Source organism: Ursus americanus, chromosome 14 (genome assembly GCF_024610735.1).
Source record: "Ursus americanus isolate L20-20 chromosome 14, mUrsAme1.1.p, whole genome shotgun sequence".
NCBI classification, from domain to species: domain Eukaryota; kingdom Metazoa; phylum Chordata; class Mammalia; order Carnivora; family Ursidae; genus Ursus; species Ursus americanus.
In genome coordinates this window covers 44,655,049-44,790,434 of record NC_142140.1, presented here as the reverse complement: position 1 = coordinate 44,790,434, position 135,386 = coordinate 44,655,049, and the positions used below count along the sequence as shown (strand labels likewise).

At 53.6% G+C, this 135,386-nt stretch overlaps 3 protein-coding genes across 11 annotated transcripts; 2 read left to right on the top strand and 1 right to left on the bottom strand.

Annotated features, from left to right (window-relative positions):
* Nucleotides 1-19,469: 19,469 nt before the first annotated feature.
* On the bottom strand, nt 19,470-45,007 carry HAUS8 (HAUS augmin like complex subunit 8). 2 transcript variants are annotated; one of them, XR_006776305.2, is made up of 13 exons: nt 44,749-45,006; nt 42,026-42,090; nt 39,305-39,360; nt 34,020-34,101; nt 31,474-31,566; nt 31,269-31,363; nt 30,612-30,677; nt 30,350-30,508; nt 28,925-29,066; nt 26,851-26,992; nt 25,605-25,797; nt 25,027-25,214; nt 24,295-24,427 (listed from the first exon to the last, which is right to left on the bottom strand). XR_006776305.2 is itself a non-coding variant. In XM_045778596.2 (12 exons), the coding sequence occupies exons 1-12, from the start codon at nt 44,775-44,777 to the stop codon at nt 24,296-24,298; spliced, it is 1,254 nt and encodes a 417-aa protein (XP_045634552.1). In that variant the 5' UTR covers nt 44,778-45,007; the 3' UTR covers nt 19,470-24,295. The 2 variants fall into 2 exon arrangements, 1 of the variants encoding a protein (XP_045634552.1); XM_045778596.2 differs by lacking the exon at nt 25,027-25,214 and having other exon boundaries at nt 19,470-24,427; nt 44,749-45,007.
* An 86-nt stretch (nt 45,008-45,093) lies between these two features.
* MYO9B (myosin IXB) lies at nt 45,094-130,565 on the top strand. Of its 8 annotated transcripts, none has more exons than XM_087867177.1 (42): nt 45,094-45,204; nt 64,302-65,197; nt 90,034-90,128; nt 94,788-94,850; nt 95,274-95,373; nt 95,638-95,738; nt 97,569-97,698; nt 99,196-99,285; nt 100,888-101,004; nt 101,328-101,462; nt 102,678-102,799; nt 104,552-104,693; nt 105,000-105,204; nt 105,769-105,847; nt 106,995-107,084; nt 108,435-108,548; nt 110,321-110,360; nt 111,467-111,589; nt 112,444-112,524; nt 113,736-113,846; nt 115,167-115,289; nt 116,367-116,516; nt 116,594-116,760; nt 117,447-118,349; nt 119,116-119,188; nt 119,357-119,481; nt 121,074-121,207; nt 121,438-121,628; nt 122,878-122,976; nt 123,085-123,258; nt 123,358-123,399; nt 123,585-123,696; nt 124,536-124,609; nt 124,980-125,172; nt 125,278-125,406; nt 125,694-125,799; nt 126,081-126,212; nt 127,136-127,259; nt 127,680-127,727; nt 128,074-128,216; nt 128,874-129,001; nt 129,122-130,565. In XM_087867177.1, the coding sequence occupies exons 2-42, from the start codon at nt 64,358-64,360 to the stop codon at nt 129,535-129,537; spliced, it is 6,564 nt and encodes a 2,187-aa protein (XP_087723303.1). In that variant the 5' UTR covers nt 45,094-45,204; nt 64,302-64,357; the 3' UTR covers nt 129,538-130,565. The 8 variants fall into 8 exon arrangements, with proteins under 8 accessions (XP_087723303.1, XP_087723304.1, XP_045634355.2 ...); XM_087867178.1 differs by having other exon boundaries at nt 105,766-105,847; nt 123,361-123,399; XM_045778399.2 differs by having other exon boundaries at nt 105,766-105,847.
* Nucleotides 130,566-131,671: 1,106 nt separating this feature from the next.
* USE1 (unconventional SNARE in the ER 1) lies at nt 131,672-134,931 on the top strand. The gene is made up of 8 exons (XM_045778753.2): nt 131,672-132,155; nt 132,500-132,549; nt 132,703-132,781; nt 132,872-133,024; nt 133,549-133,561; nt 134,003-134,030; nt 134,311-134,485; nt 134,732-134,931. The coding sequence occupies exons 1-8, from the start codon at nt 131,988-131,990 to the stop codon at nt 134,912-134,914; spliced, it is 849 nt and encodes a 282-aa protein (XP_045634709.1). The 5' UTR covers nt 131,672-131,987; the 3' UTR covers nt 134,915-134,931.
* Nucleotides 134,932-135,386: the final 455 nt, after the last annotated feature.

Sequence of the window (135,386 nt, the reverse complement as noted above, 5' to 3'; positions counted from 1 at the left end):
CCCTCTGCCTGCTGCTCCCCCTGCTTGTGCTCTGTCAAATAAATAAAATCTTAAAAAATAAAACAAAATAAACCAAAATAAAAGTTGTAAGTACTCTAAAGTGATCACTTCCTCATTTCCCCCACATCTTACTATTCTCTGTGCTCCTGAGGATATCCCTGACTCTTGTTTGTATCTGATGGTGAAGTGACTGTCATACTACACATCCCTCCCCAGGTCACATTTAGTGACTTCCTGCTGGTAGCTTCAAACTGGTGGGGCGGGGGTGGGGGGAGTCCCATCAATTCTGCTCTAATTTGCTTTGAAAGCACAAATTTGTTCCAACATGGTGGGTACGTCAGAGATGGGTTTGAGCACGATGAGCTCGAACGTGGTGTTGCCTGCGCAGGATTTTGTCCAGGGGCAACGCTGGATGAATGCGGAAAGCTGCGCCCGGCTGACCCGAGGTGCGTGGGAACGTACAACCTCCCCACTGCCACCACCACACACACCCCCGCCTCACCATCTACAGGCTTCCCCAGCTGTTAGGAGCTACCATGCCAGGCCCCACCTGGAAACCCGGCTACAACCTCCCCACACCATGTCCACCTGTGAATCTCAGGTCCCTTCCGAAGGTCAAGTGCTGTGTTTGCTGTTGTAGTCACATCTCTCTAAGCCACTTAATGTGTGTACAGCAGTCCTGCCATTTTTAGTAGGTGCCTTTTTCTAATGTGTCAATGACACAGTTTCTGGGTGGTGCCCTGACCCCGTCTTCCCATACTCCCTGTGGTTGGTGCCAGTTTGCAGGGCATGGTCATTTTTAGGAACGTCAGGTCAAGGCAGGACTGACGGGGTGTGTCCCACCGGGAGATAATTAAACATCTCTTAGAGGGCCAGAGATGCACTGCATAGCGGGCCGGGCCGGGTCTGGGTGGGCGGGTGAGGGAGATGGTCTTATTGTTAAAAAGCCTTTTGTTCTTTCGTGGAGCCTCCAGCTCCTAGACCTGCTGAGGGGTCGGAGTCTGGACGTCTGGACGTGGCGCGGGAAGACAGACGTGCAGACTCATGGCCCGCAACGTAGAGGGTTTTAGCACAGCATGGCAGGGACCCCGAAGCCAGGACAGCAACAGGGCATGCCTGTGTGTGGGAGCAGCTGGGGGGCATGATGTTGGCTGCCCAAGGGGGCACAGCAGAGACAGAACCAGGGCAGCCGCTGGCCGTACTCACAAAGCCGAAACTGCATGTGACCTCTGACCCTACTGGAAGGACACAGACGCCAAGGTGCTCCAGGGAAGAACGTTCCCAGCAGCCCTGTAAGGGGCAGTGAATAACCAGGAGCAGCCTACGTGTTCATCCAGGCGATGAGGGACACGCTGTTGAAGGAAGGAGGTGCCACGTTCGATCCCCCTCCCCCAAAGCAGGGAAAGTAGGGTGTGGGGGAAAACAGCAGCCAGGGAGAGGGTGTAGGAAGGCAAATTCGACAAGACCTGAGCACTTTCACTTCCTGAGGTGGGGGGGGAGGTCCAGACTAGGAGGGGAGAATTCCTGCATCTCGTGTTCTCTCTGCCAGGAGATGGGAGGACCAGGGGTGCTGGCTCTGCAGAGGGTCAATGGTCTGTCCCCACTGCCAGCGTGAGCCCACTCCCAAGGCTTCACGGTAAGCGGTGAGGTCCACCCGTGCAACGGAGTATTAGCTGTAAGAGGAACGAAGGCCTGAATCTTGAAGTCATCACGCTGCGAGACAGAAGCCAGACACAAACAGACAAATAGTGGGTGATTCCATGTCCATGAACTACCAAGAACAGGCAAATCCAGGGCGACAAGGAGATGCGTGGTTGCCAGGGGCTGGGGCAGGGGGATGAGGAGTGAGTCTGATGCAGACAGGGTCTCCTTTGGGGGTGATGGAAATGTTCTAGAATGGACCATGGTGACAGCTGCACGACTGTGAATATACTAAAAACCAGTGAAACCTTTGAAAAGGTGAATTGTTTGAGATGTGAGGTATTATCTCAATAAAGCTGTCGCTCAAGAAGCAGCAGCCCCGGGCGTGGCTCTTCAGCGGGAGTGTGGCTGGCTGGGAGTGCCTGGCGCTGCCGGCCACACCTGGGCCCCATGTGCCTCCTGGGCAGCAACTTGAAGGCCAAGTGCGAGCTGTCGAATTTGCTTTGGAAATTTGGAGCTAGAAAGTCCATCGTGCTCCAGATCCCTGTGCTTGGAGCAGCTCCCCCCACCACACCCCCAGCGCCTTGCTCCCCAATCTCCGGCCCCCACCGCCCCCAGAATGCCAAAGTTTTTCTCTGTGGCGTTGTTCCAAGGGTCACAGGCTCTGCTCGTCCCCTTGGGGAACATCTCGCTGAGGTGTTCAGCATCATATGAATGTGGACAGGCCGTGGGGGACTGTGCTGGTCTGTGCTGAGCAGAAGAGTTGGCTCCAGGCCAGCGTGGCCCTGCAGACATGGGGGATCGCTGGGAAGTGGAAATCTTAGGGCACGACCTGGGATTTCCTCTCTCGCTGCAGTTATGAGTGGGGCTGGGGTGTTGAGAGCTGACACACAGAGCCTGAGTACCTTCTTCCACTGCCCCCCAGCACAGGGAGCCCTGCCGGGGAGGGGCAGGCAGGCGTACCACCCCTTGGCCTTTGCAACAAGTACAGATCTGGGGGGTCACACTGGAAATCTAATTGCTGGTTACTTTCAGGATTCAAGGAGGAATGAGCAGTGACTGCTAATGGGTATGGGGTTTCATTTCTTTTTTTAAATTTTTTAAATATTTTACTTATTTATTTGCCAGAAAGAGAGAACGAGCAGGGGGAGCAGCAGGCAGAGGGAGAGGGAGAAGTAGGCTTCTCGCTGAACAAGGAGACCGAGGGGCCTCGATCCCAGGACCCTGGGATCATGACCTGAGCCGGAGGCAGACGCTTAACCAACTGAGCCACCCGGCACCCCAGAAACATAATTTTTTTAGATTCAAGAGATACGGCAGGAGAAAGTGTCGCAGGACCAGGACCTTCCAAGGAGGCAGAGGTATCTCAGAACTCTGCCAAGTGGGGTGCGTGGGCCTGACGTGGACTCTTGGCCTCTGCCTGCTCTGGGTTGGGGAGAAGCTAGCAGCCCCCTGAGGCTGCCGTGGGCATAGCGATGTCCACAGCTTCCTGTCTCCAGGAAGGAGCTCGTGCCCGCTCCAAGGAGCATGGGGAGATGGGGAAGGTTGAATCCAGCTGCAGTGGGCCCTCTTGGGGTGGAGGGACCCAGAGATCAAGCCAGGCTCCTCTCCTTGCCCTACAGGTCCTACCCTGTGTCCTCGGGGCTGGGTGTGGATGCAGGCCCTGGTGAGGGAGTGCTGGGCAGGGGGTCCCCGGGCCAGGCATGGCCACACTATCAGCTCTCAGGTCAGCCGTGGGCCGCTGGGGTGGTCTTGGGGGGCCTGCTGCTGCCTTGCCTCCGTTTCTGGGAACACGCACCAGCCTTGCTACTCCAGGCTTGGCAGCAGAATCATCGGGTCGGATGTCCCCAGAATCACTTCCTTGAGACCCCGATTTCCAGGTTTTCACTTCAAGGGCAAGCGCTATACCCTCCATGATCTTTGGGCCCCACAGTCCCCCGGACGGACCCCAGGCATCTTCCCCGCAGGCCACCCTCAGGAGGCCACTCAGTGATGTGCCTTCTGCACTCCCACGGCTCATTCTCATCTTCTAGATCCTGTCCCGGTGCTTCGACATTGTGAAGCCCCTCCCGGGGGGCTCCTCAGCTGTGTGGCTGTGTCTCCACTTGAATCCCTATAATGTATGCTCACCTGGGAGGAGTGTGGCGCTGGAATGTGTGTGTCTGTCCTGGGAGGAGGGTAGAGGTGCCATCGACAGCCCTATTTTTTTTTTAAGATTTTATTTATTTATTTGTCAGAGAGAGAGAGAGAGCGAGAACACAAGCAGGGGGAGTGGCAGAGAGAGGGAGAAGCAGGATCTCTGCTGAGCAGGGAGCCCGACGCGGGACTCGATCCCAGGACCCTGGAATCATGACCTGAGCCAAGGACAGACGTGTAACTGACTGAGCCACCCAGGCGTCCCCATCGACAACCCTTCTTACCAACACCAGGCACCTTAATCTGTCCCTTAGGCTGCCCCAAGGGCCCAACGTTCATTCTTTGAGACTCCAGCGAGAGGAGAGCAGGGACCAGCCTCAGGCAGCACTCAGGCCAGCTCTGAGCTTTGGTGGATGAGAACACTGAGGGCCAGACAATTCAGCCCCCAATGGGCGCCCTGGCTGGTTCTGCCTTCTGGGCAAACAGGCTGGAAATAAAAGCACCACAGTAAATGCCCTGGCCCGTCTCGGCTCTGCCGGCCACTTCTGTCCTGGGGAAGATGCCAGCTCAGTGCCAGGAATATTCCGGACACACCCTGGGCCAGGAGGCACTGAAGCGGCACCAGGCTGCCAGAAGCTCTGGGCGCCCTCTGCGCCCTGTGGGTGGATTCACCCAGCCTTGCAGGGGATTGGGTCTGCGGGGAACAGAGCCCAAGACAGCCACCTTGGCCAATGGCATGCCTGACCCAGTTGAGGTGGGCAAGGGACAAGGCCCCCTGGGTCGGGTGGGCAGGTGCAGACAGCCCTCAGGTAAGGTGACTACTTCTTCCCCTTCTTCTCTCATCAAGTGTCTATGGACACCACCTACTAGGCCAGTGAACCAGGTGCTCAGAGGTGGACCATACCGGCCCCGCCCTCAGATCAGCTCTAAACAGGTGAGTTCCAGAACCTCTGACAGCAGAACTCACCTCACAGGGGACCAGTAGGGACTAGAACTGGGAATGCAAGGCCAGCTCTAAGCCCAGGATGAATTCAGTGTCCATAAAGGGTACCTCTTAGTGGGGGGAAGAGGCCTCCCAGGTGTGACCCAGGGGCCAGGTAGCCTGGGAGCAGGAGGAACCAGCTCCCAGGAGGGTGGGGGGTGTTGCGGGAGGAGATGTTTCCATGCAAACCTTCCAAGGCTTCCTCGCCATGCTGGCTCCCCAGGCCCATGTCTCAGCCCAACCTGGGCACTTCAGCTCCTGCTGTCCTGTGAGCCGGGGCTGTCATTCCACCTCCCCAGCCTATCTCTCATCACCTGCCTTGTCTCCAACGGCTTCGGCGCTAGGGGGGCAGACTCCAGGCCTCACCACCCTCCACCTCTCCCATGGCACTCTTTCCTTTCTTTTTTTTTTTTTTTTTTTTTTGGTTTTAATAATTTATCAAGATATCATTTACTTCCCGTAAATTTCATCCATTTAAAATGTACAATTCAACCGTTTTTAATGTACCTACAGAGCTATGCCACCATCACCATAACCTAATTCTAGAACATTTCCATCACTCCAACACGAGACCCTGTCCCCATGAGCAGTCACCCCCCACCCCCTTCCCCCGGCCCCTGCAATCCCCCATCTGCCTCTGTCTCTATGGATTGTTCTGTTCTGGACGTTTCATGTCAGTGGGATCACACACTGTGTGGCCTTTTGGGACTGGCTTCCCTTGCCCAGCACGATGCTCCAAGGCTCATTCCTGAGGCCCTCTTCACAGCCTTGCAAACTGGTGGAGAGAGCCACTCGTGGCTCTGCTGAGGACAGGCAAGGGCCCTGGAGTCCCTGACAAGAATCAGACTGACAGCAGCAACAATAAAACCAGCAGTCACAATAGCGGCCGGCTTTCACCTCGTGAGCACCATGCACCGGGAAAGAATCAGGGCATTTTTTTTCTCCTAACCACCTTCAGCAAGAAGGGCTGTTGTCCTCAGTCCTCAGCCAAGGAGGCTGCAAACCAGAGACACTGGCTGCCCAGTGACAGAGCGGGATCTCCGTACCCCCCATCTCGCCCACACCCTCCAGCCACACTCTGCCCTTCTGCCCCTGGCCCTGCTCTCTCAGCGGGGAACACTGCTCCCAGAAGCCTTTGCATGGCCAGTTCTATCCTGGTGGGGGGACGGGAGGCTGTTGGCTGCCCTGCACCTGTGGTGTTCCCCAACACAGCAGCCTTGGGACTGTGCACCAGGCAAAGAACTTGTCCCCCAACTTGAATGTTCTCAACAAAGTAAGAGAGAAAGAAGAGAAAAGGGAAGGGAAGGGGAGGGGAGGGGAGGGGAGGAGAGGGGAGGGGGAGGGGACAGAAGGGAAGGGAAGGGAGGGAAGGGAAGGGAAGGGAAGGGAAGGGAAGGGAAGGGAAGGGGCGAGGGGAGGAGAGAGAAGGGAAGGGAAGGGAGGGAAGGGAAGGGAAGGGAAGGGAAGGGAAGGGAAGGGAAGGGAAGGGAAGGGAAGGAGGAAGGAAGGAGGAAGGAAGGAGGGAAGAAGGGAAGAGAGAAAGGGAAAAAAAACAACAAAAAAAAGAAAGAAAGTGCTTTCAGTGCACTAATCTGTGAGGATCTCAAAAAAAGTTTAAATCTTATTGGTATCGGTGTCCTGACTACATTTTGCATCTCACAAGCAATTTAAGTCATCCTCCGACTGTTTACTATACTAGGAGAGTATAACTGGGTTCCCAATCTATTTAATTTATTTTTTATGAAGTTTATTTATTTATTTTAGTAACGTCTACACCTGATGTGGGGCTCAAACTCATAACCCCGAGATCAAGAGTCACATGCTCCCCTGTCGGAGCCAGCCAGGCACCCCCTGAGTTCCCAATTTAAATCTATGATACTTCCACTAAGAATCAAATCTCTGAGAAAAAATACCATTTACCATTCATAATCTACAAATGATCTATTTTATAATATCACGATTGTTTAATTTGACATTATGAGAGTTTTGTCAGGAAAAAGTTGAGCGCTGTTAAGACTGGGAAAGAGGGGCGCCTGGGTAGCGCAGTCGTTAAGCATCTGCCTGCAGCTCAGGGCGTGATCCCGGCGTTATGGGATCGAGCTCCGCATCAGGCTCCTCTGCTGGGAGCCTGCTTCTTCCTCTCCCACTCCCCCTGCTTGTGTTCCCTCTCTCGCTGGCTATCTCTCTGTCAAATAAATAAATAAATAAAATCTTAAAAAAAAAAATTGGGAAAGAAAGAGCTTGGCCTCTGCAGTGAGTTGAAGTGTGTCCCTCCAAAAATATTATGTCCAGGTCCTAATCTCTGCCCTGGAATGGGCAAATGTGACCTTATTTGGAAATAGGGTCTTCAGGCCCCAGCGCTCACATCTCATCTGCATGCCTCGTTATCAAAGGAGACGCAGGGAGACGTGAGATGCCAAGACATTCACGGGGGTGACAAAGAGGTACTGGAAAGAGCAGAAGACCAGGCTGCACCCCACATAACTTCCCCACGTGTCTTCTCTCCAGGGATTAGGTCACGGGCGTTTAGAAAGGAGAGCATAGAAAGCCTTGTCTCTCTCTACAATGGACACCGTGTCATTTCACACATCTTTTTGTCTAAAATGTCTCCAAAGCTCTATAAGAAACGTCTTATTCTGGGGCGCCTGGGTGGCACAGCGGTTAAGCGTCTGCCATCGGCTCAGGGCGTGATCCCGGCGTTATGGGATCGAGCCCCACATCAGGCTCCTCCGCTAGGAGCCTGCTTCTTCCTCTCCCACTCCCCCTGCTTGTGTTCCCTCTCTCGCTGGCTGTCTCTATCTCTGTCGAATAAATAAATAAAATCTTAAAAAAAAAAAAAAGAAACGTCTTATTCTGCTTCATAATTGCAGGATAAGTGCAAAGCACTTTGGCTCGGCCACTGCCCTGGTTCCCCTTGGAACTCCACACCTCCACCCCCCCCCACCCTGGTTCATTCCTGACACCAAATCTGCGAACAGGACAGACTAGGAGGTGGACCCCAACGGCCCGGTGTCCCTGCGCCTCTCCCAGCAGCTCAGGGAGGCTGGTGAGGATCGGATGCTGCTGTGTGAGCCCACGAATCATTGGCCCAGGGCCAGGGCAGCCCCTGGACCCAGAGTCCAGAAGCCTTCAGCTCCCCCCGGGGAAAAGTGTGGTGCCGACAGGAAAATATTTGTTGGGGTTGTAAGTCGAGCTAACCCGCTATGGAAGTGATTGAAGAGACAATAAAGATAGAAACCCGTGTGGTCACGATGTTGGGAAGGCTCCCGCCTCAGCTTCGCCAGGCAACAGGGCAGGTGCGGTCCTGGGGGGCTCTGCACGGAGCTGACGGACGTGACCTGCGACCCTCTCGCTTTCTGAAATCATCAAATATCTGCTGAGTGAGCTGTTTGGGAACGGGTCCCAGGCGGTCGTGGAGGGAGCGCAGCCAGGGGTGGGGGTGGGGCAGGGGGCGGAGGAGCCCCAGGGCCCTTTTCATCAGGAACACACATGAGTCATTTTTAATCAGTCAAGAAGAGGGGAAAAGACCAAATGCACTTAATGAACGCTCACATACCACGCTGGGACCGGATGGGGGCGACCTCAAAATCGTGGAGGGACCTTAAATGTCCATCAGGAGGGGAGAAGGACTAAGTCAACAAGGTTGGTCCGCAGGATGAGAAGTCAGGTAGCTGATAAAAAGAGCCAACCTGGGTCAGATACGCTGACATGGAAAGATAAGGGATAGACTGTTAAACAAAGGAACGACTTCCAGAACAATCTGTATGGTTGACCTTGAACAATGTGGATTTCAAATGCGCGGGTCCATCCATACAGTACAGGACGAGACATGTATTTTCCTTTCCTTTTGATTTTCTTAATAGCCTTTTCTTTTTTTGTAGCTGAATTCATTGTAAGAACACGGAATACAGGGGCGCCTGGGTGGTTCAGTCAGTTGAGCCTCCACCTCTTGGCTTCAGCTCAGGTCATGACCTCAGGGTCGAAGATCGAGCTGGGTCAGGCTCTGCACTCAGTGAGGGGTCTGCTTGTGAGTCTCCCCCTCTCCCTCTGTTCCACCTCCCCCCTTCGCATTCTCTCTCTCTCTCTCCCCCTCTCTAAAATAAATAAATACATAAAATCTTAAAAAAAAAAGAATACAGAATAGAATACATGTAACATACAAGGTGTGTGTTAATGGACCATGTATGTTACTGGTAAGGCTTCTGAGGAAGCTACTAGCAGTTAAGTCTTTGGGAAGTCAAATGCTATCGGTAGACTTTTGATGACAGTCAGCCGTCCTAACCCCCCCGTTCAAGGGTCAACTACAGTTGCTTCCTCTGGCTGCTGTAACAAGTGCCACCAACCTAAGGGCTTAAACAACACAAACTTACTCCCTTACCGTCTAGAGGCCAGAAGTCCCCAGTTAGTGGCACAAAGCTACAGGCAAGCTGTTGGCAAGGCTGGCTGCTTCCGGAGGCTCCAGAGGAGAAGTCACGTCCTTGCCTTTCCCAGCATTTGGAGGTAGAAACAGCTCGTGACCCCATCCTCCTTACTCCAAGCTCAGGCTTCTGTGGCCTCATCTCCTACGCTGGGTGAGACCGCCCTCCACTTCCCTCTCATAAGGACACTTGGCATCACGTTCAGGACCCACCTGCAAATCCAGGACAATCTCACCGTCAGCTCAAGGTCCTTAACGTCATCCACCGGCAAAGTCCCTTTGGCCACAGACAGAACATTTGTAGGTTCCAAGGATGAGGACACGGATTTCTCCGGACTGGGAGGTACATTATTCAGCCTACCACGTTCCTCCTTCAGGGTGACTGAAATCGTGTCTGGTTTTACGGATGTGTCGGAATGTATTACGTATCATAACATAGTGTATCAGTCAGGGATCAAGGGGGGAGAACAGAAGCCACTTGAGGTCTTTGAACAGAAAGATAGAGGCACACCTCAGAGATATTGTGGGTTCAGTGCCAAACTGCATATGAATTTTTTGGTTTCCCAGTGGATTTAAAAGCCATGTTTACGCCATACCGTAGTCTATCAGGCGTGCAACAGCACGGTGTCTAAAAAACAATGTACATACCTAAGTTTAAAGATACTTTGCCCTAGAACATGCTAACTATATCTGAGTTTTCAGTGAGTCCTAATCACTGATCACAGATCACCATAACCAACATAATAACACGAAAAAGTCTGAAATATTGTGAGAATTACCCAAATGTGACAGCCAGATAGAAAATGAGCAAATGCTGTTGGAAAAACAGCACTGACAGACTTTCTTGACACAGGGTTGCCACAAACCTTCAATCTGTAAAAAACACAGTATCCACAGAGCGCCATAAGTGAGGCACGCTAAAATGACGTATGTCCGTACGGGAAACTCACCACTCCACGCTGCCATTGGAGAATGAAAGCGGCCACGATGCGTCCGTGAATGAGCGCAGCTGTGTGCCAATAAAACTTTATTTACACGAACAGGCTGTGGGTTGGATTTGGCCTGGGAGCTGTAGTTTACCACACAATCTGAAGATGATCATTCTGTTTTGGTATGGAAACTGAAGAACTGGACAAAAGCTGCGGGATTACAGTGCGCGGCAGCCCCCTGCTGCGTCTGAGGTAGTCATGCAGCCTCTCTCTGTAAAGAAGTTTCCAGAATGTGCCCATTTCTCCTCGCCTCCCCTGTCCTGCTCAGGTCAGCCCCACCATCACCTGCCTAGATGACACGGCCCCCCACAAGACTTCCAGCCCCCATCCTGCAAACAGAAGGCAGAGCACTCACACCTCCCAGAAGCTCCGCATCCCACCCAGACATTCATGCCTCAGAGCCTTTGCACTGCCTGTTTCCCCTGCCTGGAACACACTTCAGCTGGATACCATCACAGCAAATCTCCTCACCACCTTCTTAGTAAGACATACAAGGTCAGCTACTTCGGATGCATTTGCTTTTACCTGCTCTGAGTGTCTTTGTCACCTGCTGCACAAAGTACCACAAACTGGGGGCATAAAACAATAAGAATTCAGGGTGCCTGGGTGACTCAGTCGCTTAAGCGTCTGTCTTCAGCTCGGGTCATGATCCTGGGGTCCTGGGTTCCAGCCCCGCGTTAGGCTCCCCGCTCAGAGGGAAGTCTGCTTCTCCCTCTGCCCTCTAACCCTCCCCCTGCTCATGCACGTTCACTCTCTCTCTCTCTGACAAATAAGATCTTTAAAAGGGGGGGGATTTGGACACAGAGACATGCACAGAGAGAAGACAGTGTAAAGAGATGGAGGAAAAAGGAGACAAGGCAGAGACTGGGGTCACATGGCACAAATCAGGGAACGCCAGAGCCCCCAGGAGCTGCAAGAGACCAGGAAGGATCCTCCCTAGATCCTCGGAAGGAGCACGGCCCTGCTGACACCTTGGTTCTGGACTTCTGGCCTCCAGAACCGTGGGATAATGAATTCTCTCTCTCACAAAAATAAATGAATAAAATCTAAAAAAAAAAAAAAAGACAAAAGATGAACATCAGCCTGGGTCCTTTGGAAGGGGGAATGAGCTGGATGCTGGGTTCACAAAGCCATAAGCAATCTGGGTCCACAGAGAGGGCATCTGGCCCGAGGTCTGGTCCGCAGCGTCTGCTCACAATCCCAGCAAATGCTCTTAATTGTTCAGGGTCAGCAGTTCATTGAGCAAATCCTTGGGACACTGCGGGGGTCTCTCCGATCGCTAAGGGGGGCTTCCGGAACTCTCTGGAACCCAATCAGTTCCAATTAGCCAAAAAAGGCAGGAATGTGGGCTGGAGACAGAACAGGGATGGAAGGGCTTCTCTACAGGAGATGAGGCCCAGCCTGGGGGCTGTCCCATGGAAACAGGCACAGGGAGGAAGGGAGGGAACCCAGGCCTTGTGGTCAGTGGGGGCTGCCGGGGACTTAGCAACACCACCCTTTACGGTTCCTTTGTTCATTCATAAGCTACGTTTCAGTAAACCAGAGAAGGACAAATACTGCATGATTCCACCTAATGCAAGGTCCCTAGAATCGGCAAATCCGTAGAGTCAGAAGGTAGAAGAGAACTTACCAGGGGCTGGGGGCTGGGGGGAGGGGGCGTTACTGTTTAATGAGCAGGGAGTTTATGGCAGGGATGATGAAAAATTGGGGGTGCAGATAGTGCTTACACACCTTGTAAATGCATTAATGCCACCTAACTGTACACTTAAAAAGGAGAAAAGTGACAAATATGTTATGTGTCAAGTCTATCACACTGCATTCAGTAAAGGAAAACAAAATGAAAAACAAACCGGATGCTTGCATAGAAAAGCTGGCTTCCTTGAAAGTGGCTGTCACCATCTTCACATGTCGGGGACAAATGTGCGGTCCAGGGGGACAGCAGCATGTATCCCGTGGTCACCCCTGAGCACCGTGGGCAAGCATCTGAGTGCAGCCTCCGGCTCCGCGGTCCCTGATCCCCCGTCCGCGTCTACCGCCCCACCTCGGGGTCAAGTGGAGCCTGCCATTTGCCTGCTAGGGACAATTCCAGCGCCCCGGCCAAGGCAAGTGCTCAGGAAGGAGTGTCTAAATCTGAGTGACGGGAGGTGAGACAGTCCAGATCCAGAGAGTAAGGACATCCGTCATTCTACCCTGTCCCAATAACGGCCTTCCTCCAGCTCTAACTGGTCAGGTCAGGGCATTCTCGCAGGTGGGGGCCATTTCTTCCCCGAGGCTCCTAGTTCATGCCAGTGCCTGCACCGGTGGCTGCAGCTCCTGTTCTAGAATCGAGGCAGCCTGGGGAGGGGTTTGAAAACTGCTTCCTGTTCAAATTCACTAAACAATCTTAAGCCAGAGGACCCCAGCCCCAAATCTGTGCAGCAAGGGAGTCAGCTCAGGGGGCAGTGGAGTCCTTAGGAGCTGACTGAGAAGCATGACCAAGGCCACGGCACCCATTTTCCCAAGGAAGTCCCTCTGTGTCTCTGACTGGATCCTGTATTAGATTCCTAGGGCTGTTGAAACAGATAACCACAGACTGGTGACTTAAAACAACGAAACTTACTATCTCACAGTTCTAGACGCCAAAGAGTCTGAAAGCAAGGTGTCAGCAGGGCTGTGCTCCCCTGGAAGGCTTTAGGGGAGGGTCGTTCCTGGCCTTTCCCAACTCGGGGTGGGGGGAGTGGCTTCTGGCATCCTTGTCTTGGGGCCGTGTCCCCCCAGTCTCTGCCTCCACCTCCACAGAGACTTCTCTCCATCTCAAATCTCTCTCTGCCTCTCCTTTAAGGACCCCGGCATCAGAGTTAGGGCCCACACGGATAACCCAGGATGATCTCATCTCGAGATCCTCCACCTAATTTTATCTGCAAAGACCCTTTTCCAAATCAGGTCACAGTCACAGGTTCCAGGTGTCGGGATGTGGATGTAATTTTGGGGGGCTGCCATTCACCCCACTATGGCCCCCAAGCACATTCTTCCTCAAGACCGGGTGTCTGTCTGAGCCTTATCCCTTCTTTGGGCAAATCTTGGGTTTTATCTCCCTTCCTGGTGGTGTTCCAAACAGACCTAATCTCATGACGTGGAGGTCTCTATGAAGATTGACAACCCCGGGATCAAAACCACCATAGTAACCAATGTTCCGCATTACAGAGCTGGACAGTCCAGGCAAGGCCAGGACTCAGTGCTCGAAGTGCTCAACTGAGGGGTTCCAGGAGAGGGCTGGGGCTCACATCTTACCTGGGACGACGCCATTCAGCACCAAAATGCAAAATAAAGCACATTATGTCTTTAAGAGTGATGTCATGCAAGGATACTTGACACAAAAAGATGCCCATGATATTACAGATAAAGGAGAGGCAGGTTACAAATGTTTCCACTTCCACTCTGTTTTTGTCTGAAATTCGATTGGAATTATATGTTCCAGAATGTGCATCGTGCTGACCTGACTGGTCACAATTCCAGATGACTGAGAACTCTTTCCTTGATTATCTCAATTTTCTGCAATAGGCCTGTCAAAAGAAGTCCACTAAGATCTAAGACATACTAAAACACTAATATAATCTGTGAGCATTGATTTTTCTTTTTCTCCAAAGCTTGCAAAGACACTAACCCTTTCATCTGAATTGATGGGTGGTGGCAGCGGCGGGTGGAACTGGCCAGAGGGCCGTGAACCGTGGACGCTGGCAAGCCGGGCACTTGCTGCCCCCTAGAGTCCTCTGGGAGAATCTCTGGCAGAGAATGGGAACAGACGACGGAAGGTTCCTTGGAGCCAGGCGGCAAGGCTGTGGAAGACCCCTCTGTAGAGTGCCCTGATTTGATCTCCATGAAGACTTGGCTGGGCAGTGGCCCCTTGGGGGTGTTGTGCTCCCCTCCCCCTGGGCCGCCTGTTCACCTCTCAGCTGCCAGCCGCCCGGCCGAGAAGGACTTGGTAGGGAGCAGAGGCGCCATCTCACCGCCCAGCCCAGGTGCCTGGGACAATCTGAGGCACAAGGGATCTCAAAGCTGCCTCTCTGTGACGTCTTCCTTTGGGTCTCATCTCCTCTGCCTGCTTCAGTCCCCGCTGTGCTGACCAATTACAGCCTTCATCAGGCCTCCTGATACCCAGCAATTACTGGGCTTCACTCAGCCGGAATTACCTTAAATCAGCAGTTCCCGAGCTGGGTACTACAGACATCTGGGGCCGGGATCATTCTTTGCAGGTGGCGGCTGGGGCCCACCCTGTGTATTGTAGGATGTTGGGCGGTATCTCTGGGACGACCCACTAGGAGCCAATAACATCCCCCACCCCAGAGCCGACAACCAAAAATTCCCTGCCCATCACCCCTATCCCTGGGGGTCGGGGCGGAGAACCGTTCTGGTTGAGAACCACTGCCTGAAATGAACAGGGGCTGTGCACAGAGCAGAGCACAGCCCGCCCCCAGTACTGCCCCCCCGCTCCGAAACACCCCCAGCCTCTGGTATAGACGGCAGGCTTTGCTTTGGGTCAGGACCTCAGAAGTCCAAGCTGGAGCCCTGTATTCATGATGGGAGGCAATGGAGGAATCCGAACGGACTCACGGGCTCCAGGCGGTGCTCAAGGATCTTTCACTCCTGCGTGTGACTTGCTGTGTGTGTCCCCAGGGGTCATACCTTGAGGACAGCTCACTGGGAACTCCTGAGAGAACCCAGAGCCTACAGCAGCACCCACTCCACCACACTGGAACTGGAAGATGTGATATTCAGAGGAGGTGGCCCTTGAATGGCTGGAGGACACTTAGAGTCTGTCTGTCTCCAGGCAGACAAAGGTGGCCACGCAGCTCTGCTCTGTGGCTCTTCCAGGCTGGTGTTGTTCCAGCCTATACAATGAAGTCTCCATAGAGTCTCCACTAGGTCCCTATGTTTCTATTGTGAAATGCATCATACCTGCCCCAGGTTGTATAAAGCACATAGATGATAGGAAACCAGACTTCCCCAAATTTAAAATCTTTGCACTTCAAAGGACACCAGCAAGAAAGTCAAAAGACGACAACCCATGGAAGGCAGAAAATATTTGCAAATCACACACCTGAGAAAGTATTTCTATCTAGAATACATAAAGAACTTTTATGACTCAGTAATAAGAGGACAACATGATTTAAAAGCGGACAGAGGGGCGCCTGGGTGGCGCAGTCGTTAAGCGTCTGCCTTCGGCTCAGGGCGTGATCCCAGCGTTCTGGGATCGAGCCCCACATCAGGCTCCTCCGCTGGGAGCCTGCTTCTTCCTCTCCCACTCCCCCTGCTTGTGTTCCCTCTCTCACTGGCTGTTTCTCTCTGTCAAATTAATAAATAAAATCTTTAAAAATAAATAAATAAATAAATAAATAAATAAAAGTGGACAGAGGCATGCAAAGATGCTCAATGTCACTCACCATCAGGGAAATGCAAACCAAAACCACATTATCAAAAAGATAAGAAATAATAAGCATTGGCGAGGATGTGGAGAAAAGGGAAGCTCTGTGCACTGTTTGCAGCATTAAAATCAAGGACAGAGACCGGCCTTGAAGATTCCCTGAGACAAAACCAGTCTAGTCGTGGAGGCAAAGCTTAATTTAGCTTCCTTTGCAAGGCTAACTCGACCTGGATCGTTTCGCTTGTGCCTCTGGAGATAACAAGTAAAACTTGAACTGTTTCCCAAGGTTGACATGAGATAACCCCTGAAGACTATAACAGTGTAACCAGTCACCGCGAGGAATCAGCAGTCACTGCGTTCTCACTGCATGTGCTGCACCAGAGCCTGCACGTCCCCGAGCCTCATCCCACGTTCTGGTTTGAGTGCTCCCGGCTTGCAAACCGTCTTTTCGGCGTGTGTACAACAAATGTTTACCAAACACTACTTCAGTGATTCATTGGCTTCACTTTGGCTATTTTGAACCTTCGATAGTGCAAATGTCAATGGGTAAAGCCAGAAAACAGCATGCACGTTCCTCAAAAAATTCGAAACGGAACATCCATATGAACCAGCAATCCTGCTTCTGGGTATCTACCCAAAGGAAACAAAATCACTAACTCAAAAAGGTATCTGCTCCTTTGTGTTCACCACAGCATTATTTACAAGAGCCAAGAATGGAAACGACCTAAGTGTCCACTGGCAGATGAATGGATAAAGAAGATGTGATGCACACACATCCATATATATAATCGTGGTATAATATGTATGTACCTATTATTTATTATTTATATATATTATTATATATATTATATATAATGGAATATTATTCAGCTATAAAAAAGGAAACCCTGCCATTGATACAATGTGGATGGACCCTGAGGGCATTATGCTAAGTGAACCAGGTCGGAGAGAGAAAGACAAATACTGTACGATCTCACTTATATGTGGAATCTTTAGAAACATGGACAAAAGATCTGAAGAGATATTTGCTATGGCCTGCATGTTTGTGTCCCCCCAAAAGTCATGGGTTGAAATTTAAATCCCCCATGGGATGGTATGAAGAGGCAGGGCCTTTAGGAAGTGACTAGGCCATGACAGTGGAGCCTCTTGAATGTGATTGGTGCCCTTATAAGACATCAGAGAGATGCTCTCTCTCCATTCTGCCTTGGGAGGATACAACTAGAAAAGGACTATCTGTAGATCAGGAAGAGGGCCTTCATCAAGAAGCGAACCATGATCTCGAGCTCCCCAGCCTCCAGGACCGTGAGAAATAACTCTTTGTTGTTTAAGTCCCCCTCCTTCCACCCAGTTTATAGCTTATTGGTTGTAGCAACCCAAACTAACACAACATTTCGCCAAAGAAGATATACAAGTGGACGATACACACTTGAAAAGATGCTCACCATCACCAACGATTAAGGAACCACAAACCAAACCCACAAGGAGATATCACCTGACCCCCACCAGAACAGTCAAAATGTAATCAAAAAGCCAGCTTGCCCGCGTTCCGCTGCATGGATTCCTTGGGGAAATGGGATACACGCAGAAGAGGAAAGGTTGGACTGAAATGCTTAGGGAATGTAAAATGGAACAAGAATAACAAGAGAGCACCCCTCCCTCCTCCCTCGGAGCCCCCAGCCCCCAACCTTGGACACGGCTTCTCCCAACGCATTTTCATTTATCTTTCCAGGTTTTTTTAGAAATGTCAACACCAATTGTTCTATAGCTTATACATTATTTTGACCTTTCTGTTTCCATGTAAGAAATACGGCAATCTTTCCCCATGATTCATTGTCACAACGCACAGTTGCTCCTTAAATACTTAAAAGTTTAGTTTCCAACACGACAGAGCGTATTTTGTGTACCATCTGTTCATTTGGTGGTGGTCCGGAGCCCTGGCTTAATTGAAGCATGCAGTACGCCACTGCCCGTTTTACACGGTGGGAGGCACAGTTTCACGATTATAAGTAGAGCCCACAAGATGAAGGGAACTCCAGGAAAGATGAATAGTCCAAAAGCTGCCCGAGAAAGGAAGAAGAGCAGAAGGAAGAACACGTATATGGCGGAGTATCGGACTCCTACATCCCGCATATAGGGCAGCAACAGGGTTTGCCCTGGATGCCGGAAGTCTGGATTGTCACTGGTGGAGACGCGGAAGGCTGCGGGAGGAGCAGAGTGTGTGTGTGCATGTGTGTGTGTGTGTGTGTGTGTGCCTCTGTATGCACACACGTGTGCGCTTATGTGTGTGTGCTTACCATTATAAATTGTATCATTCAGTGATATATTGTTTCCTAAGGCTGTCACAACAAATTAACACAATGAGAGACTGAAAACAACTGAAATTTACTAATCTGGAGGCCAAAAATGAAAATCAAAGTGTGGGCAGGGTTGATTCTTTCTGGAGGCTCCAAGGGAGAATTGTCCTGTGCCTCTCACCCGGCTCCTGGCGGCCACCGACAGCCCTTGGCTATGTGTCTCCAGCCTCTGCCTCTGTCATCTCACAGCCTTCTCTTCTGCGTCTTGTGTCTGTTTCCCCTTATGTTTTCGTATAAAGTCACCTATTATTGGATTCAGGGCCCACTGCCAACCCCAGATGATCTCACCTTGAACTCCTTATGTTAGTTACATCTGCAAAGACTTACTCCAAATTAGGTCTCATCATGAGTCCGGATGAATGTATCTTGTCGGGGACACAATGTCACCCCCTACAAGTGGTTTTTAGTGTATTTACAGAGTTGTGCAACCATCACCTCTATCTAGTGTCAAAATATTTCATTACCCCAAAGGAAATCCCATCCCCATGAGCAGTCATTCCCCATCCTACGCCCCCTTCCCCCTCAGCCCCTGACCAGTAATCTGCTTTCTGTCTCTATGAATTTACCTACTCTGGACACTTTGTAGAAAGGTTAAGATGGAATCGTACAAATCTGTGGCCTTTGTGTCTGGCTGCTTTTACTCAGCATGACATTTTCCAGGTTCACCCATGTGCTGGCGTGTATCCGGGCTTTATTTCGTATGACTAATCTGCCATTGTTTGGATGCACCCCGTTCTGTTCATCCATTCACCCACCAATCGGCACTTGGGCTGTTTGCACATTTTGGCTACTGTGAATGGTCCTGCTACAAACGACGTGCTCATGTATCTGAGTCTCTGCTTCCAGTTCTTCGAGGGCCATACCTAGGAGTGGGATGGCCGAGCCACACGGTAGCTCTACGTTTAGCTTTTTGAGGAACTGCTACTCTGCTTTCAACAGAGGCAGCATCACTGTCCCTATTTCTGACGCCTCCCGCAATGGTTCCCGAAACCACTGTCAGGTTTGAGCATTCTCTAGAAGGACTCACAGAGCTCACCGGAAGCTTATACTAATGGTTACAGTTTATTACAGTGAAAGGATAGGGTAAAACCAGCCTAGGAAAAAGACACATGGGGCAGGGTGCAGAGGGGGTCCAAACGTGGAGCCCCCGCCCCAGTTACCCTCTCCCAGGGGAGTCACAGATGGCAATTCCTCCTCCCAACCACACTGTGTGGCAATACGCACCCATCTTGCCAACCAAAAGATCTTGCCTGACCCTTGGTGCTCAGGGTTTTGTTGGAGCTTAGTCACACGCGGCTCACATGGCTGACATTTAGTCTCCATTCTCTTCCAGAGGCAGTACTGAAATGCTGTGGGCCAAAGCCCTCAGACAAACACACACTCCTGTCAGGCAGAACTTTCCAGAGAGCTAGCGGTCACCTCCCAGGAGCCGAGAGCAAAGGCCAACCTCTCTTAGGCAAGGTTAACTCTTCACCACACACATCCTGGCAGAGTTTGTTCTGTTACTTTTTCTATCTCCCTCTTGGAGTGTGAATAATTACCCTTCCCACATTGTTTAAAATTTTTATTGTGGTAAGAAATGCAAAAAATTTACCATCTTAGCCGTTTCTAAGCACATAGTTCAGTGGTGTGAAGTATGTTCACATTGTTATACAGCCATCACTACCATTTTGCAAAGCTGGAACTGTGTCCCCACTGAACACTGACTCCCCAGTCCTCCTCCCCTAGGCCCTGCCCCCCCGCCATTCTACTTTCTGTCTCTTTGCATTTGACTCCTTTAGGGGCCTCGTATAAGTGGAATCACAAAGTATTTATTCTTTTGTGGCTGGTTTGTTTCACTCAGCATAATGTCCTCAAGGTTCATCCATACCGTGGTATGTGTCAGAAGCTCCTTCCTTTATAAGACTGAATATTCCTTTGTGTAGAAAGGCCACATTTTGGTTATCCAATCATCTATCGATGGACACGTGGATTGCTTCCACCTGTTGGCTAGTGTGACTAATGTTGCTGTGAACATGGGTATGCAAAAATCTTAAGTTCCTCCTTTCATCTCCTTTGGATAGATATCCAAAAGTGGAACTGCTGACTCTATGGTTTTTATATTTTACAATTTTTGAGGAACCACCATACTGTTTTTCACAGTGGCTGCACCATTTTACATTCCCACCCACAGCGTTCCAGTAGGGTTCCAACTTCTCCACATCCTCGCCAGCACTTGTTATTTTGATAGTAGCCACCTGAAGGGTGTGAGGGGGTATCTCCCTGTGGTTTTGATTTGCATTGCCCTGATGATGAGTGGGCTGGGCATCTTCGTATGTTTGTTGGCCATTTGTAGATCACCTTTGGAGAACTGTCAATTCAAGTCTTTTGTCTATTTCTTACTTAGGTTATTTGGGGGTCTTTGCTGTTGAGTTATAGGTGTTCTTTATATATTCTGGATATTAGTCCCTTATCAGATATATGTTCAACGAATATTTTTTACTGTTTCATAGGGTGCCTTTGCACTGTTCATCATGCCCTTTGATGCACAGAAGTTTTACACTTTGACGCAGTCCACTTTGTCTGCTTTTACTTCTGTTACGTGATTTTGATGTCACATCCAGGAACTCCTTGCCAAATCCAATGAAGCTTTTCCCTCTGGTTTCTTCTAAGAGTTTTATCGTTTTAGGTCTTACGTTTAGGTCTTTGATAATTTTAAGCTACTATTTGTATATGGTGCAAGCGTTCAACTTCATTCTTCTACAAGTGGATATCCAGTTTTCCCGGTACCATTTGTTGAAGAGACTGTCCTTGCCCCACTGAATGGTCTGGGCATCCTTATTGAAAATCATTTGACTATGCATGTGAGGGCTTATTTCTGGGGTCTCTGTTCTATTCCATTGTTTTACATGTTTGTCTTTATGCAGTACAATACTGTTGATTATTTTAGCTTCATAGTAAGTTTTGAAATCAGAAAATTGAGACCTCCAAATTTGTTATTCTTTTTCAAGATTATTTTGGCTATTTGGGGTCCCTTGAGGTTCCATATGCATTTTGGGATGGATTTTACTACTTCTCTAAAAAATGCTGTTGGGCTTTTGACAGGATTGCATTAAATCTATAGATCACTTAAGGTAATATTGACATCTTAATAACATTAAGATTTCCAGTCTATGAACATGGGATGTCTTTCCATTTATTTGTATCTTCTTTCAGTAATATTTTATAGTTTTCAGTTTACAAATCTTTTGCTTTCTTAGTTAAGTTCATTCTTAAGTATTTCTCGTTGTGCTACTGCAAATGGAATTGTTTTCTTAATTCCCCTTTTGTTCATTGTTAGTGAACAGAAACACAACTGAATTCTGAGTCAGTTTTGTATCCTGCAACTTTGCTGAATTCATGTATTAGCTCTAACAGGTTTTTTTTTGGTGTGTGGAACCTTTAGGATTTTCTATGTATACCATCATGTCATCTGTGAATAGCCATGATTTTAATTCCTCAATTCCTCTCAGGATGTCTTTTCTTTCTCTTCCCTGTTTGCCCTGGCTGAGACTTCCATAGTACTACATGTAATGAAAGCGATGAAAGTGGACATCCTTGTTTCTGATCTTAAAGGAAAAGATTTCGGGGGCTGCCTGAGTGGCTCAGTTGGTTAAGCATCTGACTCTTGATCTCAGCTCAGGTCTTGATCAGGGTTGTGAGTTCAAGCCCCACACTGGGCTCCACGCTGTGCATGGAGCCTACTTTTAAAAAAAGAAAGAAAAGCTTTCAGTCTTTCACTGTTGAGTATGATGTCACCTGTGGGTTCTTCATAGACGGCCTTTATTATATTAAGGTAGTTTCCCTCAGCTTGTTGAGTGCTTCTATCATGAAAGGGTGTTGCATTTTGCCAAATGGTTTTTCTGCATCAATTCATATAATCATGTGGTTTTATTTGTTTGAAATAAATAAATTTTGTTTGAAAAACCATTGTTGAAAAACCTCCTTTTTTACTTTACCCTCAGCCTAACAGTATTTGAAGTGGGAACGAGGAAAAGATAAGTTCAGTCAGCGCATTCACGACACGCTGTCTACCTCTTAATCCTCCTCCAATAGAAAGCTTTTCTGAGCACATAGGTCCCATGGTACACGGAAGCTGCGTAGCAAGCCCTACACCCAAGGCTCAGGACCGGCTGGTCAGAAAAACGTCAGACAACACAAGACTTACTCTGATACCAATTGTAATGTGTGGGTTTTCCCCGCACAATACCAAGCAATTCTAGGATACCAGCTGGGTGTCCTACAATTCAACTCAATTCGGACACTATCTACACGGAAACGGCATCAGATACACTGCCTAAGCGTTCAGTCCCAAAAGGCTGCCCTCCACTTCAGACGCCAACCACAAGTCCAGGTTGTCCCCTGTGCCTCTGACTGATGGGCTATAAATCAGAGGTTCCCCTGACCCCCTTCCTTGAGTTCCACTAATTTGCTAGAGTGAGTCACAGAACTAAGGAGAACAGTTTACTCATGAAGTTACTAATTTATTCTAAAAGGATAGGGCTCCGGGACAGCCCAATAGAACAGCTGCATCGGGCAAGGTATAGGGGAAAGGCATGGGGCTTCCATGTCCTCCCTGGATGTGCACCCTCCCAGTACCTCCATGAGGTCACCAGATGCTCTCTGAACCCCATTGTTTGGGCTTTTATGGAGGCTTCACGACACAGGCATGACTGATGAAGACATTGGCCCCTGGCAACTGAACTCAATCACCAGCCCCCCACCTCTCCCAGAAGTGGGGGGACCCCGTGGGGGGTTAGGGGCCCTCAAATTTCCAACCCCTCTAACCACATGGTTGGTTGTCTCCATCCTTAGGTTACCCAGGGTCTTTCCCAAAGTTGCCTCATTAACAGCAAAATACACCTTTATCGTTCTCGTCACTTAGTAAATTCCAAGGGTTTTAGGGGCTCTGCCAGAAACGCAGGTGAAGACCAAACACATTGCTTACTGTGAGTCACGATATTGTAACATGACTTTCAGCTGTCCCCAGTACACAAAAGAAACAAGACTTCAATCACAGAACAGGATTATTTTTAAAATATGAAACCAAACGATCATACGAAACTGCCTATGACAAGTGGATAAAGGGATCACTGAAAACCCCTCCCCGAACAAGAGGCGTAGCAGAAGCTCTTCCCAGCTGTCTGCAGGAAGCTCGTCGCCTGGGTTTGTGAGCACGGTCTGGGTGTGGATTTAGGACGCACGAAGCTTGTTGTCACCCGAGAGGAGCAAGCTCTTAAGCTCTCCCCGAGATTTCCCAGTGGTGCCCTCTCCCTTGAAATACTAATGGACCTCCTTGTTCTCTTCCCAGACCTCTTGGTTAATTAAGTCTGCCTCTGTAACTAAAGGATAGAAAATATTCTCGAAAGCCGCCATATCCATCACGCTTTTGATGGTGTCAGAGACACTCCATTTGTGACGGCAATGCCCAGACTTCCACGATAACAATGTGCAACTGTGCTACTGGGGGAATGAAAGGAGATACGCATGAGCAGGGAGCCTCTTTTCCCCCAGGACTGATTTTGAAGCCGTGAGAGTAGCTGCCAGATTCTATTGTCACTTGAAGAGTGCCCTACAAACAGCTCTCAACTGACAAAGAGCTGCTTGGCTTATGGACAGCAGTGCCAAGGTGAAGGGACAACAACCCTGTTTGGAAGGCCAGCACCTCAACCAAGAGGGTAAAAACAAACCAGTCTGGTGGGCTGAACTGCACACCCTTTACTCAGCAGTAATGGAAGACTTGAACAGAACAAGAGTCCCTCTGTCTGGGTTTCTAGACTCAGGGGTCGTGGCCAGTAGCCTGGCCACACAATCAGGCAAATGGCAGTGGAAAGCTGGCCTACGAAACGGGTGCCCAGGTGGGGCACAGCCCTGTGGAAATCACTATGGGAATCAGAGGGGGGCATTAGAATAGCACAGACCAATGCCCATCTGAAGAAATGCCTTCCAGGTTTGGAAGCGGATTGGAATCGGCCCAGGGTCCTCACTCGGGGTGGTCTCCTGGGCACCTAACATGAGTGGACGTGGGGGGGTCTGTAGCAACGCAGAAACGTGCTGAATCTCGACAAAGTCCTCTCACACCCATGGAGGCACAAAATGCCAAGAACTGTTGTGTCTGCCCACGAGAGAGACAGATCCTGCGGATGGCTCTGTGGCAGGTTCCCTGGTGGGAAGGCCTGGGGCATAGCTGGCGAGGGAGACTGAGGCTGGTAGCCCTGGGGAGCTACAAAAGGGCCCTGATGGGAACAGACTGGGATTCTGAATGCGCTTTGCTCACCTGGTGGTACGTGCGGACGCCGAATGCTGTAAAAGAACTGGGAAGGAACCTGCAACCGTGTGGACCGGAGTCGGATTCCCTTAGACCGGGGAACATACTGCTATCCCACGATGTCCAACAATGGGCAGAAAGCTCTCCGCAGAGAACAGCTCGATAGGAAACGGGAATGGGGCTTGGAAACACTGACTGTTGAAAACCAGGGGAGACCGGGCCTGTGGGGCAGTAAGCGGGTTTGTAAGTTCAGGTAACTACTGACAAAAGGACCGGGGTTCCCGGGTGTACCCTCCCGTGGACCCAACGCTTTCTGCACATAAATGGGGGACAAAATGGTCAGGGGATGGGAGAGAAGTTTCTGGAACTCTGATCCCGGAGCTCCGTGGGACGCCCCAGAGCAGGCTTTGAATGGACGTGGAGACTGGGAATGTGTGGGTTGACGGGATTATAGGTGAAGTGTGGACAGAGACTGGAATGTTTCCACAGGCTTGATGGGAACAGCTGGAGGCCGTTAGTGTCTGCTTCATGGGCATGACTATCGCATCTCCCTAGGGAGCACTTCCCCCACTCACAACTGTCCATCTGAACCCCTGGGGAGGCCCCGGTGAGGAGTGCAAGGGTCGGTGGGGCAAAGGTAGAAGCCAGACAGGAACGGCCCTGCCTGTTTGAGAGGCCTTAGCAACAGTGGCTGCGTCTCCTTTACTCGGGCTCACGATGGCAACGGATACCGTGCCTCTCTGGGGAACATTCCCGTACCCAGTGCTGTTAACACAGGCTTGTAAACGGGAACCAGCCAACGTCAATGGAGGTACGCTACCTGGGAAGCACCCAGATGGCTAGAGCGCACGCAGTGTAGACAGGAGCTGGCGGGATGATTCTCTGTGCCATACTGGGCGTGCGGTGTAGACCACGGCTTACGGCCAGAGCCCGTCAGCGCCTCCAGCAACAGTGCCGGGACTCTGGACTGGGTGGGGAATTTCCACTCCAGGGCCAACTCCGAACTTGCTGAAGGACAGTAAAGGGATAAGCACCCCGGTGACTAAAGGACATGAAATCCGCTTGCAAGTGAAACACCATGTCTCATAGGTCCCAAGGCTCCTAGGAGCAGCTGCCCAGAAGAACTTAAGACAACAAGAGCCTTCTACTGACCCCCGACGTAGCAACCAAGGCTCGAATGCATTAGTTTTATTCTTTAAATATCAAGTGATACACTCATACAAAAATAGCTACATTGCCCAGCTAGTGTCTAAAGTGCTTGAGTTCTCAGAGCGTCACACACGCACCGCCATGGCACACGTGTGCCCTGAGCCAGGGGAAGGGGACGGGCTTTCTTCCCGGCGGTTTGCAGGAGGGTCCCCACTTGTGCGGGAGGACACGGCTTGTGTAGACTCATACCGTGTGTGGCTCACCGGCGCCCAAGAGGAGCGGGCCACGGGCCTCTCCTGGAGCTCCCCCACAGGCGCCTTCTTGATTGAAATACCACCGGCTGGGGGCCTCCAGGCCCTGGGCTTCTTCCCAGACCTCCTGGTTGATTAAGGCCGCCTCTTTACTCGCCTCAGCGGAGAGTTCCTGCACCTGGGCGAAGCTCCTGCAGAAACAACAGGATGGATGAAGCCTTTTCGCCCTCTGTGCCCGGGAGCCAGAGAGAACCAGGGGCAGGGGGCTGGGCCTTTGCGGCTGCCATGTGGGGAAGGGGGCTGCTTCCTGTGTGCTCTTGGGAAAACATGGACAACTAAGAACAGAACAAATCCGAGCAGAACTCAGGGAGGTCTGCAAGAATGGGACCAGGCAGGCGCGAAAGAAGATTCATTTATTCATCAAATATTTAGGGAACACCTACACCGTGTCAGGAACCATGCCATGAATGGACGGGCGGCCCTCACAGAGTGTAAACGCTGGTGGGGAAATGCACACGCAAGGAGCATGTCTGGCCACCAAACCCGTGACCCTTGTGATGTGGAACCCTCTGATGCGGGCTGAGATCACCTGAGGGTGCACACATAGGAGGAAACATCATAGTAGCTGGCAGCTCTTTTTTATGAGTGACTTTCAAATGTTTTTAGACATTTCCGGCAGCATTACAAAGGAGAATGAAAGGAGATTCTTTTAGGGAAGATGAGGAGAAAAGCCCCACAGTAAAAAAAAAAAAAAAAAAAAAAATCCCCCAGCTGAAGCTTCAACAGTGAGAAAGGTGCCGAGGTGGCTTGCTGGGGGAACGGGCTGTGGGGTGCACTGAGGCTGGGGGCTGCTTCCTTAGGGCACACATTTGTGAATCCCATCAAACTAAACTGTTAGGATCTGTGCCTTTTCTATATATGTTTATACTTCCAATAACAAGTTCCAAGAAGATCACCCCAACCCTTACCCCAGGAGACGTTTCAAGTACAAGCAGACCCATCCGAGGGCACCGAAAGTGCTGTGACTCTGGGGAAGCACAGGACGAGTGACGCTAGAGCCCCCGTTCTAACATGGCTGCTTGAGAACACACACGTGGCTGTCTGAGCTGAATTCAAGATGCTTTGCCTGTTCCCCTCTCCCTGCCTCAGTGGACCCTTGCACCCCTGGCCTCTGCAAACACCAGAGCTGCCTGCTCTCCGGAGCAAGACCCACCGTTCCCAACTTCAAATCTTTCCCGCATTACCTTCGGAGTTCCAGATCCTTCTTTTGGGTCATTTCCTTGAGTTCGCTCAGCAAGTCCAGAGCTTTCACATTTTCTTCTAAACTGCCGATGCCCAGTTCTTCCAGCAGATGGCATGTGGTCGTCAACTCCCGCTGCAAATCGTCTGGAGGGGGAAAGGGGTGGTCAGCCAAGGGTTTCACGGTGCCCCAAGCAACGGATGCACGAGTTGGGCAGCTGACTGGATTCTTCTCGTTCCCTGGACTGTTCCCGTATTATCCTGGAATCGTGAAGAGCTCAAAGGCAGAGAGGGTCATGGAGGACGACATTCATGTGTTGGTACCGTCTCTGTGCCCCCGTGCCAGAGATCACGGGGGCCTGAGATCATGGGTCAGGCATGTCCACCAGGCAGGCAGTCGTTGGAACGGACTCACAACGCCACTTCGACGTCCTCAACAGAAATCAATCCAAAAAAGGCCAAGGAAGTCTGTCCCGCAAGCAACTTAAAAACAACCCCGTGGTTCCCACTCCACGTTCCCGGCATCTCTGTACCCCTCACCCGAGAGAGCGCCTGCATCTAAGGACACCAGCAGCTCTCCACTTCTGGCACATGCCACGCCTGTACACATTACATGTCACCACCGGACACCATACGGTTTTGAGAACATCATAAGGGTTCTTCCACAAACACCCATCCATTTATACTCCTCGTTCTGGTCTCCATTGCCTCCTCCCGAAAGACATGTTCAGGACCTAATCTCAAGTACCTGTGACCGTGACCTTACTGGACATGGAGTCTTTGTTGACATCACCGGGTTACAGTAAGGTCTGTGACCTGGCATCCTTCTAAGGAGGAGGCAATTCAGAAGCAAGGCCGGGTAAAGACACAGGCCTTGTGGAGCGACGCCACCACCAGCCAAGGAATGCCAAGAACGGGGAGCAGCACCGGGAGTCAGGAGAGAGGCACGGAACGCATTTTGCCTCCGAGCCTCCAGAAGGGTCCAACTCTGCTGACACCCTAATTTCAGACTGCAGGAACCCTGAAGGGAATAAATTTCTGTTGTTCCGAGCCACCCAGTCTGTCGTTAATTCCAGGAGCCTCAGGACGCTCCTACGCTCCCCGATCCTGACTCCTGGCCACCACATACAGCACTTGTCAGGGACGGAGTGCAAGAGTCGCAGATGTGCAGCTGACTGCATCATTATAAAACCGGACACCTGCACGCAGATAATCGCTCCACAAGGCTCATTCTTCACGGCTCCATGTGATTCCCTTACTATTCGTATTGGGAAAAGCAGGATTAAAACATCATCTCTGAGATGACCCATAGAGCAACAGCTTCTATGATCTTGAACTGTGTTTGTGGAAACTTCTGGAAGGAACGTCCACCTGATTTGGGATGGTGATCCCTTAGTACATCAGCCTTGAACAAGGCATATTTAGATGGCTCATGAGGGCCCTGCCTGGAAATAACCAGACTCGAGGGCAGCTGCAAACTTGCTTTGGGAAGACGCTTGCTCTAAAGAGAATTTTAAGATCAAGAATGCTTGCTGGTTTCTTCCCGTGAAGGATTACGTGGGAACCCTACGTAAGACAGGGATCCCACGGCTCTTCATAGAAGGTAGGATGGGGTTGGGGTGCCTGGTCGGTGGAGCATGTGACTCTTGATCTGGAGTTTGTGACTTTGAGCCCCACATTGGGTGTAGAGATTACTTTAAAAAAAAAATCTTAAAAACAAACAAACAAACAAACGAAGGCAGGACAGAGTGAGAATCAGCATCTCTGAAGAGAACCCCCCTTTGGGGGATTGTGGCTACTTCCCAGGACTGTCTTTCAGCAGGGCTGGAAATTACTGGGCCGGTCCACAGACCTGGCTTCAAATCCCAGCATGGTCCTTACTTGGGGTGCGACCCTGGACAAACCACAGCCTTGCCAGCCCCCTTGTCCTCTACCATTTGACGAGAGACGCACCATCTACCTGACAGGAGGTCGTGATGTGACACAAATGGATAAAGGTGGCTGGCACACAAGAAGCACCGACCTGCATTGGCCATTCGCTGGATCTGCCCCTTGCCCAGCAGCCGTCCCGTTTCCTACCTAAGAACCGCTGCCCATCCCCGTCCAGGTGGACCGATTTCACAGGAAGCTCGTGCCTCGTGGTATCCAGGGCTGTGGCGAACGTCTTGTACTGCTCCTTAAAGCGTTCAGCCACAGCCTCATAAGGGCTGAGCATCTCAATCTGCAGGCAGGAGGGAAAATGGCTTATGAGACAAAACCTAGTCACACACTCGGGAAGTTCACAGTACGTGTGAGGTGAAGATACAGCACTGTGCTTTCGGGGTCTCCTGTGGAATCCTCCAGGAGGTTTCCATGGGTGTGGGGGGGCTCTGCCCTCACTCCCAGCTGCTCCCCAATAGCCCAACCAATTGCAAGGTGGCCCAGGCCTCCTCACTATGAACATGGCTTCCAGAACATTCCACGGCCAGGCCCTCAAGTGGGATCACACTGGACCCAAGGCAGCTGGGCCCTCCTGCTTCAGACCACTGAGCTGAAACACCTGCCCCTTATAATCCCCCCTGCCTTCCCTCGTACACACTGTTAGGGTCCTCGTGCGGGTTTGTAATGACATTTGTTCGCTTATCTTTTCTTTTCCTTCCACTGTAAGTTCCATGAGGACAGAGACCTGAGCTTAGCCCAGGGCCTGGCTGCAGGGCACTCTTTCTCTCTCTCACACACACATACACTGGGTATTATGGGTTGAACCATTTCCCCCCAAATTCCTCTGTTGATGTCCAAACCCCCAGCACCTCAGATTATGACCTGACTTGGAGACAGGGTCTTTACAGAAGTAACCGAGGTAAGGTGAGGTTGTTCGAGTGAGTCAGATCTGGAGACAGACAAGCAACAAGGAGAACGCCAAGTGAAGAGATGCAGGGAGGAGATGGCCCTCTACAAGCCAAGGACAGAGGCTGAGGACACAGCCGTCTCTCTTGGCCCTGGCAAGGCACTGACCCTGCTAACCTCTTAGTCTGACGTCCTGCCTCCAGGACCGTGCGAGAATCCCGGGCCATTGTTTAAGCCGCCCGGCCTGGGGTACTTGTTACGGCAGCCCCAGTCCACTCATACCCCGGATGACCAGCCCCATCCCCCGACAGTGCTAGGGATTGGCTCTTCTCCCAGCACTGACCACGTGGTGCCAAGACGGCATCTCCCACCAGCACCCTGGATGCACGGGAAGACACGGCTCACAACTTGGTGTCTCTGAGCACAAGTCACAGGGGCCTAGACGAATATGCGCACATGTGCGTGGAAGGGACAGGTCCCTCTGGCTGCTTAGCACTTGACATTACAGCCTCATCCTCTTATAGACTGTCACACACCAACACCCAGTGGTGTCAAAAGCGGGCCACAGAGTTAGAGCCAGGCGGCAGGGACGCCCCCTGCAAACACTCCCTCCGACCACCCTGTCGGGCCCTCCCCGCTCCCGGGACACGTGGCACAGAGACTGTGGTCACAGCTGACCTGAGCGTCAAGGACGTCTGCCAGCTCCCGCTTCCTCTGAGTGAGGAGAAGTTGGCGCTTCAGCTCGTAGGCCTTCTTCTGTAGCTTCTCCTTCTCTTTACACATTATTAGTAAATTCCTTTCTGCCTTTTCCTCGAATGGAGCGAGACCGTTCTCCATCTGTCAGGCGCACAACAGCTCAGGCCAGAGGGAACGCCATCCCCGCAGCTGCCAAAGGCTGCCCTCCCACCCACTTCATGCGCAAGCGAGGTTCTGTCTTCACCTTTACGGTCAGCAGAGTCAGGAGCAACGTTTGGGATTCCATCATTTCCATTGTCTCCGATAGGTCCTGGAGGAGGAGAAAAAGACTCTCTCGGTCGCCAATGAATTGGTAAAAACTTAGCTCTCTGACTCCCGGAGGGGCACAAATCTAACTTTGATGAACTTTACTTAATTCGGTAGTTTGAGGATTCCCCCCGTGTACCTACCCGCTGTTTCTGTTTTCTCGTTTAGTCTTTTTGGGCGCCCTGTGAGAAGGGGATTGTCTGGCCCCTTCCAGTGGCTGGCCGGTCCCGAGCCAGCTGGGGGGTTACCCATCCAATCAGTGCCACACTGGAGCCAGGCCACGGGCCTCTCACCCGAGAGAGACCTCAGCCCAGCTGTCCTGCCCCGGACCTTCCCTAGCATAGCATCAGCAAACGAGGCCCCAAATCTCATTGTTCACACAATCTCGCCTTTGTAACTACTCTTGTACATGTACTTGGGGCAACTTAAACTCTACGAATATTCTGAGGACGCGTGTGGTTTTGGGTCTCTCCTAAATCACGTGGCTGGCCTGTTCCATCTCAGAGCCTGGGGCCTCGCGTGGCATGTGTGCAGGGCAGGAGCGAACATCAGACGTCTCTAACCGCACAGCTTCCCTTTCATTTCGGACACTTACCGGGCTCTTTCTCTGGGAAGAAGAAAATGACGATGACTCAGTTTTCTTCGACATCGTTTTGTCTAATTGCGGAGTCTTTCTAACCATACTTTTGTCTGAGACCAAGAAGAGCATTTTGAGGGTGAGAACTCAGAGCACGCTCCGGCAGCCCCCTGCAATGCACCGTAACCCCCCGCTGGGGAAAAGCACAAGGGGAGTGCTTTACCATTGATGGCCGAGAGGTCCAAGTCAGGCGGGGCAGTGCCGTGCCCTTCCAGTAACGTGGACTGCAGGTCGCCCTTCCCGATTCCACTGCTGTCTGTGGGCCCAGGGAGAATCCCCAGAGGTCAGCAAGCTACGGCGCGCATATGCCAGGTCTGCAAGCTACGGCGCGCATATGCCAGGAAGCAGGCAACTCTGTGGTGCACTACCCCTTGCTCCCAAAAAGTTAGCGTCTTGTGAAGGGCGCACTACAGAAGGCTGAAGTGCCTCTTCCCATCCCAGCCAACAAGGTGTAACAGTTCAGAGCAGAAGTAGACAAGCGACGCGGGCTCTCTAACCCAGGGATGCAAATAGGCCTTGCTGCTTAGCTTAATAAAAAACAGTGTTCTTGGGGTACCTGGGTGGCTCAGTTGGTTAAGCACCTGCCTTTGGCTCAGGTCCTGATCCCAGGGCCTGGGATCGAGCCCCGCATCAGGCTCCCTGCTCAACAGGGAGTCTGCTTCTCTCTCTCTCTCTGCTGCTTCCCCTGCTTCTCTCTCTCCCTCTCCCCCTGCTCGTACTCTCTCTCTCTCTAGCTCTCTCTCAAATAAATACATAAAATCTTTTTAAAAAATTAATTAATTAAAAATAAATTTAAAAAACCACCGTGTTCTGGATAGGGCTCTGATAGACACCATGTACCTGTTCTTCCCTCGGCTTTTCCCCTCTTTCTCCAGCAGCTTCTGCACTGTTCATTTTCCCTGGGGGTTCCCTTCCTCTTTACCCTCTATTTAACCATGTGAAATTATGCTTGACACCACCTAAAATGGGCAGTGGGGTACTGCGGGCTTCAACTAAGCCAGGGCTCCAGCGGGCCGCAGAAACGAACAGATGGCATGCAAAATACTCTCTGTCGTCGTGAGCAAGGAAACAGCAAGTGATTTAATGGACATCCGTGCAGTTGAGAAAATGAGTATGTGGAAACAAACAGAGCGACGTCACAGTGATGTGTCAGGTATGGTACCCTTTGTTAAGAGTTTTTGAAAACCCCTGGGTAAACAGGAGTCTGTTGAGCTCCTGGGTAAGAGGATGGAAACCTCAGGTGGGAGACAGGTAATTTCCTACTGAGCCACACAATGGAATTCAAGCAAGCAGTCCCTCTCAATTCTCGTGGTTGTGTTTAAATTACGGGTTCTCCACCCTGACGCTACTGACATCCGGGGCTGTATCACCCTCTGCGGCGGGGCTGTCCTGGGGGTGGCAGGCGGTTGAGGAGCCCCCCTCGTGTCCACCCATCGGACGCAAGCAGCATATCTCCCCCAACCATCATCACAACCAAACGTGTCCAGACAGTTCGAAGTCTGAATTGCCTGCGGGTGGGAACCCTGATTTTAAGATGTGGCTGACCCAACTTCTGACGCCCCTCTGGGCTGGACCCCAGCTTTCCCTGCTCAACGCGTGGCCCCCAACCCAACTGCCTGAGGAAAGATTTCAAAGCCAGCCCCAGCTCCAGGTGCTGCTCCTCAGGCATGCGTAGGTCAAGGAACAGCACAGATGCTGAGCAAACATCTAAACCCCGATCACCAACTTTCTCATCCCCAAAAAGGTAGCGACTAACAGTCTACTGGTGATTGGAGCCACTACTGATAACATAAAGTCAACTAACATGTATTGTACATGTTACATATATTATAAACTGTATTCTCATAACAAAGTAAGCTAAAAAAAAAAAAGGAAATGTTAAAGAAAGCGTAAGAGAACATACGTTAACAGTACTGTACTGTAAAAACCCACATATGAGGAGATCCATGCAGTTCAGACCCCTGTTGTTCAAGGATCAACTGTACTTAATTTTTCCTACGAGACTCACAGTTGTTGCCATTTTGAACAAGGAGCTGTGGGCCAAGAAACAGCTTTGCTTCCTGTGAACTGCTTTCATGCAGAAGAGCTGCCCACTGTTGCTGGAGAAGTGGGCACGTGAGGAGCTGGACGGAGTGCTACTCCGGAGAGGGGCCTTCCCGGACTTCTAGGATGAGCACACGGACTACAACTGGGCACCAAATACACAGTAATGATCCAAGTGGCAGCTCATGAGTGAATGTCCACCCTCCTTGTCTACATTCTCCGTCTGTTGTTGTTTTTCGTTTTACAACAAACATTTATGTCTACAATCAGAAAAACTGCAAGTTTTCCATATCACTTTGGTGACGGCTTCTAGAACGATTAAGGGGAAACCATGATGAGGAAGACCTAACCCAAGGTAGTGAGAGGCAGGAAGATGAGGCCTCAGATGCTCTCTGAGTTCCACCCAGGAAACGATCACAAGATCAAGGAAGTGCCATGATGGCCGCACAGGAAGTGACCTCCCCTCTTCCCCTGCCCTTCCCCTTCAGCTCCCCACATGCCTCAGATCTGTCCTTGCACAGACCCTCTTTAACTAGCTCCTCCTTCTAACACTTCCCAGAAAGAAAGAGGGAGTTCGGCCTTAGCGTACTTGAAAAGAAAATTCACCACCACGTCCATCACTTACTGGGCTCAGAACTGCTTCACGCCCTCCCTCCATTTACACACCTTTGCTCTTCTGGAGCAGGTGGAGCTTCCTTCCCGCTTCAGGCATCTTCCCACTGGTCTTTAACGCATCGGCTGCAGAAGCCTGTTAGGGGAACACCTGGCATTCAGGATTCAGGGACAAGACACCTCCCCTTCATGGCCTGTGCAGTCTGCATCTGCTATCGCTTCGACGCCAGGGACAGACTTAGAGTTCTGACATTTAGTTACATATAAACAGGATGAATTAATCAAAAAGGATACCCTCACATGCATAGAACATAGGGAACCACCAGAATGTTTGCCAGTGATTATCTCTGATGTGGCAGATTCCAGGTGACTGATTTTCTGTATACTTTATAGTATTTGCAGAGAACATGTTACTGTGGTCATCAGGAAAAAAAAGTTTTTGTACAAGTATCCATTTTCAAAACTTATTTAAAAAAACAAGCAATGCATGGAGCTAGCAAGCCATTATAATATAATAGTCTCTGAGCGAAAGAAAACCTTGTAAAGAGCAAGAATATTTCAATGTGTAGACTAGTACCACTCCTGTTCAAGCTCCTACTGGCAGTCTCAGAATAAGAAATAAAAGGCAAACAGGTTGAAACAGAAGAAATAAAACTCTCTTCTTACATGATTTACAAAGAAAATCCCAAATGTTACTAAAACTAGTAAGTAAGGGACTCCTGGGTGGCTCAGTCAGTTAAGCATCGGACTCTTGATTTCAGCTCAGGTCATGATCTCAGGGTCGTGGGATCGAGCCCTGCATAGAGCTCGGTGCTCAGCATAGAGTCCACTTGAGATTCTCTCTCTCCCTTTCCCTCTGCCCCTCCCCTTCACTTGTGTGTGTGCATGGGCTCTCTAAATAAATAAATAAAATATTTAAAAACCAAACAAACTAGTGAGTTTAGCAAGATTGCAGGATACACGGTCAATATAAAAAGATCACATTTCTAGCAATGAACAACTCTGGAAAATGAAATTCAAAGATCGTACCGTATGAAAGCTCTCAGCAAGAAAAAACCAAAACTATGCATGGTGTTAGGTGTTTTATTATTTTTTTTAAAAGACTGTATTTATTTATTCAACAGAGATAGAGACAGCCAGCGAGAGAGGGAACACAAGCAGGGGGAGTGGGAGAGGAAGAAGCAGGCTCATAGCGGAGGAGCCTGATGTGGGGCTCGATCCCATAACGCCGGGATCACGCCCTGAGCCGAACGCAGACGCTTAACCGCTGTGCCACCCAGGCGCCCCGTGGTGTTAGGTGTTAACTAGACTTACTGTAGTGATCATTTTGCAATATGTACAAATGCTGAAACACTATGTTACATATCTAAACCTAAGAAAATATAGGGAAGGTCTATATGCTGGAAACTACAAAACGCTGATGATAGAAATCCAACACGACCAACTAAATGGATAGGTGTAACTATGTTCATAGATTGAAAGGCTTGGCGTTTTTAGGATGTCTTTCTCCCTAAACCAATGCAAAAATGCTATACATTCAAAATCCCAGTAGAAATTTTGGTAGAAAATGGCAAGCTAAGTATAAAACTTATATAGAAAAACAAAGGAATGGGTTATGATCTCAGGATCATGAGATCAAGACCCACGTTGAGCTCCGCACTAACTGTGGAGCCTTCTTAAGATTCTCTCTCCTCCAGGGCGCCTAGGGGGCTCAGTTAGTGAAGCATCTGCCTTCAGCTCGGGTCATGATCCCCAGGTCCTGGGATAGAGTCCCAAGTCGCTGGGGCTCCCTGCACAGGGGGGAGTCTGTTTCTCTCTCTCCCTCTGCTCCTCCCACCTTTCCGCTCATACTCTCCCATGTACGCGCTCTCTCTCAAATAATAAAATCTTAAAAAAAAAACCTCTCTCCTCTGTCTCCCTCTACCTCCCCCCCTCTGCTCGCACATGAGCACGTTCCTTCTTTCTCTCAAAGGCAAAAAAAAAGGAAGGAAGGAAGGAAGGAAAGAAAGAAAGAAGGAAGGAAAGAAAGGGAGAAAGAAAGAAAGAAAGAAAGAAAGAAAGAAAGAAAGAAAGAAAGAAAGAGAAAGAAAGAAAGAAAGAAAGAAAAAGGAAAGAAAAAAAGAAAGAAAGGCAAAGGAACTATGAGAGCCAGCTTCGGAAGAGAACAGAGTGGGAGAATTCACACTACCTGATTTCAAGACTACAAAGCTATCTTGGCAGCGTGTGACTGGCTGGCCTAAGGACAGACACAGAGAACAATGGAAAAAATGGAGTCCCGAAGTGATGCATACAAAAAAGGTCAATTGCTTTTCAACAGACATGATGAGATAATATAATGGGGAAAGGAAAGTCATTTCAACAATGGTGCTGGCACAGGAGGACACCCATACACTTAAAAATGAACTTCAATTCCATCATCACACCAGATACAAAAATTAATTCAAAATGGATCACAGACCTAAATGTAAAATTCTGAAACTATGGAAATCATGGAAGAAAACACAGGAGAAAATCTTTGTGATCTTGGGTTAGGCAAAGATTTCTTAGGTAAGACACCAAGAGCACAAGCCATAAAAGCAGAAATATGTAAGTTGGACTTCATCAAAATTGGGCACTTCTGCTCCTCCCAAGACACTTACAAGAAGGAAAAAACAAGCTACACCACCAGAAGAAAATATCTGAAAATCACCATAAATGGCTGGTATCCAGGATAAAGAAAGAGTGCTCAAAACTCAACAATGAGAAAACAAATAACCCAATCAAAAAACGGGCAAAGATCTGAAAGGACACATCACCAAAGACTGGCCAATAAGCACATGAAAAGACACTCAAGATCATTAGTTGCTATGGAAATGTAAATTAAAGCCACAACAAGATACTACTTCTCATCCACGAGAATGGCTTCAATCTTCAAGCACCAACCGAACTCTCCTCTGGCTGGTGGCAATGCAAAGAGCTGCAGCCACTTTGGATAATAGCTGCACAGTTTCCTACGAGTCAGTCATAAATACACTTACCTACAATTCCTCTCCCAGGAGAAACGCGAGCATGTCCACACACACTCCCACACAAGAATGTTTAAGGTGGCTTTGTTCACCACTGCCAAAACCGAGAATCAAACCAAATGTCCTTCACTCATCCACCAGAAGGAACCAGCACTAACTGTGACAGGCAGCCACAGGGAGGGACCTCTTTTCCTTTATGTGAGAGAAGCCAGGTACAAGAGGCTGCATCCTATGTGACACCTTTTTAATGACCTTCCGGAAAAGGCAAAGCTATAGGGGCAGAAATCAGGTAACTGCTGGGATGGGGTGGGGCCGGCTTCAGCGGAGAACCAAGGGATCCTGGGGGTAACTGTTCTGTATCGTGACTGCAGTGGGTCTGTGACAGGATGAGTTTGTCAAAACTCGCAGAACTATATGCTAAAGAGTGATACTTACTCTACGTAAATTCTCCCTTAAGAGATGGGGTGGGGGGAGAAAGAAAACGGACAAGCTTCTAGAGATCGAAAATACTAGAGCATGCAGATATACAGGGATGCCTGTAAACAAGTTCACAAGGCAACACTAAAATTATGAGACATGGACTGTGATCTTTTGTCGAAAATCACTTCAACAAAGTAAATCACGTGAATTTAAATTTAAAAAACACAAAGTAAATCATGGACTCTGGGTAATATGTCAATGTAGCTTCATCAAATATCAAAGTGCACCTCTCTGGTTGGGGATGTTGATGGCAGCAGGGAGTTGTGGTGGGGGACAGGGGTTATATGGGAAATCTCTGTACCTTCTGCTCAATTTTGCTGTGAACCTAAAAGTTCCCTAAAAAAAATTAAGGCCAGGGGCACCTGGGTGGCTCAGTCGGTTAAGTGTCTGACTCTTGATTTAGGTTCAGGTCATGATTTCAGGGTCATGAGATCGAGCCCTCCGTCGGGCTCTGCACTGGGTGTGGAGCCTGCTTAAGATTCTCTCTCTTGGGATGCCTGGGTGGCTCAGTTGTTAAGCGTCTGCCTTCGGCTTGGGTCATGATCCCAGGGTCCTGGGATCGAGCCCCGCATAGGGCTCCCTGCTCAGTGGGAAGCCTGCTTCTCCCTCTCCCACTCCCCCTGCTTATGATCCCTCTCTCACTGCGTCTCTCTCTGTCAAATAAATAAAATCTTTAAAAAAAAAAAAAAAAGGATTCTTCCTCTCCCTCTGCCTCCCCTGTCCACCCAAGGGTGCTCACTCACTCTCTCTCTAAAAAACAAAAATAATAATTAAAAAATAAAAAAAATTAAGTCCATTAAAAACAACAAATCACTCCCAAGAAGTGATATCAGTTAATGAAAAGGTTTCCTTTTTCCTCAAGTTGAATCTTAAGCCACATTATTATTTTTCTGAGTTAGTTTGTTTATTAAGTAATCTCTACACCCAACGTGGGGCTCAAACTCAGGACCCTGAGATCAAAAGCAGCATGCTCTTCTGACTGAGCCAGCCAGGCGCCCCTTAAGTCACATTATTAAGACCTGCCATTCCACCCTACCAGAGTAAAAGGTAGGGAGCAGAAATTAACAGTTCACTGAATTTTACCATAAACCAAATTTGGAAAATGGAAGGAATAACACAACCTCCCCAAATTCTCAGTACGTGCACAATGAAACAAGATACGTAACTGGGCCACCTACTGAGTGTTTCTGTTAAACGCCACACAAAGCACATGCTCATATCATTAAGTGCTTCATCCCATCATTTTTTTTTTAAGTTTATTTTCTACTTTCTAGATCACAGCATTTTTTTTTTTTAAGATTTTATCCATTTATTTGTCAGAGAGAGAGAGAGAGAATGCGCGCGCACAAGCAGGGGGAGCAGCAGGCAGAGGGAGAGGGAGAAGCAGACTCCCCACTGAGCAGGGAGCCCGACGCAGGACTCAATCCCAGGACTCTGAGATCATGACCCGAGCTGAAGGCAGGCACCCAACCAACTGAGCCACCCAGGCGCCCCATCCCATCATTTTCAACGGCTGCATGATTTTGCGGCTACACAGAGTTCACCAAACTCTGCCTCTGATACTGGGTGATTCAGACCTGTCGTTTTCCCTCTGTAGTCCTTCTTTAAAACCCTGCAGGTGTTTTTTAAATGCCAGCCAAGGCCAGGGACTGTGTGCTGGGCACCCGACAGAGCTGCTTCAGGACAGAATCCAGAAAGGAATTATCGGGTTGAAAGGAACAGTCTCAGGTTTCAATAGAGATCGTGCCTTTGCAAAAGGGACTTGGGACCATGCTGCACCCAGCCCGTGTGACTTGTATCAGAATTCCAAGTCCAACAGAACCCCATTCAGAACACTCAAACCAACATTGTTACCTTTTTGGTGGTTTTCTTCTCGTACTGCAAGTATCGGGACTCAACTATTCTTCCACCTGTGGGGGGACATACTGTTGGTTTATAACAAGACTACAACCGTGGAGTGTGAAGGCCCCCCAACTCCCCCCATCAAGAGCCAGGTACTATGTACCTTCCCTGATCAACAGCGGGAACGGGGGAGCTGCTCCCCCTTGCTCCTCTCAGATCCCGTGATTCAGCATCCTCGAGCATGTATGGGACACCTACTGTATGCAAGAACATGTGGGATGCCTACAATTTCTAAGTCCCTAGGCTAAGGACAGAGCCCCAGAGAGCCACAGGAATGTAAGGGAATACGCTCAAAGCAGAAAGTGGATTCAGGAGCAGGGCAGGGACAGGATAAAAGACCTTCCACAGGGGGGCACCTATTTGCCACCGCCTCCTCCTCCTCCTCCTCCTCCTCCTCCTTTCCCAACTCACTCCCTGTGGTCAGGACCCCAACCACCCCTTCCTTCACCAAAGTGTGTGCACAACTCACTCACAGTATGGGCCTTTCATGCCTCTATATGTCCTCACCTAGCTCAGGACCTCTCGGGAGACATGTTCAATGCTCAGATCATATACCTTGGTGACAGCCCAGCCCCAGGTTCCCCCCATTCCATGCGTGCCTCACAGTGAAGAGGTTTCTCACAATGGCCCCAGTGATCACCTAGTCCTCTGCTCTGTTCCCCAACCCCTCTCCCGGCCCCTCCCTTGTACCTTCTCCTCCCACTTCCCCCACACTGGGTCCCCTCCAGTTACCTAGTGACCAGTTACTACTTCACCAGGAAGACAGAAGTAGCCCCAGAAGACCCTCCGACCTCAGCATCTAGCAGCCTCCCAAGTTCAGGGCCATATCCTGGCCCCACCATGCAGAGGGACCTCTGTGCTTTGGGGTAGAGGCCAGCCCTCACCCCACTGCCACTGCCCTGCAAAACCCCTCCCCCAGTTCCTCTCTTCAACGGTCTTCCTGTTATTTTCCCCCCCACCTACACCTTTTACCCCTACTTCTCCACTCCCCTTTACAATGACAGCTCCTCTTCCTCTACTCACTCCTGAACCCCGCTCCCGTCTCGTCTGGCTTTCACGATCACCACTGCACCAAAGACCCTTCTTTCCGCAAGGCCACCGAGATCTCCCTGCTCCAAAGCCCACCGGCCCATTCCCAGTCCTCATTCTGAACACGGCACTTGCTGGCACCTTCCTCCCTGACATCCTGTGTCCTCCAGGCTGGCTGCCCCGCTGGCAGCTGAGAATGGGCTCCCTTGCAGGTCCATTAGCTGATGAAGCCTGAGCACCTCCAGGCACCTCGCAGGTCTCACATCCCCGAGGGGCCTCCCTCTCACCTCACCGCCCCCGCTCTTTCCATTCCAGCAACGTTGAGGGCAAGGACTTTTGTCTGTTTTGCTTACGACCACAGTCCACCACCCAGCAGGGAGTAGGTGCTCAGCCATGCATCCAGTGCACGATTCTACACTTTTTCTAAGTTCCTCTAAAGCTTAGGGCTCTCCCTTTTTAACGAAGAGACCCAGGAAGAGGACATGGTTAATGTCACACAGCTTAACAATTTGGTTAAGTGACACGATGATTTCAACTGGATCTTCACGCCAGGATTTCATCTTTCACTGGGGCTGGGGGTGCAGCCACAACCCTGAGTAGAAAGGGAGTGCATCCATAGTTAACGGGGAGCATGGAGCTGGACGAGGAACTAGCGATTGCCCTGAGTGAGTGCCAGGCAAGGAAGAGCCATGCCTGTAGGGTGAGTGGGCTCAGACAATCAGGCAGGAAGCACTTTGGGGTCAAGGCCAAGGCCAGGTGAGTCCAGGGGAGAAAATCAAGACACACCAAGGGTCTGCCATTGGATGTCCAGCGAGGGATCAGGGCAAAGAACACCCCCATTTCCAAGCACAGGAAACCATCCTACTTTCAGTCTAATACCATCAGCAAAGGGTTTCGCTCCTCTGGAATACCCAAGGCCTGGGGTTCCCTGGACAGCTGAAAAGCAGTTTCAAGTTTCCAGAAACTAGAACGTACATATTTGTTTTGAACAGTAGTGGATTTTCCAGAGAAGCAATGTTATGATGAAGGATATAATTTGTGTTCAAGAACTAGACCACGTGTAAACATAACAGAGGTTATAAACAAGACCATCAAGCGATGCTGTAATGGCTCCAGTCACTTGCAACCAGAATTCTGCTCTAAGTTCTCGGAGACAAGCACTGGCATGCAGGACACTTGAAGAAAATAGCTCCTTGTATCAGAGGCCTGAGCTCCAAGGAAGGAGATCCTTGAGTCCACTGCCCAAAGCAGCACTGCTAAGAGTCAAGGGAGGCTGTGAACAATGACTCCAGACCCATAGGGGGACACCAGATATGTGGGCGCCCCTGAGGTGCTTCCAGAGAAGAGACTGAGACTCCAGTGTTTGCTAATGAATTCAGCTCCGGCTCTCCTCACGCCACTTCCTAGTGGCGAGGCCTGGGCACAGCCCATGATCCCCGCTGCTGGAAGGGCCCACTGCCCTAGATGACCTCCCCCAGGTCCTGCCACACCCCTGGCTGCAGGACTGGGTGACCAGACTCAGACTCCCCAAAGGTGTGACTAGAAGGCAATAAAGCCCTAGCTCCCCTGCTCTGGCCTGGTTTTTTTCTTCCCCAAAAGCACTTATTGAAACTGGATTGTAAGCTAGATTCCAACTTTGCTCACCTTGTGTTCTTCTTCCTTTCATCTTAGTGCCACCAGGAGTACCGGGAGCCACTGAGGAAGGCTTCCTAGAAGAGGGAGATAGGGGTCTTGTTAACATAGTTATGTAGTTGGCTAAGCTCAGGGAAGGCAGCGAGGAGCCTGGGCTTCCTGGGGACAACTCAGGGCCAGCACTCCCCCTACCGCCCTCCAACATGCTGGTGTGTGCAAGGCAGAGCCGCCTTGACTGGAACAGAGACACACAGCCCCTGCTCAGCTGAAATTGAGAAGGGCCCAGTGTAAGAAGAGTGAGAAGAGCAAGCAGGTTTGCCAAGCCTCAAAGATCTCAATTTAAGTCAGGGGTTCATTAATTCATCAGGCACTTCTGTGCCTACTGTATGCTCCTGGTGAACAAGAGATGAGCTCCTTCCCTGAGAAGGGAAGCAGCGTTTTCCTGTCAGGCAATGTGAAGAGTGCCCCAGACAGGTACAGAGGTGAGGAGAGGTGAGAGACAAAGACCCATTTGCTCAAGTACATGGGGAAGGACATTCAGGGACAGGAATCAACAAGGCGAAGGGCCCAAGGGCAGAGGAGAATGATGTCGAAATCGGAACCGATCAGCCCTATGGCTTTGCTGGCAGAGTTCTGACTTCCCAGCTTAAGGGCTCAGCCTACCTACTGGCAACCCTTCTCTGTAAAGGGCCAGACAACAAATATTTTCAGCTTTGTGGGCCGTATGTTCCTGCCAAGAAATAACAAACCCTGAATATTATTCAGCCTAAAAAGTAGTGAAGTACTGATACATGCTAAAATGGATGAATCTAAAAAGTACTATCCTGGGATGGGGCACCTGGACGGTTCAGTCGGTTAAGCATCTGACTCTTGATTTCAGCCCATGTCATGATCTCAGGGTCCTGAGGCAGACTCCCGAGGCAGAGTCTGCTTGAGATTCTCTCCCTCTGCCCCTTCTCCCTGCTTGCGCACTCTCTCGCTCAAATAAATAAATAAATAAATAAGTAAATCTTAACAACAACAACTTAAAAAAAATATTACCCTGGGGGCACCTGGCTGGCTCCATCCATGGGACATGCGACTCTTGATCTTGGGGTCGGGAGTCTGAGCCCCACGTTGGGAGCAGAGTTTACTTAAAAAAAATTAATAAAATCTCTTAAAAAAAATTATCCTGGGTGAAAGAAAACAGACACTCAAGGCCACATATTGTATGATTCCACGTATCTGAAATGTCCAGAACAGGGAAAGTAAGACAGAAAGCAGATTGTGATTGTCCGGAGCAGAGGGGTGGATGAAGAATGGGGAGTGACTGAAAATGGATACAAAGTTTCCTTCTGGGCTGATGAAAATGTTCTAGAACTAGACAGCGCTGGTGGTTGCACAGTCTAAAGGCCATAGATCACTTACTTCAAAATGATGTTATGTGTGTTTCACCCCTATTCAAGGAAAGAATGAAGCCCGATGTAATAGGAGAGGGGGAACCTTGAGACAGAAGACTCGGGGATGTGCCCCAGGTGTGCAGTCTGGGCAAGGGAGATGCTGCCAACAGAGAGCAGCAACTCGAAAGGAGCACACTGAGGGGCAGGGCGGGGGCCTGGGCGCTGTAACCCCAGCTGACGTCACGACACAAGCTCCACTGGTCACAGAGCGGTGGCCCCCTTGCTCAGCTCACTGCAGCCACCTCCTGCGTAGCAGGCTCTGAGGACTCCAAGTGAGACCCAGCAGGTGCTGGGCCATAGTGGGGAGAGGCAACAACCAAATAAATGCTCACTGGGTGCCAGCAGCTCTGCTCCTTCACAGAACCCCCCCAACCCTACAAATACCTCCCCATTGGCCTGCTTTATCCTTGTTTTCGGACGAGGACCTGAGTGTTTGAACAAGTCACCCCTGGCAAGTCTCAGAGCTGGCAAGGGACAGAGCATGGTTTCCCTATGGGGTCTGAACCAGGGCTCTGGAGTCAAACCAGATGGGGGTGGCGGGTTCACTACACCTGTGCCAGCCTCAGGTACCTTCCCCCAAACCTCGGAGAGGATAACAGCAATCTCAAAGGGTAAGGGACCCTGGAGAAGACACAAGTGATTTCAGCTGGTCTATTTAACTTTAATTTGCACTCGCACAATAAAACATCGGCCCAGTGAACAAGTAAAACAAACCCAGCCCAGGAATCGTGCCTGGCACCGGGTAAGTGGTCAAAGTCTGTCTCTCTTGTTCTTGCTGTGTGACTCTGGACAAACGACCTTCTCTCCCTGAGCCTCTATGATTTCATCTGTAAAGGGGAAGCATAGAAAAGAGGGGCTGGGAGGATTAAAGGAGATACTTTAGTGGCTCAGCACTTGTCCACTATGAAATGATAACTGTAACGACAGATCACATTCAAGAGCCACGCACTGTTCTAAGAGCTTTTAAGTTTCACCCGAGGCCTACAAGGTTGAGCGGCGGCGTCATTCGCCCGGTTTCTCCGCGGAGGACAGCGAAAGCACAGAGAGATTAAGCCACCAGCCAGGGATCGCCCCGCACCCACACAACTGACTGGGGACTCGAAGTCTAGTTCCGCGCCCAGGCTGCCGAGCATGCGCAGAGGCCGCCTCCCGCCTCCCAGGGCCTATGCACCCTCGGCAAGTCCTGAAGGGGTCAAATCCCCAATCCCCAACTCTGCTGCCCCACCTCCCCCAGCTCTCGGCCATGGCCTACTCGCCGGCACCCACAAAATCCAGACCCGTGGCGCTTCAACTCACCCAGCTCCACGCCCCGAGGAATCCGCCATTTCCCGCCTTTAACTCAAAGGCCGGCTCTTCGAGTCCGGGTCCCCGCCCCCTCGCCCCGGCCCGGGCCATATTGCGCCGCCATGGGAGGGGTGGCCGCTGGCCTCGGGGAGCGTGCCTGCGGATGGAGCGGGCGACCCTTGTGCGCGCGCCTCTCTGTCTTTCCCTCACACTTGGATTCATCCACCAGCGGCAGGAGGCGGTGTCCTGAGCCCGTTGGGAGGGGGCGTGTCTTCGCGGCGCTCGGCCCCGTGGCGCGCTGGCGTCACGCCCCCGCCCCGCCCCTCCGGAACCCGGAAGCGGGAGCGCGCGGGGGAGCGGCGGGCGCGGCGGGGCGGAGCGGCCCGACCAGTGGTGGGCGGTCGGGCGGGCGGGCGGCCGGGCGGGGACCCGGCCCGGGACCGGCGGCGCGCGGCAGCCGAGGCCCAGGTGAGTGGCGGCGGCCGCGGGTTGGGGGCTCGATCTCGAAGCTCGCATTGGCGGGTTGCCTTGTAGGCTACGGAGCTGAGGGTTAATGGGGGGAGGCGCGAAGGCTGGGGTCGAGGGAGCGGGAACCAGCTTGGGGGTCGCGAAGAGGTTGCAGGAGACGGAGTGGGAACGGGACGGTTAAGGAGAAAGTTGATGGAATGGGCCTGGTGAAGGAGTTTGCGGATGCAGAGGGAGCAGGTCTTGTGGCTTTGAGCGCCTTCTCTGAAGAGGACGTGGCTTTAGTGGTAGTTGGGGGTCGCAGGAAACGGGGCTGGGAGGGGGAAAGGCAAGGAGGCGGGGTTGAGAGGCCCAGGAGGGGGACGTGGGGCAAGGCCGCTGGGGGTACAGCCCGGGTACGATTGGGGGAAGAGTTACAGTACGGCCTGGGGGCGTCTGCCCTCGGTTGAAGGGGTAGAGGAATGGCTCCTGGAGGAGGGAGGCGCCTGGGATTCTGTGGGTGCTCAAATTCTGGAGGTCTAAACCCACTGGTGTGGTGGCCTGCGAATGGGGAAGGGGCAATGGGGGATGGGAAAGGGGGAGAAAAGTCATGGCAAGAACTGAGAGCCAGTTCAGGGGGGTGCTGAGAAGGAGAGGAAAGGACAAGGGTAGCCTGGTACAGACATGGGATTTTGGGGCCCCCCTCCTCTTGATTCATCTGTTTCCTGACTTTACCCCCAACTGCTGGGTAACCCAGGCGAGTCTCAGTGCCCTCTGGGCTGGTATTCTGGTATTCCAGACTTGAAAACCACGCCACTCTCCTCCTAAGACAGGGCTGGCTGGAGCCCCGGGGGTGGGGGGTCCCAGGGAGCAAGGAAGGAGCCTCCAGACCTCACTCGGGGCCCGGAACTGGGTTTGAGAGGGGAGGGAGTGGGTGTGCACACACCCGCGTGTGCTAGGCTGTCACCACCTCCTCGGAGTTGCATCCTTGGACTTAAATGGGTAAAACGACATACAGGAAATCTGTCCCCCGGCGGCTGTGAGCTCAGCCGGGGAGAGGCAGGGCAGCCCGCAGCCACGGGGCAGTCAGCCGGCGTGCTCTCCCTTCTCTCTCAGGCGCCCAGTAGGCCGGGGTCTTTAAGGGAAAGCCACTCCTGCACCTCTTTGTCTGAGGTGGGAGCTGGTGGGGACATTTCTTGCAGTTGGAGGGTCCCAGCTCCTACCTTCCTGAGGTGTATTCTGGTCTTGGAGTCTCCAGACTCTTACGGCATCCAGGAGCAGTGGGAGGCCTCTTGGGCAGCTGAGCTGGGAAGTTGTTTCATCGTCTGATGGGCCCCGGCTCTGGCAAGGGCCTTGCACTGGGCGGTTTTAATCGGCATTAACTTCTCTTCTTTCCTAACCATGGGGATCCTTGTCCAGGATCTGCCAGAAGGGCTGGGGGGCTTGGGTTTATAGCTCATTCAGGAGATGAATCTTGATAGATTGAATGTAAAGAGGGCCACAGAAAGATAACTTCTACCTTTACTTCCAGAATGTTCTAGCCCTTATAGAGGGTGGCTTTTGGCCTTGCTTGCCCAGGGCACGTGATCAGAACCCAAAGTTATGCCTCCTACAGACATTGAGTGTGGGCTTGCCCTGGCTAGGTGACCCCCCAATGAACAGGACTGGAATCTTCTGGTTGCATGGCTCTGGTGCTTGTCTCCCAGTAGCAGGAGTGCAGCCCGGCAGGCTCTTGTGTCTGAGGTCCCGACCTCGGTCAAGTCTCTTTGTCTGTTTCTTCACCTGTGAAATGAATGGGTTGGCTTCAGTCAGCATTTCTCAACTTTAGAACCCAATCCCTCTTGAAAATCTTAGCATCTCTGGCACACAGCCCCCTCATATTTTATACAATGAATCCCCACTGCAGTGATCCCACTAGTGTTCAGCTTTCCATTGTATAGTTTATATCCAAAAATGACCTTCTTTACTGTTCCTTTATCTTCCACATGGAAAATTCCACAAATTCCATGTTTGCTTTTGCACGTTATACCTGTTCCCAAAGCTTCAGCTGTACCTTTCTGGTCAGAAATCCCTGAGTGAGACTCTCCCTCAGTTCCAGGCCTCTGGCTCAGAGGAGAGGGTAGAGACTCGGCAATGTCCCCTTTCTGTTTGGCTATATGATCTATTTTCTGTCCCCAACAGACGCTTGTTAATTTGCCACTTCCCTTACCTCATCTCCCCAAAATTGTGTCTTAAGTGGGCTCAGGAGTTCAGTTAAGCAAGGGCTGATCCTTCCAACACTGGGGCTGGGGCCCCAGTGACAGAGATGAGCCCTCATGCCCTGGAGGAGGGATGTTCCAGTGCTCTCCCTCCCCTGGGAATAATGAAATGCAGAGTGGGTGGTCAGTGCAGCAACGGAGGTGGTGCAGGCAGCTGTGGGACAGAATCAGGGATGACCAATGCAAGCTTCAGGGCTTGGGGGATTCTGGCAAGTTTCCTTGGATGAGGTGGCAAGATCCAAGCCAGGCCTCGAAGGACACAGAGGTGTTAAGTCCGGCCAGGAAGAGGGAACTGCATAAGCAGATCCCTGCACTGCTTTGCCTTTTACTGAGCATCCTTTGTGATGGACACTTTTACACCCATCTCTTTTATTCTGCCAACCGGCGGCAAGCAGTCCTGGTTCTTTTCTCAGTATGGAAACTGGGACTCAGGCAGCCAGCGACTCCAGAAATGCCTCCCTGGGCTTTCCAGAAACACGAAGGATCATTAGTAACCTCAAATTGGCAAAGGCCAAATTGCTAGAGCACACTTTCTCAACCGCAGCACCATTGACGTTGGGGCTGGGTTATTTTTTGCTGTGGGGGCCGTCCCACCCATTACAGGAGATCAAGCAACATCCCTGGTCTCCACCCACTAGACGCCGATAGCATACACCCCCTGAGTCGTGACCACCAGAAATGTCTCCCTATGCAGCTGTGTGTCTCTTGGGGCACAAGATCCACCACTCTGTAGTGAAATCTGGTTACTGCCCGAGGCCTACCTCTGCCTCAGTGGGTCTCTGGTGTTTGGTCAGCTCCCAGGGGACTGCTGCCAAGGGCAGGCGTGGGGAAAAGCAGCCAGCAACTGAATTCTGCTGTCTGGTCAGTTCTTAATCTAGAGTCCTGGTAAAAAAAAAAAGGAGGCACCACTGGGAAAGGACTGAGGGGGAGTGAGACAGCACACCCCAAAGAATGGGCAGCAGAGGAGGAACAAGAGGCGAGCCAGGGCCGTCTTCGCTCACGGAGACAGCAGATGCCATTGTCTTTCTCTTTGTGTTACGACTGACCTGGATTTCTGCAGGAACCGTCCCTCGTCTCAGTACAAATTGTTGCTTTTCTTCCGAGATTAGAGGTATTAGGTTCTCTTCTCGAGAGCTACTTTGGAGGTGGCCCCAGATCAGTGTGGCTCCTGAAGCCACATTATCTTCTCCCATTCGCCCTCGTGGCCCCAGACGCTGGCCACTCCTCGAGCACAGACTGTCTCACTTTTGCTCTTCGTGCGTCCTCCTCTGCTTGTTCCCCAACCAAGACATTGCTGCTCTGACTCCGTGGGAGGAAACAGCACATTCTGGGGCTGCCCGACCCCTTCTGGACATTGCCCTCCCCCACCAGTCCCCATCCACCAGGCCTTTGTGTGCCCAGCGTCCCCAACCAACTGTGCCAGGCAGCCCCTGCTCGGCCTCCCCGCAGATCAAGACAGGCCCTTCTCTCTGCCCTCGTCTGGGACGGACAGAGTCGAAGAACAAAGGGCTCTGTTTGAGCACCACCGGGTCCCCAAAGGGCCCTGTCACTTCACCTCTTTTCACTTTGGCCCAGAGAGGGCTTCGGAAATTAGGCATGTCTCAGAAGTACAGCTGATGAGTTTGGGTTCTACTCATTTTCTCGTCGAGACTTTCTGAGCCCATGCCCTATGATAAATAAAGTAGTGATTCAAAGGTTTGGCCTGTGGATTAGTCGGAGCAATGAATAAGCTGTCGGGGTCTGACTCACTCGTTTATAACCCAGCTCTGCCCTGCTCCACGGGGTTGTGTGTGTAAGAGGGGACCCAGCCACGGGCATTTCATTACTGTCACTTCTGTGAGTGTATGAGTCTGCCAGGGCCCCTGGGGCAAAGAAGCACAGACCCATCAGCTTAAGCATCAGAAATTTATTGTCTCGTGGATCCAGAGGCCAGAAGTCCAAGATCAAGATGGTGGCAGGGTTGGTTTCTTCTGAGGGGGTCATCTGTCCCAAGGCCTCTCTCCTTGGCGTGTATTCGGCCGTCTTCTCCCTGTGTCTCCAGGTCGTCGTCCTTCTGTGCGTATCTGTGTCCACATCCCCTCTTGTCAGAACACTAGTCCTGTTGGATCAGGCCCACCCTAATAACTTCGTTTTAACTGAATCACCTCTTTAAAGACCTTGTCTCTAAGTATAGTCACATTCTGGGCTGCCGGGGGGGTGGGGTAGGACTTCAACATAATGAATGTGGGAGTGGGGTGGGACCCACTTCAGCCCCTAACACCGGGTTATGGACAGATTTCGTTTCTATTTAGTGAAGAAGGTTTGGATAAATAGTTGCACCAATAGAGTTCATTTTGTTTAGTCTTACTCATTTAAATAAACATCTTAAGGGAGGTGGGCAAGTTGGTCACATCAACTTTGGAAGCGTCCTGTTAGGAATCTTCCAGATCTCGCACATGTCCTTACACTTGGGGTGACTACAGAAAGGCAAGGACCCAGCTCGGGGGGGGAGCAGATCTCGTGGAACTTTACAAGGGGTGTATTTAGAGCCAAGCCTGGGAGACTGTGTGTGCCTGCCTGGGGGCTGGCTAAGGTTTATAATTAGGCGTATGGAGGTCTCTGTCCTCAGTGTTGCCATGGTCACGGGAGGGGGATCTAAAAGCGACTCTGTTAATGAACCAAAATGACTTTGGGACCAGCTGCTGCCATAGGTGATTGGACAAAAGAAGTTTCTGGAAGATCTGAAAATCATTCAGCAAAAAGTGTTAACGAGGCAGGTGCAGAGCTGGGTTTCAGGGATACCGAGAGAACAGAACAGCCCTCGCCTCTTTGCCCGGAGTGCAGATGTCAGGAGTCGTGCCCATGGAGAGGCGCCCAGCACCAGGCGAACTTGTGACTCGCAGGGCTTGTTGGGGGAGGAAGAGGAACACATGAGAGCTCCCCCAGTGAGCCCCGGCCAAGGTCATCTCCCTTAGAGGCTGCTGCCTCCATAGCCTCGCAAATGAAGTCAGAGCAGTGCATCTGTGCCAGGCCCGCTGGGGCTTTGCCCCAAATCTACGGGCTCATCTCTCTGAGCATCTCCATCCCGTCCTATGATGGGTGGAACAGAGGGAGCTGAGGGGCAGTATTTGAGATGTTGCTTCTCAGGTCTCTGGAATGCCCCTGGGTCTTTCATTTCCTGGCAAGAAGGGCCTCTGGTCACTGCTTCCAGAGATCACCAGGGTCCTCGGCTGTCACGTGGAGATGCTGTTTATCAGACAGTAATGGGAGAACAGGGGGCGCAAAGAAAGTGCCAGAGCCAAGCCTGGCCCAGAGACCCTCAAAAAGCCAGTCCTACCCCTCAGCAGTCCCATAGGAGTCTGCCTGCTGGCTTTGAAGGGAGCAGAGATGAAGATGGGGAAGCTGAGGGTGGGCTGTTGGGTAGAGAAAAGAGCCTGAACTGGGGCAGGTGTCTCTAGGTCTCAGCAGCTGGGGCAGTCCCGCCACCAGGCCGGCCCACTCTCTCACTCCCTCATTCTAAATATCGTGCAGTCAGGTGAACTTGGGCTTGGAATCTTGCTGATGTCTCCTGTGCCTGGGAAGCCCTTGAAGTGTGTGACCATTGCTTTCCTTATTTATTTAAGTCACAGTTTCTCAGCGTGGGCATTGGTGACACCTGGGCCTGGGTCATCGTGGTGGAGATTGTCCTATGTGCTGCAGTGTTTTGATCGGGCATCCCCGGTCTCCACCCACTAGATGCCAGTAGCGGCCCTCCCGCCCCCGACTTGTGATAAGCGAAAATGTCTCCGGATATCACTAAGTGTTCCCTTAGAGAAAAGTCAACACCAGATTGACTGGTTTAGGGGTTCTGTGGGACCTAAAAGACTTTGTGTTCTATAATTCTGTTATTTAATTGAGGTCCTAGGATGCCGCACATACGTAAAGGCACCAAGGAAAGAGGGAGAGAGGGCATAACTCACAGATGCTGGGAGGGATCACCCTGGTTTGTACTATTTAACTCATCAGGATTTTTTTTTTTTTAAAGATTTTATTTATTTATTTGACAGAGAGACAGTCAGCGAGAGAGGGAGCACAGCAGGGGGGAGTGGGAGAGGAAGAAGCAGGCTCCCAGCGGAGGAGCCCGATGTGGGACTCGATCCCGGAACGCCGGGATCACGCCCTGAGCCGAAGGCAGACGCTTAACAACTGCGCCACCCAGGCGCCCCTAACTCATCAGGATTTTTATTCTGATGTGTACGTAAGCTAGGGACCTAAATCAATTTTTTCCCTAAATAATTAACACAGTATTTCTCGATCTCAGCGCTGGTGACATCTAGGGCCGGATCATTCTCTGTGGTGGGGACTGTTCTCTAGGATAGGATATTGAGCAGCGTCCCTGGTCTCTATCCATTCCCCTACCCCCTCCCCCCCAGTATAGCTCCCCTTCCCCTAGTCGGAACAATCAGAACCGTCTCCAGTCATTGCCAGATGTCCCTGGGGCCACAGTCAGCCTGGGAGAGAAAGCCGGTATGAAAGAATGCTAAGCTCTAGGGCAAGAAGAGCCGGCTGAGACACCATGTGTCAAGCCTGTGGCTGGCCCGCAGGGACACTGTTACCCCTGCCTCTATGATGATGTGCGGATAGGCTGCGAGGGGAACTAGTCGGTGGCTGTCAACAAAGATGTTGACAAGGCAAAACCCTGGGCTGTGGGCTGCCTGGGAGATCTCACTGGGTCCAAAAGTGGAACCAGATTATGGCAGAAACCAGGCCAGAGGGTAGGCTACTTCATGGCCAGGAGGAGCCCTTGCCCAGGTGAAGGCCATGAGGCCCAGGGTCACAGGTGAAGGAGAGGAGGCGACTCCGGGGGACAGGGTCGGGCCGGTGACACAGGCAGTTCCTCGGGAACGGAAATTGAGGATGGGTTTGAGGGTCTTGTTGGCAGGACAAAGTGATAACTAAAGGGTCCAGGGTCTCTTTCTGAGAGGGGAATATTGTGAAGTGGGTGTGGTGGTGACAGCCGGTGTCTCTGAACACAGCTCAGACTGCAGCCCTGTGCCCTGTGGATGCGTGAGCTGTGTGGTATGTGGATTCGACCTCGGTAAGTTGTATTAAAAGGAAGGAAGAGTCTTATCAGACCCAAACGCCATTTTGAAGTTAAAACCAGGGGGCCAGGGGGCCACCGGGAGGGGTGAGGCGAAGGGGATGTTGTTGAAACCAGAACCAAGAGGGGGCTCTGGTGGGAGGCGACGTGGATTTTGAGGTGATAACCACTCATCTGCAGAGAGCTCAGGAGCGGCCAAGTGAGCAGTTGCTTTGCTCCAGGTTCCGGGCATGAGGCAGCCAGTGAGGCAGGACTTGCTCCCCCAGCGAGGTGTCCCGGGGACTTGTCCTCCAAGTGGGGGGGTTTCCCTGGACCCGAGTGGCTGACCCATGCTGGGCACTTTGGCCAAGGAGTGGCCCCCCTTGCGATCAGTGTGGTATAGAAGCCTTGGAGCCCAGCCTGAGGTCTGTGAAGATCCAGACTGCCTTTAAAAGCAGAGTGGGGCTCCATGCACCCTTCCCCATGTTTTCCAGGGGCCGCTCAGCCAAGGTCTCAAGCAGAGCTTTTGTGTGTTGTCACTGTGGCTGCCCATAGGAGGTTCTCAAGGTGGCTTTCCACCTGGGCATGACAACAGGTGGATTGTGTGATTTGGAGAGGGGTCCCCCAAAGGGGTCTCTTCTGTCCATCTAGACCTTCTTCCCTGGGGGACTTCTGAGTCTCCATTTAAGGTCACTAGGGAAGGACGTGAAGTGTGGGTCCCCATTAAGACCTTGCAAGCCTGCCTTCCATCTGTAACCAGAGCCATCCTGTGTCCCTCTGGCCTGACCACCATCAGTCTTCTCCCTCCCTGTCCCAGACCCCTGCTGGAGCCGTGGACCAACAGCCCCCCATGGTCCACCTGCCTCACACAGCCTGGTTGGCCCCTTCCAGATGTCAGTCTTGTCCCAGTTCTCACTGCCTCCAACCAGCCATGCTCCCCATCCGACTTGCCTGAAAATTAAAACTCCATCCCACGTTCACAAGGCCCTGCGGGATCTGACCTTCCTGACCTCGGCCCCTCCCCCTCCAGCCTCAGCCCTGCTGGCCACACTGGTCCCCTTGTTCTGAGGCCAGCTCCAGCTGCCCCTGCCCTTGGCGTTCGCCGCCCTCGCCTTGGCTGCCCAAGAGCTCAGTCCGTCTGCCTTCTCACTGCACCAGCCTCAGCGACTGTCCTCTCTGAGCACTTCCCTGCCTCCTGGTTCGTCCAGAATGACCACCCTACCCTGGTCAGTTTCTGTCTCCATGGCGGCACTGCCGACGTCGGGGGGCCGGGTCATTTTCTGTGGTGGGGGCCATCCTGTCCACTGTAGGGTGTAGCATCCCTGGCCTCCTCCCTCCAGTAGCACCTCCCCACGCCCCCAGCAGTGACAGCCAGGTGACAGGTGTCCGCTGGGGCAGCGCAGATTTGCCCTCAGGTGATAACCACGGGTCGAATACTACACCAGATTTTTTCCTTTCCCCCAGTGCTCTCGCCATTGGAAATGCCCCTCCGCTCCTGGGTTGGTTTGTCGTCAAGTTCCCTAAAGGCCAGGCCCCTTTGGCCTCCTTCACTTCCACATAGCCACATCCCCAGCCCGAGCACGGGGCGGGCGCTGGAGAAACATTTGTTGACCAGAGAGACATTGAAAGAAGACAGCCTGTTCTGTTTCAGAGGGGGCCAGGGAGGTAGTCACAGACCCCAGGGAGAAAGATCAGCCTCTCTGCCTCCAAGGGCAGCTGACTGAACGGAACATGCTGCCCCTGGTACATGCCTGAGGGAGGGGCTGTCTCCGGGGCCCAGACCGGTTGGGCCAGCCTGGAAGGTTTGGAGGGGAGGACTTAGGGAAGAAAGGGAAGTCATGCGGGGGTGTTTGGGATGGGCTTCTCGGGGATATGCATATAAAGCAGAAGAAAGGCAGCGGTCCTTCTTGATGAAGGCCTTGCTCAGAGCATCTGGTATCTTCTGCTCTGGACACTTGGATTCATGTCCTAGGGCTGATGGAAATGGGTACCACAAACTTAGCGGCTTAAACAATAGAAAGGTATTCTCTCAAAGTTCTGGAGGCCAGAAGTCCAGAATTGAAGCATCAGTGGACCTGCTCTCTCCAAAGGATCCAGAGGTGGGGGGATCCTTCCTTGCCTCTTCCAGCTTCTGGGGGCTCCAGGCGTTCCTCGGCTTGTGGCCACACCACCCCAGTGTAGACCTTCAGTTGCTCTGAGCTGAGCTCAGAGTTGCAGCTCTGAGCTGCACGCCTAAGAAATAAGCTAGTTTGTGGCTGTTCTTCAGTGTATCCATCTTTACGATCGTTTTACATGATCGTTTCTTCTTAAAAAGTCTCCCCAGGCTGAAGGAAGTGTGCATTGGAAAGTAGAAACGCGCAGAATTTTAAGTGGTGCTTCCTACATGATTCTGCTATAATGCTGGCCTTCTCCTTTTAGCTTGAGAATGATTTCATCTGATAAACATGCGGCTTCAAATTATGGCCTTATATAAACGAAGCAGCTACACTACACTTTCTGGAGGCCCCCTGTCCACCTTATTTTCCAGTGAATTCCGAATTATTCGCCAGGCTGGTAGGCAGAACCTTACGTTTTTGAGCACAGGGCCCTGGCCAGGCCTCGAGAGCGCCTCGTTCACGTTTGCCCACTCACCCCCAGGGCCTAATTTTTGGTTGTGTCGTTCCCCGCCCCCCCCTCTCCGCCCCCGCCGGCTTTGCCTGCCCCTCCCTTCTCGAAGACCAAATAAGAGAAAGGCCCTGAATTTTCAAAGGGCAGAAAGTATACAAGTGTGGTGTTTGCAAAACCTTTTAATTTTCCAGCGTTTAGGTTTTTCAGTAGGAATTTCTCTGACTGTGGCAAAATGCACATAACCCCAGAATTAGCATTAGTAACATCGAGTGCATTCACCGTGCTATGCAACCCCCGCCTCTATCTAGTTGTGGAACAGTTCCCTCCCCCCAAAAGGAAACGCTGCCCCCCCGTGAGCAGGCACTCCCCTCCCCCAGCCACCCCTAATCTGCTTTCTGTCTCTATGGATTTGCCTGTTCTGGACGTCTCACATAAATGGAGTCCTACACTAGGTGGCCTTCTGCGTCCGGCTTCTGACTCTCAGCACGATGTTTTCAAGGTCCACCCACATCGTAGCGTGTGTCAGAGCTTCGTTCCTTTTTATGGCCAAGTAATATTCCACTGTATGAATAGATGACATTTTATTTATCCACGCATCCCTCTGATGGGCATTTTGTTTCTGCCTCTTGGCTCTTTCCGTGGGCAGCTTTATAGTCTGCCAGCTGGGCCTCCCATTCGGTGATGAGGGCACAGTTCACCCATGCAGTTCTGGGTAGACAGGTCCCGTCAGTCTGGAGATGGGTTTTGCTTCCCCTTCACACACTGCAAGTGCTTCGGCGAGCATCACTTGAGGATGGGATGGCCTTACGGTCCAGAGTAAGGATGAAGGCGCGGGTTTTCAGCACTGACTGCCCCCAGCACAGCGACAGCCTGTGGTCGCCACTTGGCCGAGCTGTCGTTCCCCCCCCCCCCTTCATCCAGGGAACTGCCGCCCCCAGTTCTTCAGCCCCGGACCTACTTCCTTTCATTCTGGGCACAGTCTGGGGATTCTCGGGGCACAGGTTTCACATCCACTTGTGACCAGGACCTTGAAGCCACAGCATGACTAACTTCCAGGTCTCAGGCTCTGTGAAGATTGAATAAGGAAGGTGGTGCTTGGAAGCCAGAGAAAACAGCCTAGCCCCCCCAAGAGAGATGTCATTGTTTGAGAATGGCCCCCGAAGCTGTGATAATCACAACAGCATGGCACCGCGCAGACATCCACAGCCCAGAAGCAGACCCGCTGGCGTAAAATCATGTAATATACTGTATTTAACAAACTGAGAAGACTCCCCAATCAGGGGAGAGGATCTCTTTTTTTTTTTTTTTTTAAGATTTTATTTATTTATTCGACAGAGATAGAGACAGCCAGCGAGAGAGGGAACACAAGCAGGGGGAGCGGGAGAGAAGGAAGCAGGCTCATAGCGGAAGAGCCTGATGTGGGGCTCGATCCCGTAACGCCAGAATCACGCCCTGAGCCGAAGGCAGATGCTTAACCGCTGTGCCACCCAGGCGCCCCCGGGGAGAGGATCTCTTTAAACAGATCACCTGGGTCCCCGTTTCACCCTTCCACGCAATACTGGGTTGACTCATGTCTCCCCCAAATTCTTGTCCACCTGGAACCTCAGAATGTGACCTTGATGGGAAGTAAGGTCTGTGCAGAAATGATAAGTGAAAGGTCCCAAGATGAACTCATTCTGAATCCAGTAACCAGTGTCTCTATAAGAGAAGACACAGAAACAAAAGACGCTGTGTGATGACGGATGAAGAGGTCAGAGTGATGCATTTACAAGCCAAAGAACGCCAAGGGTTGCCAGCAGCTGCCAGGAGCTGGGGGAAGCATGGGATGGATTCTCCCTCAGAGCCTCCGGAAGGAGGCAGCCCTGCCTGCCAATACCTTGATTTTTGGACTCATCCAGAAATGGGAGACAAGAAATGTCTGTTGTTTTAAGCCCCCTGGTTTGTAGTACTTTGTGACAGCGGCCCCCTAGGAAACTCCTAACACCACCAACATAATTTCCAGATGGATGAGAGCCTAACTGTAAAGAATAAATCCGGGGAAGGAGAGGGATGCAAACCAAAAATATTAGTTCTGTGTTAATCAGACCTGGAAGAGGAATGGCCAGCAGAAGAGAAATCCCCCATAGATCCGACTACCTGGAAAATCCAGTATTTATATCCAAAAATACCGTAAGTAAAAACAAATTGCCCTTGAGCCTGACAAACCGTTAATACCCTTGCTATACAAAGAGCTGTTTCAGAACAATAAGCAGGAAAAAAATGGGCAAAGGACACGAACAACTTAACAGAAACAGAAAAATAGTGGCTCACGACACACAATTTTTTAATTTTTATTTTTTTAAAGATTTTATTTATTTATTTGACAGAGAACACAAGCAGGGGCAGCAGCAGACAGAGGGAGAAGCAGGCTCCCCGCTGAGCAGGGAGCCCGATGTGGGACTCGATCCCAGGGCCCTGGGATCATGACCTGAGCCAAAGGCAGACGCTTAACCGTCTGAGCCACCCAGGCGCCCGCAACACACAATTTTTTTAAAAGCCCCGCCTGACAGTTGAAGGAATGTAAATGACAAGATGCTCTTTTGTGCCCACTGAGGGCTGTGGGTTGAGAAAAATATTAACACTTGGTGCCAGCGAGGAAGCTGGGAGGCAGACCCTCTCCTACCACTCCAGGCGGACCTCTCCCTTGGGTGGGTCTCTCGGGAAGTCACTTTGGCAGAATGGACTGGGGGGGGGGGTTGCTTCTCAGTGAGGATGCAGAAAGAATCAGATCAGCCCAGTCTTGTTGGGAAAATGATGCTACCCATGGAATGAGGAAACTTGGTCTGTGCTTCTGCTGTCGGCAACACAGCGTACCCTAAGATTTTGCATTGAGAGCAGAGTTGTCCTGGAGCTGATGGAGGGGCTCAGAGGGCATTCTGACCTGAGGGGACAAGAACAGCACCCAGGGGAGGCAGCAGGGTGGGGCAGGTCCCCATCTGAGGTGCAGATGAGGGAAAGGGAGGGTAAGGTGCCTGGGAGTCGGCCCTCTAGGCCTATGGTGAAGGCCTGGTGGTTATCTCTCAGGGATACAGCCCAGTCCAGGAGAACTAGGCTTTTTACTGTGGGTCAGGGGCTCGAGAAGCCTGCAGGGTCTGGTCTTTGAGCCTAGGCCTGGTTGGGTCGGGAGGGCCTGGAGCATTTCCAGTGAGTCAGTGTAGAGACCATGCTTAATCGGGCCCGATGGCCAGGGCCTCCCCTGCAGCAGCCCAGAGAATGGAGGCAGGAGCTTCTGCCCAGCGGCCCTCCTGCTTGGCTGGTGAGAAGAGAGGCCAGCTCTGGGGACACGGTGACAGCAGTCAGGATGTGGTTAGGGAGGATGTGGCAGGGGGAGCAGGGAACAAGCCTTCTGGGTGTTTAGGGCTGGGAGAGGTGGCCCGTGGTGGGCTGGAGGTGGAGCGTGGCCCCTGGGAGTGTGCAGCAGAGTGGATAGGCCCCGAGGGCAGAGTGAGCCAGGGGAGGGCCCAGCACGGAGCAGATCCAAGTGCTGCCTCCGTCCCCAGGGCTGCAGAGCAAGTGAGCAGAACCAGGAGAGGCCAGTGGCCAGCAGATGTGACTGGTGGGTGCATGGTGGCCTCTCTGGGGAGAGGCACAGTGGTTTTGATGGTGGGAAGGGGATGTGGGATTGAGGGACAGGTGGGAGTGAGAAGGGCTGGCTCCAAGTCACGTGGAAGGGAGGAGGGAACCAGGCTTTCTTTACCTTAGGTGGGAAAAGGGCTTATTAGTGTCTTTGGTTTTGAGGCACATGAACTGTTTCAAGGGGAGAATCCTCCTTCAGATGAACCGTTCAGGAAGGGGGGAAAGGAGAGTGTGAGCTTCCTGGGGAGAAGGGCTCCTACAGGGGAACCCAGATGCTGTCTGTCCTGCCCGACCCTACTCTTTGGTTAGCCCCCCTCCTTGCAGCCCTGGTAGTCAGCAGCCACCCTGAGCAAGTCTTATCTCCTTCCTCCTGGCCTGGGGGGGGGTGGGGCATGCATCAGCCGGTCCTGTGACTGCCCGCATGGCCCCCAGTCTCTAAGCACGGGGTTGTCTTCTGCTCCCCACACCAAGGGGCCCAGAGCTTGGACATCCTCTGTGGGGCTCCGAGAGGATCTGATGATTGACTGACCCTGGAGGACGGCCGGGGGAGGGGGTGGTGTGGCACAGAATCTAGCTGGCCACGTCCAGCTTGACCAGGCCCTCGCCGGGGCAGGTGGGGGAGGTCTCTGGAGCAGGAACAAGATCGCATCGGTGGGCTCTGATGGCTTCTCACTCAGGTCAGGCAGTGTCTGCTGAGAGGAGAAAGCGGGCGCATCTGCGCGACCCTTCCACCACCCGCGTGGCTGCCCTTGGACGTGAGATAGCCCAGAGCCCTGAGTCTGGGCTGGATCTCAGCTCCAGAAGTTGTGGTGTCTATCAGCTGTGTCTACAAGCGCAAGTCACAGAAGGGGCCGGCTCTGCCTGAAGCCCGGGCTCTGCGCACGTGTGTGTGTGTGTGTGTGTGTGTGTGTGCACGTGCGCGTGCCTGTCCACATGAAAGTGCTGTGCATGCACGCCTGTCCCTGCGTGTGCATGCACGCATGTGGGTATGTTCACGTGAAACTGCATGCACATGTGTCCCTGCCTGTGTGCTTTAGTGTGTGGACGCACGAGTGTGGGTATATTCATGCAGAAGGGTGTACATGTCCATATGTGTCTGTGTCTGCACATGTCATGTGCTCATGAGCATGTGCGTGCCCTCGCGTGGCCCTGGTGAAGGTGCATATCTACAATTTCGGGCTCCTGCATTTCTCACCTGCCTTGGAAGCAGCATAAACTGCCCACCTTCCACAGCCGCGCGGTGCTGCCCACAAGGCTTCCATGATCAGCTCTAGTTACGTCGGGGGCCAGCCAGGCTGGCAGCACCACCTGGCACCTCTGGACACCTGACTTGGGTTCCCAGCAGTCTGCCCACTGCGGCATCCAAGGAACTCATTGACGGGGCTCGGGGGTTGGACATTTTGAAAAGAGGGCAAGAAGTGGGTTTTTTTTGTTTGTTTTTGTTTTAAGATTTTATTTATTTATTTGACAGGGAGAGAGACAGCCAGCGAGAGAGGGAACACAAGCACGGGGAGTGGGAGAGGAAGAAGCAGGCTCCCAGCAGAGCAGGGAGCCCGATGCAGGGCTTGATCCCAGGACTCTGGGATCACGCCCTGAGCCGAAGGCAGACGCTTAACAACTGAGCCACCCAGGTGCCCCGAGAGCAAGAAGTTTTTAAAAGAGGCTCACCTAGGGGACTGGGTTCTTTTATAATCCATGTAATTTTTAAAAGAGCTTTCTTGGGCACCTGGGTGGCTCATTGGGTAAGCATCTGCCTTCGGCTCAGGTCATGATCCCAGGGTCATGGGATCAAGTCCCACATTGGGATCCCTGCTCAGCAGGGAGTCTGCTTCTCCCTCTCCCTCTGCCTGTCATTCCCACTCCTTGTGCTCTCTGTCAAGTAAATAAAATCTTAAAAAAAAAAAGAGCTTTTTTAACTGTAATTGATACACTATAAACGAATTGCACTTCTTTAAATTGCGATTTGGCGAGTCGTGACTCATGCAAACCCTCATGAGCCCTCCGCCACGACTGAGATCGTGAAGACATTCATCACCCGACAAGTCTCCCGGGGCTCCTTGGTCATCCCAGCCTGCCCCTCCCTCAAGCAGCCGCTGATCGACTTTCTGTCTGTATACTCTGCATTTTCTAGAATTCTCCACACATGGAATCATACAGTGTATACTCTTCTTAAAACTTTATTGAGGTTGAGGCCGCCTGGCTGGCTCAGTCTGGAAGTGCATACAACTCTTGATCTCGGGGTCGTGAGTTAGAGTCCCACGTTGGGCGTAGAAATTACTTAAAAATAAACTTGAAAAAAACTTCACTGAGGCTAAATTCACACAGCATAAAATTCACCATTTTATTTTATTTTTTTTTTAAGATTTTATTTATTTATTCGACAGAGATAGAGACAGCCAGCGAGAGAGGGAACACAAACGGGGAGTGGGAGAGGAAGAAGCAGGCTCCCAGCGGAGGAGCCTGATGTGGGGCTCGATCCCATAACGCCGGGATCACGCCCTGAGCCGAAGGCAGACGCTTAACCGCTGTGCCACCCAGGCGCCCCTAAAATTCACCATTTTAAAGTGTTCGATTCAGTAGTGTTTTGTACTTTGTCCATATAGTGCAGGTTTCACCTCTGTCTAGCTGCAGAACAATTTTATCCCCTACGAGGAACCCCGTCCCCATTAGCAGTCACTTCCTGTTCCCTCCACCTCCCTCCCCCAGCCCCTGGCAACCACCAATCTGTTTTCTGTGTCTATGGATTTGCCTGTTCTGGACGTTTCATTTAAATGGGATCCTACACTGTGTGGCCTTTTGTGTCTGGCTGCTTTCATCCAACGCGATGTTTTTGAGGTCCATCCATACTGTAGCGTGAATCAGGGCTTCGTTCCTTTTTATGGCTGAGTATTCCATTGCGTGGAGGGACCACAGTCTGCTCGTTCATCAGCTTATAGACCCTTGGGTTGTTTCCACCTTTTGGCTGTTGTGAATTATGCTGCTATGATCATGCATGTACAAGGATTTCTTTGAACACCTATTTTCAGTTCTTTTAGGTCTAAACCTAGGAGCGGAATTGTTGGGTCTGTACGTTTTGTTTTGTTTTCTCGTCCTCTTTCTTTCACTCAGCACACAGATTCTGAGATTGTTCCGCGCGGTTCCATGCTGTTGCGCGAATCAGAGGTTGGTCCCTTCTCCTGGCTGAGTAGTGTTCGTCGTGTGGCCGGTTTGTTCATCCATTCACTGGTTGATATACATTTGAGTTGTTTCCAGCGTGAAGCTCTTAGAAACATTGCCACAAAGAACATTCGTGTACAATCCCTGTAGGGACATCTGCTTCGTTCTTCTTGAGTAACTCCTAGGAGGGGGAACTGCTGGGTCACATGCTAGTAGTATAACTAACTTCTAAAGAAATTGCCTAAGTTATATCCAAAATAGATGAGCCGTGTAATCTAATACAGTGTGTCTGCCTTATCCTGTGGCTGTTTGAAGACATTTAGCAACGTTTGTATCTGTTGATCTCCTGCCTAAATGTATCAATCCCAAGGACATGCTTAGAGTTGTCGGTAAAGATGTGTGTCTAAGAAATCAGAAACCAGCTGCCCACTGGTAGCAGAAGGATCACGTGCCTCACGATTTGTGTGTACAGTGACATTCCAGGAAGGCATTAAAAATCATGTGTCAGTGTGTATCTTATGACATGGGGAAGCATTCACGTGTACCAACATATACATAAAGAACAATCCGAGTTCTGTTAACACGTATGTGACATCTGTTAAACTGGAAGATAAAACACACCAAAATGACTTAATGTAGGAGAAAGTTTTAAAAAATAAATATTCCCACCTCCCCCCCGACCTACCTACCTGTTGCCGCTGCCTACAGCCGGCCACGTAAGTCTTTAAAACAGCTTCATTACTGGTAGTTTTGTTCAGCCTCCCCTCCCCCGCCCTCCTAACCCTGCCGCAGGACTTGGTTTCCCAGAGTTCGAAGCATCTCAGCCTCTAGCGGCCCCTCACACTCCTGCTGCTGAGTCATGCTCTGTCTAGGAGACAGGTCAGCAAACTTTTTTTTTTTTTTCAGCTAACTTTTTCTGTAAAGGACTGGAGAATAAGTACGTTTGGCTTTCCAGGCCAAAAGGTTACAATCTGTCACAACTAGTCAGTTCTGCTGTTAAAACAGAAGCAACCACAGATGATATGTAAGCGAATGGGCTACATTCCAATAAAACTTTATTTACAAAAACAAGGAGTGGGCCTTCCCTACCTTCCTCCCTCCTTTCTGCCTTCCTGCTGAACGAACTCCTCTTCGTCCTTCAGAACCCTTCTTTGATGTTGCCACTCTCCTAAAGCCTCTGGCTCTCAAGGGCAATAACTTCTCGTTTGCGGGGTTGACACACTCTCACATTTGTTTGCATACCAGCTGCTCCCACCGGACTTTGAACCAAGGTCTAGTTCATCTTTGTATCTTCAGCTGCGCTTAGGTGACCCACACTGAGCCCACACAGGACCCACACAGCATTTGTGTCTCTGACTCCAAGACGCAAAATGAACTGTTGGCAGCATTGGCTGCATTTTCTCTTTTTCCTATAATATGTCTTAAGAAGCAAATCATTTTTTTTTAAATAAACTTTTTATGTCGGAGTCATTTTAGATCTACAGAAAAGTTGCAGAGACAGCAGAGTTCCCTATACCCCTCCCCTAGCTTCATCAAATCTTAGATGATCTTATAAACACCTTACAATATCAGGACATATTTGTACAATTATGAGATGGGCGTCGGTGTCCTGCTCTTAACCAGCCTCCTGATGTTATGTGGATGTCACCAGTTCTTCCATTCGTGTCCTCTCTCCAGTCAAGGACCTCATCCAGGGAGCCCCACTGGATTTAATTGTCAAGCCTCCCCAGTCTCCTCCTGTCTGGTTGGTTCCTTGGTCTTTCTGTGTTGTTTAAGACCTTGGCAGTCTTGGGGGAAGACTGGCCAGGTGTCCAGCAGGATACCTCTGATGTGGGTCTGTCTCGTGGGTTCTAGAAGCAAATGCACTCTGAGCAGTTCTCTCAAATGAGTTTTGGGGGGCTCTCCCTGACGAAGTCCTCCCCCGTGGAGTTTCAGAATCCCCGAGTTTCAGGACAGGTTCAGTCTTGCTCAACCCACCACGCCTCCTGCTGCCCCTTGTGTGTTTTGGGGACATAACCAAGGCCCACGGGGGGGCTTGGGGAGCCACTGGGGGAGGTTTTGTCAGAGAGAGGAGACCAGGAAGGATGTGGGCTGGGAAGGGCTTGACCAAGAGATGGTCATGGCCATTAGACTTGAAAGTCTAAGAGGCTGACCCTGGGGTGGGGGTGGTGGGGCAAGAACAGGGGTTGGGATGGTGCAAACTCCAGGGGACGAGTCTGGTCTTGGGGGTAGGAGGTCTGATGATGTCACTTTGTAAGAGTCACACACCTTAGGTTGGGTCACACTTAAGGACAGATGGAGGCTCTTCTGCCCTTCTTGCTTCAAGAGAGAGCCCTGTTAGGGGCAGGAGATTTCCTTCTGGCCGAGGGGTGGGTGTCATTGCCGTCCCCCACGCACCCACCCACCCACTCACCACCACTCTGACCATGCCACCCCCTCCCTTCTAGCTCCAGGACGCGTGCCCCGAGCCCGGGAGGCATGCTGAGGCCAGGCCGCTGGCAGGATGAGTGTGAACGAGGCAGGCAGCTCCGGCCGCGGGGGGCAGGCAGCCTACCATCTGCACATCTACCCGCAGCTGGCCACCAGCGAGAGCCGGGCCTCATGCCGTGTGACCGCCACCAAGGACAGCACAACGTCCGATGTCATCCAGGATGCCATCGCCAGCCTGCAGCTGGATTGTACCAAGTGCTACGTGCTGGTGGAGGTGAAGGAGACAGGTGGGGAGGAGTGGGTACTGGATGCCAACGACTCACCTGTGCACCGCGTGCTGCTGTGGCCCCGGCGGGCCCAAGACGAGCACCCGCAGGAGGACGGCTACTACTTCCTGCTGCAGGAGCGCAACGCCGACGGCACCATCAAGTACGTGCACATGCAGCTGGTATCCCAGGCCACGGCCACCCGGCGCCTGGTGGAGCGCGGCCTCCTGCCCCGGCAGCAGGCGGACTTTGACGACCTGTGCAACCTCCCCGAGCTGACCGAGGAGAACCTCCTGAAGAACCTCAAGCACCGCTTCCTGCAGCAGAAGATCTACACGTACGCGGGGAGCATCCTGGTGGCCGTCAATCCCTTCAAGTTCCTCCCCATCTACAACCCCAAGTACGTGAAGATGTACGAGAACCAGCAGCTGGGCAAGCTGGAGCCGCACGTGTTCGCACTGGCCGACGTGGCCTACTACGCCATGCTCCGGAAGCGCGTCAATCAGTGCATCGTGATCTCGGGCGAGAGCGGCTCGGGCAAGACGCAGAGCACGAACTTCCTGATCCACTGCCTCACCGCGCTGAGCCAGAAGGGCTACGCCAGCGGCGTCGAAAGGACCATCCTGGGCGCCGGCCCTGTGCTGGAGGTGAGCCGGGCCGTCGGCGGGAGGGGCGCTCTGCCTCAGAGCGCGGGTTTTATTCTCATTCAGGTCCGGTGAGACCACTGCCCTCGAGAAGATAGTTGGTTATACCCACTGTCAGTTTCCTAGAAATGGGGGTGCTCAGCAAGCCACACAGGGCCGCACTGGGAAGCACCAGGGCCGGTAGGGAGAAACGTGGGCAGAGCCTTTGCTGGGGTGGTCATGGGAAGGAACAGGTGAGCCGGAGTATGCAAGCTTAAGATTAGCTCAGTGGAATGATTCCAGGGATCTGGGAAGTAGGGCGGCTGCCCTGGTTGTCTGGTACCTGGCCCTGGGGTGATCAGGGCAGGAGCTAGTGGCCCAGGGTGCAAGAGCCTGGAAACAGACGTGGTGGGGGCGTGGGCTCCGAAATGGTTGGTTTGCCTACACAAGGCGCACTCACAGGCGAGTCCTTTGCTCTCAACAGTTAGCTAGCCCTGGGAGGGGCAGTCCTTTCAAGGTCAGCTGCGTCCCCTGATATAAAAGCATCAGAATGTGGGGGGTGGGGGGGAGAAAGTCCTGATTAATACACTATTAATGTGTGTGGGGTAGCAGTCTATACTCCAGTTCCCAGAAAGAAAAAGGTGGCAAGTCCAAACTGAGAAATTCATGACCGGGTGTTGTCTGCGGTGGAGCCCACGGTTCAGAAGGGAGCCAGGAAGGCAGGGTGCAGACCTGGGGGCTAGGGGGACAGTGACGCTGAGGGAGGGAGCCTCCTGGCATCACTGTAAAGTCTGTGAGGGATGGAGTGCCCTCCATCCAGTGTCCCCATTGGCCAAACTCCACAGAAGCCACTAATGATGGGTCACTGTGCCTGAGCCTTCTGGACGCAGGGGCGGTGGCAACGACCACACAGCATCCCTCACTCTTGGGGTCTTGGGACCAAGTGCATCCATGTCTCAGAACGTGCTCTGATTGTCATCACCTGGTGAGGGCTGGGACGACGCATGGGCCCAGGGTCTGTGCCTATGGGTTTAGAGTTCAGGGCTCTGTTCTTTTTTTTCCTTTAATTAGCTTTTATAATAAGTAAGTAATTCTGAATAAGGTTTATTAAATATAATAAGTTATTATATTTCTTAAAGCAGTTTAGACTGATAGAGACATCGATCAGACAGTACAGAGTTCCCATATACCCCCCCACTCGCCCTCCCCATCCTTTCCCCATTATTAACGTCTTGCATTAGCGTGGTACATTTGTTGCAATAAATGAGCCACTATCAATACATGATTATTAACTGAAGTCCATGATTGACACTGGGGTTCACTCTTGGTGTTGTATACTCTGTGGGTCTGGGCAAAGGCACAGTGTCACGTATGTACCATTACACGGTCCCCAAGGTCTGGGCACCTCCTATTCATCTCTCCCAAAGTGTTGGCTTCCAGCCTCTGGCTGATCCCCCTCCCCCCCGCCCCCAAGCTGAAGGCCTGACACAGCCACCTTGCTGCCATGCAAATTCGCTAAAAGCCCATCGAGGCTGTGCCTGCCGAGTACATTTCAGTTCCTCTTCCTCTCTGATGATCTCTGAGATCATGAGCAAGAAAGTCACTGGGGTTGTGCAGTCTGGCCCTGCGCCAACAGGTACAGCCAGCCTGTTTCTTCTCTGTGTTAGTCGTCATTTTTTTGTGCAAACTTTTCAAAAACTACAGAGTAATCAGCCACAGAGTGTGTTTTTCTCTTTAATGCGGTGCGCCCCACATGTCTTGCCTGCTTTGTTTTGATCATCAGTGCCTTCTACAAATACTGTGAGCTTGTCTGCCATGTGCCAGGCACCGTTCTAGGCCCCGGCCTGCGTGGTGGCCCAAATCTACACAAAGGCCTGTCTCCGCAGAGCGGTCACCCCAGTGATGAGGAGTCAGGCAGCAAAATAAACAGCAGGCCTCGTCTGCGAGCGAGGTGCCAGTAAGAACAGCAGGCATGCCCAGGGAAGAAGGGTTAAGGGAGCAGGAGGTGAGGGGTGACACTGAGCTGGGCCCAGACGGAGGTCAGATGAGCCAGAGAAAGGCCGGGAGGCTAGATAGAAAGGCGGGGGGCCTGGAGGGCACAAGATGGGGCCAGAGCAGACTAAGCAAGGGGCAGAGCAGGAGGCAGTGGGGCCGGGGAGGTGATAGGGCAGCGATGGGCAGGTCGTTTGGGACCTTGTGAACTACGGGGTTTGTGTGATGTGGGAGCTACACAGGGCGTCCATAGGTTGATCTGACGCCATCCCAGCTCCACAACTCAGCCTCAGCACCAGTCAGGGGCCACGGCAGGTGCTCTAGGCCACAGCCTGGCACCACGGTCCCACATGAGATGGAACAGGCCGTCAGTGACATCAGAAGTGCGTGAGCAGGAGGACGGATCTGGCATTTACCAAATCAGGTGTTCTGCCGAGTGGACTGTTTACCCCTCACCGAACCAGACAGGCAGGTGGCGGCGTCCATACCCCATGTGGACTCTGAGCCCAGAGGTCTCAACACAACACGGTGAGGAGGCCGGTATGGCACCGTGGCGCTGTTTCCTTTTCCAGTAAGGCCCATCCAGGGCAGCGGGCTGAGACCCGATGGCTCGCGTAACAAATGATCACAAATTGGGTGGCTTCAAACAACAGGGACCTCTTCTCTCGCAGAAGTCAGTTCAAGGGAGGGCTCCTCACCTCTTCCCGCTTCTAGAGGCTCTGGCGTTCCTTGGCTCTTGGCCCCACCACCCCAATCTCTGCTTCTGGTCAGGTGGCCTTCTCCTATAAAGACGTCAGTCAGTGGATTTAGGGCCCGCCCTAGGCCAGGATGACCTCATCCTAACTAATTACATCAACAAAGACCCCATTTCCAAATAAGGCTACATTCATAGGGGGGTCCGAACATGGCCGTTTTTGGTGACAGGTCCGCCCACAGCAAGCCCCTGGGGGGCGAGTGAGAATGTGCCTTCTTCCCTGAGGGCCGCCCCTGCTCAGTAGTTGTCCTGGGAGCTCCTCCCCTGAAGTTGCCCCAAGGGATTCTGGCACATTCTTCAAGGGCCATTAGTCACCCTTCTTGCCTAGTGTCTGCACCTCGTGAGTCAGATGCCTCTGACCCCGCCCGGCTGCCTCCCTCCAGCCTCCGCAGTGTGAGCCGTCAAGGCCAAATTTCCCCAGCGGTTAGGGTAGCTGCTGCTGGAGGGCGGTGCCCACGCTGGCTTCCAAAACAGACTGGAGCCAAATCCACGTCATGGCCATAAACGTGCTTCCTGGGGCGACCGTTTGGAAAGGGAGAAGATTGTTTTAGTTTAGAGCTGGGCTTCTCGGCCAGGCCCCACTAACGTCTGGGGCCAGGCCATTCCCTGGCGGGGCGGTCCTGTGCACTGCGGGTCGCAGAGCCGCACTCCTGGCCTCCACCCACAGATGCCAGCAGTGCCACCTCCCCCCAGATGTGACAACCGAAAATGTCCCCAGACATCACTCAGTGTCCCCTGGGGACAGATTATTCCCCAGGTGGGAACGACTGTCTTAGAGTCACAGCTCTGGATCCCATGAGACCAAGTCTTTATTCCGGCGCTGACCGTTTAGAAATTGTTCACAAGTTGCAGCCATTATGAGCTAAGCCAGGAGTCACTTTCTAATAACAGAAATAATTTGTTGTACCTTCTTCGGGTCCAGTTTCCATCTCTCTGCGTCCTTACAACACCTTTGCCCATTTTAAAGATGAGGCAAGAGGGTCCCAGAGAGGCGTGCTGGTGTGCAAATGTCCTGGGGCTGCCACAAACAAGGGTGGGAGTTGGGGAGTGCTTAAAACAAACGGGAATCGATTCTGTCACAGTCCTGGAGGTCACAAGTCTGAAATCGAGTTGTGGGCACGTGGGATCCTTCTGGAGGCTCTGGAGGCTCTGAGGGAGAATGTGTCCCAGGCCCCTCTCCAGGCTTCTTATGGCCATCAGCAGCCCTTCGGTGTTTGTCGCTTGGCTTGTGGTAGCATCTCTCCGATCTCTGCCTCTACCTGCACATGGCCTTTATCCCTTTGTGCCTCTGTGTCTCTGAGTTCCTTCCTCATATAAGGTCACTTGTCCTTGGATTCAGGGCCCACCATAAATCCAGGAAGATCTCACCTCAGGATCCTTATTTGAGTTATATCTCCAGAAACCCTATTTTCCAAATGAGGCCCCCCTCATGATGAGTTCCAGGGATCAGGACTTGGGCATATCTTTTGAAGGGACACAGTCAGCCCACTGCAGTCTGGGTTCCCCAGGCCACACCACAGGTAGCTGTGGCTGGACCATGGTGGGAACCCAGCCTGGGTCTGAGCTTGAGTTCATGGTACCACTCTATGGTCTTTGTGAAAGATTTCCTCTCTCACCTTGTCCAGGGCCAAAGAAGGCCAGAGATCGACACATCTTGTAGCATTTGGGACTTTTTCTCAGCTCCCTAAAAGGAGAAGTGGAGTTGTTTTGAGGTTTGGGTGTCGCCAGGCCACCCCCCCGTCCTGTGGGTTGCAGCTTCGCTGTGCAATTCTGACCAGAAAACAGGAAGGAGGCACTGTGGAAGCCAGTTCCAATCAGCTGGTCTGCCTGCCCCTGCAGTTAACTGTTACTGTCACTTACTGTCACCGTTTCACACGATGTCACTCGGCCCTGCTCGGCCTCCCTGCAGCCTGGCCTCCCCGCTGCCTCCAGAAACATGACATTTGTGCGGGACTCTTGTTTTAGCTCAGAAACACTGAGGGCACAGAAGGCAGGCTCACTAGGTCAGTGAGCGGCCTGGGTTCCTCCCTCCCATGTGCTGGGGTCCTCTGCCCATCCTGGGGGGCCCTCAGAGAACCTGGTGACTCTAGACGCGACCACCAAGGCCTCAGCTGCAGGGCTGGCCGCAGAGCGTGCCCAGACATGCTCCTTTTCCCGGGCCCGCAGACCTCAGCATCAGGGCTGATGGTGTGGGCCTCAAGGTTGGGGTTCTCTTTCCTGAACTGTGACAGTTGTCACCAGCATTTGCTGATGCGCACAGGGTTATAATTTCGAAAGCAGAAACGAAACAAGGATGCTTGCTGGCCAGGCCATTTTCCCAAGCAGCCAAAGGCTGCTACTGTGTGCTGGGGTTCCGGGCCTTTCGTGTAGCCACCATGGCCTGGCCCATGCAGAGGCGGGAGGCTGAGAGATTGTGACACCCTGAGCCACCTGCCACACCCGCAGGAGGAGGCCAGTGACCCGGGACAGCAAGATGTGGGACCCAGGGGGTGGGGGTCCTGGAGCTCACGGCTGCCCCTGACTCGCCTCGAGGGTCTGCGAAGGAGCCAGTCCGGGGACTGGCATCTGTGCCAACCTCAGTCCTGAACACCAGTCCCCTTTAGGACCCACAAACCCAGTCTCATGTGACCCCAGGCGGCTCCCAGCCCTGCTCCACCCACCAGGCTGCTGGGTCTGTTCCCAGGACCATCTGTTAGCACTGGTTCAGTCCACCCAGAGAGGTCACCCAGAACTGCATGCCATTACCCACCTTGCCCTTTGCTCTCAGGGACACCGGCCCAGGCCGTATCCTTTATTCCCACAACTGTGTGGACAGGCCAGCCTCTGCCCGGTGTTAGGGGCACACAGCTGAAGCCACTCAGCCAGGGTGACAGAGGTTTCCAGAAACAAGGTTCCAAAAACAGGGATATGTATGCTTCTGCAGGTAGGGTCTCTATTGAAGACCTTTCCTGAGACATAATTCACGCATGTTGAAGTGTACAGTTCAGTAGTGTTCGGTACATTCATGATGTTGTGTAACCCTCACCTCTGTCTAGTTCCAGAACATTCCCATCCCCCCAGAAAGAAACACCACAAGCAGTCACTCCCCATCGCTCTCCCCCAGCCCCTGGCAACCACCAGTCTGCCTGCTATCTCTGTGGATTTGCCTGTTCTGGACACTTCCTAGCAATGGGATCCTACACTGTGTGGCCTTTTGCGTCTGGCTGCTGTCGCTCAGCACGATGTTCCCGAGGTTCACCCACGTAGCAGGAATCAGGGCTTCGTTCCTTTCTGTGGCTGAGTAATATTCCGTCCTGTGGAGAAGACCACACTGTGTTCCTCTCTCGCCAGTTGTCCCAGGACTTCATTCCTTTGTACGGCTGAGTCTGCAGTTGGGTTTTCTCCTGAGCCCTGGCCCCCTCCCAGGCCAGCACCCCCACCCCACCCCCGCATCAGTGCCTCCCTGGCCCTCATCAGAAGACTCTCAGGGTTGCCTGAGCCATGCATGCCAATAGGAGGGAAGCAGAGCCTGGCCAGCGGCCTGCTCTAGACGTACGGGGCCCTCCTAGGTGTGTCGAGGGCAGAATGGAGCCTAGGTCGTCTGTCCGTCCGTGTCACCCATCTGTGTGTACCTGCTGCACCTGCTAAGAGGCTGGCAGGCAGAGGGAGGCTGGCGCTCAGGAGCAGTGGCCAGTGAGCACACTGGGCAAGCCAACCCAGGGCCTCCAGAGGCAGATGAGAGCATTTACATACGCTGTTGGGCTACCCACGCCAAGGTGTCCAAGCAGGACAGGGTCAGAGGTGGCTGCACAGTGCTGTGTGGAGCTGCTTCTGGGTGCTGATGCAGACTGCTGTCATCCGGGGGTGCGGGGGAGGGGAGGACCTGAGCACGGGGAGCACAAAGACCCCTTGCCCCCAGTGCTTGCTGGGGGGGGTTGTCCAGTCGCGTGACCTAGCAGGCTGCACGGGCAGAGGGGGCAGGAGCAGGTGGCTGGCTGGGGTGCCTCCTGGCTGCGCGCTGCTCCCTGCCCTTTGTGTGTTAGCCACGGGGGGAGCGGGCTTGCCAGGAGGAACCAGGGTTGAGAAAGGGGCAGGTGGCCAAGGACAGGCCTCCAGGGGACCGCTTTAGGGCATGGGCCACACAGCAGGGAGGAGGCTCTGGCTGGGGAGGAAGGAGGGAAGCGGCTGGAGTCGCGCATTCACAAAGGAGAGCCAGAGCCTTCGCAGCAGGAGACGGGTTTGGGCCAGGAGCCTTTATCCAGTACCCCTCCGTTTCCCAGATCTGAGGGCCCCAAAAGCCGGGTTGCAGCTGCTGGACGTGAATATGGTGTTTTGGAGCGAGAGTCCTAAGAGCACGTGTTCTTTTGGTCTGTCGAGGGGAAGGTTGGCTGCTGCTAGGGGGTGGGGCTTGAGCTTAAGAGGGTTTAGGGCAGCAGCATGGGACACTCTAGAGAGAGGTATGCTGACCAGACAAGTCCAGGGCTGAGTCTGGGTGCACAGGCTGCCGTGGGCCTTGAGCTGGAGTCCCCAGATACTCCTGACCTGGAGTTGAGCTGGAGTAGGCGTGCAGCTTAGGGGAGGAGTGGGACAGACTTTGAGCTCCCAGAAGTCATCCCCCACACCCTGGCCAGCAGTCAAGGCTCGAGCTATTCTGGGCCATCCTTGAAGCTGGGTGGCTGGAAGGTCACTGATGTGAACATCAGGGTCAGCCATCAACAGGGGAGGGAAAGGGAGAGCCAGGGGTGGAATCCTGGGAAAATGGTCCTTATAGGGAGATTCAGTGGTGCAGAAATCGGAGAAGGTGCTGGAGGCCGAGCTACTGAGAGCCCAAGAGGCAGGTGGGCCCCACTTGGTTGACTACATAGAGCAAGGAGTTACATCTCTGGCTGCTTCTGTCCCCAGTGTGGCCTCCCCCAGATGTTTGGGGGAGTCGTTGGTGAGGGGGCCCAGGTTGGCAGACCAACCTGAAGGAAGATAGGAGCTGAAGCCAGAACCTGGAGCAAGGCGGGGATAGGGCTGGGCAAACCCCACAGGGGCCAAGAGGTCAGCTTCAGACCTTGCGGATAGAAACACGTAGAGATGAAGGCCATCGATGTGGGGCCCTCTCTGTCGTAAGGGCCATCCTATACACTGCAGGGCGTTGGGCAGCATCCCTGGCCTTGACCCATCACGTGCCAGGAGCAGTCCCTACCCCAGGCAGGACAACCAAAATGGTGTCCAGGCATCACCAGGCGTCCCCCTGGTGGGGCTGAATCTCCCCCATTGAGAATCAGTTTTAGGTTGACTGCATGCAAAGAACGATTTCAGTGTCACAGATGTTTTATGCCTAAATAGCTTCAGATTTTTTTCCTTTTTATTTATTTAATTTTTTTTTGGTAACATTATGCCATTGTACTTACACTTCATCCCAACTATATTCAGCACCAGCAGTCAGGGTGGCTGGCAGGCAGGGATGCCTCTCCTGCTGGCTTTCTCAGTCATTCCCGGAAAGAGGAGGCTGGTGCTACTTCTCGCCCTGCCATTAGCCAGAGTCTCGCAAATGGTCACTGCCCCCACCCACCCCGCCCCCAGACCAGAAATTGCCTCACGTCTTTGTTGCTGCCCAAATACACTTGGGTTTGGCCTTGGAAGTGGACCTTGAGTGACATCTTTATTTTTTTTTTTTTTAAAGATTTTATTTATTTGACAGAGATAGAGACAGCCAGCGAGAGAGGGAACACAAGCAGGGGGAGTGGGAGAGGAAGAAGCAGGCTCATAGGGAGGAGCCTGATGTGGGGCTCGATCCCATAACGCCGGGATCACGCCCTGAGCCGAAGGCAGACGCTTAACCGCTGTGCCACTCAGGCGCCCCTTGAGTGACATCTTTAAAGTGATATTTTAAGAGCTGCTGGTCGATACCAAAAAATGCAGTTGCCCAATTCAAGCCCCCCCGACCCAGAGCCGAGAAGTCACACACTCCCTGTGGGTGTTGTTGCAAAGGAAATTTACGAGAGCACGCAAGCGAATTTCTTTTTTTTTTTTTTTAAGATTTATTTATTTATTTATTCGACAGAGATAGAGACAGCCAGCGAGAGAGGGAACACAAGCAGGGGGAGTGGGAGAGGAAGAAGCAGGCTCACAGCGGAGGAGCCTGATGTGGGGCTCGATCCCACAACGGCGGGATCACGCCCTGAGCCGAAGGCAGACGCTTAACCGCTGTGCCACCCAGGCGCCCTGCAAGCGGATTTCTGATGCGGTTCGTGCTGCTTCCTAAGCCCTGGAATTCTGTCATCCCTCCACCCTTGTCCTCCTGGTGTGACTTTCAGAATATAATTGCAGGTGTTGGCTGTGGTTTGCCTCATGTCTCCCTTAGTGTCTCCCCGACAGGAAGCACACCAGGGCCACCATCGTGGTTTGTGCTGCTGGGGAGCACGTGTGGTTATCTGCCCCACTTCGGCAAAATCGTGACACATTTTATTACTGCTTTTGGTTCTACCCAGGTCCATTTCTTTGCCTTTTTCATATAATGCTTCTTTTTTTTTTCTTTTTTCTTTTTCTTTCTTTTTTTTTTTTTTTTTTTTTTAAGTATCTTTTTCCATATTTGAAGTATAATTTCTTTTTGTATGTACCAGGAGTTGGCAGACTACAGCCCACAGGTTAAATCTGGCAGGGCCTGTTTCTATAAATAAAGTTTTATTGGCACATAGCCATGCCCACTCATTTACATATTATCTGTGGTGGCTTTCGCCCAGGCTTTCACAAAGGCTGAGCAGAGCCTTTGCAGCAGAGACAGCAGAGAGCCCATAAAGCCGAACATATTTATCACTTGACCCTTTATAGGAAAGGTTAGCTGACCCCCTCATACCTGTAGCTTCACATAGAACATTCTGGAACTTTCCGCAGTTAACTTTCTTCATGCCCTCTTCTCACCTTCTGCTCAGCTCCCCACACTCAAATCTGGGAAATCAGGTTCCCACTCTCATTCCGCAGAACTGCCATCACCAACTGAAATCTTTCTGCATTTGTATCTATGCCAGGTATGGATACGTGTGTTCGTAAACATCTACCCACAGTGGGCTCTGCGGTATTGTGATTTATAAGAAGTATATGTTTGGGTTAACTCCTGTTCCTGGCACAGAACTCCTAAAACCCTTTGAATTTCCTAAGTGATGAGAATAATAAGGTGGTTATATTAATGAGGTGATTTTTGGAATGCACCTGAGGATGGGGGCTGGTTCCCAGGGGAATCAACCATGTGCTTAAAGGGTTGGAACTTTTCAGCCCCGTTCCCCTGACCTCTGGGGAGGGGAAGAGGAGCCAGAGGTCGAAATCAGTCCCCAGTGGCCCATGATTTAATCAGCTGTGCCTGAGTGACGAAGCTTCCCTAGAACAAGAAAGGAGGGAGTTGAGAGCTTGTGAGCTGGTGAGTCCATGGAGGTTCTGGCAGGGTGGCACACTCAGCGAGGGCCTGGAGCTTCCTTCCTACCCTGCCCTGGCCATCTCCTCCATCTGGCTATTCCTGAGCTATGTCCTCTTCGGAGAAACTGGAAATGGAGTGAGTAAACTGGTTTCCCAGGTTCTGTGAATCGTTCTTGCAAATTAATCAAGCCCAAAGAGGGGGTTGTAGGAACCTCTGACTGATAGCCAGTCGATCAGAAAAATGGATGACAACCTTTCAGTTGGCATCTGAAGGGGGAAGCATGCAGCCTTTGTGGGACTGAGCCCTTAACCTGTGGGAGCTGATACTCTCACAGGGGAGACTGTATCAGAAGTGAGTTGAATCGTAGGACACCCAGCCGATGTTGGAGGAGAGCTTGGTGTGGGAGGGTAAAAAACCCACACGTCAGAATTAGAGTCCGAATTAGAGGTTGTTTTTTTTTTTAAGATTTTATTTATTTATTGGAGAGACAGTGAGAGAGCACAAGCAGGAGGAAGGGGCAGAGGGAGAGGGAGAAGCAGGCTCTCCACCAAGCAGGGAGCCCAACGCGGGGCTCAGTCCCAAGACCCTGGGCAGGATGTGGGGCAGACGCTTAACCGACTGAGCCACCAGCTGCCCCAAAACTGTAGAGTCTTAAAGTGGTTGGGAGGGGTCAGGAAAGGAGGACTGGGACGTCGATGTCCCAGAAAGTTCAGCAGGGCCAGCTCCAGCCTGGGGCTCTGTGCGGGCCTTCTTGCTCTCGTGCTCACGTACTCTGTGTCCCATGGGCACCTGGGAGTGTTTTAATAGCCGGCATGTTTGAGCTCTGGCTGAAGGTGGTGGAGGCCATGGGGGGCCTCTGCCTAGGCTTGTACCCTCCTGGACGGCCCTCAGAGGGTTTCCAGCTGCACCCTGCTGGCAGGGCAGCACTGTCTGTTGGGGTCACAGTGGGATGAGGACACAGAATGAGACCCCAGTTCCACCCCCACCCACCCCCCCACAGCAATCCCTGGATCCTCCAGAAGCTGCTCGGAGAAGCAGCATGAAAGCACTAGAGCTGATGGGGCCAGGCCGGAAGCGTGCACCCGGGCTAAGACCCCCCTGGAGGAAGCTAGCTAGCCTCTGAGGTGTCAGATGTGTGTCCAGGCAGACACTGGAGCTCACAGCTGGGGGATGACTCAGCCAGAGAGAGGAGCGTGAGGACGAGTTTCTTGTGGCCCAGGGTGGGGGCTGGCAGCGTTCCCAGCCCCAGGGCTTAATGCAAACCAGCAGGTATGGGTATTCCCACATCACTACAAGGATGTCCTGAGAGACAGAAAATGGGAAGCAACTACCAGGAGCACCCGGATCAGAGACAGGGAAGAGAGGCAGGGTGACAGTCAGGAGACAGCCCAGCTGCAAAGCGGGAGGGGCTGCAGAAAGATGAGAGGGTGTCTGAGGGAGGTAAGGAGAGCATAGGAGTGCCCTATGGCAGTGGTGTGGGGGGAAGCGCCAGGGAAGGAGTGGCCATCTGTGGCGGAGCTCAGCGGTGCTCTCTGTCCCTCCTGTGCCCTGCAGACCTGGGGCTGCCTTTCTGGTCTGCTGCCTAAAAAAAGTGCGGAGCCCTGACACTTTGCAGCCATCGAAGGATATTTTAGACAAAAGGGGAACTTATATTTTTGGGAACGCTGTGTCTAAGAGAAAAGTGAAATTATGGGGTGTATTTTAAGCACCCAGAAAGGCCTCCTTGGAATTTACAGAAAAGGTTGATTAAAAGGCGAAGCAGATCTTGGTCCTGGGACACCCCTGCCACAGCCACCGCCCTTTCCGAATGTTCTGGACACTCTGCTGCACCAGGACTGGAGAGGGCCGGGGAATGTCTGCCCATCTATCAGCCACATCTGCCTTGCTGTTTGGGGCGGGAACGCAGCTGGGCCAGGAGCAACCACACGGCCTGGCAGCCAATTTGTTTCCCAACAATTATCCAGGATAGAGGGACTCCAGTGCCCCATCCCCAGGATCACCGGGAAGCTGCCCTCTGAAATTTCCCGTGTCAGCCAGCCACCAGCTGGCCACAGCCAACTCCCAAGGCCAGGCCCTGCAAGACCGCAGTTACCTGAGGCCCCTTGAGCCTGAGGCTCGTGGTCATCTGCCCAGCTACTGACCAACCATGTGGCCCCAGTATGGGGTTGCTGACCAGTTCTTCTTGGGGGGAGGGGAGGGTGGCACCACTTGGCAGCAGTCAGACACCCAGGCCCAGAGTCCTCCACGAGGTGGGCCCTCAAGGGATGGTATCATCACCCCCATAAGGTAACCCCCCAAAATGTACAGAGTTCCATTTAGCCTTCTGTGACTGCGGGGTCTCTGGGGCAGCTGATTTTTTAACGGAGTTCAAGGCTCAGTTCTCAGCTGGGGCGATTCTGCCCTGAGGGCATGTTTGACAACATCTACAAACAGACATCTAGTGGGTAGGAGCCGGGGGTGCTGTTCAGCACCCTCCAGTGCCCAGGGTAGCCCTCTCCACAAACAAGGATCTGGCCCCAAATGCCAGCAGTGCCGAGGCCGAGCAATCTGCTGGAGTTTCGAGGCCTCCAGGATATGCAGTTACAAATCCAGCCTGGGGCTCTGGAGGCACCACGGGGACAGAGCTGCTTGTTGGGCGTGTGAATGCTTTGAGAGATGGTAAGCAGACAGGGGAGAGAGAAGATGACAAGGACACACAGCCCCTGAGGGAACATCTTCAGTCCTGCCAAAGTGCCTGGACCAGTCCTTGCCCTTCAGTATGTAGCCACGCCCCCTTCCACCCGAATTTACTACCCACCGGACTTGAGGGCCCCAAGCTGCCTCTGCCAGGAAGATAGGAGCAGGATCAGGCAGCCCAGCTCAGCTGCCTGCATTCTGTGTGACCTGCAGCAAGCCTACCTCTCTGCTTCGCCTCCTTCCCGATCTCTCACCCCAGGACCTTTGCATGCACTACACTCTCAGTCTAGAATGCTCTTGCCCGCAGTAATCTGGCTAAGTCCCACCCCAAGGCTTTCTGGGAGAGTCAAAGGTCCAGAATGTCATGTGGCCAGCAGAGTCATGCCACAGAGCCAGCACATAGCATGGCTTCTGCCACTCCACATCCTGAGGCTCAGAGGGGCCATTTGATATTCAAGGGCCATTCGTTTTTAATAGCAGGCTAGTCTAGTTCAGCAGTCCCGAGTGTCGGCTCTGGAAGAGCAGGAAGTAAGTGTGTGCTGAGATGAGGTCATAGTGACCCCAAGGTGGGGAGGGTGTCTCATGGGGAGCCAAGGACAGCCCTCCTGGGCATGAGCAGGCTTCCACACCCATTCCAGGGCTAAGCCCATAAAGATGGGAGACGCCAAGGAGGGGGTTTCGAGAGAAGCAAAGGCTGGAAGCAGGCTGGTGGTAGAAAGTCAAAGGGAAGATTGTGTCTGCCTGAAAAAGAGGCATTTGGGGCACCTGATCCCTGACTGCTGGGGCTTTCGGATCCAGTCATCCTCCTGGGCTCAGGTCAGCAGCAGTCATGGTTCCCCCAGACCCAGGGAAGATTGAGTGACCCACCGAGGCAGGCCAGGATGTTGCTCCTACTGCCCCTTTTCAAGGCAGAGTGGATACAGTGGAGATTACTCAGTTACAAAAAGGAATAAATCACTGGCATGTGCTGTAATGCGGACGAACCATGAAAACACCATGCTGAGTGAAAGGCCAGACACAAAAGGCCACATAATCTATGATCCCATCCATATATGTCCCGAACAGGCAAGTCTGGAGAGACAGAAAGCAGATAGCAATTGCCAGGGCTGAGGGAGGGGGCCGGGGAGTGACTGCTTATGGGGACAAGGTCTTTTGGGGTGATGAAATGTTCTGGAACTAGATAGAGGTGACAGTAGCCACAACATGGTGAACATACCAAAGGCCCCTGAATTGCACGTTAAAGTGGTTAAAATGGTGAGTTTGATGTTATATGGACCTCACAGTTAAAACGGAAATGCAGAGTGGTCTCTGCATATCTGGATCACTGCCCATGGGGACTTGCCACATTCCACCCTCTGATCCCCTCCCATAGATCTTGCATTCTGCTGCCATCAGTAGCTAGAGCAGAGAGGGTTATAATGAGTGCAAGTCCCAGACCAAATTCTGCAGACACAGCTTCTTAGGAGCCCAGACACATCCTAGAGCCTAGAGTTCAGTTGGCTCTGGCCTCTTTGGTGACTTAAGGCACACTCCCGCGTCTCCATCTCCCTGAGCCCCAATCCCTAAAGAATGGGCCGCAGGACCCTTAGATGGAATTTCTCAAACAAGGGAAGCAAATGTCTCAAAAATGTTTTATCCAGCCTACTTTTCCGTCCGTGGAAGCCCACTTTGAACAGTCATTACACTAATTGCTGAAACTCCAGTTGCCGAGTGATGGTAAAATGGGCCAGAGTGGGTTGGCACTGGCCACTCCACGGTCGGTATCTCGGATTAGGCCACCGCCCTTATGCAGAGGCTTGGGCCACAGTTCTGCAGGCTGATTCTACCAAGGGCCCCATAGTCAACATTTCCATTTTAGGACCATGCAGTCTATGTCTCAATGACTTTACATTGCCTTCATAGAGCAAAAGCAGCCACAGATAATCCCTGCATGAATGGGTGGGGCCGTGTGCCAATAAAACTATTTACAAAGACAGGTGGTGGGAAAGAAGCATCAGACAGACCCAAAATTGAAGAACCTTCTGCAAAATACCCAACCAGTCCTCCTCAGAACTGTCCAGGTCTCAAAAACAAGGAAAGGCTGAGAAACTTGATGTGGAGACGCCAAGGAGACAGGATGGCTGAATGCAATAGGAGATGCTGAATGGGACCCTGGAACAGAAACGGGGTGTTAAGGAAAAACTGAGGACATACAAATAAAATGTGGACTTAGTTAATAAGAACTTATCAATCAGTATTGGTTTGTTAGTTGTGTCAAAGGTAATATTAATAGGGGAAAGTGGGGGCACCTGGGTGGCTCATTCAGTTAAGCGTCTGACTCTTGGTTTCAGCTCAGGTCATGATCTCAGGATCCTGAGATCGAGCCCCACGTCAGGCTCCATGCTCAGCGCAGAGTCTGCTTATCCCTCTCCCTCTGCTCCTTCTCTCTCTCTCTCCCTGGAATAAATAAAATCTTTGAGAAAAAAAAGGGGGGGGCAGCGACTGAATGTGAGGTACACAGGAATTTGCTGAAATAGTCTTATAACTTTTTGTAAATCTAAAACTATTCTAAAATTTAAAGTTTATATTTTTCATAAGAATATAGTCAGGTTTGGCCTGTGGGGCATAGTTTGCAGACCAGGGCTTAGATAAGCTTGCACCGCCTTGATGAGATGTTCAAAGTAAATCTCAGACAGGGAAGACCCTGGCAAACTGAACTTGGACCTCTCACACCTCCACTGGAGATAATTCCTTCTCATAACAAACCCTAAAGCCATAATTCTCGTCCTTGAATCAGAAGAACCCCCTCAGGCTCTGATTTAAGAATTTAGATTCCTTGGCCTTTCCAGAAATTCCGCAGGTCTGGGATGGGGCCCAAGACTCTGTATCTTTAACAAGCCCCCACAGCTCATACTTGGGGTCTCCACCTTTTCTCTCCTTCTCCCCAACCCACCAGAGTGGCACGGTAATGGTGACTTGCTGTGGGAGAAGCGGCCACTGAAGTCTTAGCAATTCTGACAGATTCCCCACTACTGTAAGCAGGGAGACCCAAGATGACATGTTTGCCCACCCCAGGTATTAGGGGTAGGTTCAAAGGTGGTCCCTTCCCCAGGGATGTGGAGAGAGTTTGTAGTGCCTGCAGAAGAGTGGAGAGATGCTTTAGAGACCCTCCAGCCCACCCCTGTGAGCTCACATTTCCCCATGCAGGCAAATGCTCGGTTTTGCTGCATAGAAAGGACCAAAAGCCCTTGCTGTTCTCATCCTTGGCACCAGAGTCCATGCAGTTTGGGAATTGGGTAGGGAGGCAGTTGTCCTCCCAAGATGAAACCTTCCGTAAAGAACTGCCCACTTACAGAATGGGTCCCCTGCTCACACTCTCCTCTCAGTTCAGCCACCCCAGAGCGTGCTCTCTCCCAGGCGCGTCCCGCCCCACAAACGGCACGCAAATCAGTTGCAAAGTGAGGTTGAAAAGTCCTGCAAAAGGTGCAGGATTTCAGGCTGTCATAAAGTGACCAGGAGAATTGCTCAGACTCCAGTCAGTGCACCACACCCACAAGCAGCAGGTGGGGAAGAGAGCGAATGATGGCAGCCTGGGCTTCCGAAGAGAATGAGTCTCTCATGGGCTAAATATAAAGGGGTGCAATCAGTCTATTGAAAGGAGAGGGTTTTCAGCTTGGCTCACAAAGCTCAGTTCCGACCTTGTGCTTTATGAACAAGACGCACCTAAACCGAAGCAGTTCAGGGAGCTAAAAATGAAAAGACAGGCCCAGATGTAGCAGGCAGATAGAAACAGGTGCGAACGGAGCTGCAGTTCCGCGGACACAGAGGAGGCAGAGTTCAGAGCTCTGAATGTTACATGGGACAAAGAAGAGTCATCATAATACCAAAAACCTCAGTTTACACTTGAGGTATAATAGTTGGCAATATCTGTGCACCAAACAACACAGCTGCTCAGCCTTTACAAAGTGGAAATTACGGAAGATCCTGGGAGAAACAGACGTAAACACATAGCGCGAGACTGGTTGAGTGGACAGCAAATTGGCAGGGATATAATATGCCCAAACCATGTGTGTAGGCAGATCTGTGGACCTATCATAAACCTTTCACTTTGATAGAAGACTAAATCTCAAGTATTCATGGAACATTCACAAGATTCATGCCTATATCAGGCCACAGAGAAAGCATCTAGAACTTCCAAAAGTAGAACTGTGTACAAGCAGCACTCTTAACAATGCAATGAAACTAGAAATTAATTTTTTAAAGACCCTTGCACGTGGAAATTTTTTTCAGAAAGAAACTATAAATCTCTATTAAACAACTCTTGGATGAAGAGGGATCTATAGACCAAAGTTACAGATTTTCTAAAAATCAGTGACCGAAACTGTATGTTACCAGAATCCACAGGACTATGTGAAGCAGTACCAAGAGGGCAATTCGTAGCCATAAGTACTTGATATTCATAAATAAGAATGAATGAAAGGAAGTGAATTAATTTCCCAGCTCAAAGACCTGAGAAAAAGAACCAAGTAAACCCCAAAGAGAATGATTGGCTGTCAAAATGAATAAGATGAGCCCTCGGGGATCTTGATAAATTCCTCAAATGTTTTTGGTGCCGCAAGAACCAAGCAAGGCCCTCCCCCATCGAAGCTTGATCTGTTCTTTACTCTCTGTGATCTGGCACGTGGTTTCATTATAACTTAAACAAAAATTTAGTGAAATATCAGATATAATAACTTGTTTCATACTTGGTTTCTTTTTCATCTTCCTCTTCCTTTTTTTTTTTTTTTTTTAAAGATTCGCTGATCCCACACCCCAGCACGGTTTTCTTGAAACTTTGGCCCTTGGGAGGAATCTGTCCATTTCAAAGAACCTGTTCTGGCCCCAGGAGCCCTTGCTGGTTTTCAGTGTTTCTATCCATCCGAGTCTGTGGGTGATCGTTGGTGCCAGTCCAGATAAGCGTGACAGAGCATGTTACAAACTGGGGGCACAAAGGTAGGCTGAGCGTCCCATCCCGTCGTCACTCGGCTCTGTGCAGATGCCTGCTGTCCATTCACGCCTGTCCAGCAGCTGGCTGTCAAGAGCCCACTGGGTACCCCCAAACCCCATGGGTAACAGGAAGGAAACAGAATCCAGGCAGAGACCAGGTGTCAGCAGGGCCCTGGAAAGCCTCCACTTCCTCATCTAAGAATCAGGAGCCATGGGGTTAGATGTGACCCCTCCACTTCCTGCCCTGCGCCTGCAAGCCCACAGAGCCTGTACTGCCACCTGGGCAGGCTGGCAGTGGTGGTCCTGTCTCCCATCCCATAGCCACCTCCTCTCCCCACCACCCTCTTCCCATCCTCATCCTTGTCTTCACCCGGCATCTTCCCTCCCTAGAACTGGCCACCGCTCCCAGTATGGCAGTTCTCTGGAAAGCGCTTTAGCTGTACTTCTCACTTCCCCACCTCCTGCAACCTTGCTGGCCCATCCGGCCCTCCCCTCCGTGCTTTGCAGTCCTGCTTCTCCGGGTCCCCTCTGTGCCCTGGGAGACCGGTCAGTCCAGACGAGGCTCACACCCTCTCATGTTCACCCGCCCCGTGTCCGAGTGTCAGAGTCTTCTCCTGCCTGTGGAACGGAGGGCCCCTAGAACAGTAGCTCATCCTGTGAAGGACCCCAGGGCCTGTATTTTCAGCTCTGCCGCTGTAGTCCAAGAGCAGGCACAGACCACACATAAACAGATGGAGCTATACACCAAGTGGAAGTTTATTTGCGAAATGAATTTGCGAATTTGTGGAAGTTGAATTGTTCATTGTATTCATGGGTTGTGAAATAGTCTTTTGACTTTTTTTTTTCAAGTGTTAGAAAGTGTGAAAATCATCCTTACCTTGTGGACCATACAGAAACAGGTCACTGGCCCGTAATTTGCCAACCTCCGTAGAGATCAGAGCCCGAGCCTAACCCCACCCTGCGAACGTCAGGAAGGTGCCCTCCACACAGCCAAGTTTCATTCGCGTACAGACCATCTGTCCCTGCTTCAGGCAACAATGGCAGAGTCAAGTCATTTTGACAAAACCCCAAATATGTATTACGTGGCCCTTCACAGGACAAGTTTCCCTGGTTCCCATAGCCTCGTTTCATCTTTAAACAAGCCAGGGAGTCAGAGGTTCTTTCCTTCATTTGACAGGAGAGGAATCTGAAACCCAAGAGCGTTGAACCAATTGCCCCAGGTGACCCTCCCCCTAGGCCACTGGGACCCCCTGGAATCCTTGCAGACAGAGCCATTTGCCTGGGCTCCTTGCCAGAAGTAGCCCTCCACCCCACGCAGGGCTGTTTTCCCAGCATTTCCACACAGAAAAGCCCCAAGTTCGGGTGGACGCCCTGGGGCTGTTTGCTCAGCACACAGGGCAGAGTGGACCCTCCAGGCTCTTCGGTCCATGGACACTGCCTGTCGAGCTTCTGTGCTCCCATCAGGCCCATGAGACACCTCCCGGGGTGGCTCCTGCCCTGTCTGACCGTCCTCTATGTCCCCAAGTGGGCACAGCCTGTCAGTGGGTGCAGGCCGAATGCTGTTTCTTATAACAAAGTATCCCCGAAACATGGAGAATATCGTGGAGAAAAATAAGTCTGTCCCACCCTGCCACCACCAACCTCGTGTCGCTCCCAGTGTCCTATTCTCCCCACCCCCACCCATGACTGGAACAGGAGCCCAGCAAGGGGGAGACCATCTCGTTTGGCCCCGTCTTTAGGCTGCATTGTTGTGTAATACATGCTAATAATGTTCTTTCACCGATGGGCGCCTGTCCCCACAACCCCGGTCACTCCTCCGTCACCACGCCCAGTCTGGGCTTGGACACAAGAGATCTGGAAGTCCCGTGTGGCGCGTGGTCTGAGGCAGGGACAGAGGCTTCACCCCGAGGTGACACTGCCCAGGGAGGGGCAGCATCAAAGCCACAAAAGGTGGTGAATGGCCGCCCCCTGCTTAGGCCAACTGGGGGGCTCCTTGAGGGGGTGACACTTGATCCGTGGCCAGGGTGGACGTGTAGGTACCCCCTTCAGAGCCCCACTTTGCAGGGGGCCCTCTGAAGCTACAGCCATGCCAGGCACAGAGCAGCCAGTCAATAAATTGTTATCAAGTGGAAGGATGGATGGATGGACGGACGGACGGACAAATGATTGAGTGAATGAGACCACATGTGCCAAAGCCTCACAGACACTTGGGAAGTGAGGTCCCTGTGGCTAGAAGGTCAGGAAAACAGAAGGCTGACCCTGCAACCAAGACAAAGCCATTAGAATGACCTAGAACTTTCCTCTGAGAAAGAGTGGCCACGGTTAAATCTGGGGGGCGGTGGAGTTATCTTGGGTTAGGCCACCTCAGCCTGGCTGGAAGGACAGCCATCCTGAGTGGTGACGCTGGGGGACTTCTCCACAAGGGAATCCCAACTGGGGGCTCACCTGTCAACGTGGAAGATAAGGCAAGAGCATTTGCCTTCGTGAGCTCATCCCATGGGGCTTTCCGGTTCTGAAATCTGAAAGCAAAACAGTTTGCCTAATGCAGTCCATCAGCACTTGTTTGGTTTTTGTGGGGGATGCCCAAGAGACCAGGTATAAGCTCAGAAGGGGCTCGGGCGTCCATCTGCCTGGTCGCCAGGCCCTGGGTGAATGGCCTCAGCCAGGGCAGGCAGGTACCCCGAAAGGTCCCAGGCTGTGGGGATGGAGGGGCCAATGCATGGAGCACTGGCTGGGAGTGAGTTCACTGGGTTCAAACCCAAGGTCGCGTCAACTGCTTGCCTGCCCCTCACACTTCAGGGAAGTTAGCAGGCCTCTCTGTGCCTCAGTTTCCTCTGAAATGGGGCACACTTGTTTCTCAGAGGCGTAGAAGCAAAAGAAAGAGAAGCCCCGGTGCGCCTGGCGTGGGACTGGACTCACCATGGGTCTTTCTGTGATGTTACCACCATTCTTCCTAAAATGTTTACCGTGCGTTTCAGCCTAGAGCAGAGGCGGCATCCTGTTTAGATGGAAAATGCCCCTTCTCAAATTTCTGGCTAAGATGCTCAACCTCCATTTCTCCAAATTAAGAAACATTTTTGAATTTCCCAAAAGAACCTCAAAGATAAGGACAGTTGGAAGAATGTCAGAGGTCCCCCCAGCTCTTGTCATCCTTGGCTGGGGGAGGGGTGCTGGGACGGGGGCGCACATGGCGCCCTCCCTGGGCCCGGGATCATCTGCCCCATCAGAGGAAGGGGCGGGTGTGTTGTTTCTTTGTTAGTTTTACCTAGAAACCCTGCTTGGAGGATTTTGAACTACAGAGTTGTCTCTTCATGGGTTTTTTCCTTCTTGTCGTGATTCTGGGTTGTTGTTTTTTTCCCCAAAATGTACAACTTATATTAGAAATGTGTACTTTATGTTATATAAGGGGGGAAAGTGTTTCCAGGAAAGTAGAGGCCCTTCTCCCATAGCATTTTGCCAGCACTGGGTTTTCTGGCCTGGTGGGAAGACAGCATTAGCATGTGGCCTCCATAGCCCCAATGCCAGATTACATCGCAGCGTTGCCAGCACCTGGATCCCGCTGCCTCCCTCCCATCCACTCTGGGCCCCCCCCTCCCCCCACATGACCCCCGGCACACCATCCTCCCTTGTGCTCCCATGCGCTCTGAGGCCGTGCACGCACCCATCCAGCCCCGGGAGCAGCAGCTACGTAATAGCTCCCCTGGCTGTGAGCGCCAGGCCAGCATTTCCTCCTCCTCGGACGTATAATAGCAGCAACCGGATATTTTTAGACTGGCTTTGAAAAGTCGCAGTGTGCTGAGACCGCATACCAGACGCATGAGGTCACTGCCCCCCCCCCCAAGCCTGGGCTGCGTGGGGCTGGTGGGCCCTCGCATCCTGAAGACTTTCCCTCTTGTGGTCCCCAAAACACCAGCCCTGACTGTTTCCTTAGAAATCCCACGGAGTCTTGTCCCGAGTTCAAAAGGGGGAGTGTCGTGGGTCTTTGGGATGCGCGTGCACGTCGCTGGGGTGCCTCTGCAGCGGGCCCTGGACCTGGCTGCTGCAGGGGCCCCAGCACAGAGAGAGAGGTCCGTTCCCCGGGGAAGGAGGCCACACAGCTCGGGCATTGCTGCGCCATCTGCTCGCAGTTAGGCAGGCGGGCTTGCTCACGGAGTTTATTTTAGTTTGGAGCAGGCGGAGGGCCCAGGCCTGTCCTCGGCTCAGATGGCACCCCGCGGGGTCTCGTGAGCCTGGAATGAAAGGAGGAAACGGACCTGTTGCCTGCCGAGTCCCTGATTCCCGGAGCCGAACGTCAAGAGTCCCTGGGCTTTACCCCAAACAAAAAAATGCAGTTCCAAGGCTGAACTTGAGGGAAACCAGATATTAAACCTAGAAAGAGTTTTCTTCCTCACAGGACTCCTCAGGCCTATAGTGCCCATGGGGGTCCTCACGACAGGATGAAGGGCCCCAGAGCCCTCAACCACCCAACCCTGCAGACCCCTTTTACCTCCGTCCGTACATAGCAGTCCTACTCAGCAGTTCAGCCAGCTCTGGGGACATTTCTGGTTGTCGCAGGTGCTGCCAGCCTCTGGCAGGTGGAGGCCAGGGGCACTGCTCAGTACCCCACAGGGCACAGGATGGCCCCACCACAGAGAATGATCCGGCCCCATGGATCAGCAGGGCCGAGGCTGGGGACCCAGTGCCGGGTTCTGCAGGCACTTGGGAGACCAGGCAGACTCAGACCTGGCCCCCAGCTGTTGTCACCCAACCACCGGCCAGCAGCTCAGTCACATACGTCAGGACATGGTCATTCCCACTGGCTGAAGAGCCCCTGTGTTTAATCCAACTCTCCAGAGACTGTCAGAACCTGGCAATGGATAGGTCCTAAGGAAGTATTTGTGAAGAAGAGAAGCGGGCTCTGTGGCCACTGTCTTGACTCGGGAATGTGCCTCCTCAGACTGGGTTCTGCCTCGGTGAGGCCGTGTGGTGCCCACTCCCCCACTGAAAGTGCCCGGCCACCACCTGCCCTGAGCAGATCCCCCCCTTTGCACCAATGGGCCAGGTCGGCTCTCTGGGACTCCTCCTTCATTGTTACACTCTTGCCAGGTGATTTGGCTGTGGCCTCAGGTCCTTTGGCAGGGCCCATTCCTGGGGTCTGGAGCTCCTGGGGCAGTGGGGCAGGAAGTTCTTGTCCTGTGACCCCCCGCCACCCAGCCAGGTGCCGCTGTCCTGGTCCCGAGCTCTGCAGAATGGAGCCATTCTCAAAGGAAGTGTCCCGGGCCTCGCCACAGCAGACGCTTTTTTATGGGGCTTCTGGCTTCAGATTGCCACACGTAGTCCACCTGCATTCATTTCCCTGCAGAATGAAGCCTTTAAGAAAATCCCGATTCCTCTCTGTGTCAGCACATCTCCTGGTTCCTGAGTCCCCTGCAAGCCTGGCCGTCTCCCCGACCCTGCCCTCCTCCCTCTGCCCCACCGGACCGGACCCTTAGACACCCACGCTCAGTCCCCACCTCCCCCACTGCAAACCTTGACAGTGGCCTTGCCACTTCTTCCCTGCTGCCCTCATGCCTACCCAGCCTCCCACACAGCTCAGCCTTCTCAAACTGGAACATTGTTGGCCCTTCTGGTGGCCACCAAGCTTCCCTTTGTGTGTGTGAGCAGGGCATCACCTCGCCCCCCTGTCACCCCTTCTTTGGCCCCTGGAGCCACAAGGGCTTGGACAGCTGAGTGCCACGCTCCGTGATCAGTTCTGCCTCTCTCCCCTCCCCTGCCCAGCCCCACTACTCCCACCTCTGCCAGCGTCTTGCTCCCTGAAACTGCCCCCAGCACCTTCCCTGCCCTGCATTCCCCCAAGGCTTTATCATACCCTCTCCCTGTCTGTTCACCCCTTAGGGGTTTTGGGTCCTTCATGGAGAGGAACCTGGGCAGGGTATGTTCTTTGTCTTAATCTGGGTGATGGGCACATAGGAGGCCCCGGGGGGGACCCCATTGAGTCACAGACTCCCTGCACTAGGCATCCTTTTCTCTGTGTATTGGAAATAAAGCCCCAATTCATGCCACAGTAAGAATGAACCCCAGAAGCATCCTGCTGAGTGAAGGAAGCAAGACAAAAGGCCACATAATGTATGCTCCCACTTAGGCGAAATATCCCGAACAGGCAAATCCATAGCGACAGAAAGCAGACCAGTGGCTGCCAGGGGCTGGGGGAGGCCGGACGGGGGATGGGGAGTGCCAGCTAATGGGGATGGGGGGGTCTCCTTTTGGGGTGATGGGAATGTTCTGGAACTAGACAGAGGTGATGGTTACACAACATTGTGAGTGTACTGAATGCCACTGAATTGTTTACTTTTCAATGATGGATTTTATGTTAGGCCAGTTTCACCCCAGTCAGAAAATTTGTTGTGAACCAGCTTGTCCTCCCACAGAGTCGCAGGACCCCGTCGACGACAGGACCTGTCTCCACATCTGCTCCCTCCCAACTGGCCTCATCTTCTGGGGTCCAGAGCCAGCGTCAGCCCAGGGCCCAGCAGACTCCTTCTGGAAAGGGCCAGAACGGTCTCTGTCATGGTTGCTTTGCTGCTCCAGTGTGAAAGCAGCCATGGGCAATCCATAAATGCACAGGCCTGGCCGCGTGCCAACAAAACCTTGTGTATGGACACTGAAATGTGAATAGAATTTTCATGTGTCAGGAAGTACTAGTCTTTTTGGGTTTTTGGGGTTTTGTTTTTTGGGGTTTTTTGAACGATTTACAAATGTAAAAACCACTCTTGGCTCACAGGCGATACAGAAATAAACTATGGACTGGACTTAGCGCCTGGGCCAGAGTTCGCCCTCAGAGCAATGATAACGGAAAGAGAGTACGGTTGATGAGCATTTTTCACATCTGAGACTTCAAACTTGAACCCCTCACACAGCCCAAACACAGAGATGAAGTATGTTGGCGCACACCTGGGCTCACACACGCCTTTGTGTTTACCAGTCTCCTCAGGGCCGCCGGCTGACTTCAGGCAAATGAGTGTCCATGACACCCTGGGGGACCTCCAAGGCTCCAGGCTGCGGCGTGTAGAAATTCCATCCTCACGATCTGAAAACCTGCTCTTCTTTTCTCCGCAGGCTTTCGGAAACGCCAAAACGGCCCACAACAACAATTCCAGCCGATTCGGGAAATTCATCCAGGTCAACTACCTGGAGAGTGGCATCGTAAGAGGGTGAGTTGACAGCCGCCTAGCTGTGGGCCTCCAGACTCGGTCTGGGGTCCTGGGCATCCCTGCGAGGAGTAGCCGGCCCGGGAGCTCAATGTAGAAATTGTGGCTCTGCAGATATGTGAGTCGTACAGGGAAGCAAGTGTGGTTTTATTTAAGTCATTGATGTGAAGATCTGAGTTGTGGGTCCAAGTGGGAAGTGTAGCTGTGAGGGGGGCAGGACCTCTGTCCCCAGGTCATCGAGTATGGGTCCAGGTGCCCCAGAAGCAGGTACAGTGACCTGAAGGTGCTGGCATGATGGAGTTTGCCAAGAACAGGCAAGGACACACCAACCTATGTCTTGGTCTTAATGAGGTTTCAAATTCAGTGGGTCTGGGGATGCCATATAGGCAGAGTTGATATGGACTGTGGCATGTGCCAAACATGTGCCCCTTTAGCCAGGAGGAGATGTAATGCTGGGTAGCAGACTGAAGTGATTGTTCAAGGAAGTACTGAAGGTAGGTAGGTGGGTGGATGGGAGAGAGGGAGGGAGGGTAGGTAGATTAATGGATGGATTTGTGGGTGGGTGGGTGGATGGATGGATGATAGATTCATGAGTTGGGTGGTGAGTGGACAGATGGATAGATTCATGGGTTGGATGGATGGATAGATTTGTGGGTGGGTGGGTAGATGGATAGATGGGTAGATTCATGAGTTGCGTGGATGGGTAGGTGGATGGATTTGTGGGTGGGTGGGTAGATGAGTAAATTCATGGATCGGGTGGGTGGGTGAATGGATAGATGCATTGCTAGATGGGAAAATTCATAGATGGATAAATTTGTAGATCGTTGGATTCATGGATGGGTGGGTGGGTGAATGGAAATGGTAGATGGGTGAGTGGGTAGATGGTAACTGGGTTGTGAAGTTGATTGTCTGGTGAAAGTTAAAACACACCAGCATTTTGTGCCAGAAATGTGAGTTCCTTAGGTGAAGGTACAGTTATTTCAACTAAATGTATAACATGGAAATTGTGTCCGTTACTCTGTGCATTGGTTATGCTTACAAAAATGTCTGGCAACTTTGTGAAGTGAATTAATGTTATAAGGAATCACCTATTTTGTCATCGTATTTAAGTCATAATGTCATTTCAGAATTCGGTTCTGTGACTTTTTTTTTTTTTTTTAAGTGTATATGCTGGGTAGTTACAGCTGGTTAAAAAATGTCATTGTGATTTAATACTGCATAATGTTTTTGGTATTTTTTTTTTAATATGCAAAGGTCTCATGAGCTGATAAAACTCTTTCAAAGTAAGAAACAAAAAACATCTTGGGGGGGCGCCTGGGTGGCACAGCAGTTAAGCGTCTGCCTTTGGCTCAGGGCGTGATCCCGGAGTTATGGGATCGAGCCCCACATCAGGCTCCTCCACTATGAGACTGCTTCTTCCTCTCCCACTCCCCCTGCTTGCGTTCCCTCTCTCGCTGGCTGTCTCTATCTCTGTCAAGTAAATAAATAAAATCTTAAAAAAAAAAAAATCTTGGCACAGCCTGGGGTTACTCAAAGGGATTGCCCCTGCCTCCACATTCTGGTGTAAAGGTCTGTGGTGGGAGCAGGATTTATACCGCTTCCAGGAGATGCTCTGAGCAGCCCAACTGTTCGACGTGGGGAGGAGACCTGAGCAACAGGGCTAGAGTCCTAGAGAAGGTTCCAGCATTTCAGGAATGGAGAAGTCCTCGAGTGGCGGGGCCTGGAGATTGAGTCCAAAGTATGTCGGTTCTTCTGTCTGTCTCCCCTGATTGTCGATCATCTCAAATGATGATTCATATTCAGGACACAAACGGGAATGTTGAATCCTTCAGCCTCTGGTGTCTTTCCTTTTTCCCACTGCCCAGGCTCCAATGGGCAGTGGTCTCGGGGAGAGACCCCCGCAATAAAAGGCAGTTCTGCTCCGGCCCTCAGCCCCCCACAGACCATCCAGTGGTCCCCCCAGCTCAGCACTGCTGGGCACTTGCATGGGCACAGCCACCCCCCAACCCCGTTGCAGGGCCTCTGAATAGCAGGAGTTGCCCAGAGTAGCTCGTCGGGCACATGACACAGAATTATACCCCATCTGTAGTTCTGGGGGCTCCCTCAGGGGCCCAGAGATGCCAGAAGGCTGCCTCGTATTTTCCTGGGTCCCGGGCTCGCTTTGCAGCCATGGGCCAGACCCAGGAGCCTTTGCTCCCAGCTTACTCCTCTCTATGGTCTGTTTGGTGTCCTAGGGCTGCCATAACAAAGTGCCAGAAACCGGGGGGCTCAGAACAACAGGAATTTATTGTCTGACAGTGCTCCCCCAGGGGGTCCAGGAGAGGATTCTTCATGCCCTCTTGCGGCTTCTGGTGACCCCGGGCCTTCCTTGGCTTATGGCCACGTCACCCCAGTCTCGTGGTCTTCTCCTCTGTGTCTCAGTGTTCTCGTCTACTTCTTAGGACTTTGTGCTCAGATTTAGGGTCCACCCTGATCATAGACATGATCATGTCTCCAGATGCCTTCCCTTAATTACAACTACAGAGGCCCTTTTTCCAAATAAGGTCACACTCACATCTCCTGGGGGCCACCGTGTGACCCAGTGCACCAGCAAGGGTCAGCCCCCAGCTCACTGGTACAGCCTGTTCTGCTGGCTACAGCCGCCCCATCGAGCTCCGGGCCAGAGGCCCGGGGTGGCTGAGTCTTAGAGACCAACTTTTGAAATTCCTCTGTCTGTGGCCTCAGATTCAGGAAAGGAAGTCCCACCTCAGCCCATGACCGTGGCCTGCCCACGCTCCAAGGACGAGGTGCACTTCCTGTCCAGGGAGTGGCCACAGCCAGCTGGGGAAGAAGCAGGCCCAGACCCGGTTCTGCTTTTGGGGAGTGACACTTCTCAGTGCCATTTCCTGTGGAGGCCAAGGGTCAGGGGCAGTCCAAGCCTTCCTCCAGTTCCCCAATTTGCAAGGCCTCGTCTTCCTGTGGGTTCAGTGGCTCAGTGCTGGGGGTTCCCTGGCCCCCTACGAACCCCGATAGGGGCCGGGGCCTTAGCAATGATCAGGGAGGGGCGCCTGGGTGGCGCAGTCATTAAGCGTCTGCCTTCGGCTCAGGGCGTGATCCCAGCGTTCTGGGATCGAGCCCCACGTCAGGCTCCTCTGCTATGAGCCTGCTTCTTCCTCTCCCACTCCCCCTGCTTGTGTTCCCTCTCTCGCTGGCTGTCTCTCTCTGTCAACTAAATAAATAATATCTTTAAAAAAAAAAAAAGAAATGATCAGGGAAAGGAAGGGGTTGTCGTTGTCAAATGACAGCTCAATGCCAGTAAGGGGTCACTGTCCTCCCCCCTCCACCAACGCAGCACAGGGAATTGGCCACAGGTAGAGATTCCAACAGGGGTCTGATTCTAGAACCAGACACGGCCTCCCTCCCTAGGAGAACAAACCACCGATAACTAAAATAGTTACTAGCAGGGAAGGAATAGAAAAAAACATATGGATTTGGAAGAAGAGAGGACATAGGCCGAGTCCATGGACATCCACCCATGCATGTGTCCCAGGCAAGGCTGCAAACAGGAGACTGCCTTCCTGGAGAGAGAGGCAGGCAGCATCCAGCAAGCCCTGGACCAGGGGCCCGGTGCTGTCCCCCGGGCCTGCCCCCTTCCAGGCACCAGCTGCCCCTCCTATAAAACAGGATGGGCTCAAATGAGGGTGGCCTGCAGAGCCGTCCAGTTCCCATACTTGGTGATGGTGGAACCCATGAAACCCCAGTCCCTCCAGCCCCAGTGGGTGTGGAGGGAGTAAGGCCAATGCCCGGCTCGGGCCCCCGCCAGGCCACTTCCCTCCCGTGGGGTCCTAGGCAGCAGGTGGCCTTTTCAGCATTTAGTATCTCATCTTTCGACAGGAGCCACAGTGCCCACCCCGAGGGTGGGAGGATTCAGGGCATTTAATCCCTGCAGAACAGTGCTGAGAAGGCAGCAGATGCTCAAGGAATAGTCACCATTACACCTGCTAGCTGTGAGAGTGTGGCTGTAGAGGTCCCTGGCCCCTGGCTCAGAGCCCACCCGGCCTCGTGGACCCCTGACCATCAAACACCCGTCAGCTAATGGACGGGTAAACGATGAGGCTGACTCTCAAGAACCCTCGGGCTGAGTGACAAGGCGGAACCAGTATATATACCAAAGGATTGTATTTCTTTAAAATTCTAGAGAAATGCAAACTAATCTATAGTGGGGCTGATCAGTGGCCACTTGGGGGTGGGAGGCAGGGAGGGGTGACCGAGGGCCCAGGAAACTGGGTCATGGTGGTGGGCACACAGGTGTCTGCATGTGTCACAAGTCATCCGTTCACACGCTTCTAGTTTACTGTACGTCAGTGACAGCTTGTAAAGCTGGTGGAACAAAATAGGAAAGGACCCAGTCAAGACTCACCACGTTGCACACTTGAAGTATGTGTGGTTTATATCAATAATGAAGCTGTAAAAAATATATACATATAGAAAATCAACCTGTTATCTTATATTTAAATTTTTCACAGGAGAAGCATTTAATTGCCGAGGAGCTGGTGAATGCAGGGGGCGACCTTCCTATATTGTTTGTCATTTGTCATTATGGTAACAAATTACTCTAGTTCTTCCAGAAAACTCTTAACAAAATGTTAACATCCTATTCCTTCATCTTCCTTTTAATGACAGGGCTGTTGTCGAAAAATACCTGCTTGAAAAGTCCCGCCTGGTCTCTCAAGAGAAGGATGAGAGGTAGGAGGAAATTTCCTTGGTGACCCACCACATCTGCCTTCTACCCCACAAAGGAGAGACGCAGGTGTCCTGGGCCTACGGGAGGCGGTGGCCGATCTCCCAGGAGCGAAGCTGCTCTGTGGCTGCAAGCTTTGAGCTCATACCTCCTAAGCCACCTTTTTTGAGCTTATTTTTGTTTCTACCGGCTTTTACCCAGAGTAATACCCACCCCCATCCGCAGACATGCACTCACCGGAGAAGCTCACAGTGTAGTTTTCTTTTTAAGACATAATAAGAATCGACTTATTGTCTCAAATTGGTACATATTTGAGGTGCTTTTTTTCCCCCTGGTGTGGTCTCCAAAGCAATATTAGCAGTGGTTTGAAGAGTGGCCGTGGCATGGCCTACAAAAACGGATTTTTTTCTCCTCATTTTCACCCACAGGAACTACCACGTGTTTTATTATTTGTTACTTGGCGTCAGCGAGGAAGAGCGTCAAGAATTTCAGCTCAAGCAGCCTGAAGATTATTTCTACCTCAACCAGGTAAACAGCCCTGCGGCCCAACCACAAACGCTGCCTCTGTTCCCCACGGGCTGTTTACGCGCCACTGGGAGGTCAGAGGCTGTCTGCCTGGGCCTTCTCTGGCCCCCAAACCGACTCCAAGGAGGCCCAGAGGAGGTGGCATAAAGGGGCCCATTCATTCCCCGTGTCCTGAGCCCTGCCCCATCGGTTCCAGCCAAAATCACTTTTGCATGCCACCCTCACCAGCCCAGAAATACCCAGAGTGCCACTGAGTTTGTTTTTCAGCATAACTTGAAGATCGAAGATGGAGAAGACCTAAAACATGACTTTGAGAGACTCAAGCAGGCCATGGAGATGGTGGGCTTCCTCCCTGCTACCAAGAAGCAGTAAGTGGGCAGGCCAGCCATCCCGCCATCTCCTGCGTGGACCCCCCCCCGCCCCTACATCTTACCTAATAAGGCCCCTCCCTGGGAGCTGACTGACACCCCAATAGGAGCTAAAACACCAAAGCAGGGCAGCCCGATGACCACAAGCTCTTGAAAAGGGACTCGTCATTAGTCCCTGGGAGATGTCAAACCACGGGGCTCTTGCCCAACGGTGCAGAGGCACCTCACGCTTAAACATGGTTACGATGGTAAATTTCACATGATGTGTGTTTTACCACAGTTAAATTTTTTTTTTTAAGATTTTGTTTATCTGACAGTGAGAAAGAGAGACAGTCAGCTAGAGAGGGAACACAAGCAGGGGGAGTGGGAGAGGAAGAAGCAGGCTCCCAGCAGAGGAGCCCCATATGGGGCTCAATCCCAGGACCCTGGGATCACACCCTGAGCCGAAGGCAGATGCTTACCGACTGAGCCACCCAGGCGCCCCCACAATTAAAATTTTGAAAAATTTTTTGAAAGCCACACGGGGTCCTCACCACACCTGCCCAACATTCAGTCTACCCAGTGGGAATGCCTGCATGCTTCTGAGAGGGCACATATCGGGCCAGCCCCTTCGGAAATCCATTTGCAATTTCTACCAGAGCTGTGTCTGCCCAACGCCATGCGTGCGTGTGCTGACTCGAAGATACGCACGTGGCAGCCTTATTATTAACCGCCCAAAAGTTGGAACCCCTCCCCCCCCCCACACACACACACACTCAACACAAATGCTCACCTGCAGGAATTAAATAACTAAAGAAACAGCTATATATCATGCAGGGCTGGACAAACTTTCTGTAAAGGGCCAGATAGTCAAATTTTCAGTTTCGGGGGCCAGATGGTCACTGTTGCGCGTTCTTCTCTGGGTTTACTTTTTTAACCGCCCCCCCCCCTCTAAAAACTGAAGAACCATTCTTAGCTCTGAGGTTGTCCAGTAATGGGCCATAGAGTGCCGCTCCCCGGACTCCACACACAGTGGTGGGGCTCAGCTGGCGTCAGCTCCGCCCCCCCGGGACAGCTGGCCGTGTCTGGAGACGTTTTTTGGTGATTATGCTGTGTAGCAGAAGGAGGAGACGGGCGCTGCTGCTGGCACCTAGTGGGAGGGGCCAGGGATGCGGCTCCGTGTCCCATAGTGCACTGGACAGCCCTCCCCAGCAAAGAATGATCCGGCCCCACGTGTCCGCAGGACCGAGGCTAAGAAATGCTGGCTTGCAGCATTGAGTATGACCAAACCAGGACACCACACGTAGCACCCCCACGTCACGGTCTTAGAGTGACAGACCAGATACAAGTACATGTGATTTCGTTGACATCAAGTTCACGGACAGTGTTAGGATGGGAGGATAGCCGTTCCTCTGCAGGACCTGGGGTGGTTTCCAGTGCCTGGGATGTTCTATTTCTTGCTCTGAGCACTTGTTACAGGGAGGTGTGTGTTGTGACAGGTCATCAAACTCTATGCTTAAGAATTGTTTGCTTTTTTTTTTTTTTGCCTGTTTTTTATGCATGGTGGGGTGGGTTTCTTTGCATTTTTTTTTCATGCATGTTAGGCTTCCATAAAAAAATGTTAATCACCCCCCCAACCCCAAAAAAACAAAAAACAAAAAACACCCAGGAGAACCATCTGTCTACAAAGTCACATTCCACAGAGCGTCCCCAGCAGTGAGATTCGACCTTTTTTAAACTTATGTCCGACTGGACTTGGCTGGTTGTATGAATTCAGCCCAATTGGCTGGAAGCTTCTGTCATCTTGTGACTCTGGAAACCACCCCAACCTAGGCTCCTTTGCTCTTCCAGGATTTTTTCCGTCCTCTCAGCCATCTTATACCTGGGCAACGTCACGTACAAGAAGAGAGCCACGGGCCGAGATGAAGGTCTGGAGGTCGGGCCCCCCGAGGTGCTGGACACGCTGTCCCAGCTCCTGAAGGTACGGCTCCCTGCACTTGGCCACGGTGGCCAGCAAGGACCCAGAACGTCCTGCATGGGCCGCACGTCTGTAAACTGGGGTCTGTCTACCTGTTTCCTCCCCGCCCTCTGTGCAACACCTCTTCCTTGGTTCTCTTTCTCTCTCTTTTTTTTTAATTGAGGTATAATCGTCATACAGCCTTATGTTAGTTCTGGCATTACGACAGAATGATCTGGTATTTGTCCGTATTGCAAAATGATGACCACAGTGAGTCCTGTTAACATCTGTCACCACACATGGTTACAGAATCGGTTTTCTCTAGCAGTGAGAACTTGGAAGATCTACTCTCTTAGCGACTTGCAATTATGCCATACAGTATTCTGAACGGAAGTCCCCACGGTGGACATTACATTTCCGGGACTTCTTTATCTTATAACTAGAATTCTGTTCCTTCTGACCCTCTTTATTAGCCAGTTTACCCACCCCCTGCCCCACCTCTGGCAACCACCAGTCTGTTTTCTGTATCTGTCAGCTTGGTTTAGTTTGGGGGGTTTTGGGAGGGGGTTTTTTGGGTTTTGGGATTTGGGTTTTTTAGTTTTTTAGGTTGTTGGTTTTTTTCCTTTGCTTTTTTGGAGTCCACATACCAGTGAGATCATACTTGTTTTCTCTGACGTATTTCACTTAGCACAATGCCCTCAAGGGCATGCCATCCCTTCCTCCTTTCTGAAGGACTCCCTCTGAGCATGGCTGCCTCCCCTCTCAGCCCCTCGTGTGAAAGGCCCTTCGAAACCACACTTTGATCAGCGAGGTCATGTGTTCATTGGACCTATGCCACGCCCTTGTCCGCTGGCACTTGTCAGCCCCCAGGGGGCACTGGGCAATGTCTGAGGCATTGGGGGGTTGTCACAACTCGGAGGAGCTACCGTCATGTAGTGGGTGAGGCCAGGGATGCCACTTAAGATCATATAACGTGCAGCACAGCTTCCCCACAGCAAAGAATGATCCGGCCCCGAGTGTCCGTGGTGCCAGATCTGAGAAGTCCTGCCCTCATCTTTCTGTTTTCTAAGTGCACATCCCACCTGTGGCTCTTCTTAAAGAGCGTGTGCCTGCGTGCGGGAGCCCGGCTTCTGCCGTGTCCGTGGGGACGAGTGACCACGCCTGCCTAGGAGATTGGGACAGCTGCCCTGCCCCTGCTCTGACTGCCTCTGGCTGGGGCTTGGCGGTCAGGAGGGAACAGGCCAGGAACCCACTCCAACAGTGACATCTATAAATGCAGGTTGCCAGGCAGCACACAGGCCCACAGGGACCCCCAGGCCTAAGTGACCATCCTCCCAGGGCCATCGACCGAGCCTGTGAGAGTGAGATGTGAGCATAGTGCACATCACAGGGTAGGGCTTCAGGCCCACTTCCCAGTGCGGCTGCTGGAGGTCCTCCCACCTTCCTCAGGCTTCGGGCCTTACCTCAGTGACATGAGGACCCGCCCAACAAGCCTTCTCTCCCTCCTTGACCTCGAAACAGGTGAAGCGAGAAATCTTGGTGGAGGTCCTGACCAAAAGAAAAACGGTGACAGCCAATGACAAACTCATCCTTCCCTACAGTCTCAGCGAGGTGAGCACTGCCTGGGCCCGCAAGTTGGGGTGGGGGCTCTGGAAACAGCCGGCCTGGATAGCCCTTTCCCTGTCTTTAGAGAGCAGTGACAGTGTCTCTGGTTCTCATGTGAGCCCAGGCACAGCTCAGAGCAGCTTTTACAGTACACTTCAGCCCCAGGGCCGGATCTCAGGCCACACGTGTTCTCCTTGGTGTTTCCCTGCTGCTTCTCACTAGCAGGGGATGGTCACCTGCAGCCCACAGGCCAAATCCAGCCTTTTACTTGCTTTTTTAAATAAAGTTTTATTGGCACAGCCACACCTTTTTTTTTTTTTTTTTTTCATAACATGCTGCCTTGCTACTGTATTGGCTGAACCAGGTGATCACGACAGAGACCATCTGGCCCTCACAGCTGAACGTACTGACCTTCTGGTCTTTAAAGTTTGTTGACCACCTCCCCCACTCCCCAGGCTAGCGTATGACCTTTACAACCATTCAATGCATCCCTGAATCTTTTTTTTTTTTTAAGATTTTATTTATTTATGTGACAGAGAGACAGCCAGCGAGAGAGGGAACACAGCAGGGGGAGTGGGAGAGGAAGAAGCAGGCTCCTAGCGGAGGAGCCCGATGTGGGACTCGATCCCGGAACGCCGGGATCACGCCCTGAGCCGAAGGCAGACGCTTTAACAACTGCACCACCCAGGCACCCCTGTATCCCTGAATCTTGATAGGGCGCCTCTCTCTGGCCTTTGGCCCAGCCAGGATGTTTTCCTTGTGATGGGTTTTTCTTGTGTTTTTACATCTCAAGGGCAGTGGGCCTCACAGCTTGCAGCTTGGCTGGCCACAGGAAAATCCCTAGCCGTGGCGGGGATTTTTAGTGGGTGGTAGAAGCTGCTTGGGCATCATCAGCGGGCTCCGTGGACGTTCTGAGCCCCCACCGATCTGAGCCCCGCAAAGATTCCCTGAAACATTCTGTAAAAGTTGCTGCAGGACACCTGAGCCCCCCAGCAGTGTGGCTGCCCCTGGGGACCGCAACGCCGAGGGACAGATGCCAGGTGTGGGACTCTGTATCCCTCGTGGCCCTGTTTCCACAGCCTCCCAGGAAACACAAAACCAGGACATGTGTTCTAGATCTTAATTGTAGCCAAGCACATCTGTCACAGCTTAAATCTGAGTACATAAAGAGAAACAATTTCTTGTATGTAAATTAGACCTCCGTAAGCCTTTTTTTTTTTTTTTTTAAGCCATTACTGCTTTTATGCACACGATGGCATCCCCACTATGCTCCCAGAACTACAAGGGACCTGGCTGGTTCTCCTCACAGGCCAGCCTGGCAGCCTCCCTGAGCCTGGGTTCCATCCATTGCTCTGAGGAGTGGGCTGGCTCGGGAGAAAGACTTTGCTGAACCGTAGGCTGCCGGGGGCCCGGGCTTCATATGTCATGCTTCGGTGTGCAGGGGCATCCCGAGCGGACAGGTGGCACACAGAGCGAGAGGGGCGTGTCCAGTGAGTCACGTGTTCAAAGTCACAGCTTCGCTTATCGCCATGAGTGCAGACCTCTGGGTGGCACAGCACGGGGGGCCCCCCTTGTCGAGGTGTGACGCTCCCCGCCCTGTGCCCACAGGCTATCACTGCCCGCGACTCCATGGCCAAGTCCCTTTACAGCGCTCTGTTTGACTGGATCGTTCTGCGGATCAACCACGCCCTCCTCAACAAGAAAGACATGGAAGAGTCTGTCTCGGTGAGAGCCCCCATCCCTGCCTGCTCCACCAAGTAGAGCTGGGGAAGGCCAGGCCCTCAAGGGTCACACACCCTCGGCAGATGGCCTGTGGTGTCGGGAGCCAAGGTGGCTTTGGTTGGTGTCAGGCGAGAGGCCTGTTGCTCTGAGGGGCAGGCCCAGGGAACGGGATGAGGCACAGTGAACACATGGCCCCCCCGGTTCACATATTACAGATTCCAGGGCGGTGACAGCAGAGGATTCGGGCCAGCGCAGAGCCCACACAATGAAACAGGTCACTTCCACGGAAGGACCACCAGTACTAACTGTGTCCTCTGTCTTCCCAGTGCCTGTCCATTGGGGTCCTCGACATATTTGGATTTGAAGACTTCGAAAGGAACAGTTTTGAACAATTTTGCATCAACTATGCCAACGAGCAGCTTCAGTATTACTTCAACCAGCACATTTTCAAACTAGAACAGGTAAGGAAATGCCATCGTGTTGCCTATGCAGCCCAGAGCGGGGATGGAATGAGCCGGCACCGGGATCTCCCACGGGGCCCAGTTTGCTGGTTAACCAGCCCCGGAATCTTTCTCTACAGAAGAGAAAGTCTGGGAAAACCCGGCCTAGCCTTGGATGAGGCAGACACTGGGGGCATTTTTGTCTGTGGGTCAATTTTATATCTTCTTTCCATTCAAATGTAAAAATCCATCCAATGAGAGAGAAATGGAGTTACCTTGTAAGGATTTGCTTTGGTCAACAGTTTTGATAATCTGTTTTCCGTCTCTCTTCCTACTACACACTCAGCCATCTTCACCCATGTGTTATCATTCACATTGATGATTTGGACAGGAAAAAAAAATGATGGGCTTATATAAGTATCTAGCTGACTTTACTATTCAACTTTCCTTCTGGCTGTTGAGCCCTTGAAACGTGGCTCGTCCACATTGAGTTGTGTGGCAGTAGTGAAACTCGGGGGATTAGCAACACATCGTGCAAAAGGAAAAGAATATAAAATGGCTCATTGGTCATTTTTACATTGATCACATATTGACACGATCATAGTTTGGATATATTGGGTTAAATTAAGTATATTATTAAAGTTAACGTCACCTGTTTGTTTTTACCGTTTCAACATGATTATTAGAAAATTCGAAGTTACGCAGGTCACTCGCACTACATGGCATTATATCACTCGCATTATTGGACATTGAGGTTCCAGAGCAGGGGCCGGCAAGTGGCAGCTCACAGGTCCAATCTGGCCCCACAACCTGTTTTTGTAAATAAACCTTTATTGGCACGTGGCCACGCCCACTTGTCTATATATCATTGGTGGCCTCTTTCACACTACCATGGCAAAATCGTGGTAAGACACCATCCAGCTCATAAAGCTTAATGTATTTACCATCTGGACCTTTACAGAGAAAGGGACATGTTAAGAGTGATTTTAAGCATCTTGTATGATAGATGTTTAAGGATGTATGTTTTGTTTCCTGTTGTTATTAATAATTTTTTCCTGTTATTAATAGTTTTGTATAATTATGAATATATTTCCATTGATATATCAATCCATGTTCTGTTATTTACACATGTATGTATGAATGCATACATAAATATACCATATATAATGCATGCTGTGTGAACGTTAACATAGCCATGAGGTGGTGAGATTATCAGCTAACCCCCAAACCCTGCAGGAGGAGTACCAGAGCGAAGGGATCTCATGGCACAACATTGACTACACCGATAACGTCGGCTGCATCCATCTCATCAGCAAGAAGCCCACCGGGCTCTTCTATCTACTGGACGAAGAGAGCAAGTGAGTGTCCACGGCCCAGTGCCCCCCACAAACCTGGTTCTCCAGCCCCTGGAGCCACACCCTGAATCCACAGCATCCCCAAGAACTTCTGAGTTTGTCACACTCATTTGGCCACAAATCCTGACCTCACGTTAGCAAAATGCACACAGCATTTATCACAGAAACATTCACACAAGGAGTAACTCAAGTCTGAAACACGCACGCCTGGCAGTTGTTAAGGAAGGGACACGGGGCCTGAGTCTTGAAACTGGGCACGGGGTTGGTGCATCCTTGCAAAGGGCCATGTGTGGAATCCAGGGCCCAGACGCCAGACTGACCGCTAAGCCTGGCACCCCTTGTCCAGAGGACACTGAAGGCTGGGAGGGGAGTGGGTGAGGTGCCTCGTGCTTGGTCACCCAGCCGCAGTCACTGAAATTCACTCCTGAATTTGTTTCTTGCGGCTCCTTGAACGACCACAACACAAAGCACAGGCAGCTTTAAACAACAAATGTGTTCTCTCAGGGTCCTGGGCTGAAATCAAGGGGTGGGCAGGGCTGTACTCCCTCCAGAGGCTCTAGGGGGTGGTCCTTTTTCGCCTCTTCCAGCCCCTGGGGACCCCCAGCGTTCCGTGGCTTGTGGCTGCGTCATCCGAGTCTCTGCCTCTGTGGTCACATCACCATCTCTTCTGTCTGTCTCTGTCTCATCTGCTCTTCTCATAAAGATTCCAATCCACTGCATTAATGCCTCCCCCATGACCTCATCTTACCCAAGTACGTTCGTAAAGACCCTATTTCTGAATCAGGTCACTTTCACAGGTCGTCGGGGTCAGGACATGGACCCAACTTTCTATCAACAACTTTTGATCAGCTCCTGGTCGGCTTCTGAAGTCCCTGGGGAACTGGGTTAAATCAGGCTCCTCTCCTGTCTCAGACCCCGGCCCCACCTGGGACAGGGGACAGGCACATCCATTTACAGCTGGGATCCAGGTAGAGAATGTTCAGATAAGAGAACAGGCAGGTTGCTAGGAACGGCTAAACCATCACTCCCAGGAAACCCAGAAGCGGGATCCAGGGGAGGAATGTGAGGCAGGGCCAGGCCAAGCAGGGTTGGATCTGTCTTTGTTTAAAATCTTGCTGTTTTTGTTCATCGTGGATTTTTTTTTCATCTGGATTTTCTAAAATAGTGCTTTAAAATGGCATTTATCCCAGTGACTGAGTGAACAGGTTCCTCACTCCACACCCTTTCCCCGGCCCTGGAAGCAGTGTGCTTTGTAGCTGCAGATACCCACCTCCCCCCGCCCCGCTCCCCCATCCCCGTTAAGCTGTGGAGCCTGGCGCTGGGCATCACAGGCGCATTGCTCTGCCTGTGTTTGCGATGAGGCTGGGCAGAGGCAGGGCGTGCCAAAGCCAACGGCAGCATTTCCTTCCTGGGAGGCAGAAATAGCCAGGTACAACGGGGCCCTTATTCTGCCCTCGCCCCCCTCTCTTCTCCATCCTCATCTCCCGGCCCCTCCCTATAACAGGAGAGCAAGGGCCAGACCCCCTCCACAACACACCATCCAGATACATACAAATCTGAGACCAGAAGTCCCCCTCCATCCTGAGATTATTCCTGGGAGCTGCCCGTAGTGGGCCCAGGTCCCAGTCTTGCCTGCACCAAATGTCCGCCTTGGCCACAAAGGCCCGGGCCTCATCCACCGAGGGCCTGTGCCGGGAGGCAGAGCGAGTGGTCACCGCTCTCCCTGCAGCTAAAAGTTCCACGTCCTCTTCCCAGCTTTCCCCACGCCACGAGCCAGACCCTGCTGGCCAAGTTCAAACAGCAGCACGAAGACAACAGGTACTTCCTTGGCACCCCCGTCATGGAGCCAGCGTTCATCATTCAGCACTTCGCAGGGAAAGTGAAATATCAGATCAAGGTACGTGTCTGTCCATTGCCATCATCGGTCAAGGGTGGAGGCAGGAAAGGGGCAGGGTGCATGCCCCGGAGGCCCCTGACCTCTGGTGTGTGCTCGGCCTATCCCCTTTATTGATGGTTCGGGGCAAGGTTTCAGGGGCCCTCAGACCCAGCCCAGAGTCCCTGGCTCTTACTGTTGAAGGCCCCAGGGGCAGGACCTACCTCTGTTGTTGAGATGGGTCCCACCCCACCAGCAGCCCTTCCCGGGCTGGCTGCCAGGACCTCAGCGGTCACTGGCGAGTGACCACCCACCTCCATCCCCCACCAGGACTTCCGGGAAAAGAACATGGACTACATGCGGCCCGACATCGTGGCCCTCCTGCGGGGCAGCGACAGCTCCTATGTGCGGGAGCTCATCGGCATGGATCCCGTGGCCGTGTTCCGCTGGGCCGTGCTCCGGGCCGCCATCCGGGCCATGGCCGTGCTCCGGGAGGCCGGGCGCCTGCGGGCCGAGAGGGCCGAGAAGGCTGCAGGTATGGGGCCCACCTGTCACCGTCAAGAGGGGGATACTCAGTCCATTAAAAAGCATACAGTTCTGTGGACTTCAGTTCATCCACCATGTCACGTGACCACCACCTCTCTTGCTCCAAAACTTTGATCGTCCCAAACAGAATTTCTGCACTAGGGTATGCAGTTCACCCTCCTCATTGTCACAAGGCAGGAAGGCACATTCCCGTCTTTCCGTAAGGACAACCTGAGACCCAGAATGGCTGAGTGACTCCCACAGGGAGCTAGGCTCTAGATACCAGCCACGGGTCTCCGCTTTACAAAGGGCCTTGATTAAAAGCAGGACCAGGAGGATAAAGCCTTTTGAAAAGTAGGAATAAATAGTGCTGCTTGGGAGGAAATCAGACCCTTCACGGTTCCCGGCTCTGCCCAAACTTGAGTGTCAGACTGTTTTGTCCTTTTTTTTTTTTTTTTTAAACGAGTTCAAGTCAGGATGGAAGCCTCTGTGGCCAAGACAAACGCCTTCCAGGCCCCAGGCCCCAGGCCCCAGGCCCCCGCCTCCAACTCCATCTGCTCTGTGTCTGCAGCAGGTACGGGCAGCCCGGGCAGCCGCGGTCTCCTGGGAGAGCTGCAGAGAGGAACCAGCACCCCGTCGGAAAAACTGTACCGGTGAGCGAGACCTTGATTTGTCCGAACCGGAGCTGGTACACAGCGGTATTGTTTAAAACAATGCCAGACACCCTCCACCCTCCACCCAGGTTGGGGTTGACCTGAATAAGGAAGCCAGCAACCACTTGAATCAAAAGGACCCAGGGACACATGGCATCTGGCTGCTGCTTTTCTGCACACAGAGAGGCAGGCCTCGATGCAGCATCTGCTTTAGGGAGATGGTGGACGGCTCACTTTACAAAGGATTCTTTTCATGACCCGTTGTGGCCGTTGGCGGGTGGGGCCAGGAAGCCGCTGACTGGTTGCATCGAGCAGCAGGCTTGATTTAAGAGCACTTCCTCCCTTAGCGTGGCCAGGGTGGCCCAAACACAGATAGGCTGAGTTCCTTCATTTGCTCTCAGAACACAGTATGCCTCGTTGCACACAAGATGATGAGGGTATTTTGTGGCCACCTAGCAATGACCAAGGGCCTTCCACATACCCCAGTTTGCACTGAGTAAAATAGTGAGCAGCGTATGCTCCCAGGAAGGTGGGGTAAAAAAAGGCCACGCTGGACGGACCTCCACGGCAATGACAAAGCCAGAGGAGGGACCCTTCTGATATCCTGAGAGAGCTAAGTAGGCTGTACTGAAGAGGGACCAGCTGAGCCAGGCAAGGCAGGCAGGGCATGCTAAGCAGTCGGGGAGGCACCTGCAAAGGCCCTGTGGCAGCCAAGTTCCCAGCTTTCTTCTCAATACTCCAGATTCCCAAAGAGCAAGTTACTCGATATTTAAACTTGAAAAGATCATTTTATTTTTGAGCCCTTCATTGTAAAAACTTCCTCAAGAGTCATAAACATGTATGTATGGAGGTAGAGTTAGCACCTAGGTAAGTGACCATAAGTGATTTGTCTGAAAGCACCGTGTATCGTTTTCCTGCTTTTAAAAGGTGCATTTTTAAATCTGCTTTTTCACCCAAAAGGGAGCAAGAGGAAGAGAATGCATCTCTTTATTTGCTTGTGTGTTCCTCCCCCACCCCTCCCCCAAAGACTGAATGTGGCCCCGGACCCACATTCGCTAAAGTGATACCAGACTCCCCAGGGCCTGGCCCCGAGGCCGCGGGTCGCACTCCAGGAGCACGTTTGGTTTATACAGATTCTCCCTTTCAGCTGCTCAATGCTAGATTTCTCATTTGACGGCTCTGAGGAGTTCGATATTAACGCTTTTGAGGACATCATTGCTTTCTATGAAAGCAAGAAGTAAGTAGAAGCAAGGGCCTTCGAACCCAAGACCAGGGAGGCACAGGAGGAGCCGCCGTCCCCAGGCGCTCAGCGTGGCGTCCGGGGCCAGGAGTGGGAGTCAGCAGTCCGGGGGACACCGGGCTTGCTGGGGACGCGCTAGCCAGATTTGGCGGGGTCAGGGGGCATGGGCCGAAGCCGTGGGCCTTGTCTGGAGCCCTGGCCGCCGCGCTGACCGCTCAGGGTGTGGAGGTGAAATGTGACCCCTCTGTTGTCTTTGCTTTGTGCCTCCCTGGAGGGCGAGGGAGCAGAGGTAAGTGTGGCTGTCCAGGCCCTTGGGCATGGTGCATGGAACACGACGAAGGGCTGCCGATCGGGGTCTTTCCAGGCCAACTGCCCAGAGCTTAAACATGTACTTGAAATAACTGGAATGAGGGGTTTTGAAAAGAAACAAACAAATCAGAACCTCCTGACTCACCCTGCAGTCACTGCTGCCTCGTTTCCAGAAGTTCCATAAGGACATTTGTCGTCTAGACATCCTTTATGAATAGTCACTTCCAGAGCATCTGATTTTCATCTCATCCATTCTTGTTCTCACACATTGGTGCCAAAGTTTGGGCCTAGGACGTATCCTCAGCCCTGAACCCACAGTGATCGAACAAAAGGAAGTCAAGGAGATTGAATTCTTTGGGGCAAAGCTCTCCTTCAACTAGGGTTTCCCACCCTTGGTGCTGGGCTGGGTCCCTCTCTGTGGTGGGACCGTCCCTGTCCCTGTAGGGGTGGGTTGAGCATCATCCTGGCCTCAGCCCACCAGATGCCAGCAGTACCCCCACCCAATCATGACAACCACAAATGTCTCCAGACATCGGCTGGAGGGTAACATTGCCCCTGGTGGAGGGCCACAGTGTGAATTCCCATCCATTCCTCCTGAGGCCTTTCTTGGAGCTGACAAGGAGATCGACATATGGCCCCAGAATCAACCAGAAAAACTGATGAGCTATGTCCCACAGGCACCCTCTGGTCTCTTTTCAGTAGCCCTCGATGCTTATTGCAGATTCCAGAAGGCCGTTCTAGATGAGGCCTTTTTCAGTGATCTGAGAAGCCCTGTTGCAAAACCCATTCTGCCTGAAGCAAGCCCAGCCCTCCCAGAGCAGGGGGGAGCCTCCGTGGGGTGGCCAGCCACTCTTGGCTGCACCCCCTTCTCGGTGCAGGCAGGGGAGAGCCAGTGGCGTGCAGACTTCCCCGCTGCATGTTTCGGCTCCAGTGGCCTGGGGATGGCCCCGACCGTGCTGGGGACCCCAAGGTGGTGGGCCTGCTGCTCTAACTCGGTCTTCTCCCTGTCACTGCACCCCCACCCCACCCTACCCTCAGCGATTTGCATGACCAAATCATCAAGACCATCAAAGGATTGCCCTGGCAGGGTGAGGACCCCCGTAGGCTTCTCCAGTCCCTCAGTCGGCTCCAGAAATCCCGCACCTTCATCCTGTGAGTCCCCCCAAGGCTGTGGCGCCTCCCCGCCCGCCCCCCACCCCTGCAGCAAGTGCAACGACCGCCTCCCCCCGCTCCCAGGACCCCAGCCTGCGGGCTTCCTGTCGTGCTGAATTGGCCGCTGCAAACGTGCTGTCTTGTGGTTCCATTCTTACGCCAGCCTCTGCTAAATGGCCCTCGTAACACTCCTGCCCCAGTGTCTTCCCCATGGCCCAAATCCCTGCCAGCTCCCCAGTGCCCGGCATAGCTTCGCAGGAACGCTCCTCCCACAGAGCATCTCTTTTTCTGCCCTCAGACGTGCAGAGCAAGGCTTGCTGCCCCCACCCCTTGCCACTGTGAGCTTAGGAAGGAGCTTTCGGAAGGAGGGCGTCTGATTTCACACACATCCACGGCCCTGCTTTGTGTGGATGGCGAATGTGGTAGGGAGGGCCCAGAAACCACACACACCAGCTTTGGACCTGGTCTCTCTCTCGCCCACTCGCCACGTGGCCCGAGTGCTCTGAGCTCTTGGCCTCTGTCTGCAAAGCAAGGGTGACGACTTGCGGAGCACCAGGTGGGCAGCAGCCTCGGCCAGTGGGGCGCCCGGAGCCACTCAGGGCTTGTGCCCACAAGAGAACCGGTTCTCAAATTCGTTTTTATTATGCTTATTCTACCTCATGTGGGTTAAGATAGAATGTGACAACATAGGACCTCACAACCAAGCGTCTTGCTCATTTGTGGGGCACCATCTCCTCAGCTGGTTGGGTTTTTATTTCAGATTTTATTTATTTGTTTAAGAGAAGACACGAGAGGGGTAGAGGGAGAGAATCCAAGCAGACTCCCCGCTGAGTACGGAGCCCGACATGGAGTTTTGATCTCACAACCCATGAGATCACAACCTGAGCCGAAACCAAGGGTTGGTCGCTTCACCAACTGGGCCACCCAGGCGCCCCTCCTCAGCTGGTTTTAAAAATGAGCCAAGCTGCAAGTTGTGTGGGTTTGGGTTTTTTTTTTAAGATTTTATTTATTTATTTGACAGAGAGCACAAGCAGGGGGAGCGGCAGAGGGAGAGGGAGAAGCAGACCTCCCGCTGAGCAGGGAGCCTGATGCAGGACTCATCCCAGGACCCTGGGATCATGACCTGAGCCCAAGGCAGACGCTTAACCGACTGAGCCACCCAGGCGTCCCCAAGCTGCAAACTTAAAAAAATGTTGTTTGTCTGCAAGATTCCATGAAGTGTCTGAGAATAAGAGCCGTAACCCCTGCCCGTGCCCAAAAGATCGGCTTTTGTCTTTTCCATTGCACCAGCATGATTCTAAAATGTACTCCTACCCAAGCCCCATTTCAGTTTTTTCCGGGCAGATCCCCCCACAGCCTGCCAGGGGGTCCTGCAGGGGCTCTGTGGGCCTACTTGGCATTTCCCAACGTGTAGAGAATAGAGCCAGGACACCTGGTAGGCGCCAGAACGGTGGTGGGTCCCTCCGAGCTCCACAAGGGGCAGTCCACTGTCATTTTCTGAGACCTGTCAGCTCCCCCGTGGCTGACCTCTCACAGACGCACGTTCTGCCCCGCCGGGGACCAGCAGCCCTGAGCCAGATGCTCCTGCGTGCATGGGCTGGGCCCACCAGGGCCTCGGAGAGGCGGCGCGGCGGCCTCGTTGCACTTGTGCGCCCTGACTCTGCTTTCTCTGCTCTCGCTCCGTCTAACCCGCGAGGCATGGCTTGCTGAACTAACCCGGATCCAGACACCGTGTTCCTTCTGTTCACAAAAAATTTTTAATATTTTGACAGGAAAAGTAAAGGTATCAAACAAAAGCAGCTCATTCCAAAGGTAAACATTCGCGACACCGCCCAAGGCCACCTTGCTTTTGCCCGTCTTGAGAGCACCTTACTCAGCTTGCTTTCTGGAAGATAGGGGGCCAGGGGAGGGGGGCGAGGCACTTTTCACATCTCCATCTTTTTAGTTCCTTCCTCTTCCCGCCATCACCGCCCGCTCCCCTCCAAAAATAATTTCTCCAATCGAAGTGATTTGGAGCGGTTTTGGGTTTCCCGGAAGCAGGGCGTGTGCTGGGGATATTTGCACAAGCATGTTGACAGGAGCTCCCAGGAGGAACCTGAGAAGAGGTGGGGAAACAGGCTGGGGCAGGGGGAGGACTGAGCAAGGAGGCGGGCTCGGCCTGATCCCACGGGAGCCGAGGAGTGTGAACAGCACCAAAGAGCTTTTCCTGCCCAAAGGCAATGGGACCCTCCTGTCCTGACTTTGGGGGTCTTTAGCTACCAGCTATCTCCGGAGGGCAGCACGGGATGCAGCACCTCCCAGGCGTTTCTGGGAGAGGAGGCCCTTCAGCCAGGGAAGTCCCACCAGGAAGGGGGGCAACCATGTGTGGCCAGTAGCCTGGACCCCAGCAGCTGGCCTCGGGTGAAGTGCACCCAGCCTCGGTCTAGTCTCCACGTACAATGTGCAGACAGATTGTGAGATGTGCAAAAGGGAGAAAAACCTAGCAGTCTGGCCAACAGATGGGACAGTGCTAGTTTCTCTTGTGAGCTGATACTAAGGGTTGGCACACATGGGGGAACCCGCCAGAGAAGCTCCTGCAAAAGTGCCAGGGACTTGGCGCCCCTGGAGGGGTCACGTCCAGGAGGAAGGTGACACTCTGGAGCTCTTGGCTTCTGGCCATCCGGGCTGCAAAAGGGGCCGTAATCAGTCCTCCCGGAGCTGGGGCCATGTGTGAGGCGTAGCGCAGGCCCAGCCCCAGGGCTGCCCCTGCCTCCTGCCAAACCCACCAACCCCTGCCCTCCAGCAGCACTGTCCTGAGACTGATCCTAAGAGCTGCTGCCCCTGGGAGCATAGTCCTGGCTCCAGGGCATCTATGATGCCTCCCGGTGCCCATTGGGGCCCCCCAGGAGGGCAGGCCAGACCCCATGTGTCTGTCCTAGAACCTGCTGGACTCCAAGTCCCTGAAACTCATCATCAGCATGACTCTTCACGATCGCACCACCAAGTCCCTGCTGCACCTACACAAGAAGAAGAAGCCGCCTAGCATCAGCGCCCAGTTCCAGGTAGGCAGCCCAGAGAGGCCGGGGGTGGCGCCGAGCTCTGCCTGCTGCTCTCGCGCCTTGGCCACAACAAACCCGACAAATGGTTATTCTAGGGCTTCCTGCCCTCGGCGTTGTTTGATATTTGGGGCTGGATCATTCTCCACGGTGGGGACCATCCTGTGCATTATGGGACACACGGTAGCATCCTCTGGTTGTGACAACCAAAAATGTCTCCAGACGTTGCCACATGCTCTGGGGGGGTGGGGCAGAATCACCCCCGTTGTGAACCACTGAGTTAAAATAGCAGGTGAGCCCATTAAGGCGACCACTGAACTGTGTTGTTAGATCATGTTTCCCTTTTTTCCCTGGCTGCCAGGAAGCTCAGAGGCACTTTTTTTTAAGAGGGGCCCAAAGGCTGCTGCTGATCCTTACTTACCATTCATTACCTTTTTTGTCCCTTTCCTCTTTCCTCAGTCTGAGTCTTTTGTGCCCACCTTGGCATGTTTTGTAATACCCTCACCTGGGAGCTCCTGCAAATCCTTTTTGTAAACAGCAGACCAAAACCAAAACCTGTGCTTCTTTCTGAGGCTGACCAGCATTTTAAATCCCCAGAAGGAGTTTATCTGGTCCCACCCACCCCCAACATTCCCACTGAGACAAAAAGCTGGGAGACCCTAGGAAGATGACAGCTGTCAGTGCTGGGGACCCCACAGCTCTTTTTAGGGCTCCCAGAGGTAGTGCAGCCTCCAGTCAGAACACCCAGCTACAACCTCCCATGTTCTGCATCAGTGATGTCAGCGAGTGACCTGGGTCCCCTCCCACTGAGCAGCTTGCCTCTGGGGGTCTCAGCTTAAGGTTTCTCCCTCTTTCCCCAGACGTCCCTTAACAAGCTCCTGGAGGCACTGGGGAAGGCGGAGCCTTTCTTTATCCGCTGCATCCGTTCCAATGCCGAGAAGGTGAGTAGCTCCCATGTCTTCCGGGAGGTGAAGGCCAAAGTCTGGCAGCTCAGCAGGGCGTGCTCCTGTGTTGCTGTGGCCTCTTGGAGGGCCAGGAAAAGTCTCAAGGAACCAAGTGTTCACACAGTTTCCAGGAACCATAAATGGCCAGCCTGAGGTGGAGGGGGTCCGGCAGGAAGCAGTGAGGGCAGCCAGGTGCCAACCAACAGCAGGGACCTCATCTGAAACGTGGAGGAGCCCTAGGAGGGACAGCTCAAGCACGCTGTTCGGTACATCCCCAAGTCGGCCAGCATAGAAAATGTGCCAGAAGGGAGGGTCATGCAGCAGAAGCATAGAGCCTGCTGTTCATTTGATCTGAAAGTTTCTAGAAAGACTCACGGAGCTCCAGTGGTGGCTCAGCCCTCGCTGCCAGGTTTCCTTTGCCCCGTGGGTCCACTGGCCATTCTGCCCCCTTGAGGACTTTGCTGGGGGCTATTCAGGATCTGAGCCTACCCCCTTTGCCTCTACTCTTCCCATTTCCCTGGCTTTCCCCTGCTCCTGGGATGCTCTGTCAACATCCAGAGCCCAGCTTCTCCCTACCAGGTTCTGCGGTTTCTGTTGTCCTGGGCAAAAATCCTCCTCTGGGCCTTCACCCGGCCATTCCCTGCCCATTTCTTCCTCAGGACTCAGCAGGGTCCCCTCACCTGTTAGACCCTTTCCAGGGGGCCCTGGCAGTGTCTGCCCTATTCACATACGCGCCCAGCTCCCACCTCCAGACCTTACTTCCTCTGGGCCGAATCCCTAGTATGTACCCCAGGGCCTGGCGCAGAGTATGAGCTCAGCACCAGGTGTTGATCGGAGGCCTTAAGAACTCTTTGCAGCACATCGTCTTAACTTAACCAGTAAGAAGGCACGTGTCTCCCAGACACCAGGGAATAGAGCAGATCAGATGCCAGATTTTCCAGGAGAGGTGAATCCCTTAAGCACCACTGCCGAGCAGCCCCACCTCTTTATTCCAAAAAGAAGGTCTGGAGCGAGGAAAGATGGGTCCCCCGGGTGGCCATGGCTGCCATGCTGGGACTGTCCCGACCCGCCGGAGCCCGCCTTTGCTCCCCGACCGTGCTCTTGTCTGGAATCCTGCAGGACCTTGCCCCACAGCTCCCCTTCCCCGGCCGCGGACGCTTCGTGGTCCAGCAGCGGGCTGTGTCCTGACCGCCCCTACCCCGTTTCAGAAAGAGCTGTGTTTCGACGACGAGCTGGTGCTGCAGCAGCTGCGCTACACGGGCATGCTGGAGACGGTGCGGATCCGGAGGTCAGGCTACAGCGCCAAGTACACGTTCCAGGTAGGCGGCCCCCGCATGGCTGTCGTGACGCGGCAGGGGGCCGGCCACCTCCCTCTCTAGAGAGTGCTGCTCTGGAACATGAATCCAGGGGGTCACCTCACACCAGGGTTTCTCCACCCCAGCACTGTTGGCATTTATACCAGATTATTCTCTGTCGTTGAGGGGGTAGGGAGCAGCAAGTGTCCTCAGAAGAGGTGGCTGGGCCCAGGCCAAGCCCGGAAGGATACAGAGGTGTCGAGCCATGCTGGGAAGAGGGTGTTCCACAAGCAGATCCCTGCACAGCTCTGCCCTCTGTTGACCATCTTCAGTGACACATGTTTTTATACCCATCTCTTCTATTCCTCCAACCAGCAGCAAGTGGTCCTGGTTCCTCTTTTGCCAGGGAGGTGGTAACTTCAGAGATGGCTCCCTGGGGTTTTTAGAAACACAAAGGATCATTAGTGATCTCAAATTAGTGAAGCCCAAACTGCTAGAGCAGTTTCTCGACCGCAGCACCATTGACCCTGGGGGCTGCCTGGTCATTCTTTCGGTGGGGGCCGCCTTATACATTATGGGACATTGAGCGGTATCCCTGGGCTCCACCCACTCGATGCTGGCAGCACCCAGCCTTCCCAAGTTGGGAGAACCCTGGGTGTCTCCAGACATCGCCACACATCCCCGTTGGGAAGCCGGCCTGGGCTGAGAACCCATGGCTCCTGCCCTGAGCTGGCATCCCCAGTGTGAGCACTGGAGTCAGCACTGGGCCTAAAGCTAGAGGTGGTGGCACCTGGTTCCCAATCCAGCTGTACGCATATGGCCTTGGGGACATGGCTGCATCATGGCACACCTCCCTTTTTCTCATCCCCAGAATGGAAATACCATCTCTGACCCTGTAGATATAGGAAAAGCAAAATCACAGAAATGGGAGGAAATGCCGGTGTATTTTACTAATGCTTAGTTCTTAAAAATTTGAGATTTATTTACAATAAAAATTTACTGTTCTTGTAAAAGCTGTGTCTCTCCAGCTGTGATTCAGCTCTCGACTTAGCCATGGACCGTGAGCCCCCCAAAGGCAGCCCAGTTTCCTGACCACCCCCAACAGTGCCAGCACTGGCAGGCCCTTAAGAGCCACTCACCAAGGAACTGAAAGACGCAGTGGTGTGGGGAGGGCGGGTCTTTCTGAAGCTTTAGGCTGTTTCAGAGAGCCTGAGATTCTCGCTTTGTCAGTACCGTTCCGGCTTTGGAAACTTGGCTTGGCCAGGGAGTCCCTGGAGTGTCACATCCTTGCCGGTGCTGGAAACCCTCCACAGAGACTCTCTTCTCTTGGCCCAAATCCTGCAGGATTTCACAGAGCAGTTCCAGGTGCTGCTGCCCAAGAACGCCCAGCCCTGCAGGGAGGTTATCTCTGCCCTGCTGGAAAAGATGGACGTGGACAAGAGGAACTACCAGATCGGGAAGACCAAGGTCAGGGCTACCGCCTATCAGGGTGGGGGGACCACAAACCGACACCCCACCTCCCACCACACACAGGGTCCTCCCATGGCCTCAGGTCCCAGGCCACACGCTGAGAGACAAGGGGCTCTGCCGAGGAAGTGTCTTTCTTGGGGCCCAGCACATTCTTTCTTCCCAGAAGGCACAGGGGTGCATCTCAGGGGCGGGGCTCGGGCATCACTCCCGTTTCCCACTCCCTCACACGGCCCAGGGTTCCTGCGGGGTGTTCAGAGGCCACTTGCTAGCTTTTAGTGTCTGACAGAAGGCTTCCTTCTCTGGTGTTCCTTTCAGACACCGTCTACCAGTTCTAGGTACGTGCTGGTTGTTTCTTACTGTTGGGGTGCCAGCCGTTGTCCTTGTCCAACAAGGGCTAAGGTTAGCTCCCGTTAGGGCCTCATCTGATGTGAAAAGTCCCTTCCTGTTCTCCAGCAAGCTAAAACTCGAGTTACCACGTGACCCAGCAATTCCGTTCCTGGGTATGGACCCCAAAGAACTGAAAACGAAGTGGTTAAACAGATCCTTACATGCGCATGTCCGTAGGGGCACTAGTCACAATAGCCAGGTAGAAACAGCCCGTGTGGTCCATCAGCTGATGAACGGATTCCAAAACTGTGGGCCATTCATATGAGGAAATATTGTGTGGCCCTGCTACACGCTATGTCACGGATGAGCCTTGAAAACACTCTGAGTGAGAGAAGACGGACATGAAAGCCTACCTTGCGTGTGATCCCGTGTATATGAAACGTCCAGGAACAGGCAAATCCATAGAAGGCGGATCAGGGGTTACCAGGGGCTGGGGCAGAGAGGGAAGGGGGAGTGACTGCTCACGGGGATGGGGGTGGAAATGTTCTGGAGCTCGATGGCGGTGATGTTTGCACAATGTTGTGAACGTACCAAATGCCCCTGATCTAAATTCATGTTACAAGAATTCTCTCGACATATTAAAACCCGTTGGTCAGGTCAGTCGGCACACCAGCTTGGTCTCACACATTTCTGGGGCACAGGGATTCTGGGGGCTGCGCTGACCCCTCCTGTGCCCACGCCCACCAGGTTTTCCTGAAGGAGACAGAGCGCCAAGCCCTGCAGGAGACGCTGCACCGGGAGGTCGTGCGGAAGATCTTGCTCCTTCAGAGCTGGTTCCGGATGGTGCTGGAACGCCGGCACTTCCTGCAGATGAGGCAGGCAGCCATCACCATCCAGGTACCGCAGGGGCCCTGCAATGGTTCTGGGTCCTGCCTGGGTCCTGCGCAGTCCCTGAACGCTTGCTCCACCCGCAGGCCTGCTGGCGGTCCTACCGCGTCCGACGGGCACTGGAGAGGACACAGGCCGCCGTGTACCTCCAGGCTGCGTGGAGGGGCTATCGGCAACGGGTGGCCTACCGGCGTCGTAGACAGAGCATTATCCGCCTGCAGAGCCTCTGCCGGGGTCACCTTCAGCGCAAGAGGTGAGCAGAGCAAGGCCACCCCTCCCATCCCTCCCCCAGCCCCCACCCTGGCCCTGAACATCACCCAAACGCTGCCTGAGACGCCACCTGGCCAGTGGAGCCACCAGGACTTCATTTTAGGTGAGGGAATCTGGGAGGGGCTGTCAGGAGTCTGGCCACCTGGACACACACGGCCCCAGAGAGATGTTCCAGGGCTGGTGGGCAGCACCTGTAGACGAAGACCGAGGTCACTGTTGGCGGGACTTGGTCCCTGCCAGGGACCTCCCTCACTGTCTCCACCCACCCTGGGCCCGCTGATGAAACAGCTGGCTTCAGGGGTGGAGGGTTCAGGCTGCTAAGACCAGCCCGTGGCGGGTGCCCCTCACCCCATGCTTATATATGAAGCTCAGGCATCCACCCGGCCAGGGACCCCAAAGGAATTTAGGGGTTTCTTAACAGATCCCCCCCACAAAAGGAAGACCCAGGGCAGAGGTGGCCGTGACAATAAGGGGCCACCTCCTCTAGCTCCCTTTCCTAGCTGAGGCATTTCCACCTTTCCCAGAAGCCTTTCTGAGGGCCAGGGTTACCCCACTTGGCAGGGGCAGAGCCTGGCCACCAGCCCGGGGGTCCCTGACACCCCGGGTGGATTCTGGAAACGACGTGCACGTTTGTCCCTGAACCCGCCCCCTTTACTCTTCTCACACCAGCTTCAGCCAGATGGTCGCAGAGAAGCAGAAGGCTGCAGAGGAGAGGGAAGCCCAGCAAGCCGTGAGGGAAGAAACGGCAGAGGGCAGCCCGGGCCAGGCAGCCAAGCAGCAGCAGGTGCCCAGGCAGGACCCAGAACCATCGGAGGACAGGGAGCATTCCCTGGAACCCGAGGTGTGGCCAAGCGAGGAGCCCCTGGCAGAGCGCTCCCAACCAGAAAAGGAGGTCCCCAGCCCGGAAAAAGCTCTCCCACCCCAGAAAACTGCAGCTGAAAGTCATGAGAAAGTGCCCAGCAGCCGGGAGAAGCGCGAGTCACGGCGGCAGAGGGGGCTGGAGCACGTGAAGCTCCAAAACAAACACATACAGTCCTGCAAGGAAGAGAGCGCTCTCAGAGAACCTTCTGGAAGGACTGTGCTAGAGCAAGAGGAGAGCCTCCCAGAAGACAGAAAGGAGAACAGAGAAGACAAAAGCCCTTCAGACTTGGGGACAGAGACAGAGAATGCTTCTCAGAAGGAGCCTGAGGAGCCACTGCAGGCCATGCTGGCCAGCCAGCTCTCTGGAGAAACCCTGAAGGTGCCACAGGGTGGGGACCTAACGCCTGGCCACGTGGAACGGCCAACCAGCCTACCCTTGGACAGTAGGGTCAGTGTGCCGGCCCCCAGCACCACCCCTGAGACCCCCAAGGACAAGGGCAAGCTGGGGGGCGAACTGAGGGCACAAGACAGGCCTGAGAGCCCTGGAGGCTCCACCCAGATCCAGCGGTACCGGGACCCAGACTCTGAGCGGCTGGCCAGCGCCGTGGAGCTGTGGCGGGGCAAGAAGCTGATTATTCCTGGTTCGAGCACCATGCTGAGCCAGTCCCTGGACCTCAGCGAGCGGCACCGGGCCACTCTCACACCCACAGAGTAAGCCCCGGGCCCTCCTTTGTCTGAACACCATGGGTGCCAGGCTGAGTTGGGTGGGCAGCGTGGAGGCATGCACAGAGGCCTAGCAGTAGGACCCAGGCAGTGCCACATGTCCCCAAAACGTGAGCTCTGTGCCTGCCCGAGAGCCAACACCGGCTGTGTAGGAGTCCCGAGGAAGGAGGAAGGAAGGAGGGACAGGGGAACGTGAAGATTTGGCATCTGCCAGGAGCCACGGAGCCTGGGGCCAGCTGGGACCCTGAGTCCTCTCCCCGACCCCCACCCCATAATGAGCTGTGTTCACACAGAAATCCCCTGGCTTTGTGGGAGGCAGCCTGTCAGGACAACATCCCACTCCCCGGTCTGCCTGGGTTTCCGTGTCCTTATCAGAGAAAAGGGGTGATTACCTTCACCCAGGAATTGAAGAAGGGGTTCAGCTCTTGACCCACTCTGCCTGACCCTTAGTTGGCTACATACCGGTGACCCCGAGTTCCCCAGCCCCTCCTCCCAGAGGCCTGCTTAGCCAGAGGGAAGAAGAGATGGAAGAAGATGCAGGCCTTCTGCCAGGCTGGGCTTTCTCGGCCTCTCACGACACCTGTGGCCGGCTAGTTCTCTGGGGTGGGCTGTCCCCATGCACCATGGAGGGTGGAGCAGTAACCCTGCTCTCCACCCACAAGATGCCCAAGCCCCTCCCACCCGAGTCAGAACAACCAAAAACATCTCCTAACTTGCTCTTGTAAATAAAAGCCACGTTTCTGTGATCTCGCAGGGAGCGACGCATTTCCTTATCCACGAGTGATGTCTCCAAGCTCCTCCCGTCCCCATCCCAGACCAAGATGCAGGTAAAGCTTCAGGCTGCAGCTCCCACCCTGGCTGCCCCGGCTCTGCCCAAAGTGCAGCTTAAAAGAGAAGGGAAGTTGGTGGATGGACGGCATGGTGAGCAGAGCGCCCTTGCTTTCCCTCCAGCGAGTCCTGCCTGCCTTTGCTCACCCAGCCCTGTTCCCTTGCAGCCTTCTATAGAAACCGTGGACGGGGAGCCCAGCACCAAGAAGCTGGCCGTCCAGAAGAAGAAGTCAGGCGACACATCTGTCGGCACAGACTCCGGGCTGTCCCCAGGCCCCCAGGCCGACTCTAAGTAAGTGTGAGCTTTGGAGGGGGCTCCGGTCACCAGAGGATGCCCAGGGTCCCTGCCAGGACCCGCACATCTCAGGGCTGTCTCATTTCCTAAACTGATGGTGTTTATGAAGCACAGTTGGGCAGGTGTTCCCAGTCTAGGATAAGTGGCCCCTCACAGAGCCCCGGTCGTCACCTCCTCGTGCTACTGTGGCCTCGTGCCAGCGTCATGATTCCCACTGCAGCCTAGAGCCAATCTGGGTCACCTCCTCTGGGTCCACAGATAGACAGTCTCCGTTTGGCTTTTTATCCATCAGAACTAGCTCCCGGCTCCCCCTACCTCCGGGGCCCCTCCTGGGTCCCTGGAGAGAAGAAATTGGGCCAAGGCTCTGGCCCCAGAAAGCCCCTGCAGAAGTGCTCTAGATGGTTCCATCACAGGAGCAGAGAGGATGGGCCATGGGACAGGGGAGCTTTAATCTGAATGCAGGGACAGGAGGCTGAGGAAGGTCTAGAACGGGCTCACAGAGTGCCCACCACTGCGGGGACACCCCACCACCAAAACGAAGCACCTCAAACCAGGGGGCTTCCAACAGCTGGAATTCCCTGCTCACAGTCCTGGCGGACAGGAGTCCAAAATGAGGGTGTTGGCAGGGCCGCCCCGCCGGAAGCTCTAGGGAAGGGCGCTCCTCGCTGCTTCCGCTTTTGGGGGGCTCCAGGCATCCTCGGCTTGTGGCTGCACCACCCTTGATCTCCACCTGCATCTTCACAGGACCTTCCTCTCTCCTCTGTGTTTTCTCTTTCTGTCTCATAAGGGTGCTGGTCCCTGGACGTAAGGCCCGTCTGGGTCATCCAAGATGACCTCATCTTGAGGCCTTAGTCCATTTGGGCTACTGGCACAAAACCACCACAGACGAAGTGGCTTAAACTCTAGACATATCTTCTGGGGGCCACAAGTTCAAGGTCAAGGCACCAGTATGTGCTGGGGGCCACTTCCTGGTTCATGGATGGCACCTTCTCACTGGGGCACCACGTGGCAGGAAGGGCCAGGGGGCTCCCCGGGGCCCCTTTGGTAAGGGTACCCATCCCATTATGGGGGCTCCACCCTCGTGAGCTAATCACCTCCCAATACCATCACACTGAGGGTACAACTTCAGCGTATAAATTTGGGGGGAGACAGACATTCGGAGCGTGAGACGTAGTACTTAGTCCCATCTGCAAAGACCCTTTTCCCAAGTACGATCACACTCACAGGTCCTGACATGAGCACACCGACACATCTTCCATGGGGCACACCACTCGGCGCATACTTTTTCATTCTTTCTGATTTTCTTTCCTAAAACTCAGGCCCATAAACACACATAAGGGGGCAGAGGGTAGTTTCATTTTTTTTTTTAATATGAAAATGGGCTCACGCTGTAATGTCTGCACTGTGTCTGCTTTTTCACCTGACTCCCCTGTCAGTTCACGCAAATCAGTCTCAATTTTAGTAGCACCTTCCGTGGATAACCAAGCAAAGGGTGATTTTTCTCTTTATAGTAAGATGACCTTTCCTTCAGCCTTGCTTCTGTTGGTGCTTCTCGAGACTTAAACGAAACTCCTTACTTTCTCCTACAGATCCACTTTTAAAAGACTTTTCTTGCATAAGAATAAGGATAAAAAGTCCAGCCTGGAGGGGGTGGAGGAAACCGAGAACACAGTGCCCGGGCACACTGTGGTAGAAGCCACCACCACAAAAAAGAATCTAGAAGGTTGGTCGCTGGCGGCCTCAGGGATGGAGGGCAGAGCCACCAGGGTCCCTAGGGACATGTACTGGGCACAGAGCTTCGGGGCTGGTCCTGGATCGCCCCCCCCCCCACCAACCCCAGGGTGCTTTCTGACTGCAGACCCCAGCTTGCAACAGGGCAGGGTCCTGCTTGTCTGCGTGTGGGACCCTGCTTCTCCCGGAACCCAGCTCACCAGCTGCTCCTTCTCCCTCCAGCCTCCTCCAGCCACCAGCACCGCCACCCAGCAGGCGAGAAGCACGCCAAGGAGCCAGGAGGCAAAGGGAAGAAGAACCGAAACCTCAAGATCGGCAAAATCACAGTGTCAGAGAAGTGGCGAGAATCAGTGTTCCGCAAGATCACGAACGCCAACGAGCTCAAGTATCTGGATGAGTTCCTGCTCAACAAGGTGGGTCGTCCTGGGGCAACTATGGGGTTGGGGGCACACGCGGGGTGAGACCTAGGCCTCCCCAGGAGAGTTGTCACCACCCGGTACTCTCGGAGCCGCCACACCAAGGCCTTTAGTGTGCCAGGAACAGAAGATCCAGCGGCACCATTCCAACACAGAAAGTTCCAGAAAGCAGTTGACCTTGGCTCTTTTACTGCAAACTTCCACCTGGACTCACGAGAGAATGTTTATACGCTACCTTCATGTTGCTCACCGTGGATATTTACATTTCATGTGAAAAGGCAGTGGTGTCTTGGGGCGCCTGGCTGGCTCAGTCGGTAGAGCATGTGACTCTTGATCTCAGGGTCGTGAGTTCAAGCCCCTTGTTGGGTGTACAGCTTACTTTGAAAAAAAAAAAAAAGTCAGCGCGTCTGATTACAGGGGCTGCGCAGAACTTGTGGAACAGTGTTACATCCGGGGTACCTGATTCTGGGACACGCCTGTCCCAGGGGCCTCAGGCAAGGGGTTGTGGCCTGGGCCGGCGTCATCCGCCGCACCTGTGCGTGCAGGTTGGGCACGAGGCAGATGCACTCGATCCGGCAGTACCTGCCCGGGAAGTTCAGCATCTGCTGTTTGAAGACACTCTGTGTGTCGTCTCCCAGCGCCCTTGGGAGCCTGTTTTCTCTCACACGGACGGAAATGGAAGTACCTGGAACTAGGAGGGCACCAGCCACAGCTGAGTCCCACTGGGTGACTCCGCGGTCCTGCAGCCTCGCTGTGGCTCAGCCCTGGCCGTGAACTCATTTTGTTTAGAATACACTTTTACAAAACGCATAGGCTGTCAGGGCAGATGCTGACTGAGCACTTAGTGTATACAGCGGAGGCGAATCGGTCACCACGCACGCATTTGCGGCATGGCTGTGTGTGGTGGCAGGAGGGGCCTCAGGGACGGTTGTGTCCCAGGGGGCCGATGGCTACATCTGCAGATGTTTTTGGTTATCATGACTGGGGAGTGCTGCTGGCATCGGGTGGGTGGGGGCCAGGAGTGCTGTTCCACACCCCCAGTGTAATCCAGCCCCAAATGTTTGGGTGTTTAGTTTAAACCTGGACTGAAGGGATTGGAAAGACCAGGATTAGCCAGAGGGCCTGGAATTTTTTCCTGGGATCCCAGAGGAGCCAGGGAAAGACTTGGGACAGAGCAGAGCAGCCGGCAATCAGATGCCAAGCCTGAGGTAACTCCAGGTCAGGGCATGTCTCTCTCCTTCTCCAGATAAACGACCTGCGTTCTCAGAAGACTCCCATCGAGAGCTTGTTCATAGAAGCCACCGAGAAGTTCAGGAGCAACCTCAAAACCATGTACTCCGTCCCCGTACGTGCAGCCCCCAGCCCTGGGGAGGACCCCTGTGGGGACCCCCATGCCCTTGCCAGGGCACCCCCATCTGTCTGTCCCATGGGGGTCACACCTGCATCCCCGCAGAACGGGAAGATCCACGTCGGCTACAAGGACCTGATGGAGAACTACCAGATTGTCGTGAACAACCTGGCGGCCGAGCGCGGGGAAAAGGACACCAACCTGGTCCTCAACCTCTTCCAGTCGCTGCTCGACGAGTTCACCCGCGGGCACACCAAGAATGACTTCGAGCCGCCCAAGGTTGGTGGTGCCACTTCGGGGACAGTGGGGGCGGCGGGCAGCGGGAGGTGGAGGTGTTCCCGGGGCCCTCACTGGCTCCGCCTGTGTGCTCCCTCACAGCAGAGCAAAGCGCAGAAGAAGAAGCGGAAGCAGGATCGCGCCGTGAGTATTTGGGCGCGTGCGAGCGTGTGTGAGCGTGTTTTCCCGCCCCGCCCTAGGGGACCCTGGTCGTGAACATGAACCTCGGCCCTGAGGTGCCACACGCCGCGTTCAGGCTGGGCAGCCTCACGGTGAGAGCGTGGAGGGTTTCCCCTCGCCGCTGAGCGCCCTCCCCCGTGGCCCCCCAGGTCCAGCAGCACAACGGGCACGTGTTCGTCAGCTACCAGGTGAGCATCCCGCAGTCGTGCGAGCAGTGCCTCTCCTACATCTGGCTCATGGACAAGGCCCTGCTCTGCAGCGGTGAGTGCTCCTTACCCCCCCAACCCTCCACCAAACCTCCTGACCCTCCCACCATGCCCCCTGATGCTCCACGACACCCCCTCAGCCCCCACCACGTCCCCAACCCCTGAGTGTGCACCAGGGCCTTCACTCAAGCCATGGGGTGAAACTTTCTGGAACACTGCCCTGGCCACGCCTCACCCACTCAGTCCTCCCAGTCACCCTGAGGCCCCCACCCACCTCTGCACCCTGCCCTCCACACACCCACCTCAGCAGATTACCCCATGTCCTACCTCCCAGCTTACGTGCACGCTGCTCCTGCTACCTGAACAGCCAGCACCTCCCTAGACCCCCGCAGTCCCTCCCCCATGTGGCAGGCAAGGCCAGTCAGCCCCAGGGGACCCCTGAGACACAGACGCAGCCCTAGCTGACCCAGCTGCCAGGAGGGTCTGGCCCTGGGCGCAGTCAGTCGGGTCTCTGGCGGTTATGGGCTCCTGCCGTGATCAGCCGGGCCTCTCTTCCGCCCAGGGCCTCCTGTCTCCTCAGTCCCTGTGTATCCCCCTATGTCTGTCACCAGTACTCAGACAGTTGTCACCGTCCTGAGACAGGGACGGTGCCCCCTCATTTTTGGTCTCAGATGGCTTTCTCTCTCAAGGATGGCCCCCCCCAAACCCTGCTCCTGTCCCATTGGCCAGGCTGTCTGTCACCACTAACTGTCACCAGCTGTGAGCATCTGCCCACATGGCTTCCTTGCCTGGGAATTGGGGCAGAAATTCGTATGTCTCAAGTTCAGAAGCCTGTCCGTGGGAACCTGGGGCCCTCGATGCACCATCTGTGACCTCCCCCCCATGACCTTCTAGTGTGCAAGATGACCTGCCACAAGAAGTGTGTACACAAGATTCAGACCTACTGCTCCTACACATGCGGGAGCAAGGTGAGCAGCCCCCAGGGCCAGGAACTTTCCAGAACACCTGGGAAGGCCATCCCAAGGGATGGGGAGGAGAAGGTGTGCTTGGTGCCAGGCCAAGGCTGGGTGTCAGCAGGGAGCCGACAGGAGGGCTGGTCCAGAGCCCCTTGAGGTCCCCGAGGCAGGGCTGGGCTTAGGTGCATCTCCAACCCCCAGGCCTGCTCCTCCCTCCTCCAGGTGGAGGGAAGCCTCCAGCTCTGTGCACAAGGGAGGCCGGGTCCCAAGCGGCCAGGGAGCTCACCTCCCCAGCTGGGCACCCCCAGCAGCCTGTAGGGCGGATGAGGGGCAGGGAGGGAGGGAGCCCACACAGACCTGACCCCCACCTCTGGTGTTACAGAGCGAGCCAGGTGCCGAGCCAGGCCACTTTGGTGTGTGCGTGGACAGCCTGACCAATGACAAGGTCTCCGTGCCTATTGTGCTGGAGAAGCTTCTGGAACATGTGGAGATGCACGGCCTGTACACCGAAGGCCTCTACCGCAAGTCAGGCGCTGCCAACCGCACACGGGAGCTACGACAGGCACTGCAGACAGGTGGGTGTCGGGGGCAGGTGGACACCGGGGCGGGGCGGGGGGCTCAGGCACTGCCCTCCTGCCTGCATTCACCTGCCCCCCCCCCCCCGCCCGGCCTCCCCGCAGACCCCGCAGCCGTCAAGCTGGAGAATTTCCCCATCCATGCCATCACCGGTGTCCTCAAGCAGTGGCTCCGAGAGCTGCCGGAGCCGCTCATGACTTTCGCCCAGTACGGCGACTTCCTCCGAGCCGTAGGTGAGTCCCACAGCAGCAGCAGGGAGGGCAGGCGGATGGCCACGGTGGGGGTCGGAGCCACGAGCGCTCACTGTGGCCAGTCGGGAAGGCACAGCTGAGAAACCAAGGCTCGGAGCAGCTGGCCTGGCGCAGGTGCCTAGCTGAGGGCTGGGCCGGGACCCCCCCCTCCGTGGCCCTGCAGCTTGCCACGCACCCGTCCCAGCCCGCACGCAGCGGGAGGCTCCCCTACAGCCTGGGAACGCGTCCGGGCCAGGCCTCCAGGGAGCTGACGGCCTGGGCCCTCCTAGAGCTGCCGGAGAAGCAGGAGCAGCTGGCCGCCATCTACGCCGTGCTGGAGCACCTGCCCGAGGCCAACCACAACTCACTGGAGCGGCTCATCTTCCACCTCGTCAAGCAAGTGCCTGCCGCCTGCTGTCTGCGGGGTGGGGGTCCCCATCCGGAGCCCCGCCGCGGTGTGCCTGGGGCCGGCGTTCTCTGGTGGTTCTGCCCCAAGACCTGGGCCTATGTTCGGGGGTCTGGGAGGCTCTTCTATGGTGATGCCTCTCCACCCCTGCCCACCTCCAGGGTGCGGCGGCCCCGTTCCCGCGGCGGCCCCGTTCCCGCGGCAACCCCAGGGCTCCGGCCTCGGGTCTGGGGGCTTCCCTGGCCACCCCTAACTGCCGCTCACCACGCAGGGTGGCCCTGCTGGAGGACGTGAACCGCATGTCGCCCAGCGCTCTAGCCATCATCTTCGCACCCTGCCTCCTGCGCTGCCCCGACAACTCTGACCCGCTGACCAGCATGAAGGACGTCCTCAAGGTCACCACGTGAGTGCTAGGTGCCGGGCACCACCACCACCCCCCCCCGCAGTTCCCCCAGCAGCTAGGGCCACCCTGCCAAGTGCTTTTGAGGCTAAAGAACACAGAGGAAAGGAGAAAGTCCTCCTGTCCAGTTGCAGGGTGAGGGGCAGGCGGGGAAGCCCGACGTCCTTGGCCTCCAGTAGCAGCAAGAGCTGTCAGGAAAGAAGCAGCTGTCTGAGGGTCTCTTCTGCCCCCGGCACCATCTTCAAAAGTTTTCAAAGAGTTCTTCCAAAAAACTCGGAAGTCGTCAGATGTCAGTGACTAAGAGGATACTGTTTAGGCTTCAAGTTGTAAAACTAAGAACCTGTCACCCTAAGTTGTTTCTTGTGTGGTCCTGACACTACCCGGGTAGTGAGAGATTTGCTTCCAGCCTCTTCCAGCACCTTCTTTGCTCCCTTTTTTCTTATGCGGCTGTGATGATGGAAAACCCTGAGTTGTGACTGCCTCTCCATACGGGCTGAGGAGCCTGCCCCCCCACACTTAGCGCTCCCGGCGCACCTCCTGGAGCCCTAGGGGTGGGTGGCCTGCAGCCCCTGCGACAGGTCACGCAGCCTCCCTGTTCTTCATACTTCTGTGTGCCGCGGGGTAATCCCCGCCCTGCAGGGGGCTGTGAGGGACTGGTTCACTTTGATCCGCGGTGCTGCGTGTCCTCCTTCAAACCGGGAGGCTTGTTGAGACCTGGCCTCAGGCTCAGAAAGGTGGAGTGAGCTGCACAAGGTCACCTAGTGCACCGCCACGGGGATGGGAGCCACGGCCCACAGCTGTGTCTGTGACCCTGCCTGGTCCCTGGGTCTCTGTCCCGGGCCCCGGTCTCCAGCCAGTGCCTCCCTAGACGCCAGGCCTTGACGCCGGCCAGCCCACGGACGGTCACTGAGTCCCCTTCCCTGCAGCTGCGTGGAGATGCTCATCAAGGAACAGATGCGGAAGTACAAGGTGAAGATGGAGGAGATCAGCCAGCTGGAAGCCGCGGAGAGCATTGCCTTCCGCAGGCTCTCCCTCCTGCGACAGAACGCTGTGAGCGCGCGGGGCTTGGGTGGCGGGGTGGGGTCTTACTTCTCCACCCCTTGCACACCCTGCATACTCTTGGCCACTAGCCGCCTGGCCAAGGGCCTCATGGGAGCATGGTCGGGGGCCAGTTTCCCCACATCGGCTAAATGACCGCCTTCCTCGCTCAGCCTCATGCTGACTGCCCCTCGAAGGGCAGCAGGGGACCTGTCATCCACTCACTGATAGTTCGGGTCATCCTCCAGCCCCTTCCACAGGGAAAAATCCCCACCACTGAAGTGGCCCCGCACTGGGGCTGGGGGACTTACAGGGGCAGGTCCTGGGCTCCCATGGGAGGACCCTGTCCTTGTCCCCGCAGTCCGATGTGGCTCAGTGCCCATGTGGTGGTCGTGGCCCTGTGTGGTCACCCTCTGTTCGTCTCTTCCCCAGCCATGGCCTCTCAAACTGGGGTTTTCGTCTCCCTATGAGGGGGTCCTGGTAGGTACACGTTCCGTGGGCCCGCCCTGCATGTCTCCGGGTGCAGTGCATGCTGGGTTCCCCTCGTGCCCATGGTCTCATAAGATAGACAGCATGTCCTAACCTTCTGGAAGTGCATGCTGGGGGAGGCCTGCTGTCTGCTGACCACCTGCGCGGAGGATGACTAATCAGCCAAGCACCAGCCACTCGGTCCCCACGTGATCCCGGGAGCAGCCTCACTAAGCCCACCCTCCCACATGAGAACTAACCCCCCCCCCAAGCTGTTCACACCACCCTCTCCCCTCCCGGGAGCACCAGGCCCACGCACCCAGAAGGGCCAGCCACACCTGCCGCTTCTCTGTCGTAGAACAAGAGCCCCAAGGCCCGGGCGAGCAGTGCTGGTGGCCCGGAGGAGCTGGGGGTGCTGCCGGAAGAGGAAGTGCCCAGCGGCGACGAGGACCGTGAGAAGGAGATCCTCATTGAGCGGATCCAGTCCATCAAGGAGGAGAAGCAAGTGTCTCTGTCCCCTTTCCTCCCTGGGCTATGCCATCCGGCCCCCATCCCCAGGCCCCTCTGCATAGCGGATGTGGCCATTAGGAGGCTGACGGGCTAGGCTCATTCCCATCATCCGGTCCCTGCCTTATGGGGGAGCTGCTGTCCTAAAATGCAGCCTAGGGCTCTCTTTCAACGCCCTGCTTGACCACCGGGGTCAGCAGAGGAGTAGTGCCCAAACTTTGTCTTCTAGTTGGTTTTAGCTAGGGTGACCAATTAATCTGTCACCCAGTCAACATGTGAGTGTGAGTAGGGACGCCATTAACATTATGCCAGGAGGACAGGTGTGACCTGGGCCACTTGGCCACCCTAGTCTTAGGAACAGGGTAGAGCACTCTGGCAGAGGGAACAACGCTTGCAAAGGCCCTGAGGCAGGAGCCTATCACTAGCTCAGTACAGGGCCAGGTGGACGGCTTCCCTCAGCAGCCTGACACAGTCCTCCCCGGAGTTTCTCTGGGCCAGGTGTGATTTGGGGATGGGTGCCAGGGGTGCTGAGGGCAGGGACTCCCATCCAGGACTAGGAAGGCCCGTTCCGCCCCCTGCTGGCCTGGCACTCTTGTTGGTGGTCTTTCACCCTGGGAACAGCCTTGGACACCATGATCCCCTACCCCCCAGGGAGGACATCACCTACCGGCTGCCGGAACTGGACCCTCGGGGCTCCGATGAGGAAAACCTGGACTCAGAAACGTCGGCCAGCACCGAGAGCCTGTTGGAAGAGCGGGCCGGGCGGGGGGCCTCAGAAGGTCAGTATTAAGGCCGTGTCTGCTTTTCTCCTTCCCATGTCCACCACCGGCAGGCCCGGGGGCAAGGGTCCATCTACTGGCCCCGAAGCTGCAGTAACCCTGCCATCTGTCTCTCAAAAGGGCCCCCCGCGCCTGCTCTCCCCAGCCCCGGCGCGCCCGCCCTGAGCCCCCTCCCCGTGGCAGCCGCCCCTCCACGACGAAGGCCGTCGTCCTTCGTGACGGTCAGAGTGAAGACCCCCCGGCGGACCCCCATCATGCCCACAACCAACATCAAGCTCCCACCCGGCCTGCCCTCCCACCTCCCCAGCCGGGCACCGGGTGCCCAGGAGGCTGCTGCCCCAGTGAGGCGCCGAGAGCCGCCTGCCCGCCGCCCGGACCAGGTACACTCTGTGTATATCACACCCAGCGCTCACCTGCCCGTGCAGGGCACACGGGAGCCCCTGGATGAGGACGACCAGCCTCCTGGGGCCAAGCGGAGGTACTCAGACCCCCCGACCTACTGCCTGCCCCCCACCTCGGGCCAGGCCAACGGCTGAGGGCCCACAGTGCCGGAGTCCCCGCGAGTCTGAGGACCAGCCGGTGCCAGAGCTGGGCACTGAGCTGCAGAGCCAGCGTTTGGCTGAGAAGGATCCCGAATGAAAAGCTCCAAGACAATGTGAGGTGGGCACCAGCCCCAAGTGCAGAGTCCAAGCAGGGAGAGGCCAGCCAATGCCCGGCCGCCCTTGCTGAGCCCCCACGCCACATAGATGCGCCCACCCAGAGCACCAAATCATGGTGGGCGGCCTGGCAACTGGCATCTCCCACTTCCCTCTTTGTTTTATATGGTAACTGTTTCTTTGTGCGTGGTTTACATAACTTTAAACTGTAACAGCCTTAACAAGAGACCAAATTGTTTTTTATACGTGTATGTACAAACTTTTATATTAACGCCCTACATCTCCCTATAACCTGGACTTGAGTCTTCAGAGCAAAGCCTGCATAGCCGCCGCACGTCGGGGGCTCAGACCCGCCCTGAGGACGGCCTAGGGCCCACAGTCTGAGGACCGGGGCCTTGCACAAGAGATTTGGACCGTTGGGGCCCCCGACTGCCCCAGGTGTGTCTCAGACGCATCCCTTGGCCAGCTGGCATGCATCTGAGGGAGTGTTGGAGCCTCTCTGAGGATCAGGCTGGTGGCGGGAGTCAGGACACGAGGGGCTCAGTCGGCAGCCTCCACCTGCAGCCTCCACCACAGACCTCACATCCCAGGGAGACTTGAATGTGGCTATCACTTTTCTGTCCACCGTGCCCCGGACTCGGGAGGCCAGAGGAGGCCACCCTCGGCACACTGCCCACTCTGTGTGGCCAACAGGAGCCACGACTCAGGACCACTCTCAGGCGGGGGGTGGGGCAAGGCCTGGGGTTGGACATTCCTCCTGGTCAACGGTGACAGCCTGGGGATCTCTGGAGTTGGGCTCCCCCTCTCTCAGGCTTGGCTCACTCCCCAGACACATGGCCACAGGTCTGGGACGAGAGGTGCCCCAGGTGCCCCACAAGCCATGCAAAATAAAAAGTGCCTGAAAGGTGTTTGCGTGCAGTTCCTGCTCAGACTGGGTTCAGAGTTCATTGGAGGAGGAGAGGCTGGCAGGTGGGGGTCCACCCAGTGGCATTAGCCAAGAGGGGTGGGGTGGTGCTGTGCCCCTTGTCAGGGAGGACCTGCGTTGATCCTCTAGCAAACGCTGCTGTTGGAATTTCACATGAACTCCTCACACTAGGGTGGTGTTCTTGCGGGAGGTGCTTATTCATTGATCTAGAGATGGCGGGCGGGGGCAGGGGTTGGCAAAGAGGCTGTTGTCCTGGGAGCTGCCTCCTGTTGCCCTGTTTTAGCACCCAGCCTCTCCCCAGCTAGGGCTTAAATGTCAGCTACAAGGGCCATCTCCCTATGAAGGGATCAGCTCCTGGTGGGCCCAACAGAGCCAGAATCCACACACCCCCACCATCCCCTCTCAGACCAGCTCCCAGGCTGCAATCAGATGGGCAGTTGTGGGAACCTGCTGGCAGGTGGGGCCCGTGGGTCTGGGGTGCGGGGACAGCGAAGAACCCTAGTCCAGAGGGCACATGAGGGAGAGCTGGGAGGCTTGTTGGAGGCCACGCATTTGGGATGGGGTAGGGCTGGGATTCAGAGCCTGCCGCCATCTGCCTCTACTGACCCCTTCATCCACGTAGTATTTTGCAAGGCATCAGGCCCACTTGTGTGGCCAGGATACAGGTGACTAAAGGGGTGGGAAGAGGGGTGAGTGCCGCATGCCACACTCCAGTCCCTCCCAGTCCCTCCGAAGCTCCAATCCTTACCCAGTCCTCCGCAGGCATATGGGCCGGTGTGTGTGGGGGGGGGGGGGGTGTCACAGGATGGGCCTTGACTGCCTGGGGACTCAGGGGGGGGGGGTCTCTCCATGGGGGTCTGGGTGTTAAGGGTGATCCTGCCCCACCTCCTACCCCCAGAGCTAGCTAATGTCCCTCCTTGAGGCAGGCTTTGTCACACCACCCGTTTCCCAAAGGAGGAACCGGGCCCAGAAAAGTTAAACTTCCTCAGGGCCACTGCGGGGGGTGGAGTCAGAGTCAGACCCGGAAGCTTATAACCACAAACTCTGGATGGGCCCCTAAGCCTTGGGTTCCTTAGTCCCAGGCCCGTACCCCGGGAAGAACGGGGGAAGGCTGCCTGGATATGGAAGAATTCAGCGTGGGAAAGAACCCAAGCAGGAGTGGGCGTGGGGGAGGATTTTGAGTAGGAGGAAAGGAATAGACAGAGGACATACTGCACATGGGCCTGACATCGAAGGACCGGTCCTTTTAACCCTTCAGGAAGGGTTAAGACGCTTGAGGGGGGAAAACGCGATTCAGCCCTGAGTGAATACAGACAGGCTACTGCCTCTCCTTGAAACAAAACATTAGTTCCGCCCCAAAGATGCAACAGCGAATGAGTGGCGGACGCGCCCGGAAGAAGCCCAAATGAGGACACTTCCGCCCCTCTCCAAGATGGCGCCGGCGGAAGGGGCAGGATACCGCCGAGAGATGATGGCAGCGTCGAGGCTGGAGCTGAACCTAGTACGGTTGCTGTGCCGCTGCGAGGCGATGGCAGCGGAGAAACGGGACCCGGACGAGTGGCGTCTGGAGAAGGTGAGGGAAATCTGTACTGTCAAGCAAAGCCCCACTCACGGACTGCGGCGTCAGAGGCTAACGGCCACAGGGCCCTACGCCCCAGACCTAACAGCCGCTCTGACCACGCCCCTTCCGGCCGGCTCCGCCACGTCCACCTGCGGCTCCCGCCCCATTCCCTCGAGTTCAGCTAGCCCCGCCCCCTGGCACGTGGCCCCTCCCCTTTCAGCCCAGCCCCCGTCCTGGCCCCGCCCCTTGTTGGCCCCGACGCCCCCACCCCTTACCCCCACCCCCACTTTGAGCAGGACAGGGAGGAGTGGGAGGGTGTGGCAAACCAGGCTTACACCCCCACTTTCCTTCCCTAGTACGTGGGAGCCCTCGAGGACATGCTGCAGGCCCTGAAAGCCCAGGCAAGGTGAGAGCAGGCACTACTGGGGCTTCAAAGCTGGGATGGGAGTCGGGGCCAGGGCCGGTTCCTGTTGGGGAATCCCTGTGCTCCAGCTCCTGCTGAGACCCTTCCCGCTAGGAACAGTGGGCAGGTTTTCTTTTTCCTCTTCTCGCCTTCCAGCAAACCAGCCTCCGAGGTGATCAATGAATATTCCCGCAAGGTAGATTTCCTGAAGGGGATGCTGCAGGCAGAGAAGCTGGTGAGCCGGGGTGCTCGACTTCCTCAGCCCTCATCACACTCACCTGCCCAGGACCTGCCCCTTTGGTGACCCCTTTTCCCTCTCCTGCAGACCTCCGCCTCAGAGAAGGCACTAGCCAACCAGTTTCTGGCCCCTGGCCGTGTACCCACCACAGCCAAGGAGCGTGTGCCTGCCACGAAGACCGTGCATCTGCAGTCTCGGGCTCGGTACACCAGCGAAATGAGGAGTGAGCTTCTAGGCACGGTAGGGCTTCCTCCCTGGTCCCTGGGAACCCTTTGGTCGGGACAGTTTCATGCGTAGGTGTGGCCAGAGCAACAAATGCTGGCAGGTGCAGGGACCCCAGGGGGCCCAACAGCCTCTGCCCTGGGCCATCAGTTGGCTTCCCAACAGAAAGGCCAAGCCAGGAATTTGCTGAATGTATAGGAGTTTGGTCCAAGGCGAAAATGGCACATATCTAGTTAAGCCCCAGAGTTGGCCCAGAGCAACAGATAGGCGAGTTTGCCACAGATAGATGACTTTATCTCATCTTGCCACAAATAGACAAGTTTTTCCATCTGTAAAATGAGATGACAAGTGTCTTTTTAAGCATTTTATGTGGATCGGGTAAACTCTTCAAAATATGAAGAAACTGAGGCCCAGAGGTCATGGGACTTGCCCGGGGCCCTGACTGAGTGTGTGTTGGGGTGGGGGGGTTCTGAGAGCAGAAAGGACAGTTTGGGGGGACAGGACAAGGTAGGTGACTTCATGCCTCTCTGTTTTTCCCATAGGACTCTGCTGGAGGTGAGTCGCCCTGAGTGAAACAGGACTTGAAGCTTAACTGTCACGCTGCCTCATAGCCTTCACCTGGCTCCCCCAGGATCTTCCACAGCCCAGGGAGCATAGCCCCAGGGGTGTCACCTAGTTATGCCTGATGAGGGTGCCAGGACAAAGGAGCTGGTCCCCAGAGGAAATAAAGCTGGGTACTCCCAGGCCACAGGGCCAAGGTTAGGCCAGCAGAAAGGACCTGGGGCCCGGGGGAGCCCAGATAGGGGTGAGGAAAACTTCTTGAGAGAGAGGGCTTTTGAGCTAGGGCTTTGAAGCATGATCAGGAGCTCACTGGGCAGCTGACTAGATGGGAAATGATATTATGAGTAGCAGACACATCGCAGGCAATGGTTAGGAAGCCAGAAAACAGGAAACCAATTCTCTTCTTCTTCCTGCTTTGCCTTTTTTCACTTCCAGATCCCCAGCTGGATCTGAGGAAGAGAACGTGAGTGTCTTCAGCCTTTGGGTTGGGGGGAAGGTGCAGCTGGACAAACCTTGGGCCACTGAGGCACCTAACCATGAGGGCCCCCACAAGCATCCAAGCCACCGAGCAAAAGCCACTTCGGGGGATGCTCTTCCTAAAAGCCAAAGTAAAGAAGGGGAAACGGAGCCCCAAGCAGGGCCGTGGCTAGAGCTGTAATCTCTGGGTTCCTTGGGAACATGTTGGTCTCTTCCCCTCCCCCACCCCATCTCATGCCCACCTGTCCCCCCATGTATGAGGTCAGCGGGGCGGCAGGGCCCAGACCAGGGGATGAGAAACAGTCGGCCGCCGAGCTAGACCTCGTCCTGCAGCGACATCAGAACCTCCAGGAGAAGCTGGCGGAGGAGATGCTGGGCCTGGCCCGGAGCCTCAAGACCAACACGCTGGCCGCGCAGAGCGTCATTAAGAAGGACAACCAGGTGTGAGGACTGTGGGAACTTTCCAGCCTCTGCCCTGGGACATCCAGGAAGGCTTCCCAGCCTAGGGGCATTGTGGCCAGGGCTTTGTTGGATGATAGAAGTTTGATAGAAGGCAAAGGTGGAATACCCAGCAGAGGGCACAGTACCAGCAAGGGCCTAGAGAGCAGTCTTGCCCCCCTGGGTGGCAGGGAGAGGCCACACTTGGAGGCCGCAGGGCTGTTGACACGCTCCCCACCTCACCCACAGACCCTGTCACACTCCCTCAAGATGGCTGACCAGAACCTGGAGAAGCTGAAGACGGAATCGGAGCGGCTGGAGCAGCACGCGCAGAAGTCGGTCAACTGGCTGCTCTGGGCCATGCTCATCGTGGTCTGCTTCATCTTCATCAGCATGATCCTCTTCATCCGCATCATGCCCAAACTCAAATAAAGACCCGTCCTGGCCCACCCTGGCTGCCCTCCGTCTGCCCTCCGTCTGCCGTCCACCGTGTCCAGCGCTGCCCTTCGGGCTGGGCAGCAGTATGGGAGGGTCTTTGAAGGTTCCTGAGAGCCACAGAAAACACATGAGCAGGAGAGGAAGGTCAGTCTGGAAGGCGTAGTGACGCAGCAAACTCCCCCTCCAGTTCCCCGCTGGTACCTACCCCGCACCGGAAAAGGCCAGGCCCCAAGAAGCCGCAGGAGCCCCCAGGCTGGTAGAGTCAGAGCCAAACACTGCCTTCAGCCCTGTGCGGTTCGGGTGAGGCTGGAGGGTGGGGGAGAAACGGGGCTGTGTCTGGAGGCCAGCCTGGTGAGGGAGCATCAGGGCTGGGCCTTCCGGAGACTGAAGGTGATAATTCAGAGACAGGATTTAGTCCAGCCATGACCTGAGCTCTCAGGAAACTAGAGTCTTTGCCAGATCATTC

What these genes read in the sequence shown, in the direction of transcription:
- HAUS8 (XM_045778596.2), bottom strand. Translation starts at nt 44,777, where the DNA reads ATGGCGGATTCCTCGGGGCGTGGAGCTGG. An exon ending in TCCTCGGGGCGTGGAGCTGG is followed by an intron (nt 42,091 to 44,748) that starts GTGAGTTGAAGC and finishes TCCCTCTTCTAG; the next exon opens with GAAGCCTTCCTCAGTGGCTC. An exon ending in CCTGCTCCAGAAGAGCAAAG is followed by an intron (nt 31,567 to 34,019) that starts GTGTGTAAATGG and finishes CTGGGCCCACAG; the next exon opens with ACAGCAGTGGAATCGGGAAG.
- MYO9B (XM_045778399.2), top strand. Translation starts at nt 64,358, where the DNA reads ATGAGTGTGAACGAGGCAGGCAGCTCCGGCCGCGGGGGGCAGGCAGCC. An exon ending in CAAGGCCCTGCTCTGCAGCG is followed by an intron (nt 123,697 to 124,535) that starts GTGAGTGCTCCT and finishes ATGACCTTCTAG; the next exon opens with TGTGCAAGATGACCTGCCAC. An exon ending in CCCTCCTGCGACAGAACGCT is followed by an intron (nt 127,260 to 127,679) that starts GTGAGCGCGCGG and finishes TCTCTTCCCCAG; the next exon opens with CCATGGCCTCTCAAACTGGG.
- USE1 (XM_045778753.2), top strand. Translation starts at nt 131,988, where the DNA reads ATGAGGACACTTCCGCCCCTCTCCAAGATGGCGCCGGCGGAAGGGGCA. An exon ending in CTGGATCTGAGGAAGAGAAC is followed by an intron (nt 134,031 to 134,310) that starts GTGAGTGTCTTC and finishes GTATGAGGTCAG; the next exon opens with CGGGGCGGCAGGGCCCAGAC. An exon ending in TCATTAAGAAGGACAACCAG is followed by an intron (nt 134,486 to 134,731) that starts GTGTGAGGACTG and finishes CCTCACCCACAG; the next exon opens with ACCCTGTCACACTCCCTCAA.